The sequence below is a fragment of the Saccoglossus kowalevskii genome, chromosome 2 (assembly GCF_978046115.1).
Source record: "Saccoglossus kowalevskii chromosome 2, keSacKowa6.1, whole genome shotgun sequence".
NCBI lineage: Eukaryota > Metazoa > Hemichordata > Enteropneusta > Harrimaniidae > Saccoglossus > Saccoglossus kowalevskii.
The window spans coordinates 35,308,170-35,445,026 of NC_140642.1; the positions used below are offsets into that span (position 1 = coordinate 35,308,170).

General features: G+C 36.1%; 4 protein-coding genes and 1 long non-coding RNA gene across 6 annotated transcripts; 3 read left to right on the forward strand and 2 right to left on the reverse strand.

Moving 5' to 3' along the window:
• Positions 1–426: 426 nt before the first annotated feature.
• Positions 427–55,639, reverse strand: LOC102809785 (uncharacterized). The gene is made up of 19 exons (XM_085505802.1): positions 55,442–55,639; positions 54,635–54,688; positions 51,261–51,365; positions 39,579–39,617; positions 38,755–38,930; positions 38,077–38,225; positions 29,514–29,628; positions 28,917–29,033; positions 10,582–10,733; positions 8,480–8,661; positions 8,235–8,333; positions 7,790–7,873; positions 5,754–5,862; positions 5,052–5,400; positions 4,863–4,946; positions 4,599–4,751; positions 3,212–3,355; positions 2,724–2,818; positions 427–560 (listed from the first exon to the last, which is right to left on the reverse strand). Exons 1-19 carry the CDS (start codon positions 55,637–55,639, stop codon positions 478–480), a joined length of 2,487 nt encoding a protein of 828 aa, XP_085361928.1. The 3' UTR covers positions 427–477.
• On the forward strand, positions 48,757–50,336 carry LOC146748951 (uncharacterized). The gene is made up of 2 exons (XR_014928054.1): positions 48,757–48,842; positions 49,482–50,336. It is a non-coding gene; the product is annotated as an uncharacterized LOC146748951 (long non-coding RNA).
• A 10,621-nt stretch (positions 55,640–66,260) lies between the features above and the next one.
• LOC144353788 (protein stum homolog) lies at positions 66,261–77,556 on the forward strand. Its single transcript, XM_085507445.1, has 3 exons — positions 66,261–66,784; positions 67,772–67,951; positions 75,364–77,556. Exons 1-3 carry the CDS (start codon positions 66,568–66,570, stop codon positions 75,447–75,449), a joined length of 483 nt encoding a protein of 160 aa, XP_085363571.1. The 5' UTR covers positions 66,261–66,567; the 3' UTR covers positions 75,450–77,556.
• Positions 77,557–93,391: 15,835 nt separating this feature from the next.
• Positions 93,392–96,328, reverse strand: LOC100378320 (protein SPEC3-like). The gene is made up of 3 exons (XM_085495032.1): positions 96,060–96,328; positions 94,890–95,072; positions 93,392–93,786 (listed from the first exon to the last, which is right to left on the reverse strand). The coding sequence occupies exons 1-3, from the start codon at positions 96,184–96,186 to the stop codon at positions 93,590–93,592; spliced, it is 507 nt and encodes a 168-aa protein (XP_085351158.1). The 5' UTR covers positions 96,187–96,328; the 3' UTR covers positions 93,392–93,589.
• A 5,569-nt stretch (positions 96,329–101,897) lies between these two features.
• LOC100377875 (DNA mismatch repair protein Mlh1) lies at positions 101,898–130,850 on the forward strand. Of its 2 annotated transcripts, XM_002735662.4 has the most exons (19): positions 101,898–102,071; positions 103,201–103,315; positions 105,401–105,491; positions 110,508–110,606; positions 110,853–110,926; positions 113,840–113,912; positions 114,625–114,759; positions 116,097–116,185; positions 116,664–116,776; positions 120,857–120,950; positions 121,856–122,009; positions 123,601–124,094; positions 126,232–126,362; positions 126,866–126,974; positions 127,650–127,713; positions 128,248–128,412; positions 129,017–129,109; positions 129,250–129,357; positions 129,958–130,850. In XM_002735662.4, exons 2-19 carry the CDS (start codon positions 103,203–103,205, stop codon positions 130,129–130,131), a joined length of 2,373 nt encoding a protein of 790 aa, XP_002735708.1. In that variant the 5' UTR covers positions 101,898–102,071; positions 103,201–103,202; the 3' UTR covers positions 130,132–130,850. The 2 variants fall into 2 exon arrangements, with proteins under 2 accessions (XP_002735708.1, XP_085363572.1); XM_085507446.1 differs by lacking the exons at positions 129,250–129,357; positions 129,958–130,850 and having other exon boundaries at positions 128,928–129,046.
• Positions 130,851–136,857: the final 6,007 nt, after the last annotated feature.

A 136,857-nucleotide genomic window follows, 5' to 3' on the forward strand; every position in this document is an offset into this window, starting at 1 on the left:
ATACATGGTGTATACACATCAGTTACCATTATATAGGTATATACTAGAATTGTGTTCATACATGGTGTATACACATCAGTAACCATTATATAGGTATATACTAGAATTGTGTTCATACATGGTGTATACACATCAGTAACCATTATATAGATATATACTAGAATTGTGTTCATACATGGTGTATACACATCAGTAACCATTATATAGGTATATACTAAAATTGTTTTCATACATGGTGTATACACATCAGTAACCATTATATAGGTATATACTAGAATTGTGTTCATACATGGTGTATACACATCAGTAACCATTATATAGGCAAATAGTAGAAGATTATACATGTGAAAATTATTTGAGGTAAAAACAGCAAATTAAAAACAAATAAGTCAAATAAAATGTCGATTAAAATCTAATTCTATTTTTCCAAGCTAACATCAAACTCAAAGTAAACTGTATACAAAGTATTATTCAAATTCATCTGGCTGGTAAAGATCTTCGTTCAGTCATTAATGCAGGACTAATGAAATCAGCGTTAGATGTACTAGTTCTGTAGTAGTCTGAAACAAAAGAAACATATTTGCTATTAAATCACTCAGAGATCCAGCTAAAGCAGAATATCACTCATAGCCCCACATGGAGCTCTAATTTATTGCTACCTTTTTGTTTCATTTTAGTTAGATACCGAAGTGAAAGTCATTATTCAGTTTTGATGACCCGAATAAGGAAAAACTGATCAAGGTGCAGTTTTGTATCAATAATTTCTCAGAGGTTCATTAAAACTGAATATTGACCAAGTAATAATAATACCAAATGTTATGCCGCACACAACATAAACTGAATATTGACCAAGTAATAATAATACCAAATGTTATGCCACACACAACATAAATTGAATATTGACCAAGTAATAATAATACCAAATGTTATGCCGCACACAACATAAACTGAATATTGACCAAGTAATAGTAATACCAAATGTTATGCCGCACACAACATCAACTGAATATTGACCAAGTAATAATAATACCAAATGTTATGCCGCACACAACATAAACTGAATATTGACCAAGTAATAATAATACCAAATGTTATGCCGCACACAACATAAACTGAATATTGACCAAGTAATAATAATACCAAATGTTATGCCGCACACAACATAAACTGAATATTCACCAAGTAATAATAATACCAAATGTTATGCCGCACACAACATAAACTGAATATTGACCAAGTAATAGTAATACCAAATGTTATGCCGCACACAACATAAACTGAATATTGACCAAGTAATAATAATACCAAATGTTATGCCGCACACAACATAAACTGAATATTGACCAAGTACAATGTAATAATAATACCAAATGTTATGCCGCACACAACATAAACTGAATATTGACCAAGTAATAATAATACCAAATGTTATGCCGCACACAACATAAATTGAATATTGACCAAGTAATAATAATACCAAATGTTATGCCGCACACAACATAAATTGAATATTGACCAAGTAATAATAATACCAAATGTTATGCCGCACACAACATAAATTGAATATTGACCAAGTAATAATAATACCAAATGTTATGCCGCACACAACATAAACTGAATATTGACCAAGTAATAATAATACCAAATGTTATGCCGCACACAACATAAACTGAATATTGACCAAGTAATAATAATACCAAATGTTATGCCGCACACAACATAAACTGAATATTGACCAAGTAATAATAATACCAAATGTTATGCCGCACACAACATAAACTGAATATTGACCAAGTAATAATAATACCAAATGGTATGCCGCACAAAACATAAACTGAATATTGACCAAGTAATAATAATACCAAATGTTATGCCGCACACAACATAAACTGAATATTGACCAAGTAATAATAATACCAAATGTTATGCCGCACACAACATAAACTGAATATTGACCAAGTAATAATAATACCAAATGTTATGCCGCACACAACATAAACTGAATATTGACCAAGTAATAATAATACCAAATGTTATGCCGCACACAACATAAACTGAATATTGACCAAGTAATAATAATACCAAATGTTATGCCGCACACAACATAAACTGCATATTGACCAAGTAATAATAATACCAAATGTTATGCCGCACACAACATAAATTGAATATTGACCAAGTAATAATAATACCAAATGTTATGCCGCACACAACATAAATTGAATATTGACCAAGTAATAATAATACCAAATGTTATGCTGCACACAACATACCGGTAAACTGAATATTGACCAAGTAATAATAATACCAAATGTTATGCCGCACACAACATAAACTGAATATTGACCAAGTAAAAATAATACCAAATGTTATGCCGCACACAACATAAATTGAATATTGACCAAGTAATAATAATACCAAATGTTATGCCGCACACAACATAAATTGAATATTGACCAAGTAATAATAATACCAAATGTTATGCCGCACACAACATTAATTGAATATTGGAATCCCTAGATGTTTGTTATTATATATGCTACAACTGTCACTGATTTGTTATTGTCGACCATGTGACTACATTCTGACAAATCATTATAAAGACCATGAACATGAGATATACAGTTTGTAATTATAAATATTACTACATATAAACAATTTTGCACAAGATAGGTGATTAGGAAAATCACTGGTTATCAAGAACGTTTATAGTGTATACTAACCGGCAGTGTTATCAGTATGAAACAAATGTGATGTCATCGGCCTTGGCTCTTTCTTCTTCATCTCATCCATTGTTAACAGCTGTGCATCTGTAAAACTAAAATACAGCAAAAACCTGTGTTATTGACCACCTCTATATAAAGACAACCTGCCTATAGTGACCCCATTTAAGCAGTCCCATAACATGCACAACATTGCTTGCTACATCATTATATAACAGTCATTTTGGCTATCAAAAGAGGCTTTCAATAGGTCATGTGATAATGTACACGTATGAACAATGTCTGATGTGACCAATCTTTCAGCAATATTTAGCTGATTCTGTTTGTTTAGAAGCCAAAATAATTATAATAATAATTTAATAGCATTTAGTTTCTAAAACAATTTTTAATTTCCGCTAATCAAACTTATTTGATTTCGATTTTGATGACTTCAAATTAAATATTATGTCAAATGTATGAAGTCCTCTTGGTGGTCGCTATACACTTACTTTCGTTGATAAATTGGACGATAATCATAGCCCATAATGGAGGCTGTACCCACTGGTGTAGGAAGACTGATAGGTTGGCCTGGTAAAGTTAGATGTCGTGCAAATTCACTGTAATCAATATTGCCTTTCTGATCTGAATTACATCTGGAATGAAATGGTAATACAACAACAATAACATTACTTATCTTGCTATCAAATATGCATGTTTAAGATTGAACATTTTCTGAACAATTTTATTTTAGGCTCATTTTTTTTTTTAATCTGATTCTGAAACTCAATATGACCTACCGGTAATCAATAACATGTTAGTTAAATTACACATGGCTTGTCCTGCATATGTAAAGCTATGCAGATTATAGCATCGAATGAAGAATGTCATCTATGCATACAGATTAACCATACATATAAGTTTGATAGTAATCACCTAATAGACATTTACCGTTCACTGCGATATCCTGCATTATGTGTGAAATTTAACGTAAAAACAGAACAAACACCGTGTGGGATTCAACAAACACGAAAGTATTTTGGGGATATTTCCACGCTTAATAATGTGCTGTACACATTTGATGATGGTCAATTTTGATGGAGTATCTAAATGCAATATTCCCAATTCAAAGATTGGTCTTTCAACTTTGAGCTATGAAAAAATCTCGTGGTTGAATGGAAAATCACCTATTAGAATGTAGACTCATAACTCTTTAATAGATTCTATAGATATAGATTCACAACGTAGAGCAAACACAGAGTGTTGAAGTTATCATTTAAGTTGAATGATCTGATCTTAAGTCAACACTATTGTTAATTTATTTATCATGAACTTCAACAAAATTTACCAATCAATCTGATTGTTAGAAATCATGACTGCACTTCCCTCCCTATTTTGCTGAATGGTTTATAGCCCTAATTAATACCAGCACTGCCCCTTTAATATGGTAAAGCAAGTGAACATTTCTAGAAGTTTGTTATTAAATTCATTAAAAGTTAAAACACTAATTCAAAGTTATTGAGCAAAAAGTTAAAACAACATTTATAAATAAATAAAATATTTTAAAAGAAAAAAAAGTTTCTAGCATGCAATGTCTTGATTTTTCACTACACTATAAATACCCCAAATCACCAAAGATACAATGTTTGAAAGATCAACTCCAAAACCTATACTAGCCAACTATACCTACAGATTTACCATATATAAATAAGTTTGCTAATGATTGACTGAATATTATTATAGTTTATGCCGATGCCGGACGACAGACATATTGTTGCTACTTCACTTGATTATGAACCAGCCAAAAAAAGAAGAAGCATGATCATAATGTTTGTTCTCTGTGTCACAATACCATATGTTACTTTTGTTTTTATGCAACTGTAATTTACTACTACTAACCTGTCCATCATTTTATCCAGCAATCCATCATAAAGATTCAGTTGCAATCTGGTGCAGATTGTCTTGATGTCATCTCTGGACACTTTACCAGTTTGATGTGCATCACATTCTAAAAATGCACGTCTCAGATTCAAACTAAGAGGACAGATATTCCTGAAACAATATCAACAAATGTCAGTAGCAGTATTTGCACCACACAATAATCTCTTATGTATTGTTATCGTCCCTCCGTTAAAGTGTCAATTTAAAATATATATCCATTACCTTTTATTGAGCACATTTCGTAGTTGTCCTTGTAAATGTTTGAGACCAGAATCAAACGTATCATCATTATCACAAGTGTTTTTACTGAAACAAATGAAAGCAAATGTTAAAATATATATTTTCAAGTGAAGTAATTATGTATAATTGAGAGTTGATGTAAACCAGATTGCTGCTGACATTAAAACTAACCTGACACTTAAATGTTGGTGGTTCCCATCCTGCATATTCTTAACACCTGCTGGTTGCATTTTGTTACTTTTTGCATCATTGCCACTAGTTTTAGCGTCAATTTCATCAGATCCAAACAAGAAATGGGTTTCTTTACCATCATCCACTCTAGCTTGGCATCGCTCTTTATTTTCATTTATTCTTTGACAGATATTATCATTGTTGTGATTAGTGTACACATCCCTGGCCTCCGATATTTCAGCTTTTGGAGTCCCGTCACTATCCAGATAATTGTATCTTGCTGGTTTGACATGGAGTGGAGTCATTGCACGAAAACCTTCCGGTGGACCAGTAAAATCATTATGAGATACTGTTGAATATACAATATAAGTAAAAAAAAATAAAAGTTGTCAAAAATTATTTTTTCTACAGTTATTAATATTGTCTATCTTGACTGTACATCATGGGAATGCCGAGATCCAAAAAGTTTAAAACAGAATCAGCAAACTTCTTTGTGTGGAGTTGGGTCAAACCCTGGTAGCAGCCATGTTTGTTTTTATTATTACAGGACACTTACTCTCATAATCATTCCATATTTGGAATTCTCATTTCCTAATATGGTAGGATGAAAATACCCAGTAAAATACCACAAAATTACAGCACGCTGTAACTCATGGCGTTACGGTGACAGATGCATAATAATAAATATCATACGATACTTACGTGAGTTCAGCCTATCTTGACTGTACTTATATTTATCACATGTTAACACTACATGGGTGGTATTTAATTTCTCATGGTTTTTCTTCACTTCGTCTTTGAGTGAAGTCCTCTGTGGATCAATTGCAAAATCAGGTTTCAAGTTATAATGAGATCATCCAAAAAATGTGTGTCTATTCAACTCAGCTGATAGTATACTCATAGTATGTAGTAGTGTGTCTATTCAACTCAGATGATAGTATACTCTTAGTGTGTAGTAGTGTGTCTATTCAACTCAGATGATAGTATACTCTTAGTATGTAGTAGTGTGTCTATTCAACTCAGATGATAGTATACTCATAGTGTGTAGTAGTGTGTCTATTCAACTCAGATGATAGTATACTCATAGTGTGTAGTAGTGTGTCTATTCAACTCAGATGATAGTATACTCATAGTGTGTAGTAGTGTGTCTATTCAACTCAGATGATAGTATACTCTTAGTGTGTAGTAGTGTGTCTATTCAACTCAGATGATAGTAAACTCATAGTATGTAGTAGTGTGTCTATTCAACTCAGATGATAGTATACTCTTAGTGTGTAGTAGTGTGTCTATTCAACTCAGATGAGAGTATACTCATAGTATGTAGTAGTGTGTCTATTCCACTCAGATGATAGTATACTCTTAGTGTGTCTATTCAACTCAGATGATAGTATACTTATAGTGTGTAGTAGTGTGTCTATTCAACTCAGAAGATAGTATACTCATAGTGTGTAGCAGTGTGTCTATTCAACTCAGATGATAGTATACTCTTAGTGTGTAGTAGTGTGTCTATTCAACTCAGATGAGAGTATACTCATAGTATGTAGTAGTGTGTCTATTCCACTTAGATGATAGTATACTCTTAGTGTGTCTATTCAACTCAGATGATAGTATACTTATAGTGTGTAGTAGTGTGTCTATTCAACTCAGAAGATAGTATACTCATAGTGTGTAGCAGTGTGTCTATTCAACTCAGATGATAGTATACTCATAGTGTGTAGTAGTGTGTCTATTCAACTCAGATGATAGTATACTCTTAGTGTGTAGTAGTGTGTCTATTAAACTCAGATGATAGTATACTCATAGTGTGTAGTAGTGTGTCTATTAAACTCAGATGATAGTATACTCATAGTGTGTAGTAGTGTGTCTATTCAACTCAGATGATAGTATACTCTTAGTGTGTAGTAGTGTGTCTATTCAACTCAGATGATAGTATACTCATAGTGTGTAGTAGTGTGTCTATTCAACTCAGATGATAGTATACTCATAGTATGTAGTAGTGTGTCTATTCAACTCAGATGATAGTATACTCATAGTATGTAGTAGTGTGTCTATTCAACTCAGATGATAGTATACTCATAGTGTGTAGTAGTGTGTCTATTCAACTCAGATGATAGTATACTCTTAGTGTGTAGTAGTGTGTCTATTCAACTCAGATGATAGTAAACTCATAGTATGTAGTAGTGTGTCTATTCAACTCAGATGATAGTATACTCTTAGTGTGTAGTAGTGTGTCTATTCAACTCAGATGATAGTATACTCATAGTATGTAGTAGTGTGTCTATTCAACTCAGATGATAGTATACTCATAGTGTGTAGTAGTGTGTCTATTCAACTCAGATGATAGTATACTCATAGTATGTAGTAGTGTGTCTATTCAACTCAGATGATAGTATACTCATAGTGTGTAGTAGTGTGTCTATTCAACTCAGATGATAGTATACTCATAGTGTGTAGTAGTGTGTCTATTCAACTCAGATGATAGTATACTCTTAGTATGTAGTAGTGTGTCTATTCAACTCAGATGATAGTATACTCATAGTATGTAGTAGTGTGTCTATTCAACTCAGATGATAGTATACTCATAGTGTGTAGTAGTGTGTCTATTCAACTCAGATGATAGTATACTCATAGTGTGTAGTAGTGTGTCTATTCAACTCAGATGATAGTATACTCATAGTGTGTAGTAGTGTGTCTATTCAACTCAGATGATATGATGTGTAGTTTATATGATTACTTACCAGACTGCTTAACCCCTCTGGATGCATAAATTGACTCTTATTAACAGTTATAACAGGTTCATCTCCATTTACTTCATGCATTACCTAATAATAAAATAGGACAATATATTATAATAATTCTACATGAATCATAACTGAAAGTTTAGAAAGCACTGCCGTATGTTGAAGGAGAAGCATGAAATAATAATTAAAATTGAATTTGGCGCTAAACTCTTTGTAAAAGAAATATGATCTTCAAAACTGATTTTGATAATACTAACTAGAACATTTTTCTGGAAACTTCATTGATAAAATGCTTGAAAATATATATGGATATATATATGGTTTTATATATGGATAATATGGCCAAATATGGTTACTCAGGGTGTTCTAATCAGCTTATGTACAAATGCAAACAAAGATGTGACAAAGTGTTACAATGATTTTGTAATAAAAGTGAACTTACCTTAGATGAGATAGGTGCTGAATGTATGATGGGTTGAGAATACACACCAAAATAATCTATGCCATAAATAGACGCTGGTTGCTCTCTATCTGTTCCAAACTGAAAAATGAATTTAAACAATTTACAGCACTCTGTTATTGTATAATAAATTGAGTGAACGTGTAATATAACCAATGACAGAACATTACCGTATGAGTGAGTGATTGATTAAGGCATTGTATTGTCATAATTGATGAAAAACATACCTCGAAATGTGCAGCTGTGTGGTATTTCGTACCAAGCACATCACTTTCATGACGTAAACTTTTAGGATCCAAAGCTTCAGTTTTTGGTGCTAAATTAGTGATAGAATTACTAATATGAGGTAGTCGCACACTGTTTTCTTCTGCAGTTGAAAAAATATATTTCTCATTTAAAATTGGAATGCCTATTAAAAAGAATGTAGTTTAAGAATATTGGAAAACTAGTAACAACAGTACAGATTGAAACACACTAGTGATGGCAACTGTACAGATTGAAACCCACCAGTGATAGCAACTGTACAGATTGAAACCCACCAGTGATAGCAACTGTACAGATTGAAACCCACTAGTGATAGCAACTGTACAGATTGAAACCCACTAGTGATGGTAACTGTACAGATTGAAATCCACTAGTGATGGTAACTGTACAGATTGAAACCCACTAGTGATGGTAACTGTACAGATTGAAACCCACCAGTGATAGCAACTGTACAGATTGAAACCCACCAGTGATAGCAACTGTACAGATTGAAACCCACTAGTGATAGCAACTGTACAGATTGAAACCCACTAGTGATGGTAACTGTACAGATTGAAATCCACTAGTGATGGTAACTGTACAGATTGAAACCCACTAGTGATGGTAACTGTACAGATTGAAATCCACTAGTGATGGCAACTGTACAGATTGAAATCCACTAGTGATGGTAACTGTACAGATTGAAATCCACTAGTGATGGCAACTGTACAGATTGAAATCCACTAGTGATGATAACTGTACAGATTGAAACCCACTAGTGATGGTAACTGTATAGATTGAAACCCACTAGTGATGGTAACTGTACAGATTGAAACCCACTAGTGATGGCAACTGTACAGATTGAAACCCACTAGTGATGGTAACTGTACAGATTGAAATCCACTAGTGATGGTAACTGTACAGATTGAAATCCACTAGTGAAGACAACCGTACAGATTAAAACCCACTAGTGATGGTAACTGTACAGATTGAAACCCACTAGTGATGGCAATTGTACAGATTGAAATCCACTAGTGATGGTAACTGTACAGATTGAAATCCACTAGTGATGGTAACTGTACAGATTGAAACCCACTAGTGCTGGTAACTGTACAGATTGAAACCCACTAGTGATGGTAACTGTACAGATTGAAATCCACTAGTGAAGACAACCGTACAGATTAAAACCCACTAGTGATGGTAACTGTACAGATTGAAACCCACTAGTGATGGCAATTGTACAGATTGAAATCCACTAGTGATGGTAACTGTACAGATTGATATCCACTAGTGATGGTAACTGTACAGATTGAAATCCACTAGTGAAGACAACCGTACAGATTAAAACCCACTAGTGATGGCAACTGTACAGATTGAAACTCACTAGTGATGGCAATTGTACAGATTGAAATCCACTAGTGATGGTAACTGTACAGATTGAAACCCACTAGTGATGGCAACTGTACAGATTGAAACCCACTAGTGATGACAACTGTACAGATTGAAACCCACCAGTGATGGTAACTGTACAGATTGAAATCCACTAGTGATGGTAACTGTACAGATTGAAACCCACTAGTGATGGCAACTGTACAGATTGAAATCCACTAGTGATGGTAACTGTACAGATTGAAATCCACTAGTGATGGTAACTGTACAGATTGAAACCCACTAGTGATGGCAACTGTACAGATTGAAACCCACTAGTGATGGTAACTGTACAGATTGAAATCCACTAGTGATGGCAATTGTACAGATTGAAACCCACTAGTGATGGCAACTGTACAGATTGAAACCCACTAGTGATGGTAACTGTACAGATTGAAATCCACTAGTGATGGCAATTGTACAGATTGAAACCCACTAGTGATGGTAACTGTACAGATTGAAACCCACTAGTGATGGCAACTGTACAGATTGAAACCCACCAGTGATAGCAACTGTACAGACTGAAACCCACTAGTGATGGCAACTGTACAGATTGAAACCCACTAGTGATGACAACTGTACAGATTGAAACTCTGACATTTAAAATTAACAGCAAAACTAGTCTGCCCTTCAAAAGAATTATATAATAAAAACTCACTGCCATATTTTTTGATAAAATCGTCATATTTCACAGTACTATTAGAATCCTGCTCCAATTCATTTAATATATCTTGTACTTTGTATTGTGGTAATGGTAATGGCAATGTATTACATGCTGAAGAAATTTCGTCTTTCTCTAAACGTCCATTTCTGAAAATATATACAATAAAACACGAAGGCAACAGATTTAGTCATGTATTTATTTGGTGTTGAAAACAAATGATACAAACTTGTTACATATATCAACACTATTAACACACAGACTTCAGCATGATAAAAAGAAACAAGACATGAATGTCACAGTCCCCGTTATTTGATTATAAAGTAGTACAAGGAACATCAGCAAACAGGTGAATGAATATGTACTCTATGTGGGTACAACTCATCATGAAGTGATTTCCCAGAGAAGCAATTCCTCCTGATCCTCCGGACCGACAATATTTGACAGCCGGGGGATGACGATCGGTTGAGGATCGTGTCCTGGGATTTGGTTCTTGGCGAGAAACCCGTTTGTGACTTTAGTACAACTTGATCGTCCATAAAGGCGACACAACTGTCCGCGAAGGACAGTGCACCTAGCTCTGACCGGCGCCTACCTGAGGCGAGGGCCAGTAGGAAGACTGTTTTCCACGTCAAAAACTTGAGTGGTGCTTAAACAAGGGGATCAAAAGGAGGTCTGCTTAGGGCTGATTAAACAACCGACAGGTCCCAATTGGGCCTCTGATTATGGAAAGCAGTAAACAGTCTCCTAATAATGGGACAATCAGCTAGACTTGACCCCAAAGAGTTTTCTATGGCGGGGGATAAGGCTGACCTGTAGCCAACAATAGCTGCGTAGGACAGACCCACTTCGTCAAACAAGTGGACAAAAAAGTCTGCTACCTGAACGATAGAGGGATGGCATGGATCAATCTCCCTTCCACTACACCAACTGGTGTATGCTCGCCATTTCGAGTCATAGGCAGCATTGGTGCAATCCCTGTTCGCACTGGCCAGGACGTTGACAGCCTGCTTAGATAGACCTTTCGTCTGCGCGAGTCTACTGAGAACCTCCATGCTTGTAAGTGGTACACTGCTAGGCTTGTTGGTAGTGTGCCGTCCGGTTGGGACAGCAAGTCCGGTATGTCTGGCAGCACTACCGGTGTTTCGACTATCATTTCCAGCAGGAGCAGAAACCAGGCCTTGTTCGGCCAATTGGGCGCCACCAGAGTTAATAAGCAGGTGGGCTCTTGCCGAAGTTTCTCCAGTACCCGGTGAATTAGCGGGAAGGGAGGAAAGGCGTACGCATCCATGTGGGACCAGGGGATCGATAAGGCGTCCACGGCCCGGGGCTCCTGGCGTGTTACGTACGTCGGGAGCTTGGCGTTCCGGGGTGCGGCGAACAGGTCTATCTTTGGACCGTCCCACAGCCGAAACAGCCTGGAGGCTACCCACTGGGGGATCTGCCACTCCATGTTCTGGAGACGGAGGCACCTCGAAAGGGCGTCTGCCAGACCGTTTTTCACCCCTGGAAGGTGGTGTGCGGTTAGCTCCACATTGTATTCCAGGCACCAAAGGAAAATTTGCTCTGCTAGGACCAACAACAATGGGGAGTGCGTCCCCCCCCTCCTTGTTGATGTAGGAGACCACCACTGTGTTGTCTGTGTGGAGCAGGACTCTGTGGTCTCGAACTTCCGGTCGAAAACGTGAAAGTGCTAGGTGCACTGCTTTCAGCTCGAGCCAGTTGATATGGTGGTCCCGAACCCACTGCGAGGGCCATATTCCTTGGGCTCGTTTGTCCAATAGATGCACTCCCCGCCCTTGGAGGGAGGCGTTTGTTACCAGAGTCACAGCTGTGACGAGTGGGTCCACAGGGACCCCTGTCTGAGGTTGGTCAGTGACAACCACCAGGACAGGGTTTCCTTTACTTGGTCCGGCATCAATACTCGCCTGTTTAGTTCTCGTAGGTGAGCTCGGTGTTCCAATAACAAGCTGTGTAAACCTTAATAACCCCTTGTCTGGGTTGTGTATCAACCAGTCGTCTAGGTACGGATTGATGTGTATCGACATTTGGTGAAGCAGCAGTACTACCTGATTCATCACTCTGGTGAAGACGTAGGGTGCTGTGGATAACCCGAAGGGGAGCACCTGAAATTCGAATACTTAGCCCAGATGGACGAATCAAAGGAGAGGGCACCTTGCTGGGTGCATCGGTATGTGCAGGTAAGCGTCGCATAAGTCTAAAGAGGCTAGCCAGTCGAGCCGGTGGATGGAGAGTAGGACACAGGATGGTATCTCCATGCGGAACCGATCGAGAAGCACATACTGGTTTAGTCTGCTTAGGTCCAAAACCGGACGCCAGCCGCCTATAGATTTTGGTACTATGAATACATTTGAGTAGAAGCCCGGACTTAGTGCCGGCTGAACTATTCTGTGTATGACGCCCTTTCTTAGCAAACTGTCTACTTCCTGTCTGATTGCTTCCCCTGGCAGTGCCCACGAGGGGCGGTGGAGATGACAGTGGTATTCTGTAACCGCATGTGACCACCTGGAGCGTCCAGGGATCGGTTACCCGCTGCCTCCAAGCCGGAATACACCGGCGCAATCTGCGTGCGACAGGGATCTGTGGCAATGGGTTCGGCGGCTGCAAGAGGGGGGTTCTCCTCTACCCCCCCCCACCGTCGCAGAGGTAAGCGTCAAACATGCTTACCCCGCTGCCGGGGTTGAAGACCACCTGAGGAGGAGCCACCACCTGGGCCTCTCTTTCTCGGGTGCGCGCCGCTACCCTTCCCTCCCCCGGATAGGTACGAGCGCTTGCCTCCTGGCTGACTCTGTTTAGCGGAGCTAGTCCTAGGGCATTGTGCTTTCTGTGCTTGGGGTGCCCTTCGTTTACCCTTGGCAGTGGCCAACTGGCATGCAGATTTGACTTGGACCATTTGGTTTGTAACACCCCGAAGCTGTGCGACTGCACCCACTTTCTCCCATCAAAGAGGGTGGAGGATGTCCAGTCTGCGTAACTGGGGCGGTGGCGTACCCCCTGGCGTACCTCGGTGAAAACACACGCGTCAAAAAATGCGTGCCACTGCACAGTAGTAGCCCCGGCCAAGGGAACCATATGACACTGATATCGCACCTAGCTGTGTGGTGGCCTACCATTAACTGTGTTGCCTGGTCTAGGAGGCGAGTGCGTTCTGCATCTGAGGTCTCAGAGTTCTGGGCATGCATAAGAATGCACTCCAGTGTTGCGCCCACGAATTCAAGGAAATTGATGGGTCGCAACTCTGCCCTCAGGGCATGTTGGATAGTCTCAGAATGGGTCAATGAAAATGACCATGGAACATGGCCGTCCCCCTTCACCCGGTAAGCAAAACAGAAGTTTGTGGTACCGGGTCTGGGGAAAGAGCCTTGGGGTCCGGACAGGGTCTTCTGGTTTCATCCCACGAATTGGGGTCCGAATCCGAGATTGCCCCGATGGGGTAGTGTTTAGTCCAGCGAAAAGAGTTACGCAAAGATTACCCCAGCCCGGGGCTTTCAGCGTTACCTCCTCTGCGGCTGCCCCTCAACACTGTCTGCACGCCGTCCCCCACGCTCAGCGCTCAACTGGATCCCGGCGCCTGCGATCCCATCAGCGTAGAGGCAACCGTAAGTGGCTGCTTTAGGATCGAGGGTGGGGGAATATATATAGCGTCACCTGGACTGATAATATTCCGCGTCACCCCAACGGCATGGATCACCGAGTCATCCAGACGAAGACTCTAAAGGGCCGCCCGGAGTACCGGCTGTATCCGACACGAGCGAACTGCATCCTCTTTCACTTTAAATATGTGAGAGGGAGTGTGTTCGACTGTGCGTCTCATGACAGAGTCGGTTCCCTCTGGGGACGCTCGTGGGTCGGTAAGAAGAGAGTCAAAACCCACAGTGGAGACCGGACACAAGGATAAATTCGTTACTGTTGTACCGTTACCGCGTGATGAACCCTAGCTGGCTGAAAGTAGGGGGGTCAACATGTGTCGTGCCCTGCCCTGAAAGCCCTGCCCCTAGATCCGAGGCTTGGCTGCCAGCACCCAATTGGCATTCAGTGCCCGAGGCTCCAGAGGAGGCCCGGTGCAATTAGCCTGAGCTTCGGCCTCCCCCAAAATAGTGGGAGAGCCGCGGCTGGCAACGGGGTTCCCAGAAAAGAAACGTGTTTGAATGCAAATATGCTTTCGTGTTTCTTCCTGCTTGCCCACCAAGGGGACACAGTGGAGACAGCTCGCTCCGACTGCGTCTGATCTACCCGGCCTGCCAGGGATGCAATTGACCCGACAGTCCTTCGACCAAAGCCCTCAACTCGGAGGTAAACCCGGCGCCAAGCGAGGAAGGGTCCACAAAGAGACCCACAACGGGCCCCATAGGAGGAAAGCCTCCTGCAGCCGGTAAAATCAGGTAAACCACTGCCTGAAATAACAGACTGTGAGGATGCCCTTCGATTAGCGGGGGAGACCATGAATAATATCGGTACCTCCACCGTCGGGCCTCTTACTTGACGTCCCGGTACACGAAGTACCAGTAGCCGAGCGTGAGGACTTTCCACTCATGCAAAAACACACAACTCACTTTAACCAATTTGTTTACTGGACGCGCGACCTTGTTGAGACGCGGTCAGTCTCAGCGATTTTGATGGCTCTGAAAGAAAATCTCAGGCCTCAGAGCTCCAGTGAAAAAAACACACACCTTCACGCAAAGAACCCCGAACCCTGCACGCAGCTACGACAAAGTATCTTGGATGCGGGTTCTATGCTGGTAAATTCTGAATATAACCACTGCACGGTCACTCGAAACATGAGGAGACCAGAAATAAAACGGCAGCGAGCCCTGGTGCTGTCAGTACATCTATATATTGCTAAATACATTGTAAATAAAAGACGACATGCATGAGGGAAACGAATTACAGTTGTAAAAGGGGCCGCCATGAAACCAACATGTCGTTACGTAGTGGCGCCGGATTTTAATTCCTTTGTTGTGGAAAAGCATAACACACAAAGGGGAAAACGACACGATGGTAAATAGACAGGAAAAACTTATCCTACCAGCTAGAATGTCGGATGCCGCGGCTGCGGCGATGACCCACGCTAGAAACTCGGACAGAAAAAAGCAACAGAGCCAGGCAGAGCCGCTCAGAATCATTCCCCGACGAGGCAGAGAAAAAAGAAGAGTGATTGACAGCTACCTATGGCCCTGCCATGTGGCCTTGGGGTAAAAGAATCTTGAGGTCATGGGGCTTCCCCTGACCTAGATTCTATCTCTCCGTCACCGCAGAATCGCTGACCATAGTCTATGGTGGGTAATTGAACGTAGTGAATTCAATTATTCTGAGCATGCTCAGTTGCTCTGTCATTGTAGTAGAGAAAGGTAATTTTGGATGAAAATCTTAAACCCACTTAGGATTTTCAGATCTGGAAAAAAAAATTACGTGCATATGTAACACAGACTTGCCCAGTTTCATTGACATCTGATGCAGAGTCTCTGAGAAAATGTGAGAGATAACTTGAAAATGAGAAAGAAAGTAAAACAAGTACTCCGCGTACTAGTTAAGCTAATTATTTTTTATCACAGTTCCAACTATGCAAATAGTAGGTAGCCACGTCCTATATTGGATTACTTAATAGTTATTATTTGAAATATTTTTGTGTCAGACGACATTTCCAAACATTGAAGTTACTGCTGTCTTTTCTAACATTATTTGTCTATTATGCTAATTACAAGTGGCATGTGTCTCACAAATCCAATACTGCAGTGTGCAAATAGGTATACAGTTGGCTCTGAGAATCAAACTTGGAACCATCCTGATGATACACAAATACATGTAGCTAACCACTATACCATCGACCAAGTCAACAATTATTTATTATAATTATTTAAATATTTATTAGTTGTTGAACTACCTTGAATAAATCCATTTAGAAATGTGCTTAGACTAACATAAAATGGCCCTAAAGTCATTGATTGGCATGCATGTAACTGGTATTGTGAAGCCCTGATATGAGACAAAATGTGAAGTTATCTATGGATATATGGAGAAATATGTGAAGTCACCTGTGGGAATCTAATAGGGATGATATGGAGAAATATGTGAAGTCACCTGTGGGAATCTAATAGGGATGATATGGAGAAATATGTGAAGTCACCTGTGGGAATCTATTAGGGATGATATGGAGTAATATGTGAAGTCACCTGTGGGAATCTATTAGGGATGATATGGAGAAATATGTGAAGTCACCTGTGGGAATCTATTAGGGATGATATGGAGTAATATGTGAAGTCACCTGTGGGAATCTATTAGGGATGATATGGAGTAATATGTGAAGTCACCTGTGGGAATCTATTAATGATGATATGGATAAATATGTGAAGTCACCTGTGGGAATCTATTAGGGATGATATGGAGAAATATGTGAAGTCACCTGTGGGAATCTATTAGGGATGTTATGGAGAAATATGTGAAGTCACCTGTGGGAATCTATTAGGGATGATATGGATAAATATGTGAAGTCACCTGTGGGAATCTATTAGGGATGATATGGAGAAATATGTGAAGTCACCTGTGGGAATCTATTAGGGATGTTATGGAGAAATATGTGAAGTCACCTGTGGGAATCTATTAGGGATGGTATGGAGAAATATGTGAAGTCACCTGTGGGAATCTATTAGGGATGATATGGAGTAATATATGAAGTCACCTGTGAGAATCTATTAATGATGATATGGATAAATTTAGGCGAGGGTTCTTCGAACCCGCCTATTCACATAGTTCATACCCACCATAGACTCCAGTCAGTCAAAATGACTATTTTGAACTGTAGGCATTAATCAGCGATTCTGCCGGTGACGGAGAGATAGAATCCAGGTCAGGGGAAGCCCCATGACCTCAAGATTCTTTTACCCCCTACGTCACGAACCCACGTGACCGAGGCCACCTGGCAACGCCACAGGTAGCCGTCCATCACTCTGGTTCCTTTCGCTCCACCTCGAGGACTTAGACCAACGCGACGGAAAGAGTGGGGAGGTTGGGGGGGACCCGGAGTCTATGGTGGGTATGAACTATGTGAATAGGCGGGTTCGAAGAACCCTCGCCTAAATTCACTACGTTCAATTACCCACCATAGACTCCAGTCAGTCAAAATGACTATTTTGAACTGTAGGCAGAGTCAGACACCGATAGGTGGCGGGTTTTTCCGAGCAAACAGAAAAAAAGGAGAATGATGAAAGACTTTCCCCCAGTCCGGGATGAAAAACAAACCCAAAGACCTAAGTTAAGACCCAAGAAGGGTGGTGTCTTACCTTGCCTGTGCTGTCCCAGAAGCAAGAAGCCAATGCTGCTGTGGTGACAGGGTTCGGTGTGCCCGAGAAAGCTAGACCCAGTAGGACCGAAACAGTTCGCATGAGGGCGTAGGTCGACAGAAGCGAAACCTGGGAGCTTCCAGGAAGTGCTAGTGGAACAGCCAATCTGCCCGCAAAAATGCAGAGACTGACTTATCGCCTATGCGCAGAGGCCCCTGCAGTCGTTCGGGCTGGGTCAGCAAACAAGGCCTGACCCGCTACGACGGGGCCTAACCTGAAGAGACCCTGCTCAATAGATTGGGTGTCTCCTAGGTAGTAGTTGATGAAGACGTTCTGCGTTCTCCAGAAGCCTGCCCTCAGAATGTGTTTGAGGGGGGCACCTGACGCTAGCGCTAGTGAGTTAGCAATCGCACAGACCTCATGTTCTTGTACTTGGTGTCTCTGCAAGGTCTGTGTTGAGGAGGATAGTGTATTATAGACCTCCAGTACAGTCGCAGTAATCCACCTGGGGATGGAAGTCGGGGAAACCGGCTTATCCTGCTTGTCAGGGCCATAACACAAAAACATGTGTTTGGTTCCCCGTCTAGAAAACCTGGTATGGTTCTCGTAGCAACTCAGCGCTCGGACCGGGCAGAGAAGCAACTCCTCCTGATCTTCCGGACTGACAATATTTGCCAGCCGGGGGATGACGATCGGTTGAGGATCGTGTCCTGGGATTTGGTTCTTGGCGAGAACCCGATTCGTGTCTTAGTACAACTTGATCGCCCATAAAAGCGGCACAACCGTCCACAAAGGATAGTGCGCGCCTAGCTTTGACCGGCGTCTACCTGAGACGAGGGCCAGTAGGAAGACTATTTTCCACCTCAAAAAATTGAGTGGTGCTGATTGGAGAGGCTCAAAAGGCGGTCTGCTTAGAGCGGACAACACAGCCGACAAGTCCCAGTTGGGCAGTTCCCTTGCATGGGGTTTCAGCGTCTGGAAAGCAGTAAATAGTCTCCTAATAGTAGGACAATCGGTTAGTCTTGTTCCCGTACGTTTGAATGGTGGGGCACAAGGCCGACCTGTAGCCAACGATCGCTGCGTAGGACAAACCCACTTCGTCAAACAGGTGGACGAAGGGGCCTGCTACCTGGCCAATAGAGGGATGGTATCGATCAATCTCCCTTCCGCTACACTAACCAGTGTATGCTCGCAGCCTAGAAATGTAGGCTGCATTGGTGGAATCCCAGTTCGCCCTGGCCAGGACGTTGGCAGCCCGCTCAGATAAAGCTTTCGTATGGGCAGGTCTAATGAGAGCCTCTATGCGGGTAAGTGATACCCGCTGGGCTCGTGGTAGTGCACCGTCTGGTGGGGACGGCATGTCCGGTAAGTCCGGAAGCACTGCTGGTGTTTCGACTATCGTTTCCGACAGAAGTGGAAACTAGGCCCTGTTCGGCCAATTGGGTGCAACCAATGATAATATGCAGGTGTGCACCTGTCGAAGTCTTCTCCGGTGCCCGGTGGACTAGCGGGAAGGGAGGAAAAGCGTACACAACTAAGTGGATCCGGGGGGTAGCAAAGCGACCCTGGCCCAGGCTCCTGGAGTCAGCAGGAGTGTTACGTACGTCGGGAGCTTGGTGTTCCGGGGTGCGGCAAACGGTCTAACCTTGGACCGTCCACAGCCAAAACAGCCTGGAGGCTACCCACTGGGGTATCAGCCACTCCGTGTTCTGGAGACGGAGTCGCCCTGAAAGGGCGTCGCCAGACTGTTCCTCACCCCTGGAAGGTGGTGTGCGGTTAGCTCCCCATTGTATTCCAGGCACCAAAGGAGGATTTTGCTCCGCTAGGACTGACAACGATGGGGAATGCGTCCCCCCCTCCTTCTTGAAGGAGACCACCGCTGCGTTGTCTGTGCGGAGCAGGACTCTGTGGTCTCGAACTACGGGTAGAAAGCGTGGTAGTGCTAATTGTACACTGCTCACAGTTCGAGCTGGTTGATATGGTGGTCCCAAAACTATGCGGGAGCCATATCTTTGTCCAATAGATGCGCTCCCCAACCCTGGGGGGGGGCATTTGTTACCAGAGTCATGCCTGGGGCGAGCTGGTCCAAGGGGGCCCCTCTGCCCGAGGTTGGTCAGTGACGACCACCAGGGCAGGGCTTCCTTCACTTGGTCCGAGATCGAAACCCGCCTATCTAGTTCCCATAGAAGAGCTCGGCGATATAACAAGTGTTATACCGGGCGGCTGCGTAGTGCGACCTGGGGAACGACCCTTCGAACCGAGGTCATCATTCCGATGATCCGCATTAGTTCACGGAGGGACATCGAGGGAACGCTGACTAGGCATTCGGCTAGGCTGCTTAGCGCTAAGCAATATGCTTGAAATAGCTAAGCCAAGCTTACCTCTGTGTCAAAACTCCATGCCCAGGGACACCAACTGCGCGTTGGCTCGAGGTGGGACTTGTCGATTTACTAACGAGCCCAGCTGGTGAAGTAAATCCTGTGTTAGCCTGATGCGTTTGGCCATTACCCCTTGCCCGGGTTGTTGGTAACCAGTAGTCTGGGTACGGATTGAGGTGTACCGACATCTGGTGAAGCAGCAGCACTACCTGTTTCATCCCTCTGGTGAACACGTAGAGCGCTGTGCCTAACCCGAACGGAGGGGGGGCACCGAAGTTCGAATACTTGGCCCAGCTGGGCGATTCGAAGGAGATGGCAACTCGCTAGGTGCATCGGTACGTGCAGGTAGGCCCCGCTTAAATCTAGCGGGGCTAGCCAGTCAAAACGGTGGATGGAGAGAAGAACCCTGAATGGTGTCTCCATGTGGAACCGATCGAGGGGCACGTACTGATTCAGTCTGTCTAGGTCCAAAACTGGACGCCTGCCACTTGTAGATTTGGTACTACGAACACATTTGGGTAGAAGCCTGGACTTAGTTCCGGCTGATGTACCCTGTGTATGGCGTCTTTCCCCAGCAAACTGCTACTTCCTGTCTGATTGCTTCCGCCTTGCGGGAGTCCCCTGGCAGTGCCCAACAGGGGAGACACTGACGGGGGGAAGTGGAGATTTCAGCGGTATGCCGTAAATGGATGTCACCACCTGGGAAGGTCCAGGGGTCGTTCACCCGTCGTCTCCAAACCGGACTACACCGGCGCAATCTGTGTACGACAGGGATGTGTGGCCATGTGTTCGGCAGTTGCAAGGGGGAGGGTGCTCCCTTCCCCCATGAGGCGAGTTCCCCAAGGCCTGAAGTAGTCACTAAGTTGTGACCTGGCCACTCACCGAACACGTGCCTGTCTCTCCCGGTTGCAGAGGTGAGCGTCAAACATGCTTCCCCTGCTGCCGGGTAGACATCCGCCCAGAGAGGGTGAGGAGCCACCACCTGGCTCTTACCTCCCTGGGGGCACGCCACTACCCTTCCCTCCCATGGAAGGGTATAAGCGCTTGCCTCCTGGCTGACTCTGGCTAGTGGGCAACGCCCTAGGGCGTTGTGTTTTCTGTGCTTGGGGTGCCCTCCGCTTGCCCATGGCAGGACCAACTGGCTAGCGGATTCAATCTGAACCCTCTGATTCATTGCACTCCGAAGCTCCGAGACTGTACCCACCATTCTCTGAACAAAGAGGGTGGAGGGTATCCAGTCTGCGTCACTGAGGTGGGGACGTACCCCGGCTCAGCTTGTCGGCGAAAACACATGCGTCTAAGGCCGCGTCTCGTAGCACAGTAGTGGCCCTGGCCAAGCGAGCCAGGCAACACTAGGGGGTGTCGCACGTAGATGTGCGGTGGCCCACCAGTAAAAATGTCGCCTGGTCTAGGAGGCTGGTGCGTTCTGCCTCCAAGGTCACCAGAGTGCTGGGCACGCATAATAATGCGCTCAAGCAACTCTGCCCTCAGGGCTAGATGGGTCGTCCTCAATTGGCAAAGACACCCATGGAACGCGGCTATCCCCCTTTGCCCGGTTTGCCAAATTCATGGTACCGGGGTCTGGGGAAGGAGCCTTGGAATCCGGTTGGGGGTGTTTTGGTCTCATCCCACGCTATGGGGTCTGATCCCGAAATACACCGACCGGGTGGCGTTTGGTCCAGTGGGAAATGTTGCCTAACGTTATCCCCACACGGGGGCCTTAAGCATTACATCCTCCGCGGCTGACCAACGCTGCCCATCAACACCGTTTGCATGCTCTGCGCCCCACTCCGCACTCAGACGGACAGGGGAGAGATGTGCCGACGGGGTTGCTTTGGATCCCGACACCCGTGATCCCATAAGCGTTGAAGCAACCTTAGGTGGTCGCTTTAGGATCAAGGGTGGGGGGTATATACATCGTATCACTGGGATCGATGATACTCCGCCTCACCCCAAAAGCGTGGCTCACCGAGTCATATAGATGGAAGACTCTGAGGGACCGCCCAGAGTACCGGCTGTATCCAACGCGAGTGAACTGCGTCTCCTCTAACTTAAAATATGTGAGAGGGAGCGTGTTCGACTGTGCGTCTCATGACAGGGTCGGTTCCTTCTGGGGACGCCCGTGGGCCGGTAAGAAAGGAGTCAAAACCCACAGCGGGGACCGGACACAAGGATAAATTCGTTACCGTTGTACCGTTACCGCGTGACAAACCCTAGCTGGCTGAAAGTGGGGGGGGGGGTCAACGCGTGCCCTGCCCTGAAAGCCCTGCCCCGAGATCGGAGACTTGGCTGCCAGCACCCCGTTGGCATTCAGTGCCCGCGGATCCAGAGAAGGACCGGTGCAATTAGCCTGAGCCTCGGCCACCACCCAAAATAGTGGGAGAGCCGTGACTGGGAACGGGGGTTCCCCGGAAGAGACGTGTTTGAATGCAAACATGCTTTCGTGTCTCTTCCTGCTAGCCCACCGAGGGGACACAGTGGAGACAGCTCGCTCCGACTGCGTCTGATCTACCCGGCCTGCCAGGGACGCAATTGCCCCGACAGTCCTTCGACCAAAGCCCTCAACTCGGAGGCAAACCCGGTGCCGTGCGAGGAAGGGTCCACAAAGAGACCCGCAACGGGCCCCATAGGAGGAAAGCCTCCAGGGGCACAGTCTCGCTGCAGCCGGTAAAATCGGGTAAACCACCGCCTGAAAAAAAACAGACTGTGAGGATGCCCTCCGATCGGCGGAGGAGACCGAGAAAAATATCGGTACCTCCACCGTCGGGCCTCTTACTCGACGTCCCGGTACATGAAGTACCGGTAGCCAAGCGTGAGGACTTTCCACTCATGCAAAACACGCAACTCACTTTAACCGATTTGTTTACTGGACGCGCGACCTTGCTGTGACGCGGTCATGCAGTCTCAGCGATCTTGATGGCTCTGAAAGAAAATCTCAGGTCTCAGAACTCCAGTGAAAAAAACACGCTTTCACGCAAAAACCCCGAAACCCGCACGTAGCTACGACAAAGTATCTCGGATGCGGTTTCTATGCTGGTAAATTCTGAATATAACCACTGCACGGTCGACTCGAAACACGAGGAGACCGGAAAGAAAAACGGCAGCGAGCCCTGGTGCTGTCATTACACATATATATTGCTAAATACATTAAAAATAAAAGACGACATGCATGAGGGAAACGAATTACAGTTGTAAAAGGTGCCGCCATGAAATCAACATGTGACCACGTAGTGGCGCCGGATTTTGATTTCTTTGCTGTGAAAAATACTACACACAAAGGGGAAAACGACACGAGGGTAAAAAAAGACAAGGAAAACTTATCCTACCAGCTACCATGTCGGATGCCGAGCAGCGGCAACAACCCAAGCTATAAATCCGGACAGGAAAAAAAAAGCAGGCGATCCAGCAGAGCTCGCTAAATTTCATCTTCACTCGAGGCGGAGAGAAATTAAGAGTGATGGACGGCTACCTGTGGCGTTGCCAGGTGGCCTCGGTCACGTGGGTTCGTGACGTAAGGGGTAAAAGAATCTTGAGGTCATGGGGCTTCCCCTGACCTGGATTCTATCTCTCCGTCACCGGCAGAATCGCTGATTAATGCCTACAGTTTAAAATAGTCATTTTGACTGACTGGAGTCTATGGTGGGTAATTGAACGTAGTGAATATGTGAAGTCAGCTGTGGGAATCTATTAGGGATGATATGGATAAATATGTGAAGTCACCTGTGGGAATCTATTAGGGATGATATGGATAAATATGTGAAGTCACCGGTGGGAATCTATTAGGGATGATATGGAGTAATATGTGAAGTCACCTGTGGGAATCTATTAGGGATGATATGGATAAATATGTGAAGTCACCTGTGGGAATCTATTAGGGATGATATGGAGAAATATGTGAAGTCACCTGTGGGAATCTATTAGGGATGATATGGAGTAATATGTGAAGTCACCTGTGGGAATCTATTAGGGATGATATGGAGTAATATGTGAAGTCACCTGTGGGAATCTATTAATGATGATATGGATAAATATGTGAAGTCACCTGTGGGAATCTATTAGGGATGATATGGAGAAATATGTGAAGTCACCTGTGGGAATCTATTAGGGATGATATGGAGAAATATGTGAAGTCACCTGTGGGAATCTATTAGGGATGATATGGAGAAATATGTGAAGTCACCTGTGGGAATCTATTAGGGATGATATGGAGTAATATGTGAAGTCACCTGTGGGAATCTATTAGGGATGATATGGAGAAATATGTGAAGTCACCTGTGGGAATCTATTAGGGATGATGTGGAGAAATATGTGAAGTCACCTGTGGGAATCTATTAGGGATGATATGGAGAAATATGTGAAGTCACCTGTGGGAATCTATTAGGGATGATATGGAGAAATATGTGAAGTCACCTGTGGGAATCTATTAGGGATGATATGGAGAAATATGTGAAGTCACCTGTGGGAATCTATTAGGGATGATATGGAGTAATATGTGAAGTCACCTGTGGGAATCTATTAGGGATGACATGGAGAAATATGTGAAGTCACCTGTGGGAATCTATTAGGGATGATATGGAGTAATATGTGAAGTCACCTGTGGGAATCTATTAGGGATGACATGGAGAAATATGTGAAGTCACCTGTGGGAATCTATTAGGGATGATATGGAGTAATATGTGAAGTCACCTGTGGGAATCTATTAGGGATGATATGGAGTAATATGTGAAGTCACCTGTGAGAATCTATTAGGGATGATATGGAGTAATATGTGAAGTCACCTATGGGAATCTATTAGGGATGATATGGAGAAATATGTGAAGTCACCTGTGGGAATCTATTAGGGATGACATGGAGAAATATGTGAAGTCACCTGTGGGAATCTATTAGGGATGATATGGATAAATATGTGAAGTCACCTGTGGGAATCTATTAGGGATGATATGGAGAAATATGTGAAGTCACCTGTGGGAATCTATTAGGGATGTTATGGAGAAATATGTGAAGTCACCTGTGGGAATCTATTAGGGATGATATGGAGAAATATGTGAAGTCACCTGTGGGAATCTATTAGGGATGATATGGAGTAATATATGAAGTCACCTGTGGGAATCAATTAGGGATGATATGGAGAAATATGTGAAGTCACCTGTGGGAATCTATTAGGGATGATATGGATAAATATGTGAAGTCACCTGTGGGAATCTATTAGGGATGATATGGATAAATATGTGAAGTCACCTGTGGGAATCTATTAGGGATGATATGGAGTAATATGTGAAGTCACCTGTGGGAATCTATTAGGGATGATATGGAGTAATATGTGAAGTCACCTGTGGGAATCTATTAGGGATGATATGGAGTAATATGTGAAGTCACCTGTGGGAATCTATTAATGATGATATGGATAAATATGTGAAGTCACCTGTGGGAATCTATTAGGGATGATATGGAGAAATATGTGAAGTCACCTGTGGGAATCTATTAGGGATGTTATGGAGAAATATGTGAAGTCACCTGTGGGAATCTATTAGGGATGATATGGAGAAATATGTGAAGTCACCTGTGGGAATCTATTAGGGATGATATGGAGTAATATGTGAAGTCACCTGTGAGAATCTATTAATGATGATATGGATAAATATGTGAAGTCACCTGTGGGAATCTATTAGGGATGATATAGAGAAATATGTGAAGTCACCTGTGGGAATCTATTAGGGATGATATGGATAAATATGTGAAGTCACCTGTGGGAATCTATTAGGGATGATATGGAGTAATATGTGAAGTCACCTGTGGGAATCTATTAGGGATGATATGGATAAATATGTGAAGTCACCTGTGGGAATCTATTAGGGATGATATGGAGAAATATGTGAAGTCACCTGTGGGAATCTATTAGGGATGATATGGAGAAATATGTGAAGTCACCTGTGGGAATCTATTAGGGATGATATGGAGAAATATGTGAAGTCACCTGTGGGAATCTATTAGGGATGATATGGAGAAATATGTGAAGTCACATGTGGGAATCTATTAGGGATGATATGGATAAATATGTGAAGTCACCTGTGGGAATCTATTAGGGATGATATGGATAAATATGTGAAGTCACCTGTGGGAATCTATTAGGGATGATATGGAGTAATATGTGAAGTCACCTGTGGGAATCTATTAGGGATGATATGGATAAATATGTGAAGTCACCTGTGGGAATCTATTAGGGATGTTATGGAGAAATATGTGAAGTCACCTGTGGGAATCTATTAGGGATGATATGGAGAAATATGTGAAGTCACCTGTGGGAATCTATTAGGGATGATATGGAGAAATATGTGAAGTCACCTGTGGGAATCTATTAGGGATGATATGGAGTAATATGTGAAGTCACCTGTGGGAATCTATTAGGGATGATATGGAGTAATATGTGAAGTCACCTGTGGGAATCTATTAATGATGATATGGATAAATATGTGAAGTCACCTGTGGGAATCTATTAGGGATGATATGGAGAAATATGTGAAGTCACCTGTGGGAATCTATTAGGGATGTTATGGAGAAATATGTGAAGTCACCTGTGGGAATCTATTAGGGATGATATGGATAAATATGTGAAGTCACCTGTGGGAATCTATTAGGGATGATATGGAGAAATATGTGAAGTCACCTGTGGGAATCTATTAGGGATGATATGGATAAATATGTGAAGTCACCTGTGGGAATCTATTAGGGATGATATGGAGAAATATGTGAAGTCACCTGTGGGAATCTATTAGGGGTGATATGGAGAAATATGTGAAGTCACCTGTGGGAATCTATTAGGGATGATATGGAGAAATATGTGAAGTCACCTGTGGGAATCTATTAGGGATGATATGGAGAAATATGTGAAGTCACCTGTGGGAATCTATTAGGGATGATATGGAGAAATATGTGAAGTCACCTGTGGGAATCTAATAGGGATGATATGGAGAAATATGTGAAGTCACCTGTGGGAATCTATTAGGGATGATATGGAGAAAAATGTGAAGTCACCTGTGGGAATCTATTAGGGATGTTATGGAGAAATATGTGAAGTCACCTGTGGGAATCTATTAGGGATGATATGGAGTAATATGTGAAGTCACCTGTGGGAATCTATTAGGGATGATATGGAGAAATATGTGAAGTCACCTGTGGGAATCTATTAGGGATGATATGGAGTAATATGTGAAGTCACCTGTGGGAATCTATTAGGGATGATATGGATAAATATGTGAAGTCACCTGTGGGAATCTATTAGGGATGATATGGAGAAATATCTGAAGTCACCTGTGGGAATCTATTAGGGATGATATGGAGTAATATGTGAAGTCACCTGTGGGAATCTATTAGGGATGATATGGAGAAATATGTGAAGTCACCTGTGGGAATCTATTAGGGATGATATGGAGTAATATGTGAAGTCACCTGTGGGAATCTATTAGGGATGATATGGAGTAATATGTGAAGTCACCTGTGGGAATCTATTAGGGATGATATGGAGTAATATGTGAAGTCACCTGTGGGAATCTATTAGGGATGATATGGAGAAATATGTGAAGTCACCTGTGGGAATCTATTAGGGATGATATGGAGAAATATGTGAAGTCACCTGTGGGAATCTATTAGGGATGATATGGAGAAATATGTGAAGTCACCTGTGGGAATCTATTAGGGATGATATGGAGTAATATGTGAAGTCACCTGTGGGAATCTATTAGGGATGATATGGATAAATATGTGAAGTCACCTGTGGGAATCTATTAGGGATGATATGGAGAAATATGTGAAGTCACCTGTGGGAATCTATTAGGGATGATATGGATAAATATGTGAAGTCACCTGTGGGAATCTATTAGGGATGATATGGAGAAATATGTGAAGTCACCTGTGGGAATCTATTAGGGATGATATGGAGTAATATGTGAAGTCACCTGTGGGAATCTATTAGGGATGATATGGAGAAATATGTGAAGTCACCTGTGGGAATCTATTAGGGATGATATGGAGTAATATGTGAAGTCACCTGTGGGAATCTATTAGGGATGATATGGAGTAATATGTGAAGTCACCTATGGGAATCTATTAGGGATGATATGGAGAAATATGTGAAGTCACCTATGGGAATCTATTAGGGATGATATGGAGAAATATGTGAAGTCACCTGTGGGAATCTATTAGGGATGATATGGAGTAATATGTGAAGTCACCTATGGGAATCTATTAGGGATGATATGGAGAAATATGTGAAGTCACCTGTGGGAATCTATTAGGGATGATATGGAGAAATATGTGAAGTCACCTGTGGGAATCTATTAGGGATGATATGGAGAAATATGTGAAGTCACCTGTGGGAATCTAATAGGGATGATATGGAGAAATATGTGAAGTCACCTGTGGGAATCTAATAGGGATGATATGGAGTAATATGTGAAGTCACCTTTGGGAATCTATTAATGATAATATGGAGAATATATGAAGTTACCTATGGGAATTTATTAAGGAAGATATGGAACCAAATGTGAAGTCAACTTTCAGTTTTTCAGTTTTTCTAACTTTGCAAATCCCATTTAGTTGTTATACTGGATACAGAGTCTCTCAAAGTGTGCATTGTTTAACTCCATAATACAATCCTTACCCATTAGTGTCTCGGAGTAAACATGCCTTCCTGAGGTCTAACAACAGTACTTCTGATGTATACTTATTTTGTGGCTTTCCATCTGCAAACTGTACTCGTTTTCCACTACCACAACTACTACAAGAAAAAATAGATGTTACAGACAATACTGGACAATTTCATTTTTTAAATAAATTTAACAAGTCATTGATAATGATAATGATACATCATATGTGTGAAAGTAAACAATTTCAAATGATACAAACTACTGGTAGTTTTATTAGAGCAGTTCCTTCCTTTACTTTATATTTATGTTATAATTATTTAAACTAGTGCGACACACATACATTTTGTAATACAAAATCGACCAAGACATGTCTGAGATACAGGTGCACATACACAGAGGTGATATTATAAGTCCCCATTTCCCCCTTGTTCAGTCTAAAAATAGCACTACCGGTAGTACGATATACAAAAGTCCTCTCATTTTCTAAAGCTAGAAAAGCATACTTTTGTTAATGAAAGTTTGTCAAATCATAGCACTGTATCATTGCTAGCATAAGCTTAGTATAGGTCCACTGCTAGCAAATGAGCACAGTGTACGAGTGATTCGCTTACCTTTTAATACTTGGCAGTGCAGACTTCATGCTTTCATTTTCAATAGCAGCAGTGTTAAATGAGTACAGTCTATTATTGAAATCACGATGGTTTGTTGTGATAAATGGGAATGAACCTGCAAGCAAGAGGACATAGTAAAAGTTATAAAGATTTAATTTAGCAAAATTATATGCGAGGTTACGGTGAATACACAAAGGGGTTTGGGGTGTATATGATAAGACCATTATGAAAGTATATGTAGTGATAAGACCATATTATATTTAGAGATAAGACCATATTATATGTAGTGATAAGACCATAGTATATGTAGTGATAAGACCATAGTATATGTAGTGATAAGATCATAGTATATGTAGTGATAAGACCATACATAGTATATGTAGTGATAAGATCATAGTATATGTAGTGATAAGACCATAGTATATGTAGTGATAAGACCATAGTATATGTAATGATATGACCATAGTATATGTAGTGATAAGACCATATTATATGTAGTGATAAGACCATAGTATATGTAATGATATGACCATAGTATATGTAGTGATAAGACCATAGTATATGAAGTGATAAGACCATAGTATATGTAGTGATAGGACCATATTATATTTAGAGATAAAACCATATTATATGTAGTGATAAGACCATAGTATATGTAGTGATAAGACCATAGTATATGTAGTGATAAGACCATAGTGAATGTAGTGATAAGATCATAGTATATGTAGTGATATGACCATAGTATATGTAGTGATACGACCATATTATATGTAGTGATAAGACCATAGTATATGTAGTGATAAGACCATAGTATATGTAATGATATGACCATAGTATATGTAGTGATAAGACCATAGTATATGTAGTGATAAGATCATAGTATATGTAGTGATATGACCATAGTATATGCAGTGATATGACCATATTATATGTAGTGATAAGACCATATTATATGTAGTGATAAGACCATAGTATATGTAGTGATATGACCATAGTATATGTAGTGATAAGACCATAGTATATGTAGTGATAAGACCATAGTATATGTAGTGATAAGATCATAGTATATGTAGTGATATGACCATAGTATATGTAGTGATATGACCATATTATATGTAGTGATAAGACCATAGTATATTTAGTGATAAGATCATAGTATATTTAGTGATAAGACCATAGTATATGTAGTGATAAGACCATAGTATATGTAAGTATATGACCACAGTATATGTAGTGATAAGACCATAGTATATGTAGTGATATGACCATATTATATGTAGTGATAAGACCATAGTATATTTAGTGATAAGATCATAGTATATTTAGTGATAAGACCATAGTATATGTAGTGATAAGACCATAGTATATGTAAGGATATGACCACAGAATATGTAGTGACAAAACCATAGTATATGTAGTGATAAGACAATAATATATGTAGTGATAAGATCATAGTATATGTAGTAATAAGACCATAGTATATGTAGTGATAAGACCATAGTATATGTAGTGATATGACCATAGTATATGTAGTGATAAGATCATATTATATGTAGTGATAAGACCATAGTATATTTAGTGATAAGATTATAGTATATTTAGTGATAAGACCATAGTATATGTAGTGATAAGACCATAGTATATGTAAGGATATGACCACAGAATATGTAGTGATAAAACCATAGTATATGTAGTGATAAGACAATAACATATGTAGTGATAAGATCATAGTATATGTATTAATAAGACCATAGTATATGTAGTGATAAGACCATAGTATATGTAGTGATATGACCATAGTATATGTAGTGATAAGATCATAGTATATGTAGTGATATGACCATAGTATATGTAGTGATAAGACAATAGTATATGTAGTGATATGACCACAGTATATGTAGTGATAAGATCATAGTATATGTAGTGATATGACCATAGTATATGTAGTGATAAGACAATAGTATATGTAGTGATATGACCATAGTATATGTAGTGATAAGACAATAGTATATGTAGTGATGAGACCATAGTATATGTAGTGATATGACCATAGTATATGTAGTGATATGACCACAGTATATGTAGTGATAAGACAATAGTATATGTACTATAAGATCATAGTATATGTAGTGATAAGACAATAGTATATGTAGTGATAAGATCATAGTATATTTAGTGATAAAACAATAGTATATGTAGTGATATGACCATAGTATATGTAGTGATATGACCATAGTATTTGTAGTGATAAGACAATAGTATATGTAGTGATATGACCACAGTATATGTACTGATAAGACCATAGTATATGTAGTGATAAGATCATAGTATATTTAGTGATAGGACAATAGTATATGTAGTGATAAGACCATAGTATATGTAGTGATATGACCACAGTATATGTAGTGATAAGACCATAATATATGTAGTGATAAGACCATAGTATATGTAGTGATAAGACTATAGTATATGTAGTGATAAGATCATAGTATATTTAGTGATAGGACAATATTATATGTAGTGATAAGACCATAGTATATGTAGTGATATGACCACAGTATATGTAGTGATAAGACCATAATATATGTAGTGATAATACCATAGTATATGTAGTGATAAGACTATAGTATATGTAGTGATAAGACCATAGTATATGTAGTGATCGGACAATAGTATATGTAGTGATAAGACCATAGTATATGTAGTGATATGACCACAGTATATGTAGTGATAAGACCATAGTATATGTAGTGATAAGACCATAGTATATGTAGTGATAAAACAATAGTATATGTAGTGATAAGATCATAGTATATTTAGTGATAGGACAATAGTATATGTAGTGATAAGACCATAGTATATAGTGATATGACAACAGTATATGTAGTGATAAGACCATAGTATATGTAGTGATAAAACAATAGTATATGTAGTGATATGACCATAGTATATGTAGTGATAAGATCATTTTATATGTAGTGATATGACCATAGTATATGTAGTGATAAGACAATAGTATATGTAGTGATATGACCACAGTATATGTAGTGATAAGACAATAGTATATGTAGTGATAAGATCATAGCATATTTAGTGATAGGACAATAGTATATGTAGTGATAAGACCATAGTATATGTAGTGATAAAATCATAGTATATTTAGTGATAGGACAATATTATATGTAGTGATAAGACCATAGTATATGTAGTGATATGACCACAGTATATGTAGTGATAAGACCATAATATATGTAGTGATAAGACCATAGTATATGTACTGATATGACCATCGTATATTTAGTGATAAGACCATCGTATATGTAGTGATAAGACCATAGTATATGTAAGGATATGACCACAGTATATGTAGTGATAAAACCATAGTATATGTAGTGATAAGACAATAATATATGTAGTGATAAGATCATAGTATATGTAGTAATAAAACCATAGTATATGTAGTGATAAGAACATAGTATATGTAGTGATATGACCATAGTATATGTAGTGATAAGATCATAGTATATGTAGTGATATGACCATAGTATATGTAGTGATAAGACAATAGTATATGTAGTGATATGACCACAGTATATGTAGTGATAAGATCATAGTATATGTAGTGATATGACCATAGTATATGTAGTGATAAGACAATAGTATATGTAGTGATATGACCACAGTATATGTAGTGATAAGACAATAGTATATGTAGTGATAAGATCAAAGTATATTTAGTGATAAAACAATAGTATATGTAGTGATATGACCATAGTATATGTAGTGATATGACCATAGTATATGTAGTGATAAGACAATAGTATATGTAGTGATATGACCACAGTATATGTACTGATAAGACCATAGTATATGTAGTGATATGACCATAGTATATGTAGTGATATGACCATAGTATATGTAGTGATAAGACAATAGTATATGTAGTGATATGACCACAGTATATGTACTGATAAGACCATAGTATATGTAGTGATAAGATCATAGTATATTTAGTGATAGGACAATAGTATATGTAGTGATAAGACCATAGTATATGTAGTGATATGACCACAGTATATGTAGTGATAAGACCATAATATATGTAGTAATAAGACCATAGTATATGTAGTGATAAGACTATAGTATATGTAGTGATAAGACCATAGTATATGTAGTGATCGGACAATAGTATATGTAGTGATAAGACCATAGTATATGTAGTGATATGACCACAGTATATGTAGTGATAAGACCATAGTATATGTAGTGATAAGACCATAGTATATGTAGAGATAAAACAATAGTATATGTAGTGATAAGATCATAGTATATGTACTGATAAGACCATAGTATATGTAGTGATAAGACCATAGTATATAGTGATATGACAACAGTATATGTAGTGATAAGACCATAGTATATGTAGTGATAAAACAATAGTATATGTAGTTATATGACCATAGTATATGTAGTGATAAGATCATAGTATTTGTAGTGATATGACCATAGTATATGTAGTGATAAGACAATAGTATATGTAGTGATATGACCACAGTATATGTAGTGATAAGACAATAGTATATGTAGTGATAAGATCATAGCATATTTAGTGATAGGACAATAGTATATGTAGTGATAAGACCATAGTATATGTAGTGATAAGACAATAGTATATGTAGTGATAAGATCATAGCATATTTAGTGATAGGACAATAGTATATGTAGTGATAAGACCATAGTATATGTAGTGATAAGACAATAGTATATGTAGTGATAAGACCATAGTATATGTAGTGATAAGACCATAGTATATGTAGTGATAAGACCATAGTATATGTAATGATATGACCATAGTATATGTAGTGATAAGACCATAGTATATGTAGTGATAAGACCACAGTATATGTAATGATATGACCATAGTATATGTAGTGATAAGACCATAGTATATGTAGTGATAAGACCATAGTATATGTAGTGATAAGATCATAGTATATGTAGTGATATGACCATAGTATATGCAGTGATATGACCATATTATATGTAGTGATAAGACCATATTATATGTAGTGATAAGACCATAGTATATATAGTGATATGACCATAGTATATGTAGTGATAAGACCATAGTATATGTAGTGATAAGATCATAGTATATGTAGTGATATGACCATAGTATTTGTAGTGATAAGACAATAGTATATGTAGTGATATGACCACAGTATATGTACTGATAAGACCATAGTATATGTAGTGATAAGATCATAGTATATTTAGTGATAGGACAATAGTATATGTAGTGATAAGACCATAGTATATGTAGTGATATGACCACAGTATATGTAGTGATAAGACCATAATATATGTAGTGATAAGACCATAGTATATGTAGTGATAAGACTATAGTATATGTAGTGATAAGATCATAGTATATTTAGTGATAGGACAATATTATATGTAGTGATAAGACCATAGTATATGTAGTGATATGACCACAGTATATGTAGTGATAAGACCATAATATATGTAGTGATAATACCATAGTATATGTAGTGATAAGACTATAGTATATGTAGTGATAAGACCATAGTATATGTAGTGATCGGACAATAGTATATGTAGTGATAAGACCATAGTATATGTAGTGATATGACCACAGTATATGTAGTGATAAGACCATAGTATATGTAGTGATAAGACCATAGTATATGTAGTGATAAAACAATAGTATATGTAGTGATAAGATCATAGTATATTTAGTGATAGGACAATAGTATATGTAGTGATAAGACCATAGTATATAGTGATATGACAACAGTATATGTAGTGATAAGACCATAGTATATGTAGTGATAAAACAATAGTATATGTAGTGATATGACCATAGTATATGTAGTGATAAGATCATTTTATATGTAGTGATATGACCATAGTATATGTAGTGATAAGACAATAGTATATGTAGTGATATGACCACAGTATATGTAGTGATAAGACAATAGTATATGTAGCGATAAGATCATAGCATATTTAGTGATAGGACAATAGTATATGTAGTGATAAGACCATAGTATATGTAGTGATAAGATCATAGTATATTTAGTGATAGGACAATATTATATGTAGTGATAAGACCATAGTATATGTAGTGATATGACCACAGTATATGTAGTGATAAGACCATAATATATGTAGTGATAAGACCATAGTATATGTACTGATATGACCATCGTATATTTAGTGATAAGACCATCGTATATGTAGTGATAAGACCATAGTATATGTAAGGATATGACCACAGTATATGTAGTGATAAAACCATAGTATATGTAGTGATAAGACAATAATATATGTAGTGATAAGATCATAGTATATGTAGTAATAAAACCATAGTATATGTAGTGATAAGAACATAGTATATGTAGTGATATGACCATAGTATATGTAGTGATAAGATCATAGTATATGTAGTGATATGACCATAGTATATGTAGTGATAAGACAATAGTATATGTAGTGATATGACCACAGTATATGTAGTGATAAGATCATAGTATATGTAGTGATATGACCATAGTATATGTAGTGATAAGACAATAGTATATGTAGTGATATGACCACAGTATATGTAGTGATAAGACAATAGTATATGTAGTGATAAGATCATAGTATATTTAGTGATAAAACAATAGTATATGTAGTGATATGACCATAGTATATGTAGTGATATGACCATAGTATATGTAGTGATAAGACAATAGTATATGTAGTGATATGACCACAGTATATGTACTGATAAGACCATAGTATATGTAGTGATATGACCATAGTATATGTAGTGATATGACCATAGTATATGTAGTGATAAGACAATAGTATATGTAGTGATATGACCACAGTATATGTACTGATAAGACCATAGTATATGTAGTGATAAGATCATAGTATATTTAGTGATAGGACAATAGTATATGTAGTGATAAGACCATAGTATATGTAGTGATATGACCACAGTATATGTAGTGATAAGACCATAATATATGTAGTGATAAAACCATAGTATATGTAGTGATAAGACTATAGTATATGTAGTGATAAGACCATAGTATATGTAGTGATCGGACAATAGTATATGTAGTGATAAGACCATAGTATATGTAGTGATATGACCACAGTATATGTAGTGATAAGACCATAGTATATGTAGTGATAAGACCATAGTATATGTAGAGATAAAACAATAGTATATGTAGTGATAAGATCATAGTATATGTACTGATAAGACCATAGTATATGTAGTGATAAGACCATAGTATATAGTGATATGACAACAGTATATGTAGTGATAAGACCATAGTATATGTAGTGATAAAACAATAGTATATGTAGTTATATGACCATAGTATATGTAGTGATAAGATCATAGTATTTGTAGTGATATGACCATAGTATATGTAGTGATAAGACAATAGTATATGTAGTGATATGACCACAGTATATGTAGTGATAAGATCATAGCATATTTAGTGATAGGACAATAGTATATGTAGTGATAAGACCATAGTATATGTAGTGATAAGACAATAGTATATGTAGTGATAAGATCATAGCATATTTAGTGATAGGACAATAGTATATGTAGTGATAAGACCATAGTATATGTAGTGATAAGACAATAGTATATGTAGTGATAAGATCATAGTATATGTAGTGATATGACCATAGTATATGTAGTGATAAGATAATAGTATATGTAGTGATATGACCACAGTATATGTAGTGATAAGACAATAGTATATGTAGTGATAAGATCATAGCATATTTAGTGATAGGACAATAGTATATGTAGTGATAAGACCATATATGTAGTGATATGACTACAGTATATGTAGTGATAAGACCATAGTATATGTAGTGATAAGACCATAGTATATGTAGTGATAAGACCATAGTATATGTAGTGATAAGACTATAGTATATGTAGTGATAAGACCATAGTATATGTAGTGATCGGACAATAGTATATGTAGTGATAAGACCATAGTATATGTAGTGATATGACCACAGTATATGTAGTGATAAGACCATAGTATATGTAGTGATAAGACCATAGTATATGTAGTGATAAGACCATAGTATATGTAGTGATAAGACCATAGTATATGTAGTGATAAGACCATAGTATATGTAGAGATAAAACAATAGTATATGTAGTGATAAGATCATAGTATATGTAGTGATAAGACCATAGTATATGTAGTGATAAGACCATAGTATATGTAATGATAAGACCATGGTATATGTAATGATAAGACCATAGTATATGTAGTGATTTGACCATAGTATATATAGTGATAAGACCATAGTATATGTAATGATAAGACCATAGTATATGTAGTGATAAGACCATAGTATATGTAATGATACGACCATAGTATATGTAGTGATAAGACCATATAGTATATATAGTGATAAGACCATAGTTAGATACATGTTTGATATTGAGCAGTATTTCAATTTTTGGATATATTTTCTTAAATCAATAACAGGAATTGAGACTTACGTCGCATATTATAGTCACCGTTTCTAAAGACAGCAGAGTTGTTTTCTTCCATTTGCATCCTTCTCACCAAATCCATATCCAATGATGCAGTGGGTATTCTAGACTGTCTCTTACCCAAGTAATATGACACATTGGTCTCTGACATGAAACTGAACAAAAAAATAAACTCATGACATGAAAGAAAAGAAAGCACAAGAAGAACTCATGTGTGCTGAGAGTATTGGAGGCATGTTTTAAATTATTTAAAAATTTAAGATTAGCCTTTCAAACAAGGAGCTTGGCAACTAATATTGGTGTGCCATACTAAAATGGGCAATAGCTTTTTATGAATACAAGAAAGGCAGTAATGCTTGATTTTGAATTTAATGAATTTTAACATTAAAATGATGAATGGACGTGCATATGTTTCCCAAAATGTATATAGTATTTGTGAAGTTTAAATGTGATAGTGGTGGGCATGCATGGATGGATGGACGGACGGACGGATGTACAGACACACATCAATATATAAGTCCCTGTTTTCAAATGCGACTAAAATTAAATGTATCAGTAACCACTAAGAGTAATGAAAATACGGAGTTACCATAAAATCAGCTCACACACAGAACCCAAAACATAAATCCCTGTCTCAAAGTATGTCCAACAAGGCTAAAAACAAGTTCATAAAAGTCAACTAACTTTTCTGGATCACTTCCGAATTTGAAATGCGTTGTCCGTAGATCATCAACATTACTTTGACGCAGCATTGTTCTTGCTTGCAGTAGAGGGCGCTGCATTGCTTCTTTGTCTTGAAATGTTTTAGAATACAAACTAGTTGCAAACAAATTATCACTCAAGTATTGAGGTGCAAAATCCTGTCAATAAAAGATAGAATACTGCTATTATTATCAATATTATTAATTAAAAAACTGCAAGCACTAGTCTTGTATAAAGTAGTGACCAATTTTAACCAACATACATGTAGGATATGCTAGTCACGGTCAGTTCTGATGGCCCTTTCCCATAATAGTGTCTATCGTGTGTCATAAAAAAATTTTACGGTTTCCATCACATGACTAATTTCAATGACGATGACTACTCAATCGCTGTCTATGTAATTATGTCTAAAACAATATTTTGGTGAGATGTGGTCATCTTTATGTGGTTATATTTAAACAAAAACATTTTCAAAACCACAGATATTGCTGCTTTAATGTGCAAATAATATTATTACTGATTAGGATAACAAAAAATGAATTGTCGATTGAAATGGCTCCACTGTTTTTGTAGAGTCTTCTTTAAAACAAAGTTTAACATTCTGTATGATGATTCTGTATAGTTGCCATGGATGAAGATGTAATTGTTGATGGACGAACAACAGACAATTACCAGTATGAACAGCTACTATGTTCAAAGCATGTTTTGTGACATTTTCTAACATGCACTAATTACTAAGACAGAATTAATCTATTATCACTGATCAAGTCTTGTCTCTGAATACACTGTATTTGATGTGTACTTACCGGTATATTGACAGTGGCATCTGGTTTATGCACAAATGGCTAGAAGCAAGAATTATAAAAATAAAAAAAACATTAAAAAATATATAATATAAGTATATAAATCAATACATATAGATATCATTGTTTATATATTGGGACATTACATTACATTATCACATGATACAGATGGTATTACTCTCGTGCATTCATGATTCTGCATTACATTTTGTAGTTAGATTTGGTAATACAGTAGCTGGGGGTTAGGTTTGGACAAACTGATGTACTGTAGTAGAGTAAATATTCACTCTGTTTAATTTTAGTGGGTTTGATGTTGTGGATCGGTATTCAATGGGTTTTACTAAGGTAGAGATGCAGTTTACCTGACAGGTATTTTAATTAGTTAATTAGGAAACCAAGATGACCTCCCTTGTCCACAAAACTATATATTTTCGGAAAGCTTATTGTATGAATTTTAAAATTTTGTTAGTATTTTTTTTTTATGTGCACTGAAGTTTGAAATATGCACAAAAGTTATTTAAAAAAAAAAAGCTTCTAAACCATGCTTCTGTTTCCTGTCAAAATTGGTTTACGGGTACATCTGTTTAGTATGAAGAAAGTGTCGTCTTGAAAACTGTTTACCAGTTGTAAATTCAAGTTTATGCATAAATTAACACCCAGGCTAGTTGTCTGTACGATTGTTGTAACACTGTTCAACCAAAAACAATGCCCCATCCGCTCAAAGTGTATAGGAGCTAATTTTTTTTTTAAGTTCTGGGATGTGCACTAAAAAGAAGCTGAGATAATTGCTAATTTGCATAACAATTCACTCAGTAACAAGTTTGCTAATGCTCATAATTAAAATGGCTGTAACAGTTCCAAATTTAAATGTATTATCGTTTTGTTAAAAGTTAAATATAGTGCATAATATGGAGATCCCGTCATTTCTTTTTTTCACCATGTTTCTTTTTTATTATTTATGTACAGCCTTGCTAAATATTGCTAAGCATTCAAAAGAGATAATTTTGCACCTGTTATCTATATTTTAAAATCGTCTTTTGAGTATATGTTCCCATTATTCACAATTCTACAAAATTTTAACAGTCTATAGCCAAGACTGTTTGGATAATAAATAGCAAAAACAAAACAATTCACTCCCAAGTGCCCACGAACCTGCATCTCTACCTTAAATCACAAAGAAACCATTACATTGTATTGTTAAATTAGTTATGTTAATGTTTGTGGTGTTTTTTAATTTAGTGCCTTCCAGCAAAATAAGCAGAATAAATGAAAACAAGCCATGCATGGCACAGTCCCCGTTAGTTATCAAATTTAAGATATAAAGTTTATAGTAATATATAGCTGGAATATAAACATGTCAGGAATATGATGATTGTTTAACATTTAAATGATTGACATTTGTATCTGATCGTCAAATGAGTATTGAGAGATATTGCTCTGGAACAGCATTAATTAAAACAAAATCAGCCATTATGAATATATGTATAATGAATATATGAAATTTGAACATAGTCAGTCAAAGCATGTCAGAGATATGGCTCTAGAAGCCCATTCATTAAAACAAAATGGCCACTAGTAAGCCATTCAGAATCCGATCTAAAAAATAAAACAAGTCATTGTCAATGACACGTCCCCGTTCCGTTCATATTTGAGTGACATATACATTCAAAGCAGATCATGACCGAAATGCACCTGCATATGTACAACACATTGTGCTAAATCTGAACAAAATCCATCCATGCATGACTGAGATCCGGTTCTGGAATTGTGAAAATACGTGATTTTGATGCATTTTCGGCCTTAAAATGGCCATCATTCCGCTATTGTTAAGCAGATCATGAAACAAATGCACATATCTATTTGTGACATGATGTACCATGTGTGTGTGAAGTTTGAACTTGATCAATCCAGACATGTCTTGGATACGGATTAAGAACTGAATTCTTTAACAAAATGGCCGCCAGTCGGCCATTTCGAACTTGATCCGAAAAAAAAAAAAGACGTGCATCAAGGTCCTATTATGTTTAATGTATGTACCGAATTTGAACAAAATCCATCCATGCATAACTGAGATACGGGTCCGGAATGGTGAAAATGTGCGATTTCAATGCATTTTTGGCCTTAAAGCGGCCCCCATTTGGCTATCGTTAATGAGATCATGAAACAAATGCACATACATATTTGTGACATGATGTACCTTGTGTGTGTGAAGTTTGAACTTGATCAATCCAGACATGTCTCGGATACGGATCCAGAACTGAATTCTTTAAAACAAAATGGCCGCCAGTTGGCTATTTCGAACTTGATCCGAAAAAAAAAATGACGTGCATCAAGGTCCTATTATGTTTAATGTATGTACCAAATTTGAATGAAATCCGTCCATGCATAACTGAGATCCGGGTCCGGAATGGTGAAAATGTGCGATTTCAATGCATTTTCGGCCTTAAAGCGGCCGCCATTTGGCTATCGTTAATGAGATTATGAAACAAATGCACATACATATTTGTGACATTATGTACCTTGTGTGTGTGAAGTTTGAACTCGATCAATCCAAGCATGTCTCAGATACAGATCCAGAACTGAATTCTTTAAAACAAAATGGCCGCCAGTCGGCTATTTCGAACCCGATCCAAAAAAAAAAATGACGTGCATCAAGGTCCTATTATGTTTAATGTATGTACCAAATTTGAACAAAATCCGTCCATGCATAACTGAGATCCGGGTCCGGAATGGTGAAAATGTGCGATTTTGATGCATTTTCGGCCTTAAAATGGCCGCTATTCGGCTATCGTTAATCGGATCATGAAAAAAATGCATGTGCATATGTCCCATATAATGTGTGATGTATGAGTGAAGTTTGAACTTAAACAAATAACACCGAATAAACGGCAAGGTAAAGACTATGTCTAATTATAGTAAATACGTACTGCGTGCGTGACTCGAACCGGCGCTCGCGTACGGCACCTAATCGCCTAGCTACACGCCACTACACGTCTTCCCCTCGGCTTTATTTGGGGATGCCCGGTGGCCGAGGGGAAGACGTGTAGTGGCGTGTAGCTAGGCGATTAGGTGCCGTACGCGAGCGCCGGTTCGAGTCACGCACGCAGTACGTATTTACTATAATTAGACATAGTCTTTACCTTGCCGTTTATTCGGTGTTATTTGCTTACTTTACTTCCTATGTCGACAGCAACTATGAGTTTGAACTTAAACGGTCCATGCATGTTCGAGATACAGGTGATCACGGACGCACGGACGCACGGACGCACGGACGCACACAGGGCAAAACATAAGTCCCCGTTTTCGGACTGCGTCCGAACGGGGACTAACAAGTTTTTTAGCACAAAAATAGCTACCATTAGGCCACTTTGAAAAGGATCGTCAAACCAATATACCAATATCTGTGACATGATGTATAATGAATATTAACAAGCAGCCTCTCGGCTGAGATAGCTCCGCTGTTAGCAATGCACATTTCAATTAAAGAACAGAAGATATCATTAGAAAATGAACAATATGCATAGTATCAATGCAATGGGACTTGCTGTTTTCAACAAGAATTCAAAAATATCATTTTTCACCATAAATGATTGTGGTTTTTAACAAGAAGAAAATATCACTTTTTACCAAAAATATTCACCAAAATTAGAAAATTAAAGATATCATCATGAAATGAACAAATTTGAGAATGGTCCACATGTAGTAGCTATACATGTAATATCAAAGCAATTGGACTTGCGGTTTTTAACAAGAAGTTGAAAATATCACTTTTTACAAAAAATGACAACAATATTCACCAAAATTAGAGAATTAAAGATATCATTACAAAATGAACAAATCTGAGAGAGGTCTACATGTAGTACCTACATATGTAATATCAAAGCAATTGGACTTGCGATTTTTAACAAGAAGTCGAAAATATCACTTTTTACCAAAAATGACAAAAATATTCACCAAAATTAGAGAATTGAAGATATCATTACAAAATGAACAAATCTGAGAGAGATCCACATGTAGTACCTATATATGTAATATCAAAGCAATTGGACTTGCGGTTTTTAACAAGAAGTCGAAAATAACACTCTTTACCAAAAATGACAAAAATATTCACCAAAATTAGAGAATTGAAGATATGATCATTAAATGAACAAATCTACCCAAGGTACATATACACCAAATATCAAAGCATTCAGGCTTGTAGTTTTCAAGAAGAAGTCAAATAAGTAAAACATTGACACGGACGACGGACGCAGAACGACGACGGGCAATCACTCATATGATAAGCTCCGCTCGACAAAGTCAACAGCGAAGCTAAAAATTTGAACATATTCAGTCAAAACAAGTCAGACATATGGGTCTGGAAACCCATTCATTAAAACAAAATGGCCACCGGACAGCCATTTTGAGTCTGATCTGAAAAATAAAATGATGTGCATCAGGAACCCGTAATGTCTAAAGTATGTACCAAGTTTGAACGAAATCCAGCCATAAATGCCAGAAATGCTTGATATTTGATGATTTTTTAGCACAAAAATGACAACCATTCGGCCATTTTGAATAGGATCGTCAAACCAATATATCTGTCTATCTATGACATGATGTATAATGAATATTTAAAATTTGAACATAATCAGTCAAAACAAGTTGAAAATATGGGTCTAGAAGCCCATTCATTAAAACAAAATGGCCACCAGTCGGCCATTTTGAATGTTATCTGAAAAACAAAATTATTTGCATCAAGGTCCCATAATGTCTAATGTATATATCAAGTTTGAACAAAATCCATCTGTAAACAGCCGAGAAATGCTTGATTTTTATGATTTGTTAGCACAAAAATGGCCGCCATTCGGCCATCTTGTATCAGATCGTAGAACAAAATGATGTTCATCAAGGTCCTATAATGTACAACGTATATACAAGGTTTGAACAAAATCCATCTGTAAACAGCCGAGAAATGCTTGATTTTGATGATTTTTAGTACAAAAATGGCCGCCATTCGGCCATCTTGAATCAGATCGGATGATGAGATCGTGAAACAAATTTACGTGCATATGTATGATGTCATGTATGATGTATGTGTGAAGTTTGATTGTGATTGGTCCAGGCATTTCTAAGATACAGGTCCGGACGCACGCACAGACGCACGCACACACGCACGCACGCATACCACACACACAGAGGTCAAAACATAAGTCCCCGTTTTCGGACTTCGTCCGAACGGGGACTAATAAAACTCAGCAGAGTAGGCAGTATATTATAATGATACATGTATATCAACAATAATGAACTTCCCACAATACCATATTAAATATGGAATTAATACTCCTGACGATAAATCATTAGAATATTGCATACTTCAGTGCTACATTAGTCTATTAGATTAATTCATATGCCAGTTAATAAAATTGAATATTAAGCACATAGCAGTAAATATAGTATTTCAGATTTTTTGACTGCACAGAAATCACAAGTTCTCTAAAAATGGAAGGATCACTGCCATTTTGTTGAGATATCAAAAAACTGCAACATTTTCTGAGCACATTACTTGGGTCATGCTGTGTTCTATATATATATATATACTTAGCTAACCACATGACTACGTGCTCTAGTCTGTTTGGAGTCATTATTTGGTTTGACATTATACAACTCACTTTCAGTGCTTAATTTTTCCCTAACCTTTTCAACGCTAGACTTTCTCGTCAAAATTTGTCCTGCAATTTATTCTTATATTCTTCTGGAAATGGACCCTTATTTTAGTTAATTTTTAGTTTTTATTGAAAAAATCTTATGATGATAAGTGCAGGACAATTTTGTCAATTTGTGATGAAAAGATTAAGGCCAAAAAAGGTCAGGAAAAATTTGAAAATGGTTTGTGGGGATATGGTTTTAATTTTGTAATATATTTTGATTATTTAATATCAACAGGGTATATGTTGAGGTGCTCTCTGGACTTTTAGAGTCTTAGTAAATATGATAATTGAAAACAATAAATTCCATATACATCATAATTTTTACTAATTCATATTGAGAATTAGGTAATATTGAAAATAAAACTTTAATTACTGCATTTCCGGAAAGCTAGCAGTGTTCAGTGTTCAAAATTCACTAAATAATGCTTTCAAAGTTTATTTAGATCCACAAAATATTCTCTGACACAGAAAACTATCGCCCTGTCTCAAACCTTACATTTCTCTCAAAAGTCACAGAGAAAGTTGTCGCTAAAAGATTGATCTCTCACTTGCATTCCAACAGTCTTATTGAATCTATGCAATCAGCATACAAACAATCGCACAGCACAGAAACAGCTCTAATACGCGTTCAAAATGACATACTCATGGCACTTGATCAACAGAAAATTGTGATGCTTGTTTTATTGGACTTATCTGCCGCTTTCGATACGGTTGACCATTCGCTTCTTCTAGAACGTATGTCAAGTGGTATGGGTGTGGCAGATACTGCGCTATCCTGGTTTGAATCATATCTCTCAGATCGACAACAAAAGGTTTGCATCCGTGGATCAGTATCATCACTACACAAGCTAAAGTATGGCGTGCCCCAAGGATCTGTACTGGGTCCTATCCTTTTCACTGTATACACATCACCACTTGGTGACGTAATCCGGCATCACAACATTAACTTTCATCTCTATGCTGACGACACACAACTATATTTATGTTTCAAGACCAAAGATATTGACATCAACATTCAACATATGGAAAGTGCGATCAAGGATATTCATAATTGGTTAACATCAAATTTCTTAAAACTCAACTCGGACAAGACGGAACTGTTACTTTTTGGATCTCGACCAAATCTGGCCAAGTTAAATTTACCATCTATACAGATTGAGGGTTGTACCATTGTGCCAACAACATCTGCTCGTGATCTTGGCATTGAGTTCGACAAGCATATGACCATGGAAAATCGTGTGAATAGTATTTGTAAATCATCATACTTTCATATACGCAATATTAGTTCCATCAGGAAATACCTAACTAATGTAACCACAAAACATTTAGTACATTCATTTGTTACATCAAGGATTGACCATGGAAACAGTCTCCTCTTCGGCATTGCCCAGACGAACATTCGTAAGCTCCAACTCGTTCAAAATACTGCGGCACGCCTCATCACAAGGACCAAGAAATTTGACCATATCACTGAAGTTCTTTACAACTTACACTGGCTTCCTGTTCAACAACGCATTAATTTCAAGATCATGTTAATCGCCTTTCGTGCAATTCACAACACCCTACCATCATACATTTGTGAACTGTTTGCATCTTACAAACCTACCCGCAGTCTACGCTCCACTAATAATCTTCTCCTGAACGTTCCGAAAATTAATACTAAATCTTACGGTCAACGCGCCATCTGCCATGCTGCACCTGCCTTATGGAATGAACTACCTCTACATATCAAACTACTGTGGAATACTTTATTTTCGCTGGAATAAATTTTCGCTGAAAAGGCTTTTTGGACGTTTTGTATGGAATATATTTTCACTGATTTTTGATGAGTTTATATAGAAATATAGGAAAAAATGTATATTTGCTGGATTTTATTTTCACGGAATCATCCTTTCAGCGAAAATAGCGAAAATAAATTCCAAGCGAAAATAAAGTATTCTACAGTATCTGACAATATTGACATTTTTAAGAAGAAACTTAAAACTCATCTTTTTAAACAGACTTTTGAAACTCAGTAGTTTTTCTTTGTTGTTGCTATTAATGTTTTATTCATGATTTAATATTTTTATTTATTTTTTGTCTTGTAAAGCGCCTATGAACATTTATTTTGGATATATGGCGCTATATAAGTGCATACTTATTATTATTATTTAAAACAAACATTTTACCAATTCTAAGGTGTATGGCACACAGGTATGCAAATTTGTCAACTGTTTAGTTCCATAAAAAAAAAACTGAAATGAGTCAGCCATTTTGCATTTGTAGTTGTAAAGTTTGATTGCCCTTACCAAACTGTTTTTTTGTGGCAACTAGTTCGCACGCTTGTGGCAAGCATATTTGATTGCCAGAACATTCTGGCAACTAGTTGCCGATCATTGCCAGTAGTGGCAATCATTCTGGCAACTACTTAGTTATTTGTGGCAACATTGCCACAACACAGAGTAAACATAATTTTGTGGCAACTATGCGGCAAAAGTGGTAATTTATAGAGTGGGCATAAGTGTATGTATATCTTAGCCGTAAGTAAAAAAAGTTGTGTGACGTCAACATTGAGTATGTATTTAAAATCTTTCTTTATTACGCATCACATTTGACTTACAAATTACAAACTTATACTGAATTCAAAAAATATATTGTCAGAAATTAAATGAATGAAAAATGTACTAGCCCAATATTGTATAAGCATGCAGCCTGTCAGCTGATATAGCTCCGCTGCATACTCTGAAAGTAATTTGATCCGAACTGAAGACACTGTTGCAAAATCTTATGGTGGTAAACCCAAGGAATGCACTTACATTAATAAACTATTCAGTTAAGCTGTTTTCAAGAAAATGTGACAAAATTATTCACAAAAATTAAAAAATTCAAGATATTGTCATGAAATGAATTGGTGTGGTTTTATCAATAAGGAAATTATGTGCTAAATTTAAAACCTTGGATGATCTTTATCAACTTGGTTTTAAATTTAATCACCTACTTTTGTGGGAGGGAATTATCGCTGCTCTCCCAGATAATTGTAAAACGTCGGCAATTTGATGTTTTAAAAGCTGGTGCAACTTTTCATGTGAAAACAAAAGTATGCAATTTTTTTTTTTTTTGTCAATGTAAGAACATTATATTGTATTGTATTATAAAAAAACAAGATTACAGAACAGAAATTAAAGAAAAACAATCAAAACACAACGTATATCTCCGCTTGCCACGTTCTGTATAATTTTTTTTTTTTCAATTTTACGTACGTACCAAAATCACAGAGTACATTTTTACATCCATAGGCTGTAGATTGAAATATTTTTTTTACCGAAGCATCATACCAGTCGTTATTTTTTCCATGGTCTCAGCATCTTGAATGTCCGAACGAAACAACGGAACACCGTGCAGGCGAACGATGTGGTCTCAGTAACCGCTTTTACTAATCGTTGCAAAATGTTACGACTTTATGTGGAGAAATGAAATTCGCACAAATACAAAAAGGTCAAAGTGCATGGACTGTCTGACTTCGCGCGCAAACTTGTATCGTCTCCTCGCGCACCGGGCCTTGTCAAACGCACGTTGAAAGAGCTGTCACTTTTCACAGGTAAGAATATAATATAAATATATATTAATTTTACTGAGCTAAATATGTTTTGTTTGTGTGAGTCTATGCTGGCCGTAATCGCAATGTCGATTTTGCGTATTTTATTCAGAATGACACAAACGCTGTAATCCAAGGTCATCTGCTGCTTGCATGTCATGATGCGTTACCGATTCGATCGATCTTTTATAAATTAACATTAAAATCTTGTTGAATATTAACCAATGTTCAGTTTAATTTCCGTGATTTTGGCGAACAATTCAGTTGAATACAGTAGGAATAATGTAGCCAAACAATATCCGAATACACGTCGTCAAAACGAAATTTACAAATTCAAGAACACAAAACAAATGACTGACAAACAAGAAGGTCAAATCCGGGAAATTATATCTATCCCACAGCTCATATCTTGTCTCTTGTTCACACTAACTCATTTCTCACTGTGTATTGTAACTTACTATGTGTTGTGTGTCTAAACATCAAGAGTGGCAAAACAGGTCATTTTCTTGTCTCTTCAAAAGTTGTCATTTTCTCCTGTGTACAACAATGTACACCTAATTGCAATTGATTATAGAATATTTATAAGTGACTTTTGTCTTGAACCACAACCAATTGATTAATTTTTGTTTCTTTCTTTTTCAGTGTTTGGCATAAACAAATTACACATGTCAATGTCGTACACATGTCAACGTGTAAGCGAACAGTGTCTTTGGGCCGTGTAATGAGAGAATTCAACCAATCTATATTTTCATGGTCATCCAGTGTTATCTTGCAGTGTTTGTATGGTCCTGGAAAATCTTTCTAAATTCACAGCAATGTCATAATTTTTCTGATTTTTAACTGGATGGTTAAAAATAGGTTGCAGAGAAAGTCCTGGATTTTTTTTTGAGGGTTAAGTGTATGAAACTTCGTCTTGTATTCCAATTGCTTTGTTAGTCCCTTTTCAGACATACCACCGGTACTTGTAGACTAAAACAGACCTTACATATTTATGGTTTCTCAATGTTAATGTCACAGAGCTTGAATGTGTCTTGACAGTGATTTGTTCATGATTGGACCTCTCGCATTTTGTGAAGTTAACTTCAGTTTTCTTATTTTAAACTTTATGTTTAAAAATGACAATATCTACTTATTTTTCAAAATTATTAGACTTTAGTATCAAAAAATAATGTCTTGTATTCCAATTGCTTTATTAAGCCTCGTTCAGACATACTTGTAGGGTGAAACAGACCTAACATATTTATGGTTCCTCAGTGTTTATGTCACAGAGTGGGGATGTGTCATGTGTATTCACTGAGTGGACCTCTCACATTTTGTGAAGTTACCTTCAGTTCTGTTATTTTATATTTTATGTTTAAAAATGATATTATCTATCATTATTTTTCAAAATTATTATTAGACTTTACTATCAAAAATAATATTTTGCACTTTGCAAATCCTGTAAATCACCACTAGTTTAATAAGGCAATTAAAATTTGTTGCTTCACTCAGAATAAATCCATTGTTTGATTTTGTGTTTGTGTTGGTGGGGTTTTGTGCGTGGTGGTAGTGCATGGTGGTTGTGGGGGTGGGGGGATGTGCCTACCTATATTTCCTTGCCACAAGCGGTTTTCTGGCAACTGTGCCACAAGCTGGATTCTGGCAGTTTACAAGAAATTGTGGCATACATGCCGCAAACTTTGTGGCAACCTTGCCACATTAGTTGCCACAAGTGCTAATTTGCATGCGAAAATATGCATATGCTGCAAGCGTGCCGCAAATCACTTGTGGTACACACGCCACAAAGTTGTGGCAAGCTTGCCACAAGTATGTGCCAGAAGCCTTGTATTTCCGTAAGGGTGTGATCAGTTAATGTATGTCAGAGACATGGATCTAGAATTCAGCCAATTATCTGATCTAGTTTTATATATGCTCAATGTACCAGTATGTAAAAGTATGTACTATAGCTGTCCATGCACTTAGATCTGGGTCTGGAATAGCAGAAATACTTGATTTTGATTTAGTTTTAACATTTAAATGGCCACCATTCGGCCATGATCTGTAAAAATAAAATAATGCGCATCAAAGTCCCATAATATCCATTTTCACAATATTACAAGAGAAATCGTGTTCTGGAATGGCAAAAATGCTTGATTTTGATGAATTTCTAACATTAAAATAGCTGTCATTTGGCAATATTTAAGATCATGAAACGAATAGAAGTGCATACGTATTGTAAGATATATTATCTGTGTGTGGAGTTTGTCCGAGATACACGTTCAGGTTCATAGAGGTCAAAAACTTCAAAACAGTTCTTGTTTTTGTGTGAGGCACAGATTTTAAACTGACACAGTTTTTCAATCTAAGGTAACTTTATGACTTCTTGTGCATCCCATATTTATTTGGATAGATTAAATTAGTTAGATAGATTAGTTAGCTTACCTTAGGTACATTCTTGAAGCCAAAGTCAGCTTGGGTCATGGATGACTTGTAAATATTGTCATTGATGTTTGTGGTGTCAAAACCAAAGTCAAAATGCATATTATTCTGCAGATATAAAATAAGAAAATTGTCAGTGAACCAGTAATGTATGTAAATGAGTTTGTATTGCATGTAAATGAGTTTGCATGATATGTAAATGAGTTTGTATGGTATGTAAATGAGTTTGTACTGCATGTAAATGAGTTTGCATGATATGTAAAATGAGTTTGTATTGCATGTAAATGAGTTTGAATGGTATGTAAATGAGTTTGTATTGCATGTAAATGAGTTTGATTGGTATGCAAATGGTTTGTATTGCATGTTAATGAGTTTGAATGGTATGTAAATGAGTTTGTATTGCATGTAAATGAGTTTGATTGGCATGTAACTGAGTTTGAATGGCATATAAATGAGTTTGAATGGTATGTAAATGAGTTTGTATTGCATGGAAATGAGTTTGAATGGTATGTAAATGAGTTTGACTGGTATGTAAATGAGTTTGTATTGCATGAAAATGAGTTTGTATGGTATGTAAAAGAGTTTGTATTGCATGTAAATAAGTTTTTCCTGCATGATTTGGTGATCATTACTCACTTGGTTCACTTTACTCTGAGAAGTCAGTTCTCAGTTTACAGTACTAATCAAAATCTATTGAAATTACTTTTAAGTGCAAAAAATGCTTTACATGATTTTCCTAAATGAATATTTTTACCTTACTTGAAAGGCCCACTATTAGAAAAGATTGAACCTCAGTATGTGTAAGAGTCAACCACCTCAATTGTATTACTGTAAAAGGATTAATTATTCACTGGGTTTTAATTTTGCTTATTTCGCTGACTGGAAAATGCACTAAATTAAAACCCAGTGAATACGTAAAATTGGGCATAAAACACGTTATCTAAATGATAAAACCGTGAATTTGAAACCCAATGAATATGTCTGAAATGCTAAATCTAGTGAAAATTAGTCATTTCACAGTGGTGTTTTTAGAGATTGGAAAAAAAAAATATCTGTGTTTTCATAGATATATTTATCTCCATGTTATTTTCAAAAGCTATTTCTGCTAGTACATTAAGTTGCTGTTGTAAAGAGTCTGCATTCAATGTTAATAGGACAGGATTATGCGCATACATCAATGAGCTAACACGTCTACTTTCTACCTCAGGAACTGGAAAAAACTTATCATTCACATACAAAATAAACTAAATTAGACTCATAGGACATTCTTGACGTACCCCTTTTTTTGCATTTGAAATATTCGTAAAGATGTGATCTGCTGACTAAGACCCAAGTTTAAATCCGACATGATTTTTGATGAATAATTATGTTACCATAGCTGTAGTTAGATATTGTGTCAGCAATAATTTGACAGAAATATTTGTCAAGAAAACTCTCAACAGAAATATCAATATAGATTGATAAGTTATTCGGATCCCCAGATTTAAATATATGTGTAATTAGTATTATGCAAATCATATTTGTTTCCATGCAAATGTTTTTGAATTTTAAATCAAGCTTAAAGGTCAACCAAGTCTGACTGCAATCTTTTACTTGAGGTGTTTTTTTAAGGTTTTGAGCAGCTTCCCAGAATCCTTTGGGGTTAGCCTTTTTAAAATTAATCAAAGAAGTGTAGATTTTCTTTTCAAGTTGTTTTTCTGTTTCAATGAGTAAATTTTTATATTGTTTTTTAGTATCATGATATTGTTTTCTGATATTAGGATTTTTTGGAAATCTATTTATTGGTTCAATTGCATTTTTATGGTTTTTATTGTAGTATTCTTTTGATGTTTATTATATATCATGAAAGAAGAAACTTGATAAATTGACAGAAGTAACTAGGATATCATTAAAATCAAAAACAGCTTTGTTATATTTAATATTAACAATAGTGTTAATTTTGCTTTCAATCTAGATTTATAGAGTGTTAGAATTAATTGTTATGATTGTTTTTAAATGTTTTAGGCAATGGTTTATAGTGATCGATGTTTATGGATATGGAGAGGTACATCACTGGAAAAATATGAAACTATTCAAGTATAGACAGGACTCTCTGATCTGCTAAAACGTAGTCCCCACTGTACCCATTCCATTATTGTTATAACTGAGATATTTCTCTCGGATATTTTCGATACCTTTTCTAATCGCAATCCTCAGGCTTATATGTCACAACCGGTGTATACTGACGAGGCGAGACGATCACCTCCCCATAGGGTCTCACCTGTACGTTAGGTAGGGGTATCCCGTGTTTGCTTCTGAAACCCCGACTGAAACCACTTCTATACACATTTTGTTGATTTTAGAAATCTGCTTCGAGTATCCGAACGATCTACCATACGATCACGATACTCTCGTCTGTATATCTGAGTTTTGCGCATGCGCGAATGCTGCTGGCACCGTGTGGAATGTTGTCGACACAGTTTCGGCTTGATTTTTTTTTCTAATTCTCTATTCGCAGGCGAAAATTACATGTAAGCTACGTTGTGATAAAGATTAGAATAAGAAAACACCCCGCTTCTCAGTTGACATGTTCGTTTGAGACGGCGCAGACCACCGTGACGACCAACCAACACAAATTCGGATGATAAGTCTCGGTTACGGCGTAGTGCTGCAGTTCTGTAGCTCGCAGGTGGATGTTTTTTGCCTTTCTGTTGCATTTAAGTCATTGTACAATACACATTACGAAAGCACAAGACTTGACTTCAGGTCTGTGTTCCCCGAGTACAGTTTTGTAGCCGTTCCTGTTGGTTGTGCTCCCTCAACGGTATTTGTTATCATATTGCTGGAAACAAGCAGATCGCCGGCCCGCGGGGCACCCTTCGGCTAAGTCACAGTGAACAAAACGCTACACCATTACACTTATTGCCATTATTTCTATTTTTCTTCCCAATTCTGATTATAATTCTATTTCATTACCACCATCTTTCAATTATCCCGTAGTTATTTTTATTTTTTTTAATTAGTTATGCTAATATAAAAGTAAAGTATATCTTACCAGCATGGCTGACTTCTGTTTTACATCATTACATGTGAACAGAAAAGAAACATTATGTTAACGGTTAGTGACGCAAACAACTGCATATAATTTCACAAAACCTTTTTTTTTAAATCAATGTGTGTTAATTTTTAACTGCAAAACATTAACTGTACTTGTAGCAGCATTAGTTATACAACGTCAGTATATGCTATTGAAGCTCAGCCAAGCAAATACTAAGTAGAAACATTAATTCAGAATAGGAAATGAAATACAGCTGCTTGAAAACATAATTCCAAACTGAATACATCACCGGTGTCGGTCATATTAGCATTGCCATAGTAACAAACACAAAATAACTAACCCGAGCTTTAGGTGACATTTTGCCTATCCCATCGTCCTTTGCGAGTTGTTCCCCCTGTGAAAAAGATTATGCATTATGGATGGAAAGTACACAGTATCAAATTATACTGATATATATAATATGTTTTTCAGCGAATCAGTGCACTGGTTATTGTCTAGAAATATTGAAATTCTGACAATACATACATTGAAATAATTTCAAGGTGACTTGAGCCCATTGGCTACGTGCAATCTTAACACGAGTCACGTGGTTTTGTCAAGCTGTTCAATGGAATGTATTTCTAAAGTTCTAATAATTAATCATAATCTTAAGTATGTTTAACTGGGACTCAAGTACACACACTACTAACGTTAATACACTTCTGTATGCAGGTCTATGGAGCAATCCAACTAAAATACTTCTATATTAAACTTCAACCCCGAAAACTAAACTGCTGGCTCTAATAGTTCTAGTATGACGCAACTAAATGTAAGGAGTACTTATTACATTCTCTGTTGTTTATCACGATATTGTGCATCACATTCAAGTCAAAGTTCTCATTAACACGTTTAAAACTCCGTGGGAATACCAGGGAGGGGGTATCGTCTACAAACAATAGTAATCACGATCTATCTATAGCGGGACTATGTATCAATGCATTAACTTAACGACTCAGTCTTTGTTTTGTTCGGAAATTAAGTTGAAATTAGAAATGTGAAGAGTTTTATAGTATTGCCATTAGACATGTACTGATCTATGAATCAAATAAGTTAACACAATTACCCCAAGCACAGAATTCACATTCGACGTTTCAACGTCGTTGCTTACCTGGAAATTCCATTTGGTGATACTTTTCCATCGTAAATCGCTTTCATTGTCCAAACTATCATGTCTGTTCAAGTGTTTGACATGGTCTCTGACATGATCTGCCGTTAATACAGACTGAAGTCGCCGTGCGAGCGCGTTCCGCGATTCGCCATATAACTCTTCATGGCGTCGAGTTAAATCTAAATCTTGTGTACTCATCACAGAATTACAAAATAACAAGACGTACTATCTCCCAAACCAAATTTAAAATATATTCCAAAACTACGTCGGCTGTTTCGGTGCGGTTAGCAACGAAACGTACTCGGCGACAACCTCTTTCCAACAACAGTGGAACATTCTATTATTAGCGCGCGTTGCGTCTGTAACTAAGCAACGACGCCACTGACAATGGACTCGCATCTTACAACGCCGAATTCACACACAACGAACATTCCCACCAATATTTCGTACCAAGTTTCTCATGAGTAAATCTTTTAGTTGTTGAATTGTCAACGACATAACATTTCGTTCATGTCCCACTGCATAAACTTATCAACTCTTGTTGGTATAATGGTATCTCCCACGTTGTGTGACCTATCAACTTTTTGTTACGCAATTAGTACAGTATTTTGAAATCGATTTTCAACTGATTTATGACTGCGTACACATAAGCTACTTTAACGAATCTGAGGTGAATAATGACGTGTGTCCACGATTTAACATGACAGCATATTCAATATATACAATTTTTGAGTTTTGAATAAATTATACAAAAGTCCGACATTTGACAACATTTGCAAACATTGTAGTGGCCATGTGTATTTCATAATCGCAGTCGTTCAAAATAATATCAAAGATTTCGGTGTTTAGTTTCATTTTTGAATATTCAATAGGAAAATATCAGAGTACTTTTGGTGTTTCTAGACCATAGGCAAATAAAGTACAAACTATTTTATGTGAACATGCTTTAAAATATTTCTGCATTTTTTTAAGATCATGGAAAACATAGACTGCCACTCATAGACTTTATACGTAGACAGTTTAATGAACAGCGAAGCTGTGCTAGATATTTCTACGACAATTTTGACAGGCGTAATATATTTTTCACAGAACACACTGGTTTCGATTTCTGAATAAGTATCAAGTTTATCAAGTCTACACATGTCACTGTACCAATATTGGAGTACTAGTAAGTAACTTTTAAGTCCTACCGTGAGTGACCTGCGGGTGACCGTGAACGACTTTTATCTTAGTTTCGTTTTTGACTGGGAAAGACACGTGATTATATAAACGGGGGCTACCCTACATGATACACGTATCAATTGTGAATAATTAGTGGTTCCATTTTAGCTCTCTTTTGTGCGTGTTTTGTTTTCATATGCTACTGATGAAGAGTTCGAAATGTCTAGCTATTAGTATTTTGAGTAGTAATTTAGGGCAGTAAATACTGAATATCAACTGAGTGTGCTCGGTATGCCGCAAGCACAACACAAATATTAGAAGTAATATTTTATTTAGCCAGTGCTTGGGGAAGACTGATTCACGGATTGCTGCCGTTAGTGGCGTGTTTGAGGAATCCAGAATCAGTATCGGTCACAGGCGACATCAAGCTGAAGGATTTCGTTTCTTTTTTTCAAATACGCTAAATGATTCGACTAAATCGCAGGAAAAAAATCAGAATACACGTCTTCTGGTTTATTGCTTTCATAATGATCTGTCTTTCGTTTTTTGAACAACACTAGAGAGTCATACGAGAGTTCACCGTAAGTGTGCGTTAAGAATACATGATATTTGAATTTTCAAAATCTCTTGTGGCAAAGACTGATCCCTGATTTAGGGTTACTCGGTTGATGCTTGGAGTACAGAATATACCAGATTATAATGAACACATCATATTCCGATCTGTGCCATGGTTGCAAAAGCCATACCCAGTCCATCCACTCCAAGGTTTTATCATATACCTTATATGTGTTATAACAATTTTAGCACGACGTGACCTCAAACACAATTCTGTAATTTAGGATGACGCGTTTTGTTTTGAATGATGAAAGCCGGGCACGCTGGACCAGGAGTGATACGAAAAAATATTGTCCCGATGTGAGGGCGCACTTCCCGTAAGGTTAGGCCGGGCAATACGCACTTATGGTAATTGTTATTATGAATTGAGCTGTGTTTACCACTGTTTCGTGGAATGTTGACAGTTAATTGAGTGTATGAAATATATGGATAACATTCCAAATAGTGTGTCAATAATTGTCGTTATATTTTTTAAATGAGATAAATATCGGAAACTGAATGTGATGTGTGATAAAAACACATATTGCACGCGCGGATTTAGGGGGAGGCGCGCCCCCTTCAGCCCGCCAAAAAAAAGACAAAATCAATTAACAAACCTAGCCCACCGGAGGTATACTTCGACCACATCAATAGGAGCCCCCCTACCGAATTTCTGGATCCGCCATTGCATTGACTGGCTTTATTCGGGCAATAACATACGTCAATTTCCCCTACGTATGTTATTGCCCTTGCGACCAGCCAATACGTGTTGACTAGAAACTAGAGGCGTACACTGTTTGCAATAGACACGACTGTACCGATAATTGTTGTCTCAAACTAGTTATATATTATGATAACCAAACAAGAAGAGTCAGATAATTTTATGAATTGTGTATACCTCGCCCAAGACTATAGACTTTATCGAACTGTTTTTTTTTTCTGCCAATAGCGTCGATTACTGATTTATTGTTATTTTTAGTCGAACAATAATATTTGATGATCTTAGGCTATGTTGAAATGTCATAATAATATCAATACGTCTTATTTTCACTGAAAGAAAAACAGAAGCGAACACAATAATCAACATTTAAATTTTTATATTACTTATATTACTTAAATATAATTATTAAATAATCTAATATAATATGATTTCACTTCCCATGACCATGGCGACGTCGCCACGTACCCCATAATAACTCGGTAACTCGAACCTCCGGCATTGGAACTCCCTAACTCGAGTGTGTAACCCGAATGTTTGCCATTCTCATATAATTTGAATGCGAATTTACATATGTATTATTTATGGTGTATGTGTACAATCATATTATACCATCGAATATTTCTGGATTCTAGAAGAAATGACGCTTTATGTAACGTTTATTAGTGCTATCCAGAAGCGAAAATTGCCAGAGAGCATCGAGAAGCTAAGAAAACAGGTGTCGTTCGAATGGGAAGAAGGCGTTTTAAAAGAACTCACGGCGTCTGACGCGCTGGCTTCGGCAATCGAACACAATCATGTTAGTTACGTGGACTACCTACTACGTGAATATAAGATGGATGCCTTACACATGCAGGAGAGATGCTGTTCTCATCTTATCCTAGCGGTAAAGTGGAATAGACACTTGGCGCTTGAAACAATACTATTTCATATGACTAAATGGGATTCTAAAACTACTATCAATAATAACAGAGGCAGTAAATTTCAAAATGTACATGGAATAGTATATCGCAGCAATGTCGATTTCTACGTTAATAACAAGGGTTGTCGAACGTATAGTCATTTAAAAACAGCGGTACACGTGTCTTGTGAGTTACGGAGATACGAATGCCTGAAAATGTTGATATCTTACGGCGCTAACTCAAATACTCGTGACATTATGGGCAATACACCACTGGAATATTGTCTGTTTGGCTCAAACGAGCAATGTCATATGAACATATGTAATAAATGCGTGCAATTGATAGTAAATTCAATATCCCATATAGATATTTCTATAAAAGAAAGATTCGACAAACTGAAGGGTGAACGACCAAATGACAACTATCTCAGCGTTATTGAGTTACCGCCAATGCCGGCGAGATTAACACAGTTATGTCGGTGTACAATACGAACGTCGTTGGGATTGCAGGGAAGGCTGCCGTATAATATACAATTGCTTCCATTGCCACCATTATTATTGTCTTACGTATCCCTAGAAAGCTAACGATATTTCATATTGTGTACAAACAAATTCAGGTGTATTGTGTTGATTGGGGCAACGTTGAACATGGCGACCAAACCGTTGAATAAACTAGTATATATTTCGTAGACCCGGTCAAGGTCAAGGTCAAAGTCACTCATTAATGTTATTGTTATTTAAATATTACCAGCAGCGATGAATACCCTCATCAACCTTTTAAAAACTTACTTTCGTTCATTCTGTGAAGCATTTGATTTTTCTGTCACAGAAACACACACATTCGTGCAGGGCAGTACGACACTGAACTAAATCACTCCTGTTGAGTTGTGAAGCAGTCACTATAGAAATAGAAACACTTTCATTTTCCGTATAACATCGACAGGGGGCGCTGTATCAGCGATCTTTTGCGGAGGGCACGAGGGGTTGGCTAGAACCAGTGGCGGATCCAAAGGGGGGGGCATGTCCCCTCCCCCCAAAACGCATGATGATTCATATCATCTGGATTATGCATAGCTTCTCTGCGATTTACGCTCCGTATATCTTAAGCGAAGCTTGGACCCCCAATACATTTTGCTGGGTCCGCCACTGGCTAGAGCACAGTCCCTCCTCCTGTTGTTAGTCTGTGGCTAGAGTAATTGCTTTCGTTATACTACCGAGTGGTACTTGTACATGTGTAGAGTTCTGTTCCGTCAAAGGGAATGTGTTATATTAGGATACTACTCCTAAACAGATACGACCATCTATCTTACTTTTGACGTTATACATGGCTGATCCGTTGACAGCAATGAAAGCGGTTCTCAGTTCAGTGCACAGTTAAATTAATTTGAAATAAATATTAAAAATTAAATATTCAACACATGTGATTAACCAAGCCACTATAATATAGTAAACGATGTTGGAATTTCATTTGAACTACAGTTCGCGAATAAATGAAATTGAATAGAGGTTATACAGCGGCGAATACCGGAGATAAAATGTGGTAATTCGAGAAGCTACGCTCTCGAAATAATATCAGTACTGCTTCTCAAATTACTACCGGTATCCCAGGTATTCACACCGAGAATGACCCCGCCATCATACGTGCAACTGCAACAGCAATAAAAACTTGAAACGGGACACGAGAAGCGAACCCGCGTGAAAAGGAGACCCGAAATCTGCAGCATTGGCGTAAAGCATTGTGTGACACGTCATGGATCGCGCATTAGTTTGTTGTGAAATACAGTAATATTTGAAGTTGGGATAAAAGTCCAATGTAACACATTTCGATTTGCCGAGTTACTGACTGTTTTAATCTGGCGAATGTTAAACATTCCCATACTATTTAGCTATCCTTAGAACATTTGATTCTTCATACAAGTAGAATCCATGTATAAGAATGGAATCATGTGACCTAGTAAAAATATAGTTTGATATTACCTCTGCTCAATCTACGAAACGCTGGATATCACAGTTGCTGATATAATAAAAAATAGTATTTATTTTGAAATAGTAAAACCAAAAATTCTCCACGCGAGAATGTAATCTGTTTCATTTAAATGGTGGTTTTCACACCGTGTTCTAAAAAACCAGTATGAATGTCGAAAAATAACAACTTTGAGTTAGTAGCCCAAGGGAGTGTACATTCCCAGTAGATAGGATTCTTGTCTCATTGATATTACTTCATCTCTGTCATGGCACACCCACATTGATTATGCTAGTGTGGCAGATCGCACGTAATTGTCTTTTGGGACTCGGAACTTGACATCAGTTCTAATCACGATATGTCAGTTACCTTCTACTTGTGAGAAAGATTCACACGTCACAAAATAAAAGTATCAAATAAGCAAGCCGTGCAATCAAATATTAACGATGAAAGTGTCTATCGAGGTTTTCATTTATTTGGCCTGCGAGTAAACACAGCAATGTATGAATACGATGCCAAATAAAGCTATATATACTACTGTACACTGTTATGGAATAATGTATGGATACGATGCCAAATAAAGTTATATATACTATTGTACACTGTTATGGAATAATGTATTAACACGATGCCAAATAAAGCTATATATACTATTGTACACAGTTATGGAATAATGTATGGACACGATGCCAAATAAAGCTATATATACTACTGTACACTGTTATGGAATAATGTATGGATACGATGCCAAATAAAGCTATATATACTATTGTACACTGTTATGGAATAATGTATGGACACGATGCCAAATAAAGCTATATATACTATTGTACACTGTTATGGAATAATGTATGGACACGATGCCAAATAAAGCTATATATACTATTGTACACTGTTATGGAATAATGTATGGACACGATGCCAAATAAAGCTATATATACTATTGTACACTGTTATGGAATAATGTATTGACACGATGCCAAATAAAGCTATATATACTATTGTACACTGTGATGGAATAATGTATGGACACGATGCCAAATAAAGCTATATATACTATTGTACACTGTTATGGAATAATGTATGGACACGATGCCAAATAAAGCTATATATACTACTGTACACTGTTATGGAATAATGTATGGATACGATGCCAAATAAAGCTATATATACTACTGTACACTGTTATGGAATAATGTATGGACACGATGCCAAATAAAGCTATATATACTATTGTACACTGTTATGGAATAATGTATGGACACGATGCCAAATAAAGCTATATATACTATTGTACACTGTTATGGAATAATGTATGGACACGATGCCAAATAAAGATATATGTACTATTGTACACTGTTATGGAATAATGTATGGACACGATGCCAAATAAAGCTATATATGCTATTGTACACTGTTATGGAATAATGTATTGACACGATGCCAAATAAAGCTATATATACTATTGTACACTGTTATGGAATAATGTATGGACACGATGCCAAATAAAGCTGTATATACTACAGTACACTGTTATGGAATAATGTATGGATACGATGCCAAATAAAGCTATATATACTATTGTACACTGTTATGGAATAATGTATGGATACGATGTCAAATAAAGCTATATATACTATTGTACACTGTTATGGAATAATGTATGGACACGATGCCAAATAAAGCTATATATACTATTGTACACTGTTATGGAATAATGTATGGATACGATGTCAAATAAAGCTATATATACTATTGTACACTGTTATGGAATAATGTATGGACACGATGCCAAATAAAGCTATATATAATATTGTACACTGTTATGGAATAATGTATGGATACGATGTCAAATAAAGCTATATATACTATTGTACACTGTTATGGAATAATGTATGGACACGATGCCAAATAAAGCTATATATACTATTGTACACTGTTATGGAATAATGTATGGACACGATGCCAAATAAAGCTATATATACTATTGTACACTGTTATGGAATAATGTATTAACACGATGCCAAATAAAGCTATATATACTACTGTACACTGTTATGGAATAATGTATGGATACGATGCCAAATAAAGCTATATATACTATTGTACACTGTTATGGAATAATGCATGGACACGATGCCAAATAAAGCTATATATACTATTGTACACTGTTATGGAATAATGTATGGACACGATGCCAAATAAAGCTATATATACTATTGTACACTGTTATGGAATAATGTATGGACACGATGTCAAATAAAGCTATATATACTATTGTACACTGTTATGGAATAATGTATGGACACGATGCCAAATAAAGCTATATATACTATTGTACACTGTTATGGAATAATGTATGGACACGATGCCAAATAAAGCTATATATACTATTGTACACTGTTATGGAATAATGTATTAACACGATGCCAAATAAAGCTATATATACTATTGTACACTGTTATGGAATAATGTATGGATACGATGCCAAATAAAGCTATAAATACTATTGTACACTGTTATGGAATAATGTGTGGATACGATGCCAAATAAAGCTACATATACTATTGTACACTGTTATGGAATAATGTATGGATACGATGCCAAATAAAGCTATATATACTATTGTACACTGTTATGGAATAATGTATTAACACGATGCCAAATAAAGCTATATATACTATTGTACACTGTTATGGAATAATGTATGGATACGATGCCAAATAAAGCTATATATACTATTGTACACTGTTATGGAATAATGTATTAACACGATGTCAAATAAAGCTATATATACTATTGTACACTGTTATGGAATAATGTATTAACACGATGCCAAATAAAGCTATATATACTATTGTACACTGTTATGGAATAATGTATTAACACGATGCCAAATAAAGCTATATATACTATTGTACACTGTTATGGAATAATGTATGGACACGATGCCAAATAAAGCTATATATACTATTGTACACTGTTATGGAATAATGTATGGACACGATGCCAAATAAAGCTATATATACTATTGTACACTGTTATGGAATAATGTATGGACACGATGTCAAATAAAGCTATATATACTATTGTACACTGTTATGGAATAATGTATGGATACGATGCCAAATAAAGCTATATATACTATTGTACACTGTTATGGAATAATGTATGGATACGATGCCAAATAAAGCTATATATACTATTGTACACTGTTATGGAAAAATGTATGGACACGATGTCAAATAAAGCTATATATACTATTGTACACTGTTATGGAATAATGCATGGACACGATGCCAAATAAAGCTATATATACTATTGTACACTGTTATGGAATAATGTATTAACACGATGCCAAATAAAGCTATATATACTATTGTACACTGTTATGGAATAATGTATGGACACGATGTCAAATAAAGCTATATATACTATTGTACACTGTTATGGAATAATGTATGGATACGATGTCAAATAAAGCTATATATACTATTGTACACTGTTATGGAATAATGTATGGATACGATGCCAAATAAAGCTATATATACTATTGTACACTGTTATGGAATAACGTATGGATACGATGCCAAATAAAGCTATATATACTATTGTACACTGTTATGGAATAATGTATGGACACGATGTCAAATAAAGCTATATATACTATTGTACACTGTTATGGAATAATGTATGGATACGATGTCAAATAAAGCTATATATACTATTGTACACTGTTATGGAATAATATATGGATGCGATGCCAAATAAAGCTATATATACTATTCCACACTAAACTGCGTTTCTGCTGTCCATGTACAGATCAAATTGGAGATTGAGATCACTCAGTTATGCTTTCTGTAAAGCAGTTAAAAAATCACGAAATTAAAATAATGCAAACATTTTGTCATGCCAATTTCATTTAAATTATCATACCAAATTACGCCTGCAATTTGTGAAAGATCTTTGTGTGTATGGGCTTAAGGTAGAAGCCTACCCATAAATGCAAATTCCCAGAAATTATACATTTTACAATAAATTGTACTTCAAGGCAATATAAGAATATTTACTTTAACAAAGTTGGGGGTCACAAGCCTTTTTGTTTCGAGAAATTGATGGTTTATTTTTAGTAGAGAGGCATCATTTTGGCACTACTATAGTGTTTTTACCATAGGTTCCTATGGCAGAGATAGTATGCAATATCTTAAAATCTAGCCTGGTGAAATAGGCTGAAAAAAATCATATATTGTTAATGATGGAATACTTTTTGTTGTTCTGAATTATTACAAAAATATGGGTTTCAAGAAATATTAGGACACGTTTCTCAAAACACTCAACTGTTTCACACTAAATGATGCTATTTCATTGTACCATGGGACATGATTGTACTTAATAAACCAAAGAACATTGTCATGCGATTTATGATGAATTTTGTCAAAAAATATGAGTAGGCTTCTACCTTAAGGACCGTGGCTCGAAGGCTGGTCCTCGAAAACTAACTAAGATAACCGGTCAGTGCAAAAGATCTGAAATTATTTATAGTTGTGATACTTAATCCGCGCGAAATTCAATACAATATAATCATGAAATGAAATTTAATGATTCGACAAGGATATGCTCGGGACACAAGGTCGTGTGAGATCGTATTTATAAATATTTTTATTATTGTACTAGGTAAATAACTATGCGAAGACAATGTCTCGTGTTACATTTCCAAGACACGTATACATTCACATAGATTAACAAAACTCTCGTACGACACGAGAACAATACCTTGATAATGAGTTCTTCTCGGTGTTTCCGATGTCAATGTTTCTATACGTTTTGAGATATTATAATCCCAGACAAATTAATCTGTAGATAATATTCTCCCCCTCGAAAAGAGCTACGTGATTGCTGATGTGTTCACGTAAACCGCACCCTTATAATAATGTCGCCGACTCCTACCTTAATTGAATGTTGGATTGTCAATATGACCTGTGCATGTAAGGCCGCTATACGATTATGCATTCAACTACACTAAATTCACTAAGAAAGAGTCAAGGACAGATAACGATGATGAAAAAACGAGAACCATTCATTTTCTTTCTTTTCAACAACTGTTTTTTTCGCAGTTAAAGACTAAACTTACGCGGGCTGCTGTTCGTTCAAATTCTTAGATGCTTTATTTGTTTATAGATGTCGGTGTACTGCCTACAGTAAGTATATGTTAAGGGAAATAACCCCGCCCTTCTCTATACACTGTCACATATCCTATACACGATTTAAAATATTCATCAAACGTCAAAATATTATATTATTTATGCACATGCCCTAATAAACTATGCATAAATTTATGTTTCAGACGTTCGACAATCAAATGTAGACATATACAGTCAAATGTCAATGATGGCAAGTACAATAATCCAGAAATTGCAAATCACTGACTGCGCATGCGTGTAATCACCCTGTCAGATTAAGTAAATCGTATGCGGCATCGTGAACTGCCTGCCATTGTATGGCTTAACTCACATAGTCCCATTACAGACAGTTTGGACGTCTCGTTTTTCACGCGTTGCAGCACAAGAGAACAAACGGCGACTGTCAACGATCGAAAATGCTGTACACCTGATGGTTGGACGAGTACACGGTATTGTACGCCGATCCTACTGTCGTACTTGTTATTGTCTGCTTATTCTACTGTCAGACAAGAACATCGACAAGATTAATTAACATTCTCTTATTTATCTTGTCAGCGTCTTCGAAAGGAACAGTTTTTTTCAAACTTTAGACTAGCTGTTTAATTAATCATGGCCTCCCCTGCGGTGAAGCAAGACTCGATTGAAATCAACATAAATGGTAGAAGTGCACATCCATACGTAAGCAGTGGATCAATGGCAAGAAGGCCAACAGTGACCATCATACATATCAAAGAAAAGCACGGTCCATTGCGTGCTTCGGTGCCATGTATGCCTTTGCCTATTGCTATTATATGTTGTCTTCTCAATATATTTACCCCGGGTGTTGGTAAGTAGAAATTATTTCAAGCATGTTTTGAATCAAGATTGATACTAGCCACCGTGACGACTCCCATCCAAATATAAAGCAGTCTTATATTATCATGTTATGGTCGGTCAATACACTTACTACATACTGAATTAAACAGTTATTCCGTGAATAACAATGTAGGCATCTCACATTTCTCTAGATCTTATCAGTAATGATATAAATAATATATTTCATTCCTAGTTTATATCTCCGCTTTTTTTTCAGTACATTGTTGCCCTCATTTATAACGTATTGTAATAAAAACACGATTAATTGACCATCATTAATATGGTCGACGTTAAACAGCATTAATATTCCAAATGTAACTGTAGAAACAGTGAGAATACTTCCTATGACATCCTGTGTACCCTACGGCTAGACATCGTCTCGATGGCATAAACCGTGATACGATTTAGCATTGTACAACACGAGTAATGTGTTCTGGGTAATGATGACATAAACGTAATAACGTGGTTGATGTCAAATGCGATCGACAATATGTTTCGGGTAATGATAGCATAATCATAATAACATGGTCGACATAAAAGGCGATAATTATGTTTGTGCAATGATGACATAGATAAAATACCGTACCAATCACGGTATAAAATAAAACGTTGAAACACGAATAGCACACGCACGTCGACTTTAATTGAAACATGTAAAGCTTGGGTGATGTATTCTGATTGATTTAATCGCTACTTTATATATGTATAATCTCACCATCTCGTATATTTTACAGTAGATAGTTTACTATGCACTTTTTTTTTATAATTGAGCTTAGGATATTCGCACCGTGTAGTCATGTGATTTACTTCTTATCATGCTGGTTCGTACCTGTTATGCTGGTTAAGTGCCAAGGCTCGTTTGTAAGCCATTTTCAAGGGAATTACATTGCTTTCAAACAGAAATAGATCAATATTCACTTCGGGTGACATATTCATCATTCATTATTTTGCGTTGCAGGTACGTTCATATCAGCATTCACGGTGTTTTGTTGCGGTAAGACAGCTAATCCGGAGAGACATCCCTGTATCGATTTCTGGATGAATATCTGCTCAGCTCTTCTACAGATTATATTGTTTCCCGTGATTGTTGGCTGGATATGGAGTATTTTTTGGGGAATGACTTTTGTGACCCTATCTGGTGAGTGATTCTCATATAAAGTGTATACAATCAGGAATATGCATTACCTATCCATATACTACAGTGTATGCAATTAGGAATATGCATTAACTATCCAAATACTACAGTGTATGCAATTAGGAATATGTATTACTGTCCATATACTACAATGTATGCAATTAGGAATATGCATTTCTCTCCATATTCTACACTGTATGTATTTAGGAATATGCATTAACTATCCATATACTACACTGTATGCAATTAGGATTATGCATTACTATCCAAATACTACAGTGTATGTAATTAGGAATATGCATTAACTATCCATATACTACAGTGTATGCAATTAGGAATATGCATTACCTATCCATATACTACAGTGTATGCAATTAGGAATATGCATTACGTATCCAGATACTACAGTGTATGCAATTAGGAATATGCATTACCTATCCATATACTACAGTGTATGCGATTAGGAATATGCATTAACTATCCAAATACTACACTGTATGCAATTAGGAATATGCATTACTATCCATATACTACAGTGTATGCAATTAGGAATATGCATTACCTATCCATATACTACAGTGTATACAATTAGGAATATGCATTACGTATCCAGATACTACAGTGTATGCAATTAGGAATATGCATTACCTATCCATATACTACAGTGTATGCGATTAGGAATATGCATTAACTATCCAAATACTACACTGTATGCAATTAGAAATATGCATTAACTATCCAAATACTACAGTGTATGCAATCAGGAATATGCATTACGTATCCAGATACTACAGTGTATGCAATTAGGAATATGCATTACCTATCCATATACTACAGTGTATGCGATTAGGAATATGCATTAACTATCCAAATAATACAGTGTATGCAATCAGGAATATGCATTACCTGTCCATATACTACAGTAAATGCAATTAGGAATATGCATTAACTATCCAAATACTATAGTGTATGTAATCAGGAATATGCATTAACTATCCATATGCTACAGTGTATGTAATCAAGAATATGCGTTACCTATCCATATACTACAGTGTATGTAATCAGGAATATGCATTACGTATCCATATACTACAGTGTATGCAATTAGGAATATGCATTAACTATCCAAATACTACAGTGTATGCAATCAGGAATATGCATTAACTATCCAAATACTACAGTAAATGCAATTAGGAATATGCATTAACTATCCATATACTACAGTGTATGTAATCAAGAATATGCGTTACCTATCCATATACTACAGTGTATGTAATCAGGAATATGCATTACGTATCCATATACTACAGTGTATGCAATTAGGAATATGCATTAACTATCCAAATACTACAGTGTATGCAATTAGGAATATGCATTAACTATCCAAATACTACAGTGTATGCAATTAGGAATATGCATTAACTATCCAAATACTACAGTGTATGCAATTAGGAATATGCATTAACTATCCAAATACTCCAGTGTATGCAATTAGGAATATGCATTAACTATCAAAATACTACAGTGTATGCAATTAGGAATATGCATTAACTATCAAAATACTACAGTGTATGCAATTAGGAATATGCATTAACTATCAAAATACTACAGTGTATGCAATTAGGAATATGCATTAACTATCCAAATACTCCAGTGTATGCAATTAGGAATATGCATTAACTATCCAAATACTCCAGTGTATGCAATTAGGAATATGCATTAACTATCCAAATACTACAGTGTATGCAATTAGGAATATGCATTAACTATCAAAATACTACAGTGTATGCAATTAGGAATATGCATTAACTATCCAAATACTACAGTGTATGCAATTAGGAATATACATTAACTATCCATATACTACAGTGTATGCAATTAGGAATATGCATTAACCATCCATATACTACAGTGTATGTAATCAGGAATATGCATTACGTATCCATATACTACAGTGTATGTAATCAGGAATATGCATTACCTGTCCATATACTACAGTGTATGTAATCAGGAATATGCATTAACTCTCCAAATACTACAGTGTATGCAATTAGGAATATGCATTACCTATCCATATACTACAGTGTATGCAATTAGGAATATGCATTAACTATCAAAATACTACAGTGTATGCAATTAGGAATATGCATTAACTATCCAAATACTACAGTGTATGCAATTAGGAATATGCATTAACCATCCATATACTACAGTGTATGTAATCAGGAATATGCATTACGTATCCATATACTACAGTGTATGTAATCAGGAATATGCATTAACTATCCATATACTACAGTGTATGTAATCAGGAATATGCATTACCTATCCATATACTACAGTGTATGTAATCAGGAATATGTATTAGGTATCCGTATATTACTGTGTATGCAATTAGGAATATGCATTAACTATCCATATACTACAGTGTATGTAATCAGGAATATGCATTAACTATCCAAATACTACAGTGTATGCAATTAGGAATATGCATTAACTATCCAAATACTACAGTGTATGCAATTAGGAATATGCATTAACTATCCAAATACTACAGTGTATGTAATCAGGAATATGTATTAGGTATCCATATACTACAGTGTATGTAATCAGGAATATGTATTAGGTATCCATATACTACAGTGTATGCAATTAGGAATATGCATTAACTATCCAAATACTACAGTGTATGCAATTAGGAATATGCATTAACTATCCAAATACTACAGTGTATGCAATTAGGAATATACATTAACTATCCAAATACTACAGTGTATGTAATCAGGAATATGCATTACCTATCCATATACTACAGTGTATGTAATCAGGAATATGTATTAGGTATCCATATACTACAGTGTATGTAGTCAGGAATATGCATTAACTATCCAAATACTACAATGTATGCAATTAGGAATATGCATTAACTATCCAAATACTACAGTATATGCAATTAGGAATATGCATTAACTATCCAAATACTACAGTGTATGTAATCAAGAATATGCTTTACCTATCCATATACTACAGTGTATGCAATTAGAAATATGCATAAACTGTCCAAATACTACAGTGTATGCAATTAGAAATATGCATTAACTATCCATATACTACAGTGTATGTAATCAGGAATATGCATTACGTATCCATATACTACAGTGTATGTAATCAGGAATATGCATTACCTGTCCATATACTACAGTGTATGTAATCAGGAATATGCATTAACTATCCAAATACTACAGTGTATGCAATTAGGAATATGCATTAACTATCCAAATACTACAGTATATGCAATCAGGAATATGCATTACCTATCCATATACTACAGTGTATGTAATCAGGAATATGCATTAACTATCCAAATACTACAGTGTATGCAATTAGGAATATGCATTACCTATCCACATACTACAGTGTATGTAATCAGGAATATGCATTAACTATCCAAATACTACACAGTATGCAATTAGGAATATGCATTACCTATCCACATACTACAGTGTATGTAATCAGGAATATGCATTAACTATCCATATACTACAGTATGCAATCAGGAATATGCATTAACTATCTAAATACTACAGTGTATGCAATCAGGAATATGCATTAACTATCCAAATACTACAGTGTATGTAATCAGGAATATGCATTAACTATCCAAATACTACAGTGTATGTAATCAGGAATATGCATTAACTATCCAAATACTACAGTGTATGTAATCAGGAATATGCATTAACTACTAATATCCAAATACTACTGTGTATTCAATTAGAAATATGCATTAACTATCAAAATACTACAGTGTATGTAATCAGGAATATGCATTAACTATCCAAATACTACAGTGTATGTAATCAGGAATATGCATTAACTATCTAAATACTACAGTGTATGCAATCAGGAATATGCATTAACTATCCAAATACTACAGTGTATGTAATCAGGAATATGCATTAACTATACAAATACTACAGTGTATGTAATCAGGAATATGCATTAACTATCTAAATACTACAGTGTATGCAATCAGGAATATGCATTAACTATCCAAATATTACAGTGTATGTAATCAGGAATATGCATCAACTATCCAAATACTACAGTGTATGTAATCAGGAATATGCATTAACTATCCAAATACTACAGTGTATGTAATCAGGAATATGCATTAACTATCCAAATGCTACAGTGTATGTAATCAGGAATATGCATTAACTATCCACATACTACAGTGTATGTAATCATGAATATGCATTAACTATCCAAATACTACAGTGTATGTAATTAGGAATATGCATTAACTATCCATATACTACAGTATATGCAATTAGGAATATGCATTACCTATCCACATACTACAGTGTATGTAATCAGGAATATGCATTAACTATCCAAATACTACAGTGTATGCAATTAGGAATATGCATTAACTATCCATATACTACAGTGTATGCAATTAGGAATATGCATTAACTATCCAAATACTACAGTGTATGTAATCAGGAATATGCATTAACTATCCAAATACTACAGTGTATGTAATCAGGAATATGCATTAACTATCCAAATACTACAGTGTATGTAATCAGGAATATGCATTAACTATCCATATACTACAGTGTATGCAATTAGGAATATGCATTAACTATCCAAATACTACAGTGTATGTAATCAAGAATATGCGTTACCTATCCATATACTACAGTGTATGCAATTAGAAATATGCATAAACTCTCCAAATACTACAGTGTATGCAATTAGAAATATGCATTAACTATCCATATACTACAGTGTATGTAATCAGGAATATGCATTACGTATCCATATACTACAGTGTATGTAATCAGGAATATGCATTACCTGTCCATATACTACAGTGTATGTAATCAGGAATATGCATTAACTATCCAAATACTACAGTGTATGCAATTAGGAATATGCATTAACTATCCAAATACTACAGTATATGCAATCAGGAATATGCATTACCTATCCATATACTACAGTGTATGTAATCAGGAATATGCATTAACTATCCAAATACTACAGTGTATGCAATTAGGAATATGCATTAACTATCCAAATACTACAGTATATGCAATCAGGAATATGCATTACCTATCCATATACTACAGTGTATGTAATCAGGAATATGCATTAACTATCTAAATACTACAGTGTATGCAATTAGGAATATGCATTAACTATCCAAATACTACAGTATATGCAATCAGGAATATGCATTACCTATCCATATACTACAGTGTATGTAATCAGGAATATGCATTAACTATCCAAATACTACAGTGTATGCAATTAGGAATATGCATTACCTATCCACGTACTACAGTGTATGTAATCAGGAATATGCATTAACTATGCAAATACTACACAGTATGCAATTAGGAATATGCATTACCTATCCACATACTACAGTGTATGTAATCAGGAATATGCATTAACTATCCATATACTACAGTATGCAATCAGGAATATGCATTAACTATCTAAATACTACAGTGTATGCAATCAGGAATATGCATTAACTATCCAAATACTACAGTGTATGTAATCAGGAATATGCATTAACTATCCAAATACTACAGTGTATGTAATCAGGAATATGCATTAACTATCCAAATACTACAGTGTATGTAATCAGGAATATGCATTAACTACTAGTATCCAAATACTACTGTGTATTCAATTAGAAATATGCATTAACTATCAAAATACTACAGTGTATGTAATCAGGAATATGCATTAACTATCCAAATACTACAGTGTATGTAATTAGGATTATGCATTACTATCCAAATACTACAGTGTATGCAATTAGGAATATGCATTAACTATCCAAATACTACAGTGTATGTAATTAGGATTATGCATTACTATCCAAATACTACAGTGTATGCAATTAGGAATATGCATTAACTATCCATATACTACAGTGTATGCAATTAGGATTATGCATTACTATCCAAATACTACAGTGTATGCAATTAGGAATATACATTAACTATCCATATACTACAGTGTATGTAATCAGGAATATGCATTACCTATCCATATACTACAGTGTATGTAATCAGGAATATGCATTAACTATCCATATACTACAGTGTATGCAATTAGGAATATGCATTAACTATCCAAATACTACAGTGTATGTAATCAGGAATATGCATTAACTATCCAAATACTACAGTGTATGTAATCAGGAATATGCATTAACTATCCAAATACTACAGTGTATGTAATCAGGAATATGCATTAACTATCCAAATACTACAGTGTATGTAATCAGGAATATGCATTAACTATCCATATACTACAGTGTATGCAATTAGGAATATGCATTAACTATCCAAATACTACAGTGTATGTAATCAGGAATATGCATTAACTATCCAAATACTACAGTGTATGTAATCAGGAATATGCATTAACTATCCAAATACTACAGTGTATGTAATCAGGAATATGCATTAACTATCCAAATACTACAGTGTATGTAATCAGGAATATGCATTAACTATCCATATACTACAGTGTATGCAATTAGGAATATGCATTAACTATCCAAATACTACAGTGTATGTAATCAGGAATATGCATTAACTATCCAAATACTACAGTGTATGTAATCAGGAATATGCATTAACTATCCATATACTACAGTGTATGCAATTAGGAATATGCATTAACTATCCAAATACTACAGTGTATGTAATCAGGAATATGCATTAACTATCCAAATACTACAGTGTATGTAATCAGGAATATGCATTAACTATCCAAATACTACAGTGTATGTAATCAGGAATATGCATTAACTATCCAAATACTACAGTGTATGTAATCAGGAATATGCATTAACTATCCATATACTACAGTGTATGCAATTAGGAATATGCATTAACTATCCAAATACTACAGTGTATGTAATCAGGAATATGCATTAACTATCCAAATACTACAGTGTATGTAATCAGGAATATGCATTAACTATCCAAATACTACAGTGTATGTAATCAGGAATATGCATTAACTATCCAAATACTACAGTGTATGTAATCAGGAATATGCATTAACTATCCATATACTACAGTGTATGCAATTAGGAATATGCATTAACTATCCAAATACTACAGTGTATGTAATCAGGAATATGCATTAACTATCCAAATACTACAGTGTATGTAATCAGGAATATGCATTAACTATCCATATACTACAGTGAATGCAATCAACACAGACCAAATAGGCCAGCAGGGATTTTTTGCATTATTAACATAACATGAGGGAAACTATAACACACATATGTTCAATTATTATATAAAGTGTGTGTTCGAATAGAGCAAAAAATGATTAACTGTTTTATTGTAATCTATCTTAATCAACAGCTGAATATAACAGAGCCCGACAGATGCAGAAAAGAAAACGCATTCGAACAGATTCGAGGGCAAGCGTTGGTCAACAAGCTGACTGATAGTAATCACATCTAAGGAAAAATGTAACAATGTTACTGGGGCAGATGGTGAACAGATAATTTGTATTAGACGGTAACCATGACATCGCTAATTGTTGTGTTTAATCAGAGAAAATAATTTTTTGTCGATGTTCTAATTAAATATTAATCGAATGTTCACATCTGGTATTTTGAACACAAGAATATTGTGGAGTGACACAGACACATTAATAATTAATTTAAGTATATACTTTGGTGTCTTAAGATGTTGACAATGACAATCTTTTTTTCCAATCTTATGTGACTTGTGTCTTTAACGTTAATGGTTCTGTTTCTACATACATACTTCGTTATTGTCATGTATGGTTGATACTCGTGGTGATGTATTTTGTCAAGCAGACTAAATCATGCTGACGTCACTAGACTGACGTCACCCAATGCTTGGATGGCAGGGAATGCATTTTATTGAGATCGAATAACGGTCATATGATGACCTTTGAACTATTGTCACAAATGTTGGAGGCTGACCAGGGGAGCAGAACGATCACAACATTGTGTGTTTTTTTACAATCATAATTTAGTACAGATTAACCCACTCATGTATTAATGTGTTGAAGGGAGTATTGCAAACTGCTTGTGTGTTTTAAAGTTATGAAGCATTATGTGGTTTTATTACATGCTACAAGTGTTTTTATCGGGTATATTATATTATGCTTTCTTCTGTGCTGTCGTATATTCACACATACTCTTCTTAACATATGAATAAGTTATATATATGTATGTTTCGAATCATTCATTTCGCTTTTTTTTCACATGGTCAGAGAACAACTTTACTTCAAGTGGTTGTAATTCCATGGTGCATCACATATTTTATTCATTCATGTAACATCAAACTAAATGCTAAAATGACTCTTCTTAATATATTGCATTGTATTGTGTTGTATTGAATTATATTCATGACATATCAAACCGAAACATGAACCGCAATACAGTATTCTCTATAATAGACTGAACATAGCTTAGTGTACATAAATTATTGCTTCATAAACCAATTTATGGTTACAAAATATAAAATGACATATAAGCTCTATTAATTGGTGGTACGTACTACTGTCCATACGCTGGCTCATCGAAGTTCATTGACGTAAGTTGTTCAATTAAAGCTTGGTGTTAATTATACAATGTTAGCACTGGGTATACATTGGCCAATCAAAATGCTTTGTCATTATCCAATGGAAACACTTATTACACGTTAGCTATTCAAAGTGTGTCGTTGTCAATTATCCAATTCAAATGCTGAACATATATTAGTCATTCCAAAATTGACGGTGTATGCTACTCACCGGAAACATCGGCCGTCAGGCCTAACCCAATAAACTTTAATTCAATTAGTCCAATGGATAAAACATGTACACACTAGCCGATCAAAGTACTGAAGTGTAGTGTAGTGTGGTCATTTAATATATTATAGATGGTAGACATGACTTGTATTGGTTGTTTTTAATATCCATAATTTTGTAATGCATTATTAATTTCTTGAATAATAATGTCACGTGCCGTATTACAAAACCACCTACTAATATTATATTGGACTTTGCACTTATTTAGTTTGAAATTCGAACTGAAATTCGATACATTGCTTATGCTGGAATGTCAATGAGAATCAGGAATGTGGTCGACATAATATTTATACTTTTAACAGATAACAAGAATCATGTATGGTGCTTTTGTTTGAATATTGTAGTGTATTATTGTAGTGTAATGTAGTCATTTAATAGATTATAGATGGTAGACATGACTTGTATTGGTTGTTTTCAATATTCATAATTTTGTAATGCATTATTAATTTCTTGAATAATGATGTCACGTGCCGTATTACAAAACCACCTACTAATATATTGGATTTTGTACTTATTCAGTTTGAAATTCGAACTGAAATTCGATACATTGCTTATGCTGGAATGTCAATGAGAATCAGTAATGTGGTCGACATAATATTTATACTTTTAACAGATAACAAGAATCATGTATGGTGCTTTTGTTTGAGTATTGATTTAATAAAGATTGTATAAATGTTTGATATATATATATATTTGTGACAATAAATATAATTGTGCTTCCAATTTAATTACACTAAATGATTGTATTTTTAAATTTCTTATATTCCGTCTTATGTGATGTGTTTACATACTATTCCACATAACGCTGTAGCTTTCAAATTCTATTGCAATGATGTTCTGCAGCTATACAACATTTACCTGGACTATTTGTATTTGTCATTAATTTGGCGCGTATAGTGATGTACATTTTAAAATATTGTTACCAAACAAGATCGAACAGTTGCCATGGAATTCTCGTTGGTTGCCATACATCTAATTACACATCTCTATCGTAAGATGTTAGACACAGCCATATATCAATAAGGGGATAATGATCCAAAACCTCAATTCACGAGTGAACTTATAAAACATATACAAACTAAAACATACCACAAGGGAATATATCCAAACATCCACTACCAGGTAAATCAATCATCTCTGATGACTAGTCATAACTTTTCCATAGTACATGGAAAAAAAACAACATCTTTCAAGGTTAAAACAAATTGCCCCACTGCAACAGCACACCCTGTAGTGCATTGTTGATGTTTTTCAATTTATTCTAACATTAAGAAGAAATATCATCCATACTGTCTAGCTATTGATATTGGATAAACAAACAGTCACGCCGCAACAATATATGTACTATCATCAAGTTTATCAATGGCGTTGTCATGGATGCACAAATTGCAAACTTATTTATGAGATGCAGCTCTCTACGCCTCCAAACACTCGATTCGATTTATAGAGTATGTGTGGTTTGAACAGAACTACGGCGAGGAAACAATTTCAAGGAACTCGTCAAACCAGCTACAAGAATATCTTTCTAACAAGTTCACTATGGATTTCATCTTTGCAGATGAGATGTGGGTCACATTCACAAAGGCCTGTCCACCAACTCGACTGACACTCGCCAATATTTGCATATTTACTCTTGTCATCAAAGACATACTAAGGACACATACAATTAGGCCTGTGCATGAAACGTGCCTGCTCCTTCACACCTTGCATCAAAGGTACCATCAAAGCACAAGGATATACAAAGCTTTCACAACAGCATCAGCGTGGTTCTCTTCATTACTGATAGCAAACGTAATTGCCACAACTAACCACCCCAGCAGTGCCTGGTCGCTAGCAGCCTTACAATCCACCGGGGACTTAGTCTTAGCGAAATCTACGTGAAGAACATAAACCGACAGTTTAGTAATTCAGCGGGGATTTCTGACCCAATGTTTGACATAAGTGAAGGGATTGTGATTGCGATTAGTCATCATTTTGTGGTCCTAAGTTTGAAGGACCTTAAAGATAGACACATGACTGACTGGTTGCTCCTCGAGTTCACTATAATATGTTCCCGAGACTAGGACACTCAGCTATATATTTATCTGAACGTGGTTCATATGTGTGTTTTTTAATTCATCAACATATAATTGTTAGTCTAACCATGTACTATATTCTATTCCACAGAGACCAGAAGGACTGTGGTAATCACGTACGTTTGATATGGTCTTGGATGTTTTATGAAAGTAAAATAAATGCTTTGCCACTATGGAATAGTGGGATAGAGTGAATGGTGATTTATTTGATTAATAGAGTTTTCTTGCGTTGGTTCAATTTCGTGTTCACGAGTTTATACATAAGAGGACATTTAGAGGCCTGGTGTTTTAAACTAAAAATTTGTCAGGAAGAACACAACATAATCTAGTGTTTCGTGTGTATTGTCTGCTTGAGTGAATACAATATAGCCTGGTGTTTAAACTAATAATTTGCCATAAAGAACACAACATAATCCAGTGTTTCGTGTGTATTGTCTGCTTGAGTGAATACAATATAGCCTGGTGTTTTAAACTAATAATTTGCCAGGAAAAACAGAACATAATCTAGTGTTTCGTGTGTATTGTCTGCTTGAGTGAATACAATATAGCCTGGTGTTTTAAACTAATAATTTGCCAGGAAAAACACAACATAATCTAGTGTTTCGTGTGTATTGTCTGCTTGAGTGAATACAATATAGCCTGGTGTTTTAAACTAATAATTTGGCAGGAAGAACACAACATAATCTAGTGTTTCAACTATATTGTCTGCTTGAGTGAATACAATTTAGCCTGGTGTTTTAAACTAATAATTTGCCATAAAGAACACAACATAATCTAGTGTTTCAACTATATTGTCTGCTTGAGTGAATACAATTTAGCCTGGTGTTTTAAACTAATAATTTGCCAGGAAAAACACAACATAATCTAGTGTTTCGTGTGTATTGTCTGCTTGAGTGAATACAATATAGCCTGGTGTTTTAAACTAATAATTTGCCATAAAGAACACAACATAATCTAGTGTTTCAACTATATTGTCTGCTTGAGTGAATACAATTTAGCCTGGTGTTTTAAACTAATAATTTGCCAGGAAAAACACAACATAATCTAGTGTTTCGTGTGTATTGTCTGCTTGAGTGAATACAATATAGCCTGGTGTTTAAACTAATAATTTGCCATAAAGAACACAACATAATCTAGTGTTTCAACTATATTGTCTGCTTGAGTGAATACAATATAGCCTGGTGTTTAAACTAATAATTTGCCATAAAGAACACAACATAATCCAGTGTTTCGTGTGTATTGTCTGCTTGAGTGAATACAATATAGCCTGGTGTTTTAAACTAATAATTTGCCAGAAAAAACACAACATAATCTAGTGTTTCGTGTGTATTGTCTGCTTGAGTGAATACAATATAGCCTCGTGTTTTAAACTAATAATTTGCCAGGAAAAACACAACATAATCTAGTGTTTCGTGTGTATTGTCTGCTTGAGTGAATACAATATAGCCTGGTGTTTTAAACTAATAATTTGCCAGGAAAAACACAACATAATCTAGTGTTTCGTGTGTATTGTCTGCTTGAGTGAATACAATATAGCCTGGTGTTTTAAACTAATAATTTGCCAGGAAAAACACAACATAATCTAGTGTTTCGTGTGTATTGTCTGCTTGAGTGAATACAATATAGCCTGGTGTTTTAAACTAATAATTTGCCAGGAAGAACACAACATAATCTAGTGTTTCAACTATATTGTCTGCTTGAGTGAATACAATTTAGCCTGGTGTTTTAAACTAATAATTTGCCATAAAGAACACAACATAATCTAGTGTTTCAACTATATTGTCTGCTTGAGTGAATACAATTTAGCCTGGTGTTTTAAACTAATAATTTGCCTGGAAAAACACAACATAATCTAGTGTTTCGTGTGTATTGTCTGCTTGAGTGAATACAATATAGCCTGGTGTTTTAAACTAATAATTTGCCATAAAGAACACAACATAATCTAGTGTTTCAACTATATTGTCTGCTTGAGTGAATACAATTTAGCCTGGTGTTTTAAACTAATAATTTGCCAGGAAAAACACAACATAATCTAGTGTTTCGTGTGTATTGTCTGCTTGAGTGAATACAATATAGCCTGGTGTTTAAACTAATAATTTGCCATAAAGAACACAACATAATCTAGTGTTTCAACTATATTGTCTGCTTGAGTGAATACAATATAGCCTGGTGTTTAAACTAATAATTTGCCATAAAGAACACAACATAATCCAGTGTTTCGTGTGTATTGTCTGCTTGAGTGAATACAATATAGCCTGGTGTTTTAAACTAATAATTTGCCAGAAAAAACACAACATAATCTAGTGTTTCGTGTGTATTGTCTGCTTGAGTGAATACAATATAGCCTGGTGTTTTAAACTAATAATTTGCCAGGAAAAACACAACATAATCTAGTGTTTCGTGTGTATTGTCTGCTTGAGTGAATACAATATAGCCTGGTGTTTTAAACTAATAATTTGCCAAGAAAAACACAACATAATCTAGTGTTTCGTGTGTATTGTCTGCTTGAGTGAATACAATATAGCCTGGTGTTTTAAACTAATAATTTGCCAGGAAAAACACAACATAATCTAGTGTTTCGTGTGTATTGTCTGCTTGAGTGAATACAATATAGCCTGGTGTTTTAAACTAATAATTTGCCAGGAAGAACACAACATAATCTAGTGTTTCAACTATATTGTCTGCTTGAGTGAATACAATTTAGCCTGGTGTTTTAAACTAATAATTTGCCATAAAGAACACAACATAATCTAGTGTTTCAACTATATTGTCTGCTTGAGTGAATACAATTTAGCCTGGTGTTTTAAACTAATAATTTGCCTGGAAAAACACAACATAATCTAGTGTTTCGTGTGTATTGTCTGCTTGAGTGAATACAATATAGCCTGGTGTTTTAAACTAATAATTTGCCATAAAGAACACAACATAATCTAGTGTTTCAACTATATTGTCTGCTTGAGTGAATACAATTTAGCCTGGTGTTTTAAACTAATAATTTGCCAGGAAAAACACAACATAATCTAGTGTTTCGTGTGTATTGTCTGCTTGAGTGAATACAATATAGCCTGGTGTTTAAACTAATAATTTGCCATAAAGAACACAACATAATCTAGTGTTTCAACTATATTGTCTGCTTGAGTGAATACAATATAGCCTGGTGTTTAAACTAATAATTTGCCATAAAGAACACAACATAATCCAGTGTTTCGTGTGTATTGTCTGCTTGAGTGAATACAATATAGCCTGGTGTTTTAAACTAATAATTTGCCAGAAAAAACACAACATAATCTAGTGTTTCGTGTGTATTGTCCGCTTGAGTGAATACAATATAGCCTGGTGTTTTAAACTAATAATTTGCCAGGAAAAACACAACATAATCTAGTGTTTCGTGTGTATTGTCTGCTTGAGTGAATACAATATAGCCTGGTGTTTTAAACTAATAATTTGCCAGGAAAAACACAACATAATCTAGTGTTTCGTGTGTATTGTCTGCTTGAGTGAATACAATATAGCCTGGTGTTTTAAACTAATAATTTGCCAGGAAAAACACAACATAATCTAGTGTTTCGTGTGTATTGTCTGCTTGAGTGAATACAATATAGCCTGGTGTTTTAAACTAATAATTTGGCAGGAAGAACACAACATAATCTAGTGTTTCAACTATATTGTCTGCTTGAGTGAATACAATTTAGCCTGGTGTTTTAAACTAATAATTTGCCATAAAGAACACAACATAATCTAGTGTTTCAACTATATTGTCTGCTTGAGTGAATACAATTTAGCCTGGTGTTTTAAACTAAAAATTTGCCAGGAAAAACACAACATAATCTAGTGTTTCGTGTGTATTGTCTGCTTGAGTGAATACAATATAGCCTGGTGTTTTAAACTAATAATTTGCCATAAAGAACACAACATAATCTAGTGTTTCAACTATATTGTCTGCTTGAGTGAATACAATTTAGCCTGGTGTTTTAAACTAATAATTTGCCAGGAAAAACACAACATAATCTAGTGTTTCGTGTGTATTGTCTGCTTGAGCGAATACAATATAGCCTGGTGTTTAAACTAATAATATGCCATAAAGAACACAACATAATCTAGTGTTTCAACTATATTGTCTGCTTGAGTGAATACAATAAAGCCTGGTGTTTAAACTAATAATTTGCCATAAAGAACACAACATAATCCAGTGTTTCGTGTGTATTGTCTGCTTGAGTGAATACAATATAGCCTGGTGTTTTAAACTAATAATTTGCCAGAAAAAACACAACATAATCTAGTGTTTCGTGTGTATTGTCTGCTTGAGTGAATACAATATAGCCTGGTGTTTTAAACTAATAATTTGCCAGGAAAAACACAACATAATCTAGTGTTTCGTGTGTATTGTCTGCTTGAGTGAATACAATATAGCCTGGTGTTTTAAACTAATAATTTGCCAGGAAAAACACAACATAATCTAGTGTTTCGTGTGTATTGTCTGCTTGAGTGAATACAATATAGCCTGGTGTTTTAAACTAATAATTTGCCAGGAAAAACACAACATAATCTAGTGTTTCGTGTGTATTGTCTGCTTGAGTGAATACAATATAGCCTGGTGTTTTAAACTAATAATTTGGCAGGAAGAACACAACATAATCTAGTGTTTCAACTATATTGTCTGCTTGAGTGAATACAATTTAGCCTGGTGTTTTAAACTAATAATTTGCCATAAAGAACACAACATAATCTAGTGTTTCAACTATATTGTCTGCTTGAGTGAATACAATTTAGCCTGGTGTTTTAAACTAATAATTTGCCAGGAAAAACACAACATAATCTAGTGTTTCGTGTGTATTGTCTGCTTGAGTGAATACAATATAGCCTGGTGTTTAAACTAATAATTTGCCATAAAGAACACAACATAATCTAGTGTTTCAACTATATTGTCTGCTTGAGTGAATACAATTTAGCCTGGTGTTTTAAACTAATAATTTGCCAGGAAAAACACAACATAATCTAGTGTTTCGTGTGTATTGTCTGCTTGAGTGAATACAATATAGCCTGGTGTTTTAAACTAATAATTTGCCAGGAAAAACACAACATAATCTAGTGTTTCGTGTGTATTGTCTGCTTGAGTGAATACAATATAGCCTGGTGTTTTAAACTAATAATTTGCCATAAAGAACACAACATAATCTAGTGTTTCAACTATATTGTCTGCTTGAGTGAATACAATATAGCCTGGTGTTTAAACTAATAATTTGCCATAAAGAACACAACATAATCTAGTGTTTCGTGTGTATTGTCTGCTTGAGTGAATACAATTTAGCCTGGTGTTTTAAACTAATAATTTGCCATAAAGAACACAACATAATCTAGTGTTTCAACTATATTGTCTGCTTGAGTGAATACAATTTAGCCTGGTGTTTTAAACTAAAAATTTGCCAGGAAAAACACAACATAATCTAGTGTTTCGTGTGTATTGTCTGCTTGAGTGAATACAATATAGCCTGGTGTTTTAAACTAATAATTTGCCATAAAGAACACAACATAATCTAGTGTTTCAACTATATTGTCTGCTTGAGTGAATACAATTTAGCCTGGTGTTTTAAACTAATAATTTGCCAGGAAAAACACAACATAATCTAGTGTTTCGCGTGTATTGTCTGCTTGAGCGAATACAATATAGCCTGGTGTTTAAACTAATAATATGCCATAAAGAACACAACATAATCTAGTGTTTCAACTATATTGTCTGCTTGAGTGAATACAATAAAGCCTGGTGTTTAAACTAATAATTTGCCATAAAGAACACAACATAATCCAGTGTTTCGTGTGTATTGTCTGCTTGAGTGAATACAATATAGCCTGGTGTTTTAAACTAATAATTTGCCAGAAAAAACACAACATAATCTAGTGTTTCGTGTGTATTGTCTGCTTGAGTGAATACAATATAGCCTGGTGTTTTAAACTAATAATTTGCCAGGAAAAACACAACATAATCTAGTGTTTCGTGTGTATTGTCTGCTTGAGTGAATACAATATAGCCTGGTGTTTTAAACTAATAATTTGCCAGGAAAAACACAACATAATCTAGTGTTTCGTGTGTATTGTCTGCTTGAGTGAATACAATATAGCCTGGTGTTTTAAACTAATAATTTGCCAGGAAAAACACAACATAATCTAGTGTTTCGTGTGTATTGTCTGCTTGAGTGAATACAATATAGCCTGGTGTTTTAAACTAATAATTTGGCAGGAAGAACACAACATAATCTAGTGTTTCAACTATATTGTCTGCTTGAGTGAATACAATTTAGCCTGGTGTTTTAAACTAATAATTTGCCATAAAGAACACAACATAATCTAGTGTTTCAACTATATTGTCTGCTTGAGTGAATACAATTTAGCCTGGTGTTTTAAACTAATAATTTGCCAGGAAAAACACAACATAATCTAGTGTTTCGTGTGTATTGTCTGCTTGAGTGAATACAATATAGCCTGGTGTTTAAACTAATAATTTGCCATAAAGAACACAACATAATCTAGTGTTTCAACTATATTGTCTGCTTGAGTGAATACAATTTAGCCTGGTGTTTTAAACTAATAATTTGCCAGGAAAAACACAACATAATCTAGTGTTTCGTGTGTATTGTCTGCTTGAGTGAATACAATATAGCCTGGTGTTTTAAACTAATAATTTGCCAGGAAAAACACAACATAATCTAGTGTTTCGTGTGTATTGTCTGCTTGAGTGAATACAATATAGCCTGGTGTTTTAAACTAATAATTTGCCATAAAGAACACAACATAATCTAGTGTTTCAACTATATTGTCTGCTTGAGTGAATACAATATAGCCTGGTGTTTAAACTAATAATTTGCCATAAAGAACACAACATAATCTAGTGTTTCGTGTGTATTGTCTGCTTGAGTGAATACAATATAGCCTGGTGTTTTAAACTAATAATTTGCCATAAAGAACACAACATAATCTAGTGTTTCAACTATATTGTCTGCTTGAGTGAATACAATATAGCCTGGTGTTTAAACTAATAATTTGCCATAAAGAACACAACATAATCTAGTGTTTCAAGTGTATTGTCTGCTTGAGTGATTACAATATAGCCTGGTGTTTAAACTAATAATTTGCCATAAAGAACACAACACAATCTAGTGTTTCAACTGTATTGTCTGCTTGAGTGAATACAATATAGCCTGGTGTTTTAAACTAATAATTTGCCAGGAAAAACACACCATAATCTAGTGTTTCAACTGTATTGTCTGCTTGAGTGAATACAATTTAGCCTGGTGTTTTAAACTAATAATTTGCCATAAAGAACACAACATAATCTAGTGTTTCGTGTGTATTGTCTGCTTGAGTGAATACAATATAGCCTGGTGTTTTAAACTAATAATTTGCCAGGAAAAACACAACATAATCCAGTGTTTCGTGTGTATTGTCTGCTTGAGTGAATACAATATAGCCTGGTGTTTTAAACTAATAATTTGCCAGGAAAAACACACCATAATCTAGTGTTTCAACTGTATTGTCTGCTTGAGTGAATACAATATAGCCTGGTGTTTTAAACTAATAATTTGCCAAGAAAAACACACCATAATCTTGTGTTTCAAGTGTATTGTTTGCTTGAGTGAATACAATATAGCCTGGTGTTTTAAACTAATAATTTGCCATAAAGAACACAACATAATCTAGTGTTTCAACTGTATTGTCTGCTTGAGTGAATACAATATAGCCTGGTGTTTTAAACTAATAATTTGCCAGGAAAAACACACTATAATCCAGTGTTTCAAGTGTATTGTCTGCTTGAGTGAATACAATATAGCCTAGTGTTTTAAACTAATAATTTGCCAGGAAAAACACACCATAATCTAGTGTTTCGTGTGTATTGTCTGCTTGAGTGAATACAATATAGCCTGGTGTTTTAAACTAATAATTTGCCATAAAGAACACAACATAATCTAGTGTTTCGTGTGTATTGTCTGCTTGAGTGAATACAATATAGCCTGGTGTTTTAAACTAATAATTTGCCAGGAAAAACACACCATAATCCAGTGTTTCGTGTGTATTGTCTGCTTGAGTGAATACAATATAGCCTGATGTTTTAAACTAATAATTTGCCAAGAAAAACACACCATAATCTAGTGTTTCAAGTGTATTGTCTGCTTGAGTGAATACAATAAAGCCTGGTGTTTTAAACTAATAATTTGCCATAAAGAACACAACATAATCTAGTGTTTCGTGTGTATTGTCTGCTTGAGTGAATACAATATAGCCTGGTGTTTTAAACTAATAATTTGCCAGGAAAAACACACCATAATCTAGTGTTTCGTGTGTATTGTCTGCTTGAGTGAATACAATATAGCCTGGTGTTTTAAACTAATAATTTGCCATAAAGAACACAACATAATCCAGTGTTTCGTGTGTATTGTCTGCTTGAGTGAATACAATATAGCCTGGTGTTTTAAACTAATAATTTGGCAGGAAGAACACAACATAATCCAGTGTTTCAAGTGTATTGCCATCTTGAGTGAATACAATAAAATTTGGTGCACCAACAATTACACGGAACGAATAGTTTCCTACGAAAGGGCGCCATTCTCCCAAATACGAATGTCGTGAGCCTGGTAATTGGACAGATTGTGACCTGTCTATTGCCAAGTGTGCACACAGCCGATCATTGGAGTCGATTACCATAGTCTTTCTGACGTTCTGACATACTGTAAATCTCGCCAACTTTTATTGACGCATTTACAATCGTTTTCACTAAACATTGGACAATCAGATTGTGGTAAATGTTGATACATCAGAGCAAGTACCTAATGAAATTGCCACTGATTTTATCACTACTAATCAAAACATTATAACTGTAGCATAAACATGTTTGATACAATGTATACCTGTCGGAGTCCAAGGCGCCATTCTCTCTTTTATTGTTTGCGCAAGACATATCGTTTTTTTTTAGCGTGAACAGTGTGAATTCTGACCAGCATTGCTGATTTACAATGCTCTTTGGACAATCTTTTCAAGCTGCATTTTACTTATTACACGGAGGACAGAATTGTTCTCATCTATGTTAAAGAAGACGAGTTTATGTGCATGTCATATCAAAATTTTGTTGACTATCTATGCGAACAGATTGCTTTTTTAAGGCGAATGCAGGCTATTCGTCTGCAAATCATATAAAATGAAATACAAGTGAATATATATTGTCTTAATACTGGTACATGTTGACTTCCATTTCAGTTCGTATTGACAAGTTTTTGGCGGAAAGCAAATGACACTTTCTCTATCAAAAATTTGACATGCCCCGAGCGTGATGTGATCAATGGCGTCTGCTATAGCAAACTCAGTAAATCTATAGAAAATTTCCTGGTTTCCCCCCAAATACGATTTTATAGACCAAAAACATTGTTCAGAGATATTATACTGGAGATTGTATGGTGGTTGAAAAATTAGGTGCACTCCTTGCTGTTGTAATAAATGTACCAAATTAGGTTCGACAATCCTGGCGTGATGAAAACCACAATTACTAGTATCCTTGATTACACAATATCCCGGTGCCAAACAACGATTTCCAACGTGGTCTTCTACATTGACTGCTTCAAAGAAAAGTTCATCATTTCTGTAGCATTGGAAGGTCCAACAATGATATCAGATTGTTCGACACCAAATATACTTGTAAGCAGGTTTATTGTGTAATTAACATTAGACGCAAACCGCTGTATTTCTATCGCCGGTTTACCAATTTCTGTATGCCCGTAACGCCGGTTTCCAGTAGTACGAATGACAGACGCCTCGTCAAACTTGTGCAGCTGTTCTGGTCTAAAATCAGAAATGTTATCGATAAAATCAAGCATTCGTTGTTCGTTAATTTCAGTCGTTGACTTTGCAGCAGTCACAAGATCGTAGGAAGCAAAAAATACTAGTATTTGGTCCGGCCATCCATCGAGGGCCGTAGGTCCGAGGCGTATGTTGACGTTGGCCTAAGGACCACGTCTGCTAGGGGCCGTGCAGAAGTGGTCCGGCCATAGCCGGTATGGCCAGTACGGTTCCTACGGCCTTGAATTATAGGTTTTAACTTTTTCCTCGTCATGTTTAGGTGGTGAATATTAGTCCCCGGTAAACCATGGATGAACTGGGGTCATCGTGGCACACATTATCTTGGCGAAACTTTGACTGAATTTCACGCCGATAAATACTAGGCTGTCGCAGTTTATAAAATTCAATATGCTGTAAAATATTATCAGTCAAGCATGTTCTGTTACCATGTTTTCGTCCGAGCTTCCCAGCTGAAACATCACCGCAAGTAATATGTTTAGTGCATATATTATTCGTAGTACTATTTGACACCCTAGTTTGTTGTGCAAATTGACTACACGACAGCCAATTTAAGTAAAGTTCAACAATTTTCTGTCGTACACTAAACTGTGTATCGAATCCTCATTTATGAGACTGCATTTTGTCACCAAATTACTAGTACATGTCCCGGTACATGTACTCCCGACTTTCCCGCGTTATATGCTCTGAATGTCTGGACACACTACTGGGACACATACAAAACGTAACATTTTATGTAAATGAGTTGAGTACAGACAGTTATACATTGTATCAAACATGTTTATGCTACAGTTATAATGTTTTGATTAGTAGTGATAAAATCAGTGGCAATTTCATTAGGTACTTGCTCTGATGTATCAACATTTACCACAATCTGATTGTCCAATGTTTAGTGAAAACGATTGTAAATATAAATAGGTTATTGATTTCTTTGGAAATTGTTGCCTTTCATTGGCAAACAATTTCTTGTGGTGTTTACCAATGTCTTCTTAGATATAGCTTATCATACATTAGTGCCTACTAATATAAACGTAAACTTAAAGCAGAATGGTCGTGTGCACGCGCAGGAATCGAATCCCAAATGACGATAACAACACACGCTCAAAACGCAAACGCATGGGTAGATGCTTGTTTGTAAACAATGACACACTATGGCCATCTGACGCATGCGCGGGTGGCGACACTTGGTATTAAACGGTGATTACTGGTATTATCGGTGTCTTGTTGTCAAAGCTGATCACAATTGGGAAACATTAGTTAACACTGACATTACCACTTTGGCAACAAGATAATACTAATAATAACTTACTAATAAGGTATGTTTTGTATTTGTCGTCGATAACAATGCATGTGTATCTGTCGAATCATTTATGACGTCACAGTCAGCAATCAGAGACTTCTTTAGATACGTTAGTCGCTGCACCGTCACGGGTTATGGCCTGCTACGTTGTTTTAGGAGGTAATACGTCGCATTTGCACTCATCACAATCGATTGTTGTCAGGTGACCAACAACTTCATTCACGTCTGCAAATAGGCGAAGACATTTAAATATACGACCTTCATTTTGCTTTTCCTAGGTTGTCAGTCAGAGATTTGTATGTAATTAATTCTATGATATTCTCAATTGTAAATGAAAGAACTGCAAACATTTTATTTCGATCTGCCAGCGCATTGTCGGTATTGACAATCTTTTTGAAAATTTGACATTGGTGGTTGTATTTTCTAAACCCGTCGTGGAAAATTCGAAAAAGCGTTAAGAGGCCTCGTAAACGATAATCGTCAAATTGTCATCAGAAGCAGGTATGGGTCATAGGTCAAATCCAAAACGCGTAGTTGGCAATGATGGCAGTAATTTGAAGAATTGATCGTGCGAAGTTGTGAAAAGCGATTGAACTCTTGGTAGAATTGTTTGCAGATTTGACCTCATAAGTTGTTTTTCTACCGAAGCCGGGAGTTAAAAATTCAGAAAAAATAATAAAAACCATAATGAACGATCATGTGCTTTACCAGACTGCCGTACGAGCCCAATGTATAATATTGCAAAATAGCACATAAAGTTGTGAAAAGCGATTGAAAAATTGGTAGAATTGATTGCAAATGTTCAAATGTCCTACCGAACACCGCAGTTAAAAGACACAAACAAAATCAAAAGTGAGTGGAAGCAAGTTCAAAATATACAGTCAAATGAACTGAATGTATAATACAGAGAAGTAGCGTTCAATGTTTTGTTAAGCGATTACAAAGTCGAGTAAACGTCAGAAGAATATAAACAAACAGGTCACACGAACTGATTGTATAATGTTAAGAATTATTTTACAAAGTTGTGTGAAGCGATTGCAAAGTTCCAAGCTTTGTTCGAAAATTTGACTTTAGTGGTTGTATAAGTTTTCGAAACCCGTCGTGGAAAATTCGTAAAATCGATTTAGAGCCTCTTAAACGATCCTCAAATCGTCGAATTGTCGCCAGAAGCAGGTAGAGGTCATAGATCAAATCCGTAACATGCAAGTGCAATAAATAAATCTTGAAAAAAGACCAAGCATTAAATGGCCAAAAATTAGAGACAAATTAATCAGACATCTATACCAGCGTGGTCATGTGGTCGGTCTGTATGAAATGTTAAGTTTCATTGGGGTGGATAATACACAGAGTGCTCTTTCCCAGGAATTTTTCACTTTTAGTTTCACCTCTATATCGTCACCATGTACCTGTTTCAGATATGTTTTAGAAGTATTAGTAACGTAACAAGGATATCTGACGTCGACCGGCTACTAGTACTGTAGCTAGAACGTATCCAACAAGTTCCGGAGGCCGCCAGACCTAAAATTGGGTAGAGGACAACACTGAGCCTTCAAAAGTGTGTGTATTTTTATACCAATGTTTTGACAAAATTCATAACCATATTTATACCAAAGTACATGTTTTTTAAACCCATGTTGATACTAAATAATACAACTGCTGCCATTGTTTGCGCAAAACTAGAATGCAGTTGTTTATGAAGTTGCGCCCTCTATTGTACTGTGTATATCTGCCTGGGCAACATGAGAGACGTCGCTAGGAGTAATCGGTACAATTTAACGATATTTAAACGGAATTCGGGCGGGGGTTGGGTCTTGCATATAGATCAGTGTTTATTCAAAAAAGTTCCCTGTACTGCTCAAATATCGTAGATATTCATACCCTGAATTTATAACTATTTGGACAGGAAATATACCAACAAAAAAACATAACCCATTTCTATGGCACGTTCCCAATAGGTAATTTCTACATAGTGCCCAGGCCAACCAGTGCGATGGAAAAGTCGTACAATCCCATTGAATAGCAAAGATTGTATACATTTAGTCAACGATAAGTTCAAAGTAAAAAACGAGGTTTGTCATTTTCGTAATCAAATGAATTTCTATCAGGTATAATGTCAATCCAGGGGACCATGTGGTCTTTTCCATGATGCAATTTTTTTCATGGGCAAGGATTTAAATCGTCAATATTGAATATATTTAAATAAGTCTCTTGGTGTTGGCTGGTGCGAATATATATCAAACAAATTATCGATATTGACAAAGATATTCCACGTGTTTCTATTCAATATATCAGGACATATTGGATTTATTTATTTATTTATTTGGAAATGCTATGGGATCATGTCCCATTTACATGCTTCTCAAAATAAAAACACACAACAGTATATACAAAACAAAATTGTACATAAAATATAAAAATATCTGTTAAATGTTAGGAAGAAAATATTGCATTCCATCTGTAGATTGTGCACCCCACTAAATATATCAACATTTGGAATGAGTTTTACTATACCATATATACTATATGTGGCCATATACCTATTTAAGGCATGAGTGCGACTGCGTCCTAAATGTAGGACACACATTATACAGTAGCTGAGGTTGAATTACAGGTGTGTTATAAACACCGCTGACACAATCACATGTTCATCAAGTATCTCAAGCATTTCAATAAAGTTGAAAATGACCCGGCCAACGACAGCAAGAAATACAGTGACCCACCCTAACCGACGATGCGTGTACCAAACGACACGGCAAACGACGGCTAGATTTACAGTGATATTTGGAATATATGGAATGTTTATATAATGGGGATCAGCAATACAACGGCTTACTCGCTGAGTGTATGGAACAGGGTTCGAAAATAAGACAATTTTCGATATTAAGTGCTGTTGAAATCTACAAAATATAAAGCAAGTTATATTTAAATCAAACTATTCTCTTATAAGATTCATACATGTAAACACGCTAAAATTTACAGAATGTTAGTCATTTTATCACGGGTAAATAAACGGGTAAATATGCAATAAGGACGTGTATTTTTTAATATCGTTGTTGGATACTGTATTGTGATTTATCATAAACTGCAAACGCTGTTAAGTTCCTGTGGCACACAAAGCGTGTTTGTTCGATGAGACGATGCAATCCTCTAATGTAAATGCGCACTGGTTGTTTTGGCACAAACAATAGCAAGGACTGCACATGAGCATTAGTGGTTTGGATTTTAAATTCTACAAATACTGTTGTGTGTCCTGTAACCGCAACATTTTTAGTTTATGATAAATCATAATAAGATTTGTCTACAGTGTCGACTATCAAACAACAGTTTTTGTGTGTACTGAAAATAAATGAGTTCGTCCTTATTGTATCTTTAATATGTCATTTTTTAAAAGCTCAATAATATGGTATTATGTATTCTTACAATGAAAATTAACAAGATGGCTGCAGCAGTTTCATAATAATTGTACTGGATAATGAAAATCCATTATTTTTTCTCTAAAGTCCAGAGAGTAATTTGCAGATTTTCACAAATATATCGACGACAGTAGCATTATTCCTTCTTCTCGTCAACCTGTCCTGGAACGGCTTGTTGTTCTTCACTGTATGCTGGCGGTGGTTGTTGCTGATCTGGAGGAGGCATCGTCCCCTGCGTTTGCATCGTGTTCGATTGTACAACTACTGTCGGTTGTGCTGGTGCTGCGGACGTTGTGATAACAGTTGTTTCTGTTTTGTTGTTATGGTAATCGGCTGAAACATAAGAATATATTTTAGGTTATTGGAATACCGAAAATTGTGTATGATAACAAATATTACCAGATGCGTTGTCGAAAAAACAAACAAAGTAAAATAATGATAATATTTTTATTAAAATCGCATCCCAATGTGGGGTCTTGGTAGAGAAAAAAACAATAAAGTAACAACAACATAAAAACAGCGCTGAAAAGATAAAAACAAAATAAACAAAAATGTGAAAAAAAACGATTTGATTTCTCTATGTGCTGGATGGTCGGGGCAGCTGGTATTTAATGATTTTGTCTTGTCTCATTCTGAAATAGGTATTGACGAATTTAGATAGTTCAATGATTGTTTGGTTATTTTTACTTTTAAGCAGATCTGCTAGACATTCGTCTTCCGTCATGGACTCGGAGTTGACTTTACTGAAATTAATATTTGTAATTATGTTCCTTATTATATAGTTGACACTTAAGAAGGAAATGTTTTGCATTCTCAACTTCCCGTTTGTTACAAAGCACAGGGCGGATTCTATTTTCAGCATTTATATTATTATATCTGCCACTTCAATTTGAAGCACGTGAGCATTTATTCTAAGTTTTGTCATAGCAACTCTGTGGTGAGATATTTGAAATGCAAATTCGGTTTTTATTTTTTTAGGTACGCAACTTATTTTTATGGTTCATTGTCATCGTGTAATATTTCTGTACTATGCATTTCAAAACACTGTTCTATTTTGCGTGTTACAGTTTCAAGGCGGCTTTTATCGTCCTGAGATTCGTAGTTCAAGTTTTCTATACACTTACCAAATTCATTTTTTTACCCTTTTTATCGAGTTGTAACTATAGTTTTTTAGGCGTCATATACCAGCGAAGTTGGATTAGATTTACATGTACATTGTACTTGTTTTGATCCAATAGTTTATCATATATTTTAAGCTTGTTGCTACTAGCTCTAACAGGCTTGCAATATTACTTTTCTATTTTCTATTGCTTTTCTATTGACCTACAGAAGATAATGGCAGAATTGAAGTTGAATTGAAGCAACCTGTCGAATTTATCTAAATTGATGTAATGTCACTTTGAACAAGTTTCAGACTATTATTAAAGTATATTTACCTGACATAGCAATGAATGCGCATGCCCAGATCCAGCTCCAGATCCAGCCAATAAAGAAGATGGGTGAAAGAACCAGTTGTAACAGTCCAATCCAGAAATTTAAACAACATGTTCCGACTTTCCCTGCTACAGGTTGCCCAGGGTTACCACAACAAAACACAAAGAATCCAGCTAGGACAGTGCCTGGAAAAGTAAGAAACAATGTTAAGAAACAGTGTTATGAACATTGTAATAACTTCCTCTAGTTTTTTTGTTAGTATTGACTGTGAATCGATGACCAATACATAATACTATCGGCACAACAAATTCGTTTTAAATTCCAATGACATATTAATCCAGTCAGCCAGTCAACGAGCGCATTTGACAATTTTCTAATAATAATCAATCAGCAAACAGAAACCTCTTGTTTCAGTTGGAAATGTGAAGTTATAAATATTTATAGGGAACGGGTTTGTTGTGCTGATAGTATATATTTTTCATTATTTCATCTAACTAATGTTTTTATCAAGAGCCAGTATCAAATACAATTATTTAAACATGCTCACAAATAAGAAAGTATGCACATTGCCATTTTAACGCTGTTTTACTCTAAGTATCTGTCATCTTGCTCACGTCTCTGACATTACGGCATTACATAAACGTGTGAATAGAACGGACATTTTACAATTACGTTAGTGGGTGGTATCACGTGACATGAATTATAATGTGATAAAATACAATATGGCTGCAAACACAGATTTGACGTGAAGCAAAATCGTTGATTGTTTATACCAAAGACACAATAAAGGTGGCGATGTGTGAAATATGTGGTTCGTAGTCCCATATCCCCTCCATTTTACGTGCTTGTCTGCCCTTGTACCCGACTGTTGCACTGCGGGCACGGTGTGTGGTCAGTGTAAAACAAACAAATGAAGAAATACCAGGAAGGGTCAATTTTGGAATCACACTACAGGAATGTGCTCGACCATGGGGCAAAATGGAGAGACAAACAGAGACGACTGCGAAAGTTTCCATTCGAATATAATATAGTTGTACGTTGGTACACCTGCCACATAGAGTGACCTAAATACATACTGACCAGGCTTAAGCTTATGACTGCTCAGCGTATTTTTGATGTGAGTGTATAGTATACACTGCATAGCAACGCACAGAATCAGTCAAGTTACTTACCGAATCCGGGAATAAAAATATTAAAAATACATGCTGTGACTGCACCACCGATGTGAAGGGCGGGAATAGCAGCACGGCAGCAATTGGGTTCTTTTTCAGTTACAACGACGGTCGTAGTTGTTGCCATTTTGCTAGAAAATGTTTAGTTGTTTCTAGCTGGACGGATCTGTGGCCCACTGTGTCTTGTTGTGTCTATACTTAATTCTAGAAGACGGGAACGTAACGATACGTGCTTCGACACATACAGCTTTCACTGTTCCTCTTGAACATCAATTCACATGTAAATTTATTATCTCGTTCCCATGGCGACACCTGACAAAACACGGCGTGTTTTATAGCAACGATCGTACACATAAAGGTTCGTTGCCCACGTTCTATTCACCCACCAATAACGCTTAATATGACCTCAGACTAGTAATACTAGTCTGAGATATGACAGAAACGCTTTTCAAATATCGCATTGGTTGGGTGCTAGATTGTTACTGGGTTCAGTAGCTTATTTATAATAAGATTCAGAAAAAACGAAGCCTTTTTAGTTATTTTGCCAACGATTTATTTGAAGCAGTGTAAAAACTGCCCAACCTGAGATTTATAGGTCATTGAAATCGAATTTGTGTGTTAGCTGCTAGGGTCAACTGTCCAGTGTACTTAAGTACTATGACCGTAACAACCACACCATCAGGACAATGGTCCAAGTTATTACCATGCTACTGTTTCTAACAACAACACACAGTTTTGTTTGTATCAGGTCTCACGTGAAGTTGTCAAACGAATCATATCATTACATATAGACTTTCTTCTTTGTAACTACAGTATTCCGTTCATTAATACAAATATTGCTAATAACCGGTAGAATGTTTGCTATTTTTACCGGCCTTGGACACACTGAAAAGATATCAAACCGTAACTAGCCGCCGACAAGGTCACAGTCATTCTCGTTTATTTTGAAATGCTTACCTAGTGTTATCTAACATTTAATGGTCTTGATGTTTTAGAATTTTAGCATTGGTTGTGATTAACGTTCGCTCAATACAACTACTATACACTATCGGAGCTATTCGTACGCGACGTTCCTATCCGCACCCCCTCGCGTACCGGCTTTGCAATTACTCTATGTGGGAGCGACTTACTTGCATGTACACTGAAATAATATATATATTTCGTTGTTCTGGACTGTTACCTATCATTTTTAAAACAAAAACAGTCGGAAAGATTTTGATATATGTTAATATTAACGCACTTGTGCATTAGCCCAAATCACACCCATAAGTATAATGTAGGTAATGACCACGGCTTAAATTTCGCCAATTCGTGACCTGGATAAAAATCTTGCTAAAAAAATCCTGTGTTCCTAGAACAACCACATGAACATTTTTTGTTTTGCTCGGACATTTATTTTTCCCATTCCGGACAGTAATTAGTGCGGACATTTATTTTTGATTAGTACAATGTAGCTTGAGGGACGTCCTTGGGTATGTACGAATAGTTATTTTGCGGGCCATTATGGCTATTTGCAATCAGTGTGCTCGTATTAGTTGGGTCGTAGTTCTTTTTTTTTTGGTTAAATAATAACCCAAAATATTCACATGGTTCTGTAATTATACAAAAAAAAGTGAATAGAGATAATTCGAATTTATGCTCCATTAAAATATCAGCTTCCTATTGAATATTCAATCGCTTAGTTGCATGAGCATATCAAGTTTTTAAACGCATTCATTGTCCACAAAATCTACGAAGGTCCACATAAAGGAACACTGTCAACGCCAACACCGCTATTTGACCTTTATAGAAAAAATAAAAATAATGCGAATTATTATTATTATTATTATGTAATATGATTATTATTACAATTTTTGGGGCGGTGGTTCCGAAAATACATGTTATACAACGGGTGGGTTTAGCCACGATTTCAGTTTAAAGTAAAAAACTGTAAAACACCTCCCGCGAGAGATGGGGAGATCATCCAGTGAGGAAATTTGGAAGATACTTTTTTTTCTTGTCAATTTGAAGGTGCTGATTCTGAAAATGCATGCTGCACAGGTATTCATTGGTGCACTTAGCCTAGTTTTTGCCAAAGTATGCTATGTCATGCGATGAAAATTTGCGAGACAAAACCTAAGTTCTGGTCAATTTTGAGTCTGATTTCAAAATTACTATTTTTATTTTGTGGATCTATCATTTCTCTTTGTCTAAATTCTGTAGTCTCAGCACAACAAACCCAAACCCTCCATCTTTATTAATCAATTCCAAAATTCAAACTCAAACGATTGAATTGATTGAACAACATTGGAATGTTTTCATCTGATATCGTTGCGCTCGTTGATTGGTTGGATTCAACTACTACTACTAAATATTCATAAAGATGAAGAGAACGTGATTGTTGTCAAGGCACACTTTTTAGCTTATATCTAAAACAAAGTGTTGGGCGGGTAATATTTATGAGAATTATAGGTACTTCAGGTCGAGTTTGTGACGTCCGTGGTGCATTGCATCGTAGTCAAGTCAACTCGGTGATATATTTCCCAAATTTGGAAATGTTTTACGAGCAAACTCAAAATACAGCATAGCAATAAATAGTAAGCACGGTTTTAGTGAAGAGACAACAGGTTTACTTTGGTTATTACAGTCGTAAGTCAGTGTTTACTTAATATGTTTAATCGATATCAAAGCCATTCAACAACCATGTAATCATGTCCGGGAAAATATAGTGTATGGAACTACAAACCAAATTAGTACAGGCTCCAATTATGATCTTTCTTCCCTCTTTTGAGGCAAGGTGCTCCTGTTATCTAAAAGTTGTTATCGTGTACAGCTCCTTATCACAAACAAAGAGGTCAAAAAACGTTAGCCAGTGATAGGAAAACTTGGGCGAATGCGTACATACTCTGTACTACTTCCTGTTATTCTGCAATCTGCACTTTCTGAATTTACATTGTTATTGTTTTATAACTGTAGAATAAACATGTATACTTTCCTGGTTACCGTACTGGGTGGTCATAGTTAAAACATGGAAGGTATCAACAGACCTTCCATGGTTAAAATGACTGAAGATTTGTATATTCTTAGAAAGTTTGAGTGTTCCTTAGCCTGTGGTAACATTGGCGGGTCCAGCAATTCGGTAAGGGGGCGCGCTCCGGTGGGCTGGGTTTGTCAATATTTTTTCTATGCGGGCTGAAGGGGGAGGGGGTTGCTGGCGCGCCGCCTAAAACCCGCGCGTGGCTAACACCGTACGAGAACGTAAGTCGGTATAGCCGATATGCAAACATACGAGATAATCTTAAATCTTAGCCCGTAAAATGTTAAGGTCTATGGTGTAGCCTGAACATGGCTCATATTAAGGTAGCGAGACTATTATTTGTGTTGAAAATAACGATTTTCACATTTATTTATTAATTGATGAAATGCACTATAAACTTTCATATGATAAAGTCAACATAACATAGAATGTCATGTAAGTTGGTTAAAATGTATATTTTCTGAAGGGAAGCAAGGCAGCCTCAGTGGTGTTTTCCAAAATCAACAATACAGGTTTAATCTGTGTGCCTATAAGTTTCAAAGATAAACTCAAGACAAAGCAATGTTAGGATGTGTTATCAGTAGCTATCTGACACACGTGCCGACTCGGTCCCGACCGTTCACACACAATTTTCGGCACGTGCCGACTCGGTCCCGAGTCTCAGCACGTGCCGAGATCTCTAACGTGAACGCCACTAATGAGTGTTTCCAAACATTCGAGTGGTTTGTCTCCGCCCCTGTTTGTTTCACAGATTAGTCATTTGCATATGAATGTGTCAGACACAAGGTCACACAGCCACTGAAAAAAATCATTGATTTTGGTGTTTTCATATGCCGAATTTATCCAATTATAGCTATCCCTTTCTTTTATTTTTTTGGTTTCTAATAGCCTTACACATTTGGATGCCCCTACACATGGTAAAACAGACTTTGATGGGAAAACAATATATTATAATTATGGACGTACTAGTACGCCTATGTTATAATCAAATCAAAGACATTAAACATTTTCCAATTTCTTTGATCAAATCAAGTGGGGTGTGTGTTTTGGCTAAGTAATTTGTATGTTTTAGCCAATTGACAAAAGGGTGTTCATTCCGAAAATGCTAGACGGCGTTCGGCAGACAAAAATGCTAGCTAGACCCATAGACCCTCTTTTAGAGGGTCTATGGTAGACCGCAGTCCTTCTATAGATAAGTAGAGCTGGGTTAGACATAGAGAGAGAAAATGCATGCAAAATGTTATAGGGGATTTATGTTGCAACATTCAAGAAAAAGTGTACAAATAAGACAACGTGAACAAAGTTTGCACCGATCACACCCATCATGATTTCAAATGTTTGATTTCTAATAGCCTCGTTCTTATCAAATCGTTGTTATATGCCTCCCGTAAGACGAGGACGGTTCATAACTTGTTCGGGCCTCGGTCAGGTGTCACATTCTACCTCGGCCTGGTCAGAGGTACATATGTGTCCAAGAAATAACGATTGAGGGACGTGTGGACGGAACCCGAAAGTAACAAAAATAGGCCAATTGACATGTTATTCATGGTTTTTGTCAAAAAAGAATGGCATTTCATTTAGGGCAGTGGGGTAGCAGTGGCGGCGGCACGGGGGGAGGCAAAGGGGAAGGTCGTGCCCTTGAAACAAATGTTGGGGGCGTCGCCCCTCCAAATCCAAGCTGAAACCCTTCGTGTCAGCAAAATTTGCGCCTTAAGAATGCAGGAAATAGCGTTTCAGAGGGTCTATATTTAAAAAATCGGCGCAAGGTTGGTGAGCAGATCTCGCGCCCACACACAATTTCGTGCCGCCTCTGAGTGGGTAGTGTTACCATGGAGGTAGAAAAGCTTTTCTACCTCCACGGTGTTACTAATTAGTAACATGCACAGATTCCCACTGAAACCTTATCAGGTGTGCTCATTATCACATTCAAATTTGCATACTGGTGGAACAGGTACACATCTACATACATCCACAAATATATAAAAATGACAAAAATATTTGATAAAAATAGAGGATATCACCATGAAATGAACAAATATGGAATAGGTATACCTACATACCTAGATATAGGAGATATAACAGCACAGATATATCTGAAGAAAACGCCATAGAACGCCATAGAGGACGAAGGACATTTTCTGTTAACAAGTGACTTTACGCGAGAGAAAGAAACAAATGTTATCAGCCGTTATCACCCTCACATTCAGCAAAAAATAAAAAAAAGACTAAAACATGTTTTAAATAATAAAGATGAAAAAAATAAATAATACAAATAGCAAAAATACAAAGAGAACTGTTTCAAAACAAGAGAAGAAAAACTGAAAACAACTATATAGTCAGCTATCTCAAGATAAGGGCCAATTTATTTTACCATTATATATTTTTTTTTCTACTTTAATTTGCATGTAATTTTTTTTATTTTCTTGTTTTTTTTTATTCTCACTTTATTTGTTTGTCTTTCTTCACATCTATGTTGCATTTCATTTAAAATCCAAATCGCGATACGAACGCAATAAAGATAATTAATATTATTACCGAGTATCAAAGCAATTGAACTGGTCTTTCAAGAAGAAGTCGCAAAGGGCATTTTTGTCCACATTGACAAAATATTCGCTAAAAATTAAGATCAGTTATGCTAAAAATGAGCAATTCGGATTACTGCTGCAATTCTGTAGTTAGCCCTGAGTACAGTCCTGTGGGTTGGCCTTCTCCCGCTGATCATTCGGCCCCCAATGATCAGAGGAAGAAGGCCAACCTACAGGACTGTACTCAGGGCTATTCCGTAGTGTGCACGTTGCAAATAAATATCAACAAACAAACAAGCAAGGTGTACCACGATCCCAGCATGCATCACAATCCATCATGGCGGATGTTTTAAATGGAACTTAGAAAGTTCCGCGGTTTGGGCTCAAGTTTTAGAGGTCTGCAACTATCAAAAGTCGAAATAATATCATCGAAGACAGTCTCGTTTTTATGAAGAAACTATTCTCTTACAGGTACTAGTTTGACATGGTATGACGTTATGTCTGAAATTTCGCTGTCGTGGGCCAAATTTGTTTCTCACTGGCGACGAAAATCACTGTAACCATATGAATCGTTCCGATTTTTGATAAACATCGTTACTAGTATTGCATGTTTTGCCACTATGAGCGCCCATGCTGTTTATTGTTAGTGTTGACACCTACCATTTGCCGTAAGAATACTTAGGGCCCTTCCCCATATTAAACTCTAATCCTGCCCCTCCAGACCACACGTCCACCCCCAGCCCCTCGGGTCACTTAAATGTTCCTTAATTTGACAATTGTTGCAATGTAACATGTAATGTTTCTCAATCCCTGTTAATTGCATAGAAATTACATAGCCAGTTTTCTTCAAAATACTTTTATGTCGACCAGATTCAATGGAAGGAGAACGTGTAGAAGTTCTAAATTTAGTATAAGCTATTCTACAATTTTAATTTTATGTAAAATAATGTTCAAATTCAAAATTGTCTTTAGAATATCTGTAAAGGTTAAGAGCTTACAATTGTTCAATAACATTTTGTTTTCACTTCATATGGTACAATCATTTGAGCTTATCTTTAAAAATATCAACAACAAAATTCTGATGTACTGCTAGCTCTGAATTAGTCAAATCGGTTATTGCTAACAAAATTTGGATAAACTATAACTTATGGTTTATATTGAATGACATATTGAATAACATTGGGGGGCTGGAGTGTTAGAGTTAAGTTAGGGGTGAAGGTTTTTTTTTTAATGTTAAAAAAAACACATAAAATTCATGCATTTCTGTCATTTCGTTTCTAGATCTGTTCAAACATGTTACGGACATAATGGGACACTGATGCACAGCATTTTGTTTTTTAGATTGGATTTAAAATGGCCAACTGTTGGACATTTTGTAGGAACAAATGTGCTTACAGAGGCATATCTTTAACATGCCTTGCCTGATTGCCATCAAACTGTACACCTTACATATATTGACATGTATGCATTTCATGTTTTGTTCACTCTTTCACAACAGGGACTTGACACGATTTGCCTACCTCTAGTATGTCCATCCCACTACAGTCATCTTTGTGCAGCTAGCAATGCATACCATTAATGATTTTGTAATTGAATTTAGATATGACTGAGGGTTCCGTGATCAGACGTCTTGATGAGACTGTTGTTAATAGGATTGCAGCTGGTGAAGTAATACAGAGACCTGCCAATGCTATCAAAGAAATGATAGAAAACTGGTAAATATAACACAACTGTACTTTAAATTATAGGTGTGATTAATTGTTTGTGAATGCAATAATTAAGAAACAAAATTAAATATCTAGAAATATGGTAACACAAGAAACACAAACCCATGTGGATTAGTCTGTGAAAGAAACACAAACCCATGTAGGTAAGTCTGAATCGTTATTTATTAACACAGTCCCCACAAAAACAAAAAATAATATTGAAAGCAGAAATAAGTCAGCGGTGCGCGTTCAGTGTCTAGTCCAAAACAAAATGCGATAGGGTACATTCTGAGCTGAATAAATCATGTATGTATCATTGCCACTGAATCGGGATTGAATGATCTGATGTTTACGCAAAGGTGATAATTGGTCACATGCTGTAAAATATGTCTTTTTAGCTAGCATGTTATTTTAGCTAATTTAGCTAATCTGTAATTTCGCTAATTCAACATTTAGCTAATTTAACAGAAAGTATATTCTCACAGGGAGATAGTCGACAATTAAGATTAAAATGAATGATAAACTTTGGTCATTAATTGGTGTGTTTATTTTTAGTTGTACAGGGGTTCATGTGCCAAATGCATGATGTCATCCTGCACATAAAGTGACAGTCATTCACATCAATTACAGATGACTTAATTGTCTATAAAAAAAATACTGAAAACTTCTTGTTAGCTGCTGTCTGGACACAGCTGACATAACAAAATTTGAACTGTTTATCCCACTTTTTCCCTGTCTGTTTTGCTTTGTCTTGTCTTGGTCACAGTCCCTGCCCTTAGCTCCCACTCACAGCTACTCAATTTTCTTCATTGTTGACATAGCTACATAGTACATTGTAGCTACACCTTTAGTGCAAGGCTTGAAGGTTCAGGCATGTGTTTATTGCAGTCTTTCTGCATTGGGTATGGACATCCAGATGTTAGATTTTAACTTTAACCCGGTTCTCTGGCAGACTTTTCCTGTCTCAAAGGTGGTGTATCAGCCAGGTGGGTGGGATTTCACATGTCAATTTAACAACAGGGCTAGTACCTGCAGCTTGTAATATGGTAATTTTTGTGGATCTTCTTCCTTAATCCTAATCTTGTCAGCCCCATATACTTTTACATTAACTTAACATATACAGGTTAGCCATTCCTGTCTGCCCTTCCAAAATGCATGCTTTGTCATCAAGTTATCAAGGATCAAGTAAATACATCGCTACCATTCACTGTTTTGTAGATATCATAAATCAGTTCACATATAAGCAAAGGCCATCAAGGATTGCCAGTGGATATGGGTTTGTTCACTTGAGAAATGCCAGTGTGTAGTCCAGAGAGAGACGCATTATCTCTCAAAAACACAAAGTTGAAGATATAGAAATTCATATTTGCCTCTTAATAAAACAAAGTTGTATAATAGTACAATATGTAATTCAATGAAGCTTGGATAGTGTTTATCCCACAAATAGCTGGATGCATCATTTGTTATGAGAAGAAGAAAGGTGTGCACTGATTGAAACTCTGTGTTCAAATCATCATAGGGGAAAGTCTAATTTTTTTCCGGGGTAATGCATTGCTGCATAATATAAGAATGTGTCACTGCTTGCACATCTCTCTACATTATGATGTGTCAAGGATTGCCGCACCACATCAATTTTGATACCATAAAAGGAAATAGTCTGAGCGATTTCACTCTATGCATTGTCACTATATATGAATGATTGATTTTCACTGAATTCAGACAATGATCTTTACATATCATCATAAATTTTTTGCTCCATGTACGACCTCTGATTTCATTATCTCGAAAACAACGTTTATTTCATATTTTAAGTAGTTGCTTGAACCTGACAAATTCACTTTCTTTTAAGTTATAGAAATATGGTTTATTAAAATCAATTGGGCATTTTCTATTCAATTTGCTATAAAAATATAAGTTTCTACATCTGTATTATTTTATTTGCTTTATGGATCTGTGATCTTTATGTTTTTTGCCATAAACCATAATTATTATTACTGTGTTTTATTTTGTTGTGTGTTATAAATGTACATAGTGGCATGGTTCATCGATTTTATGAAATATTCTGATGCTATGTGCACTGTTGGATCTTTTCAGTCTTGATGCTAAGTCTTCAAATATTCAAGTAACAGTGAAATCTGGTGGGTTAAAGTTGATACAAATACAAGATAATGGTACAGGTATCAGAGTAAGTATCCACTTTACTGGCATTCCCATGTCTACTAACCATGTTCTATGTTGACAGTATTACAGACATTCACATGGTGACAATGTCTACTAACCATGTTCTATGTTGACAGTATTACAGACATTCACATGGTGACAATGTCTACTAACCATGTTCTTGTTGACAGTATTACAGACATTCACATGGTGACAATGTCTACTAACCATGTTCTATGTTGACAGTATTACAGACATTCACATGGTGACAATGTCTACTAACCATGTTCTATGTTGACAGTATTACAGACATTCACATGGTGACAATGTCTACTAACCATGTTCTATGTTGACAGTATTACAGACATTCACATGGTGACAATGTCTACTAACCATGTTCTATGTTGACAGTATTACAGATATTCACATGGTGACAATGTCTACTAGCCATGTTCTATGTTGACAGTATTACAGACATTCACATGGTGACAATGTCTATTAACCATGCATGTTCTATGTTGACAGTATTACAGATATTCACATGGTGACAATGTCTACTAACCATGTTCTTGTTGACAATATTACAGACATTCACATGGTGACAATGTCTACTAACCATGTTCTATGTTGACAGTATTACAGACATTCACATGGTGACAATGTCTATTAACCATGTTCTATGTTGACAGTATTACAGACATTCACATGGTGACATTGTCTACTAACCATGTTCTATGTTGACAGTATTACAGACATTCACATGGTGACAATGTCTACTAACCATGTTCTATGTTGACAGTATTACAGACATTCACATGGTGACATTGTCTACTAACCATGTTCTATGTTGACAGTATTACAGATATTCACATGGTGACAATGTCTACTAACATGTTCTTGTTGACAATATTACAGACATTCACATGGTGACAATGTCTACTAACCATGTTCTATGTTGACAGTATTACAGATATTCACATGGTGACAATGTCTACTAACCATGTTCTTGTTGACAATATTACAGACATTCACATGGTGACAATGTCTACTAACCATGTTCTATGTTGACAGTATTACAGACATTCACATGGTGACAATGTCTACTAACCATGTTCTATGTTGACAGTATTACAGACATTCACATGGTGACAATATCTACTAACCATGTTCTATGTTGACAGTATTACAGACATTCACATGGTGACAATATCTACTAACCATGTTCTTGTTGACAATATTACAGACATTCACATGGTGACAATGTCTACTAACCATGTTCTATGTTGACAGTATTACAGATATTCACATGGTGACAATGTCTACTAACATGTTCTTGTTGACAATATTACAGACATTCACATGGTGACAATGTCTACTAACCATGTTCTATGTTGACAGTATTACAGATATTCACATGGTGACAATGTCTACTAACCATGTTCTTGTTGACAATATTACAGACATTCACATGGTGACAATGTCTACTAACCATGTTCTATGTTGACAGTATTACAGACATTCACATGGTGACAATGTCTACTAACCATGTTCTATGTTGACAGTATTACAGACATTCACATGGTGACAATATCTACTAACCATGTTCTATGTTGACAGTATTACAGACATTCACATGGTGACAATATCTACTAACCATGTTCTATGTTGACAGTATTACAGACATTCACATGGTGACAGTGTCTACTAACCATGTTCTATGTTGACAGTATTACAGACATTCACATGGTGACAATGTCTACTAACCATGTTCTATGTTGACAGTATTACATACATTCACATGGTGACAATATCTACTAACCATGTTCTATGTTGACAGTATTACAGACATTCACATGGTGACAATGTCTACTAACCATGTTCTTGTTGACAGTATTACAGATATTCACATGGTGACAATGTCTACTAACCATGTTCTATGTTGACAGTATTACAGACATTCACATGGTGACATTGTCTACTAACCATGTTCTTGTTGACAGTATTACAGATATTCACATGGTGACAATGTCTACTAACCATGTTCTATGTTGACAATATTACAGACATTCACATGGTGACAATATCTACTAACCATGTTCTATGTTGACAGTATTACAGATATTCACATGGTGACAATGTCTACTAACATGTTCTTGTTGACAATATTACAGACATTCACATGGTGACAATGTCTACTAACCATGTTCTATGTTGACAGTATTACAGATATTCACATGGTGACAATGTCTACTAACCATGTTCTTGTTGACAATATTACAGACATTCACATGGTGACAATGTCTACTAACCATGTTCTATGTTGACAGTATTACAGACATTCACATGGTGACAATGTCTACTAACCATGTTCTATGTTGACAGTATTACAGACATTCACATGGTGACAATATCTACTAACCATGTTCTATGTTGACAGTATTACAGATATTCACATGGTGACAATGTCTACTAACCATGTTCTTGTTGACAATATTACAGACATTCACATGGTGACAATGTCTACTAACCATGTTCTATGTTGACAGTATTACAGATATTCACATGGTGACAATGTCTACTAACCATGTTCTTGTTGACAATATTACAGACATTCACATGGTGACAATGTCTACTAACCATGTTCTATGTTGACAGTATTACAGACATTCACATGGTGACAATGTCTACTAACCATGTTCTATGTTGACAGTATTAGACATTCACATGGTGACAATGTCTACTAACCATGTTCTATGTTGACAGTATTACAGACATTCACATGGTGACAATGTCTACTAACCATGTTCTATGTTGACAGTATTACATACATTCACATGGTGACAATGTCTACTAACCATGTTTTATGTTTACAGTATTAGACATTCACATGGTGACAATGTCTACTAGCCATGTTCTATGTTGACAGTATTACAGACATTCACATGGTGACAATGTCTACTAACCATGTTCTATGTTGACAGTATTAGACATTCACATGGTGACAATGTCTATTAACCATGTTCTATGTTGACAATATTACAGACATTCACATGGTGACAATGTCTACTAACCATGTTCTATGTTGACAGTATTACATACATTCACATGGTGACAATGTCTACTAACCATGTTTTATGTTTACAGTATTAGACATTCACATGGTGACAATGTCTACTAGCCATGTTCTATGTTGACAGTATTACAGACATTCACATGGTGACAGTGTCTACTAACCATGTTCTATGTTGACAGTATTACAGACATTCCCATGGTGACAATGTCTATTAACCATGTTCTATGTTGACAGTATTACAGACATTCACATGGTGACAATGTCTACTAGCCATGTTCTATGTTGACAGTATTACAGACATTCACATGGTCACAATGTCTACTAACCATGTTCTACGTTGACAGTATTGCAGACATTCACATGGTGACAATGTCTACTAACCATGTTCTATGTTGACAGTATTACAGACATTCACATGGTGACAGTGTCTACTAACCATGTTCTATGTTGACAGTATTACAGACATTCACATGGTGACAATGTCTATTAACCATGTTCTATGTTGACAGTATTACAGACATTCACATGGTGACAGTGTCTACTAACCATGTTCTATGTTGACAGTATTACAGACATTCACATGGTGACAGTGTCTACTAACCATGTTCTATGTTGACAGTATTACAGACATTCACATGGTGACAGTGTCTACTAACCATGTTCTATGTTGACAGTATTACAGACATTCACATGGTGACAGTGTCTACTAACCATGTTCTATGTTGACAGTATTACAGACATTCACATGGTGACAGTGTCTACTAACCATGTTCTATGTTGACAGTATTACAGACATTCACATGGTGACAATGTCTATTAACCATGTTCTATGTTGACAGTATTACAGATATTCACATGGTGACAATGTCTACTAACCATGTTCTATGTTGACAGTATTACAGACATTCACATGGTGACAGTGTCTACTAACCATGTTCTATGTTGACAGTATTACAGACATTCACATGGTGACAGTGTCTACTAACCATGTTCTATGTTGACAGTATTACAGACATTCACATGGTGACAGTGTCTACTAACCATGTTCTATGTTGACAGTATTACAGACATTCACATGGTGACAATGTCTATTAACCATGTTCTATGTTGACAGTATTACAGATATTCACATGGTGACAATGTCTACTAACCGTGTTCTATGTTGACAGTATTACAGACATTCACATGGTGACAGTGTCTACTAACCATGTTCTATGTTGACAGTATTACAGACATTCACATGGTGACAGTGTCTACTAACCATGTTCTATGTTGACAGTATTACAGACATTCACATGGTGACAATGTCTATTAACCATGTTCTATGTTGACAGTATTACAGATATTCACATGGTGACAATGTCTACTAACCATGTTCTATGTTGACAGTATTACAGACATTCACATGGTGACAATGTCTACTAACCATGTTCTATGTTGACAGTATTACAGATATTCACATGGTGACAATATCTACTAACCATGTTCTATGTTGACAGTATTACAGATATTCACATGGTGACAATGTCTACTAACCATGTTCTATGTTGACAGTATTACAGACATTCACATGGTGACAATGTCTACTAACCATGTTCTTGTTGACAATATTACAGACATTCACATGGTGACAATGTCTATTAACCATGTTCTATGTTGACAGTATTACAGATATTCACATGGTGACAATGTCTACTAACCATGTTCTATGTTGACAGTATTACAGACATTCACATGGTGACAATGTCTACTAACCATGTTCTATGTTGACAGTATTACAGACATTCACATGGTGACAATGTCTACTAACCATGTTCTTGTTGACAATATTACAGACATTCCCATGGTGACAATGTCTACTAACCATGTTCTATGTTGACAGTATTACAGACATTCACATGGTGACATTGTCTACTAACCATGTTATATGTTGACAGTATTATATTCATTTACATTGTTTATAAATAGAAAGAAGATATGAATATTGTTTGTGAGCGATTCACAACAAGTAAATTGAGAAAGTTTGAAGATTTACAAAACATAGAAACTTATGGTTTCAGAGGAGAGGTAAGAATCCATGATACAAATTTCATTTCCTTTATAAGTGCCTGGCAGGCGAAATATGTTTGTACGTATTAAAATATGTCGTTTTTGTACATCAAAATATGTTCTTTTACACTAAACAATTTTTTTTTTACACCATCATGATCAAATATGTTCTTTGTACATCAAAATATGTTTTTTGTACACCAAAATATGTTGTTTGTACATCAACATGTTCTAAATATAATTGTTGCACTCTGTTTTCATCAGGCATTAGCTAGCATTAGTCATGTGGCCCATGTAACTATAACAACAAGAACAGCTGACTCCAAGTGTGCTTTCAAGTAAGTCAATATTTGACCTGGTCTTGGTTTTTTTCTTATTTATTTCCACTTTCGGTAATTGTTTCAATCTATTCAATCTATTCACTTGTCAGATTTGTTTTGATTGTTTCTCACAGTTTATAGTTGGTATAATTTTGTTTTCATAATTTTCCACAAAATGTAAAATTCCCTAGTAGTCTTATAATGATTCTTCTTTGTAGTCCCTGTTCGGACACAGTCCGTAAACGAGGACTTATGTTTTGACCTCCGTGGGTGCGTGCATGTATGCGTCCGGACCTGTATCTTAGAAATGCCTGGACCAATCACATTCAAACTTCACACATACATCATACATGATATTATACATATGCACATCAATTTGTTTCACGATCTGATTCAAGATGGCCGAATGGCGGCTATTTTTGTGCTAAAAATCATCAAAATCAAGCATTTTTCGACTGTTTACAGATGGATTTTGTTCAAGATTGGTATATACGTTACACATTATAGGACCTTGATGCACATCATTTTGACTGGCGGCCATTTTGTTTTAATAAATGTGGTTCTAGTGCCATATCTTTGACTTGCTTTGACTCACTGATTATGTTCAAATTTTAAATATTCATTATAGATCATGTCATAAATATACAGATATATTGGTTTGACGATCCTATTCAAAATGTCCAAATGGTGGTCATTTTTGTGCTAAAAAATCATCAAATATCAAGCATTTCTGGCATTTATGGATGGATTTTGTTCAAACTTGGTACATACATTAGACATTACGGGTTTCTGATGCATTTTCATTTTATTTTTCAGATTGGATTAAAAAAGGCTGACTGGCGGCCATTTTGTTTTAATGATTGGGCTTCTAGAGCCATATCTCTTAAATGCTTTGACTGATTATATTCAAATTTTATATATTCGTTATACATCATGTTATATATATATACATGTATTCAAAATGGCTGATTTTGAATGTTGTTCCAGAGCAATATCTCTCAATATGGACAAGTACTTGTTTGACGATCAAATACAAATGTCAATCATTTTAATGTTAAAAAAATCATATTTCTGACATGGTTATATTACTATAAACAAAACTATATATCTTAAATTTGATAACTAACGGGGACTGTGCCATTGCATGGCTTGTTGATATTTATTCATTCACTTCTTCCATTGTACAATTAATGAAGTGCATCATATAACACAGATAAAATATTTTGCAAAGTCATTATGTTCTGTAATCAGAAAACTAATGATATATTATGATACCTTAGCAAAATCAGAAAACCTGTGTAACCATCAAATAGCTATTTTTGAAAAGCTTTCTGACCTAACAGGTTATTGATTACACTGCATTATATTCAGTAAATCAAATGTATATCATTGGTGGATTTGTCGAGAAATTTTATCATTAATTAAAACATACAATTAAATCTGTGATAGAGTTGAAGAACCCCAATCATTGAAATTTTGTGTTAAGAATTGTTGCTCACATGTGTAGTATATATCACATACCGCAATTCTTCTATCAATTCGACCCCTCTATTAATTGGACCACCTAATTTTGTCTGCAAAAATATTTTTTGTTTTTCCTCTTTTTATCCGGCCACTCACAGGAAAGGGGGCATTCAAATTGCTATCATCCCAGCAAATGTTTCTCGCAATGAATAACCATAAAACAAGTTTACTATGTTTGTCTTCCTGTGCATTATTCTGTCACTTCACACTCTTTTACCCACAAAGAAACAATGAAGTCATCCAGACGTGGTGTTGACTGCGTGAGCTTTGATAAACCCAAGTGCGTCTTTGTGTTAGAGGGTCTATGGTCAAACTGATATGCTACTCATATGCTCATCACTTTCACTGTTGTGGGCAGAGTGATTTATGATTGTCGGTAATTTAGACAAAAACAAAATTAATGTAAATGAACTAGTAACCACAATTTTCCCATAATTTTCCCACCGCTGGGCCTAATTTGATAGCTGCTCACTAACGTCTTGTAAAACAATCATGTAATGTAATCAATCATTCAGCTTGTCGTCTGGCGTTTATTGTTTACTACCAATATGCTAATGAGGAGACAAAGTGGAGCTGCGTTATTTTAAACATGCTAATGAGGAGATAAGTGGAGCTGCTTTATTTTAAACATGCTAATGAGGAGATAAGTGGAGCTGCTTTATTTTAAACATGCTAATGAGGAGATAAGTGGAGCTGCTTTATTTTAAACATGCTAATGAGGAGACAAAATGTAGAGGCGTTTGAACTGAGACTGCGTTGTTGGAAGTCAAACTTGTGTTGTCTGCAGGGAAACATTGGATCAACATTGACCTGTAAATCATCATGTAATCAATTATTCAGCTGCATTTAGATTTTCCTTTAATTTTGTTTTGTATTACAAGCCAATATTACTGTGAAGTATTCACCAATGTCCATCAATGTCTTGCCAAGTTTTTTGACTGCTTGCCATTTATCTAGTTACAGCAGTGATTAGACATGACGTTTTATATAAATTGAAGTTGGTGAAACATTTTCAGGGCTATCCCACTCTTCCAAAATATGCTAAGCAGTACCAAAAAAAACAGTACTAGAAAAAGATTGAGTGAGTGTATGTGTTATTATATTTATTGCAAATTTACGTACAACTGGCATAATCGAACTAATACATTGTTTACAAAACTGTTCTGTTCTTTAAGTGGTAGTTTGTTTTTCGTTCTCAATCCTGCAGTTCAGTTGCTAGAATTTATACCCCTATAATTCGTCCACTCAAAAAAATAATTTCTGTTTTTCTTCTTATAAATCGGCCACTCCCAAAAATAATTATTTTTTCATGGTCGAATTGATCAAAGGATTACGGTAGGACTCATTTTGAATAGCACATGTTAAGAGAACTGTGGTGTTTTAATCATAATTGTAAATTATATATAGGGGCAACTACATTGATGGTCAACTCAAAGGTGCTGTCAAACCATGTGCTGGTAATAAAGGAACTCAGATAACAGTAAGTCTTGCAATCCACAATCAATGTTTTAATGTTCCATTGTTATATCCTGTTTCATTGTATGAATAAAACATTCATTTTATACACACTCTCTATTGTTTTTAGTCTGAAAACAAGGCCTTATTCATCTTATCACATCTTTAAGGTCCATTCTCACTAAAATTGTTATCACTGATATTGACACTCTTATTTTCTGGATAGGCTGGGAAGTCTCAGTTGATAATGTACCTATTGGAAATGAAATTCTTACATCAATTTGAATTTGTTTTGACAAAAGTAGCAGCTTGGAACTTCCGTGACCAGTCAGTAAATATTTAGGGGCAGACCAGTTCCATATAAAATTTAGCAGACTAGGACTGGTGGCTATTCTTAGTCCCCTTTTTACTTTTCATCTTGTAAATGTCATAATAATTAACCTTTGTTGACAGACACAGTCGCCATCATGAAAAGACTGCCACTGTTTTCCAAAAATACCAACAATCTACATTTGATCTTGTCATCAACTGGCATGCCCAGGCTAATTTCATTCTAACTTGGTATGACTTGATAGGTTACTAATGCATGTCATGGGTGGTTGCAGCAGACATATTTGTTCCCATGTTCTCTGAATGCTTGTAAGAAACATTAGGCACAACTGAGAGGGTGACTCATTTTTTATTAGTCTTACTAAAGAAAGGACATAATTGTGTTGTTCTGAATCTTGTTTTTTCAGGTTGAAGATTTGTTTTATAATGTCTCAACACGAAGAAAAGCTTTAAAGAGTCCTGGAGAGGAGCATAATAAAATCTCAGAAGTTATAAGTAGATATGCCATACATAATGCTGGAGTTGCATTTACATTGAAAAAGGTACTTCATTATTATCGAATGTATGTTATTCACATATTGACTTCTATTACTAAATATGTCAGTCTGTTATTCACATATTGACTTCTATTACCAAATATATCAATCTGTCATTCACATATTGACTTCACCAACTTTCAGCCCATCACTTTAGACAGCAATGTGTCAGCCCATCATTTTAGACATTCGCCTTTCAGCCCATCATTTTAGACATTCGCCTTTCAGCCCATCATTTTAGACATTCGCCTTTCAGCCCATCATTTTAGACATTCGCCTTTCAGCCCATTATTTTAGACATTTGCCTTTCAGCCCATCATTTTAAACAGCCACCTGTCAGCCCATCATTTTAAACAGCCACCTGTCAGCACATCATTTAAGACAGCCACTGTCAGCCCATCATTTTGGACAGCCCCATCTTTCAGCCCATCATTTTAGACAGCCCCACCTTTCAGCCCATCATTTTAGACATCCGCCTTTCAGCCCATCATTTTAGACATCCGCCTTTCAGCCCATCATTTTAGAAATTCGCCTTTCAGCCCATCATTTTAGACATTCACCTTTCAGCCCATCATTTTAGACATTCACCTTTCAGCCCATCATTTTAGACATTTGCCTTTCAGCCCATCATTTTAGACATTTGCCTTTCAGCCCATCATTTTAGACATTTGCCTTTCAGCCCATCATTTTAAACAGCCACCTGTGAGCCCATCATTTTAGACATTCTCCTTTCAGCCTATTTTTTTTTAGACATTTGCCTTTCAGCCCATCATTTTAAACAGCCACCTGTCAGCCCATCATTTAAGACAGCCACTGTCAGCCCATCATTTTAAACATCCATCTTTCAGCCCATCACTTTAGATGGCCATCTGTCAGCCCATCATTTTAGATGGCCACCTGTCAGCCCATCATATTAGATGGCCATCTGTCAGCCCATCATTTTAGATGGCCATCTGTCAGCCCATCATTTTAGATGGCCACCTGTCAGCCCATCAGTTTATATGGCCACCTGTCAGCCCATCAGTTTATATGGCCACCTGTCAGCCCATCACTTTAGATGGCCATCTGTCAGCCCATCATTTTAGATGGCCACCTGTCTGCCCATCATTTTAGATGGCCACCTGTCAGCCCATCATTTTAGATGGCCACCTGATGGACTACTTTCTACAATTTTTTCTGTAAATCACAAAATAACTATACATAATCAACAAAAACTAAATGATATTTTTCTGTCTACATACGGTACTAGCAACTACTAACTTCTATTTTAACATAGTTTTTCAGCACTTTTTCGGCTAGAAGCATACTTCCAAACTATACATGGTGTCTGTGATTAATTACAGCAAGGTGAGAGTGTAGCTGATGTAAGGACACCATCTAGTGCCAGTAAAATAGACAACATCAGGACAATATATGGAGCATCAGTAGCGAGGTAATATTTCCACTTTAATCTTCATGTAGTTCATAATCCCTTTGAACTTTTTTAGAAATCAAATTATTGATGCAACTAACATTCTGTATCTTTTGTTCAAATTGACAACTGGAGGAGGCTGGTAATGATTTTGTAATCATTGACTCTTTCAAAATTGTTTCTCCATTTGTCATCAAAATTACATTGTGTCACTGCATGATGTGCATCTACAGGCAGTTTAATAGAGCGAGACACATGTTTTCACCAACTGCCTATTCTACCAAGTAGGTTCTCTTCTGTGTACAGAACTATACCCATTTCAACAATCTTCTTCAACAATGATATACATAGACTGAAAGAGGTAATATTTATTGCATATTAGATCTGGATATTATGAAGACAAGTTAAAGGGGAGAAATATTCTTTGCACATCAGTCGTTTTAAGGATGTGTACTGAAATCCTCAGAGACCAATGTTGTTTGTTAACATTGTCTTTCAGAGAACTATTGGAGGTATCGTTTCAAAATTCTAAATTGTCTTTCAAAGTTTCTGGTTATGTTTCTAATGCTAACTATTCAGTGAAGAAGTGTATATTCCTGCTCTTTATTAACCGTAAGTAATTCACCATTTTGATTATTGGGACAAAGATTATTGGGAATAGATTGAAAGCAGAGCCCAAGGCCACGGTTGGACATAGAGGTGGACCAAGCTTAGAATAAATGGATTTTTCTATTCATGGGTTGAATGTTTGTGTGCCTTAGCATGGGTTAGACATAGAGTTGTATTAGGCTTAGATTAAATAATGTCCTCATGCAAAGGGTTGGATGTTTTCTAGCAATTAATTTGTGTTTGTTTGTCAAAAAAGTGAAATCAAACTTTTTATCATGTCTTCGTCATTTTTTATCATATCTTTGTCAACTTATGAATTGGCCAATAGTCATCAAGTATGATGTGATAGACCCGTAGTCATCAAGTATGATGTGATTGACCAGTAGTCATCAAGTATAATGTGATAGACCAGTAGTCATCAAGTATAATGTGATAGACCAGTAGTCATCAAGTATGATGTGATAGACCAGTAGTCATCAAGTATGATGTGATAGACCCGTAGTCATCAAGTATGATGTGATTGACCAGTAGTCATCAAGTATGATGTGATAGACCAGTAGTCATCAAGTATGATGTGATAGACCCGTAGTCATCAAGTATGATGTGATTGACCAGTAGTCATCAAGTATGATGTGATAGACCCGTAGTCATCAAGTATGATGTGATAGACCCGTAGTCATCAAGTATGATGTGATAGACCCGTAGTCATCAAGTATGATGTGATAGACCTGTAGTCATCAAGTATGATGTGATAGACCAGTAGTCATCAAGTATGATGTGATTGACCAGTAGTCATCAAGTATGATGTGATAGACCAGTAGTCATCAAGTATGATGTGATAGACCAGTAGTCATCAAGTATGATGTGATTGACCAGTAGTCATCAAGTATGATGTGATAGACCCATAGTCATCAAGTATGATGTGATAGACCCGTAGTCATCAAGTATGATGTGATAGACCCGTAGTCATCAAGTATGATGTGATTGACCAGTAGTCATCAAGTATGATGTGATAGACCAGTAGTCATCAAGTATGATGTGATGGACCAGTAGTCATCAAGTATGATGTGATAGACCCGTAGTCATCAAGTATGATGTGATAGGCCCGTAGTCATCAAGTATGATGTGATAGACCAGTAGTCATCAAGTATGATGTGATTGACCAGTAGTCATCAAGTATGATGTGATAGACCAGTAGTCATCAAGTATGATGTGATAGACCAGTAGTCATCAAGTATGATGTGATTGACCAGTAGTCATCAAGTATGATGTGATAGACCCATAGTCATCAAGTATGATGTGATAGACCCGTAGTCATCAAGTATGATGTGATAGACCCGTAGTCATCAAGTATGATGTGATAGACCAGTAGTCATCAAGTATGATGTGATAGACCAGTAGTCATCAAGTATGATGTGATTGACCAGTAGTCATCAAGTATGATGTGATAGACCAGTAGTCATCAAGTATGATGTGATGGACCAGTAGTCATCAAGTATGACGTGATCGACCCGTAGTCATCAAGTATGATGTGATAGACCCGTAGTCATCAAGTATGATGTGATAGACCCGTAGTCATCAAGTATGATGTGATAGACCCGTAGTCATCAAGTATGATGTGATTGACCAGTAGTCATCAAGTATGATGTGATAGACCAGTAGTCATCAAGTATGATGTGATAGACCAGTAGTCATCAAGTATGATGTGATAGACCAGTAGTGTTCAAGTATGATGTGATAGACCAATAGTCATCAAGTATGATGTGATAGACCAGTAGTCATCAAGTATGATGTGATAGACCAGTAGTCATCAAGTATGATGTGATAGACCAGTAGTCATCAAGTATGATGTGATAGACCAGTAGTCATCAAGTATGATGTGATAGACCAGTAGTCATCAAGTATGATGTGATAGACCAGTAGTCATCAAGTATGATGTGATAGACCAGTAGTCATCAAGTATGACGTGATAGACCAGTAGTCATCAAGTATGACGTGATAGACCAGTAGTCATCAAGTATGATGTGATAGACCAGTAGTCATCAAGTATGATGTGATAGACCAGTAGTGTTCAAGTATGTGATAGACCAGTAGTCATCAAGTATGATGTGATAGACCAGTAGTCATCAAGTATGACGTGATAGACCAGTAGTCATCAAGTATGATGTGATAGACCAGTAGTCATCAAGTATGATGTGATAGACCAGTAGTCATCAAGTATGATGTGATAGACCAGTAGTCATCAAGTATGATGTGATAGACCAGTAGTGTTCAAGTATGATGTGATAGACCAGTAGTCATCAAGTATGATGTGATAGACCAGTAGTCATCAAGTATGATGTGATAGACCAGTAGTCATCAAGTATGATGTGATAGACCAGTAGTCATCAAGTATGATGTGATAGACCAGTAGTCATCAAGTATGATGTGATAGACCAGTAGTGTTCAAGTATGATGTGATAAACCAGTAGTCATCAAGTATGATGTGATAGACCAGTAGTCATCAAGTATGATGTGATAGACCAGTAGTCATCAAGTATGATGTGATTGACCAGTAGTCATCAAGTATGATGTGATTGACCAGTAGTCATCAAGTATGATGTGATAGACCAGTAGTCATCAAGTATGATGTGATAGACCAGTAGTCATCAAGTATGATGTGATAGACCAGTAGTCATCAAGTATGATGTGATAGACCAGTAGTCATCAAGTATGATGTGATAGACCAGTAGTCATCAAGTATGATGTGATAGACCAGTAGTCATCAAGTATGATGTGATAGACCAGTAGTGTTCAAGTATGATGTGATAGACCAGTAGTCATCAAGTATGATGTGATAGACCAGTAGTCTTCAAGTATGATGTGATAGACCCGTAGTCATCAAGTATGACGTGATAGACCAGTAGTCTTCAAGTATTACGTGATAGACCAGTAGTCTTCAAGTATTACGTGATAGACCAGTAGTCATCAAGTATGATGTGATAGACCAGTAGTCATCAAGTATGATGTGATAGACCAGTAGTCATCAAGTATGATGTGATAGACCAGTAGTCATCAAGTATGACGTGATAGACCCGTAGTCATCAAGTATGATGTGATAGACCAGTAGTCATCAAGTATGACGTGATAGACCAGTAGTCTTCAAGTATTACGTGATAGACCAGTAGTCATCAAGTATGATGTGATAGACCCGTAGTCATCAAGTATGACGTGATAGACCAGTAGTCATCAAGTATGATGTGATAGACCTGTAGTCATCAAGTATGACGTGATAGACCAGTAGTCTTCAAGTATGATATGATAGGCCAGGTGTCATCAAGTATGATCAAGTCCTTAGACCCATATTGAGGATATGTTGACTAACTTACAATGGATGAGTGTTAAACAGCGAATCCATTTTAATAAGATGGTTTTAATGTGAGGAGTGTCCCATAATTTGACACCTGAGTATCTTATTTCAAAATTTAAATATCTTAGAGAAGTGTACTCATATGACACAGTTTCAATTGTACGGGATGACTTAGGGTCCCATCCGACCACAAGTCTTTCTCACTACTTCAGTTGTCAGAGAGTGGAACTCTCTCTCTCAGCAAATGCGTAATCACGTTATGTTTGCTGTTTTTAAGAAGTCATGTTCTCAGTATATTTTACAAAAAAACTGGTAAATTTTAAAAATATTCTAATGTAATTGTTGCTTGTATATTTGTATATATTTTTATGGCTTTTTTTCTGTATTGTATTTTAATGTAATATTTTAAATGGCTCCTTGTAAAACAGCCTTTAGCTGACAGGATTCCGAATAAACTTATTCAAAACCAAAGCAGTTAGCCAATTCGCTAGCGAGTTTGCAAATTGGCTGCCCCAATACTTATGAAACTTGCTGTAAAATCAAGCATTTCTTTCATTTCACACCCAGATCTTGGTTATACATTGTCAGCTGTATGGTTGATACATTGAACCTATATATAACAGGACTGATAGAGTTTCTCACATACATTGACTGATTGCAATCAAACTTTATATGTATACATCATGTCATTGTTTGTTCTGATTCAAGATGGCTGACTGATTTGTTTATTGCAGATCGTTTGGTAGAGTCATCAGCTTTGAGGAAAACTATAGAGGCAGTGTACACATCTTACTTACCGAAGAATTCACATCCATTTCTGTACCTAAGGTGAGACACATTTGTGGCTGCAATATTTTTGTGCGTCCATGTGCTTCTCCACCTGTATTTCAGACATGCCTTGACCCGATTACGTTCAAACTTTACACATACATCCTGCATTTTAACATACATTTGCACATCCATTAGTTTTGCAATCCGTTTCGAGATGGCCAAATGATTTTTGTGCTCACATTCATCAAAACCAAGCCTTTATGCCATTCCAAAACCAGATCTCTGCTGTGTATGGTCAATTGGGTGCATACATTGGACGTTCTAGATCTGATTTAAAATTCCTGACAGGCAGCCATTTTCTTTTCACAAATGCTGTTCCAGAGTTGAATGTCTGATATACATCATGTCACATATATGCATATTTATTCATTTGGTGATCCAATTCAAAATGGCTGCTATTCAGAATCTGAATCTCAGTTGTGCATGGACAGATTTCATTCAAACTTGGTATTTGATGCATGTCATTTTGTTTTAGTGAATGCAGTTTAAACTTTGAAAATTCACAGAGACTATGTAATGCAATTACTAGGTATCCATTTTAAAAAGTGTACTTTATAGGTGTCATAAAATCTGCATTGTACCTGTAGTCTAGTACCATTAGTCTAGTTTTAAATTCTTCACTGTTGTCGGCTAAAGTCACCTGAAATTATCTGCATTTGTCATTCTAAATAGAAGTATAGATATATTTCTAAGTTCAGAGTTCACCCTAAAAACCCACTCTGTCAGTCTCAGCATTACTCTTCCACTGCAGTAGAAATAATGACAATCTTTTAGAGCTTCCACAAAAACTAATGATCCATGTATGTTTTTACTGTCTTTCATATCTTGGTAATTCTTATCGTTTTACAATGACAGTAATAATATGAATGTAATAACATTCTACTATTTTAATCTTTTTATAGTTTAGAGATTTCTCCTCAGAATGTTGATGTAAATGTTCATCCCACAAAGCATGAAGTACATTTCTTACATGAAGACATGATATTAGAGGAAATACAGCAGTGTGTAGAGCAAAAGCTACTTGGTGCTAATGCATCCAGAACATTCTTCACACAGGTAATTGCTAACCCTGTTTTGTAATGACACAACATATTCATCCTAGAATTTCTGGAGAATACCTGTTATTTTCTATTTTCCAATTATAATGCACTTTTGTATCAAGCCTAACCAACTAAACCTATCATGATACACCTTTGTCCCCTGACATTTTTCCTCTGTCTAACCCACTAAACCAATCAGGATGCATATTTTTCTTCTGACTAACCCACTAAACCAATCAGAATACACATTTATCCTCTGTCTAACCTGCTAAATCAATCAGGATGCACATTTTTTCCTTGCCTAACCCACTAAACCAATCACAATACACCTTTATCGTCTGTCTAACCCACTAAACCAATCAGAATACACATTTATCCCTGGCCTAACCAACTAAACCAATTAGAATACACCTTTATCTTCTGTCTAACCCACTAAACCAATCAGAATACACATTTATCCCTGGCCTAACCCACTAAACCAATCAGAATACACCTTTGTCTTCTGTCTAACCCACTGAACCAATCAGAATACACATTAATCCCTGGCCTAACCCACTAAACCAATCAGGAAGTACATTTATCCCTTTGCTAACCCACTAAACCAATCGGAACACACTTTTATCTTCTGTCTAACCAACTGAACCAATCATAATGCACTTTTTTTCCTTGCCTAACCCACTAAACCAATTACAATACACCTTTATCTTCTGTCTAACCTGCTAAATCAATCAGAATGCACATTTATCCCTTGTCTAACCCATTTAATCAATCAGAATACACATTTATCCCCGGCCCAACCCACTAAACCAATCAGAATACACCTTTATCTTCTGTCTAACCCACTAAACCAATCAGAATACACATTTATCCCCTGTCTAACCTGCTAAATCAATCAGAATACACATTTATCCCCGGCCCAACCCACTAAACCAATCGGAACACACTTTATCTTCTGTCTAACCAACTAAACCAATCAGGATGCACATTTATCCCCTGTCTTATAATTTGGTCTCTGTTCGTCTGGAGTCATATTTCAGAACCCTGTGGACCAAATCTGTTTATTCTTTGCATGTGCCTCGTACTTTATCTGGGATATATGCACATGCAGGGTTTACTGATTCAATCCAAGTTAGCTACCTGGCAGCCATTTTGTTTTTGAAAATGTGGTATCTTATGCATGCTTATTCAAATGGTGGCCAAATTTGGTACATACATTGTACATTTTAGATTACATGTCCATGACAATTTGTTTCATAATGAGATCAAAGAAGGCTAAGGGATCATTTTATCATATTTTGCATATACTTCATACATATTGGAATCTAATTTATACTTATACTAGACCAGCCAATTATTCACTCTCAATTACTAACTATGCTTTTGGTCTATATTTTATTTTTGGCATGAATAACATTTCCTCTGATTCCAACGACGACTATTTCCTTAATAATGACTTGTTCGTAATGAAATCATAACAATAATTGTATAACTTGTATGATTTATCTGATACATGTAACTCTTATAGCTATTATATCATTCTTACTTTCATGGTTACACTATTTTCTATATTGTTGGTATCCAATATATTATTGTTATTACATTTCCAGGCTTTACTCCCAGGTGCTTCCATACAAACCTCTGAAATTTTACCGAGCAACACTGGTAAAAGTGGGGACAAGGTCTATGCTCATCAGATGGTGAGAACAGATAACAAAATACAGAAACTAGAAACATTTCTTAACAAATCCCAGATTTCATCGCCCTCTATCATTCCTGAGGAAAGTGCTACTTTGAGTTCTTCCAGGATTGCTACACCAAGACCTAGCAGTACCAGCAGCATAGATAATTCACCAACGTCTGCCAGTACAAGCGACAGAGGGGCTGTCCGAGTTGCCCGTACTACCAGTGCTGATGAGTTCAAGGAAGTAGCCAGTACCAGAAGCTCAGGGAGTGTCCAGGAAGTTGCTTGTGTCTCTTTAGGTGACACAACAGTTGATTTTACTCAGCTTGATAATTTAGGGAAAGAAAACAAATTGGATTGTACTGTAAATGAAATAGAGGAAGATAATGAGTTGGTTACCATGGATACTTCTGTTTCAGGGTAAGTACATTATAATAGTTACTCCAAAATGGTTAGAACATCATACAGATGTGCTTCTTTGCTTAGAAACTTCATCATAAGCTCTGATTGACAATCCTAGTAAATTATGATTCACTTCTTTCCCTTGCTTATTAACTAGGGTAATATTCAGATATACTCAACTGAACTACCTAGTACCTGAAGAGGATCTTTTAATCACTTTGAAAATTATTCTGTTAGTGTCGTCCAAGAGAATCAAATGCGTACAATGACAATGGTCTATCTTCAATTATGAAAATCTGAATCTAGCAATCTGATTGGCTGAAACAAGGTCTTATACCTGGCACTGGAAGACCTGTGATCCCACCACAAAACTTAATGAACTGGCTTAAATATCTAACTGAAACGAGATTGACTGTGAGCACTGTTTATAGTGATTGCGACTGTGTGATAAACTAATCAAAACAGGCAAACCGAATACGAATTATTATTGGGAAAAATAGTAATATATTGCGCATTTTGTGAAAAAACTCCCTGTGAGAAACATGCTTGTTCATTGCAGCATAGTGTTTGAATTGAACACAAGATGTCATCGACGTGTTCGTTCCTGTCACTCGCCAGACCTGTCGTCTGTTTTTGTTAATCAACGTAACTGCAAAGAATCATAACTAAAAACTTTGTATATTTTACTGTTTTTGCTTTGTGTTTATATGCGGAAATAGTGTATAGTCACTATTGCCACTAGCTCATTGAAATATACAAGAACTGTTGACCATTTTGCCATATGCCTCACCCATTTATGCATATGTTCTATAGAGCATGTTTTAGCCCTGAACTTGATATATGATATCTAGAACACGCACTACGCAGCAGGTAAATTTTAATCCTTCAAAATGAATTAGAATGCCAGTTTACACAAATAAAACCAAAATAATGCATTAACAATGAAAATCGGGGTTTTATGTTTTCACAATTTTAACACTTTTAGGTGTTTTTAAAAAAAAACTTTTTCATCACCCCTTACAATAGTACTATAATCCAAGAAAAGACCTTGAGAGAATTAGAAATTTACACATAGCAACATGATATAAACAGTAAGTTTGTAGTGTATTTCTTGTGCCAGCATGTTATAATGAGTTTATAAATGGTAATCTTGGGTAAAATTAGCATATTTAGAGCTTACACTTGGTTATTATCTCCCACAAAATATGGTAATTTTACCTAGAGAGGTCTTATATCCACTACAAAATAGCCTCACTTGCCATTTATAACCTCTAGACAAAAGCATATTTTAATAATCCAGTATACAGTATGGTTGTATCGACTGATGCCTGCTCACTTTATTAGTCCCCGTTCGAAGTCCGAAAACGGGGACTTATAATTCGGTCTCCGTCCGTCCGTGTGTCCGTCCAGAGTTATATTTCAGAATCCTGTGGACCGATTCTGTTCATTCTTTGCATGTGCCTAGTACCTTATGTGGGACATATGCACATGCAGTGGTTTAGCGATTCGATTCAAAATGGCCGACAGGCAGCCATCTTGTTTTTTGAAAATGTTGTATTTTAAACATGCTTTGTCAGTTGTCATTCAAACTTGGTACATAGATTATACATGTTAGGATACATGTCCATGACGATTTATTTCGCAATTGGATCAAAGATGGTCGACTGGCAGGCATCTTGTTTTTTTTTTATGCGGTATCTTGGATGTGCTCTGTCAGTTTTCATTCAAATTTGGCACATACATGTACTTTATACATGTTAGGATGCATGTCCATGACAATTTGTTTCAAAATCTGGTCAAGGATGGCTGAATGACAGCCATCTGACTTTTTGGTCTTACTACTATATTTCCACAATTTATGTACCATTTTCATTCGTATTTGGCACATACATCATACATATCAGTGTGTTTTATAATCAGATCAAAGATGGCCGAATAACGGCTGTTTTTATTTTTGGCCATATTACTACTACACTGAACACGTGTTTTGATGTAAATAAACAATCTGGGTCTATACGCCACTTGGAACTAAAGTTTCAGGGACACGCTTGCGACAACTTCTCCGCTTTAATATGACGAGCACAAAGAGAACTTTCAAAAATTTAACTGGGAAAGTGTCAATTTCTAATGACTTGTATTATGATCACTTCAACAGGAAACAAAGAGAATATGATAGTGATTGTCAGGATAGTTCTAGTTCATTTGTTAGACAGCCACATAGAAGAGAGATTACACTTACTAGTGTTTTAACACTACAAAAAGAGATTGAACAGAATATGCACAAAGGTTAGTGAGTGGGCGAGTGTGTCTTGCATTCAATATTTTGATGATCTGGGGGGCAAAATACTTATCTACCATAATAATTACCTTGACAGTAATGATAATAAAATGGTATGGTAAAGAGGTTACCTTGTCTGTTGCCTGGGTGCAATATTGAGCAGTTGTAATAGTTGTGCTATGTTTTGTACTCTATGCTTTCAATACCCTTGTAAACAGGAGTTATTTCTAAGGTTTCTTTGATTAAATATTTACACATAGTTGTTGGTCAAATACTTCTTAAATTCTAACTTGACTCAAAACTAACTGGAGTTGTGTATATATTTCATATATTCTATGCATTTATCAAGTTATTCAGATATCAGGAATATTCTATTTTATCATGTGTATCCGTCACTGCATCATATTTCATGCAGTTATTACTTGTGACAGTTATTGCTTATTGATGTCAATCTCCATGCAAAACCTTACACATTACTTTTGTTATTTCTTTACAAAATTTCTGTTTGTAGGTTTAAGGGATATGTTCAAGAACCATACTTTTGTTGGCTGTGTAAATCCAGAACTAGCTCTGATGCAACATCATACTAAATTATATTTAGTAAACACTGCTAAAATAAGGTCAGTTATGCCAACAGAATATTTTTTCTCAATTATATATACGTCATATGCAACAGAATGGGGAAGTGTTTGTTTTCTGTTTCCAAGAATCTTTTGTTGATCAAACAAATAGATGTATTTGAAACCTTTTTTTAAATAAGTGTTGAACATATCATTTTAATACAAAAAAATTAAATGCGTATCAGCATCATCTTTCTATATTTCCTAGGATGTGAAGCAAAACTTTACACTAACTTGTAGTTTATCAAAATGTGTGAAAAGAGAAAATGACAGAATGTTTTTGCTTTTTAGCACTTTGCTTTTTTTCACCTGGCTTGTGCATTACTGCACTGCATTACTAGACATTTGAACTCACTTATAATTTAATAACTTGAATGTGCATGGGTATAATGTCAACGAATTTTTAGTAAAATTGTTCTTTTCGAATGCATCATCATCTTAGGCAATGCAACACAAGACAAATAACAACTCAATGACTCAAAAAAAACATATTGAAAATAGTAGTAGGTAATCATAATCCTTTTCATACATATTACTGTTGTTCATTGATCAATTGCTCCTACACCCCTCCCATCACATACAATCAAAGACCAGTCAATGCATTTCATCCACACTGGCAAACAAGTGTTGATAATTTATCATGCACAAAATTTACTTTGTTAATTTATTTTTCAGTCAAGAATTTTTCTACCAGCAATTCATGTATGATTTTGGTAATTTTGGATTCCTGAGATTGTCGGTACGTGCAGCTAATTCTCATTATTTTGCAGTGACTTATAATGACATTACTGATAAAATTGAACAAGAAGAGTAATGGTTTTGCAAGACAATGGATGTATTCCTCTCAATACATCTATATCATATGCTTGAGTTGTGCTGTCTCTCATTTCTGAGTCTGTAAACAGGCCCCAGGCAACTATTGACAGGAAATGATACTTGGGTACTATGCATCTTCAATTCTATAAACAATTAGCTAAATAAAAAAAAATGAAAAATTACGTTATACATTATGTCACAAATGTTGACATGCATTATTTCAATTCTGATTCTAAATGACAGACTCAAATCAGTTTTGTTTACTACTAAACTATTTGGGACTCTATCATGTTATTGAGTTCAGCACCTTTGAATAACCTTTCTATATCAGGGCAGCCTAAACAAGTGATCTACTTAATATATTTGTATTTACCTGTCATTCAGTTGAAATAATAAATGTTTATCAATTCCTTGTATTTGTCAGATATAATTATTTTGTTTTCACATTTTCTCTCAGACACCTGCTCCCCTTTATGAATTGGCCATGATAGCCCTTGATTTGGAGGAAAGTGGATGGTCTGAGAGTGATGGTCCTAAAGAAGACCTTGGGCAGTATATTGTTGATTTTTTCAAGTCCAAAAAAGAAATGTTATTGGATTATTTTTCAATGGAAGTTGATGAGGTATGTCCATTTATTACCCCTTCTTTATTTACTCTGCATGAGTGAAAACATATATGATAAATAGGTTGTTACAGGTATACCTGTTATATTACACTGCATGCTTTACATCAGTCTGATCTTGATATTTTGAATCATCAGTTTGCATAAAGATGATGACATCACAGTCATGCAATAATCTTTAAATATATCTACTCTGTAATTTCAATCACATTATTCAAAATCAATATTTTTCACTTCCAAGTGTATATTGGAATCTTGTACCGAGTTCTTGCTTATGAGTTAGGTCAATCTTGAGTGCAAAAAAGCCATCATTTTGTTTGTTGTTTCACAAATTATTTAGCGCTTTCTGTTAACAGACTGATAGTTTAATTTTGAATGGTGTTTCAAGTTATTTTAGCAGCAACACAAAAGTCCTGCAAAGCACCATCTTTAATCTCGTTCAACTTGAACATTGAATAACTTGCCCACAATTCACAAGATTTGACTATCTATGGTTGTGTCAATTCTATTTTTAGTAAATCAATGAACTGCCCGACTGCACTCAATTGCCTGCTACGTATTATGACGATTATGCTACACAAAGATTTATGTTGCTGTTTTTCAGGATGGTCAACTTTGCACTTTACCACTATTATTGGAGAATTATATTCCTCCACTAGCAGGTCTGCCAATGTTTATTCTAAGAATAGCAACAGAAGTAAGTGAATTTGTTGTGGTATTACTGCATGTACATGATCCTCAATGACAACATCATTTCTATTGTCTGTATTTGTCTCAAGTTTTAAGTGATAAGCAAATTTTTGTACACTGAACCATTGCTGTCTGTTTTTACCAAAGGTTGATTGGGATTCTGAAAAGGCTTGTTTTGAGTCATTTGCCAAGGAGTGCAGTAAGTTTTACACAATAAAAAAAGCATTTGTTTTTCCAGAACAAGGAATCAAAGAAGTAAGTCTATTACTCTTATGCGCAGCAGAGTCCACCTTTTGAAACAAATCCTGTTTTCTAGAACCACTCATATTTCACCTTTAGAGCCTATGTTGCTTTGAATAGTTCTGACAAAAATAAACCACATTTTGCAATAAATAGCACTTCCATAAACAATGGTACAATAAGTTTTATGAAGTATATGATTATAGTTTTCTCTTAAATTGGGAATACTGAGTTTTCTCATTTGCATACAGTACATGTCGAATGTGAACCAACGTCAAGTCACAGGCTGAAAATATAGTCTTGGGAAACACCATTGTGTATATCAGTTAAATAGTAGACAATGGAATTTGTTCAATTGGTACCATCATAGTGAAGCACATAGATGATATACTTATTTCTAGCTTGTAAACTGCCTTGCATAAATCAAATAGCAAACCATGAAGACAGTTATAAGAATGTTTTACACTGCATGTCGGACAAAATTTCCTTATCTATGAAAAAAACACACTGTGAAATAATCATCATTACTATTGGCAATATTGGGCTGAAATCTACCAGAAAATTAGTATTAGACTTGAAATAATGTAAAAGTTTTTATTTTATTTGTATCCACAGACTGATGATGCATGTGCTGACTCATGTGGTGATAATTGGAAATGGAGTGTGGAGCATACACTATATCCAGCTTTCAAAGCTATATTATATCCACCTGCTAGCTTTGCACAGGATACCAGTATACTGCAGATTGCCAATCTTCCAGACTTGTATAAAGTATTTGAAAGATGCTAGATATAATTTATTAAAATCCAAATAACAAAGGAGTGACTTGATGGTCAATTTAGTGACAAATCATGCAAAATCTATTCATGATAACATGTCACAAACACCATAGCAACGATGTATCAAAATCTAAGTATGGTAATTTGTTAAATAAAATCACTCCAAAGCCAAGGCTCATTGGTTATGTAATTGCCATTATCTTTCTCCAATGAAAACTTGTGCTAATAATATTTGTCCACTCATTTGAGAGAAAGTGCAGCTGTATAATTGATACATAAATATATTACCATGGCAGCCATGCAAAACAAAAGTGTCAGCACCCTAGCTAGTCATACTCCTATGTAGCAGAGTATCATCTAATGTTACTTTATTGTGTAATTCATACCTTTGCTTTCAAATTATAGTATAACAATTTATTTGTATAATTACGTGTCAACATTTTACAGTTTTTCTTGGACATTAGGAAGGGTTAATTGTTGTAAGAGATGATACAATTTTACATCTGACTGTCATTCACATTGACACTACAAAATAACCTGTAAATTGTTAAAGTATTGCTAGCTTTAACTTTATTTTACTAATAAATTGTTCTATATTTACATGAATATATTTGGTGTTATTAATTTATCAACTACAGCATCCCTGGGTTGTAGTACTGTCACAACATAATTTGAAGCACTATCAATTTTGAGTAACATGAATAAAAATCAAATGTTAAAGTTACTGTATTTGTGAGTTATACCTGTTAAAACCTGACACATTGCATTGTTTATAATGTGTGTAATATAGAATAGAGAATTCGGTGTACAATTCGGTGACTAGGTTTACACCCTAAGATGATGAAAACTCAATCACAACCGAAGCCACAGAACTGCTTGGTAATGTTTGACTATTAATTGACAAGGCAGACATCCAGCAAATCCTGTAGGTGTTGTATGTATCACAGTACACATATTACTTTACATTTCAAAAGTCAAAATACAATACAACATTAAATGTTGATGGTTGTCACACATGAATTTCATGTAAATAATGTATGTTACACATGTTATGTATGACACTACAGTCCTCTGTATCAAACAGGATGCAGCACAGCGAGCGAGGCCCTTTAAGAGTTAATCCAGCAAACTAGTGAAAAAAAAAAAATTAAACACTAAAAATTGTACAAAAACTTGTCTCTATATATACAATGACTTTGCCAGCTCCCCATATAGTTAACTACAGTCCCTCTATGTGGTTAAACCCTACTAATAGTGGACATTTTCAATTAAAATATGGGCAAATTACATGCATCAGTAGATAGTTTGGATACCTGATGTTTTTTTTAGCTCCGCTGTCGACTTTGTCGAGCGGAGCTTATCATATGAGTGATTGTCGTCGTCGTCCGTGTCAATGTTTTACTTTTTCGACTTCTTCTTGAAAACTACAAGCCTGAATGCTTTGATACTTGGTGTATATGTGCCTTGGGTAGACCTCTCTCAGATTTGTTCATTTCATGATGATATCTTCAATTCTCTAATTTTGGTGAATATTTTTGTCATTTTTAGTAAAAAGTGATATTTTCGACTTCTTGTTGAAAACCGCAAGTGCAATTGCTTTGATATTACATATATAGGTACTACATGTGGACCTCTCTCAGATTTGTTCATTTTGTAATGATATCTTTAATTCTCTAATTTCGGTGAATATTTTTGTAATTTTTGGTAAAAAGTGATATTTTCGACTTCTTGTTGAAAACCGCAAGTCCAATTGCTTTGATATTACATATATAGGTACTACATGTGGACCTCTCTCAGATTTGTTCATTTCATAATGATATCTTTAATTCTCTAATTTTGATGAAAATTTTTGTAATTTTTGGTAAAAAGTGATATTTTCGACTTCTTGTTGAAAACCGCAAGTCCAATTGCTTTGATATATTATACATATAGGTACTACATGTGGACCTCTCTCAGATTTGTTCATTTTCTAATATCTTCTGTTCTTTAATTGCCATGTGCATTGCTAACAGCGGAGCTATCTCAGCCGACAGGCTGCTTGTTTTTGTTTTTTTTGCAATTCGCAAAAGATCCTATTGGAAATAAGTTTAGCATGAACATTCTTTATTCTATGATTGAACTTGAAGGAAAATCGTTTTGTCAGCAATATGCATTCGTTTATCCACTTCCATAATATAAGTATACGGTATGCTCAGCTGTTATGCCCCCCTCCAGTTTTCACGGTCGAGAGGCCCCTCCCCTCGTGTCCTAACAAGAAGTGTGGTAATAGCATGGAGGTCTAGTCAAGGTCAGGCTGAAATGATTTAATCAAATATCGCAATGCGTTTGTGTAATGCCAAAGGCGTTTCAAGCTAGGGCCGTAAGGCTTTATGGCATTTCGCAAACTTTTCATTAAATAAATCATTTTGTTTGGAAAAAAAACCATTAGGCCAAAGGGACTGCCTCAGGCCTTACGGTGCTCACTTGAAATCCCTTGGGCTTCTCGCGGACGCATAGTTATACTTCCATGGTTGGGGCAAAACCCATTAGACAAGAGCGACTCTCGACAGTCTAAGTCAAGGTTGGCAAGATGAGTTAGTATGCCACTCTCTCGACATGAGTTCACATGGAGATGCCAATATTCTCAGCTGAAGATATTTGTACAATGTTTTACGTTTCTCAAGTTCGTTTTCAGTCCATCCTTTGTTTCTAATTGCTGTTTTGATCACAGTCCGGAGGGACTGTGTTTTGATGCACACAATACGAAATTAACCTCTACCCCGCACTCTCCGTATATCTCGTGCGTGAGAGTTGATCAACTGCTCCTTACAGTCAAAGTTCTTACGAAAAAAATATTGAATTGTCATTTAGCATTAATGTTGATCTACTAAAGTATTTAGTATGTATCGGCACTTAGAGACACCGTAATTTGGTACGCAAAATACGGCAGTGCTCGTTATTATCCCTGTGTACAGGTTCGTGTGCAGTGGTTTGACAAAATACATAAACTTGAAAGGTCAAATGGATAAATAAGCCAGGAACATTGTTACGGTAATATATATTCGACATTCGATAAAACATTCTTGATGTTGAATGTGGAAATAAAGCAGAGCAGCTTTAGTAATCAGTACTGCAACATTTTTTGCTATGATATGTTTTTTTTTTTTTTTTCAATAAACATTGAAATTGTGTCTAACGTTGTTAAACCCGACTGTATACAACACGTATTGGCGAGTATAAACACCAATTTCTTCCAAGGGGCTCCGGAATGTTTGTCCCCAACCATATTAAAACAACTTCTTTATTCCTATTGCAATATTCTTTAAAGTCGTATCTGTCCCACGATTCCCATAGGTAAATGACAAGCCACAAACATGACCAAATTGGGTAAAACCAAACGTAGTGTAATCTGACAATTGATTTCTCTACATTTCCCTGTATTTTAAATATGCCTTTCAGTTTAATAGTATAATCAAGAACATTGTAAATACCCTTATATCTAAGAAATAAAATGATATGATCAGTGTAAGTCTATCGCGATACTCAGTGATATTTTGGTAAACTATGTCAAAACTATTTGACGTTTAAGACGTATGCTTGGCAAAAGTTATTTTGTCATTTGGCTTGTATAAGTAAAGATGTGTCCACCCACAGTCCCTCTGATAGAGGGGCTGTGGTCCACCATATTGATAATTTGATATTCACAGACATGATATATTTGATGAATTGTCTAACGTATGATATACGTTATATTACCTCTTAGATACAGGGAAAGGTTTAAAATCACTTTCTGTGATATTAATGGCAACGCGTTGCACACAGAACACATGATAATCATGTAGATAGAAAAATCAGTGATCGGAGTTTGTAGCTTGTTTTAATTTAATCCATTAAGGATTAATTATTGACCTCTCCAAATTTTGATCAAACTATCTGACCAGGCCAGCGCACATTTCAGAAAAATACGCACACAGACCATTAACTCAATCATAATTAGTGCCCACAGTTAGTACTAAATCTGCATAAATGGGCTTTGTCCATGAACTAACAAAAAATAACCCCAAAGTACGTACGGGTTCAAGTTGGTTCACAATTCTAAACGGGTGTGAGTAGAATGACAGTTGAGGGATTGTGGTAGAAATCTGCTATCTTGCACAGGTGTATAACATTTTCCACACAAGCGTGGGGTTTAGAATCATATTAAACCTACGAAAAGACTTGTACATACTACGGAAAAACAGTTCTCCATAATTTCTTTAGGCGATTATTTGCGAATCTGTTTTGAATCTAGACGATAACTCCTCCTAGATATTGATGCAATTTTGATGTTTTATTGTTTTGAATTTACTCTGTGTGTCTTTTTTTTGCTTTGTCATGCAACTTTTCGTTTTTTGTTGTCTTGTGTTCAAGTTTATGCATTGTTGCTTCTCAACTCTATATGGTACCAACCCTAACTAAAAATGTAAACACTTGTTTGTTATTCGCTGATATTTTTATATTGACATATGCCCCAAAAGCATTAAGATAACAGGGGACGAATCCAATAAAAAGACCATATTTAACAGATACAGGTACTCATGGAGATGGTGTTAGAAAATAACATACTAGTAACGAACTTTTCATGGATATTATGTGTTATCTGTATTCGTATTCATCATTTGAAATTTTTTGAGGAAAGTACCTGTCAGCCTTGGGTGCCAACTTCCCACATAATAAGTTTGGTTGACGTCAGTAAGGGCATACGGTCGTAAAAGCCTTGCACCAACTCAACCTAAAATGTGAGGTATTACCTGATAAAAACAACGTGTATGGTTTAATTATGTATATATTTATCCTGGGCAAGATTTTAAACTACATCCGGTTGTGGAGTCTATGGACTTGGGAGAATGGGGTTACCCTTTGCCACAACTACCCCCAGGTCACCTTTGGGCAAGGTGTAGTACCTGTCAGCCTTGGGTGCCAACTTCCCACTGGCACATAAAATGTTTGGTTGACGTCAGTAAGGGCATACAGTCATAAAAACCTTGCACCAACAGATCCGCATAGGTGGACAATATTTTATGTAAATATGTATATACACGTTTCAGTTTTCCTTAGCATTTGGCAGGGGGGATCGTAACCTCTTGTAGTGAGAACCAGTGTGACTGGCCTGCCAACGGGATGCTAAGTTTTTTATAGTAAAAGTTATCAGTCACTTTCGTTAATGTAATTTCGTTTTATTTATCCGTATATCAAAAATCACTATAATAGTTGATTACGCATTTGTGTGACAGTCTTACTGAATTCAGGTTAGCGATGCGTGGTTGAATGCTTTTTATTAAAGTTCTAAAAGTTCGCCTTGCACATCAACAACACGTATTTTTGATATTTTTATTGCTATGCCCTCCCGACGGAAAGATCGAAATATACGACCAAATATTGGCACAGTGTTCCTGCGTGCGTGCGTCCTTGTACACACCACACACAAATGCATGTACCAGTACCGGTAACAGATAATGCAATGGACTGTATGTTTTAAATTGATTCTTTTCGCAGAAGTGGGTAATTTAGTGTTGTATACATCGATGTGGTTGTTATTCAATATTTAAGTATTTGCGATATTGCATTTCGATCATACATTCCGTTGTTTAAATAAAGCTTTCTATAAGTCATCTGTGTGTTGATGTAGCATAAAGAGAGCGTAATTAATGTACGATGTTTTGTATCTTAATTGGCGAAGAAATGAAGCATGTTGTACGCATAATGAAGGAGAGTAGGATGCCCGAGGGGAAGACGCACCATCACACCAGCCATTGTTATGATACAAAACATCTATCTCTCACATACTGCATTGCACCAATCCATTCTGCATCAATTGGCGACTCGATCAATTGACAGCAGTCAGACATCTCAAGTTCGATCATGGTAAAGTCACCATACGTCCGTGTATATGTTGCAATCAGTAGGAACCAACACAGTTGGCGTTTTGAAAACAATTTCAACCAAAATGATTAAAAATAACTGAAGTACCTCGCGAAGTAAATTAAGCCAACAGGTGTTTACAGTTTGAACTAAACTAGTCTGTGTATCTTGAATAAACCACTGTACACACATTAAATTTGCTATTATTTTTTAAATAATCTAAACAAAGATTTGAGAGCATGTATGTGTAACCAGTTTGAAGAAAATCTGTCTATGCAATCAGTAACCATAACCAAGTCATTGAATTAAGATTAAATTATTTCCATATTTCTTATTTTTAAGTACTTTGTTTATGTGTGGGTGTCTGTCTGTTGGCATACAGCTTGCCTGTACAGCATAAGGGTATTCTGAAGAGAATGTATGATGACTGAAACAATTGCAGTAAATTTAAATGACATACAACGTGGTGAGAGTGTTAATAAACGACAGTAAAGGTTTCACATCTCTAGGGCCAAACATTCACACTATATTACACACCATGGCTTGGCACAATACTACCGGTATTAGCATATCAATTGTGAACAATAATCAAATTAATTTGCATTTTACTGCAAAGTCCAGTAATTAATTAGTATGTGAAAATGTATAATTTATACATGGGGAAGAAAACTAGTCATTTGTATTAGTGTTTATACATATGCATACCATTCAACTGCAATGGTCTGAAATGAAGATATACCGTTAAAATCCTAATATAAACCGCAGGGTATATAAACGCATCAAATTTCACTTGTGTTTAATTTCATTTTTCGATATCTTAAGAATATTCATATGTTCTTCATATGAATTTAATTTA

Bases quoted from the DNA above. Each gene is read 5' to 3' on its own strand.
- LOC102809785 (XM_085505802.1), bottom strand. From the start codon at position 55,639: ATGAGTACACAAGATTTAGATTTAACTCGACGCCATGAAGAGTTATAT. The intron at 51,366-54,634 runs GTTAGTTATTTT...TTATATCTGCAG, and splicing joins AAATGTCACCTAAAGCTCGG to AATAATATGCATTTTGACTT. The intron at 4,752-4,862 runs GTAATGGATATA...ATATTGTTTCAG, and splicing joins CGAAATGTGCTCAATAAAAG to GAATATCTGTCCTCTTAGTT.
- LOC144353788 (XM_085507445.1), top strand. From the start codon at position 66,568: ATGGCCTCCCCTGCGGTGAAGCAAGACTCGATTGAAATCAACATAAAT. The intron at 66,785-67,771 runs GTAAGTAGAAAT...TTTGCGTTGCAG, and splicing joins TATATTTACCCCGGGTGTTG to GTACGTTCATATCAGCATTC. The intron at 67,952-75,363 runs GTGAGTGATTCT...CTTAATCAACAG, and splicing joins GACTTTTGTGACCCTATCTG to CTGAATATAACAGAGCCCGA.
- LOC100378320 (XM_085495032.1), bottom strand. From the start codon at position 96,186: ATGGCAACAACTACGACCGTCGTTGTAACTGAAAAAGAACCCAATTGC. The intron at 95,073-96,059 runs GTAAGTAACTTG...TTACTTTTCCAG, and splicing joins TATTTTTATTCCCGGATTCG to GCACTGTCCTAGCTGGATTC. The intron at 93,787-94,889 runs GTAAATATACTT...CTTATGTTTCAG, and splicing joins CGCATTCATTGCTATGTCAG to CCGATTACCATAACAACAAA.
- LOC100377875 (XM_002735662.4), top strand. From the start codon at position 103,203: ATGACTGAGGGTTCCGTGATCAGACGTCTTGATGAGACTGTTGTTAAT. The intron at 105,492-110,507 runs GTAAGTATCCAC...GTTTATAAATAG, and splicing joins ATAATGGTACAGGTATCAGA to AAAGAAGATATGAATATTGT. The intron at 127,714-128,247 runs GTACGTGCAGCT...ATTTTCTCTCAG, and splicing joins TTGGATTCCTGAGATTGTCG to ACACCTGCTCCCCTTTATGA.